Source organism: Aegilops tauschii, chromosome 4 (assembly GCF_002575655.3).
Source record: "Aegilops tauschii subsp. strangulata cultivar AL8/78 chromosome 4, Aet v6.0, whole genome shotgun sequence".
NCBI classification, from domain to species: domain Eukaryota; kingdom Viridiplantae; phylum Streptophyta; class Magnoliopsida; order Poales; family Poaceae; genus Aegilops; species Aegilops tauschii.
This window is the reverse complement of record NC_053038.3, coordinates 513,146,912-513,291,090: the sequence shown is the minus strand read 5'-3', so window position 1 is coordinate 513,291,090 and position 144,179 is coordinate 513,146,912. Positions and strand designations below refer to the sequence as shown.

Genomic DNA, 144,179 nt, shown 5'->3' with positions numbered 1-144,179 from the left:
CATGACCGAGACACGTCTCCGGTCAATAACCAATAGCGGAACCTGGATGCTCATATTGGTATGTTACTTTATCGGTCAAACTGCATAACAACATACGTTGTTCCCTTTGTCATCGGTATGTTACTTGACCGAGATTCGATCGTCTATATCTCAATACCTAGTTCAATCTCGTTACCAGCAAGTCTCTTTACCCGTTCCGTATTACATCATCCCGCAATTAACTCATTAGTTACAATGCTTGCAAGGCTTATAGTGATGTGTATTACCGAGTGGGCCCAGAGATACCTCTCCGACAATCGGAGTGACAAATCCTAATCTCAAAATACGCCAACTCAACAAGTACCTTCGGAGACACCTGTAGAGCACCTTTATAATCACCCAGTTACGTTGTGACGTTTGGTAGCACACAAAGTGTTCCTCCAGTAAACGGGAGTTGCATAATCTCATAGTCATAGGAACATGTATAAGTCATGAAGAAAGCAATAGCAACATACTAAACGATCAAGTGCTAAGCTAACGGAATGGGTCAAGTCAATCACATCATTCTCCTAATGATGTGATCCCGTTAATCAAATGACAACTCATGTCTATGGCTAGGAAACATAACCATCTTTGATCAACGAGCTAGTCAAGTAGAGGCATACTATTGACACTCGGTTTGTCTATGTATTCACACATATATCATGTTTCCATTTAATAAAATTCTAGCATGAATAATAAACATTTATCATAAATAAGGAAATAAATAATAACTTTATTATTGCCTCTAGGGCATATTTCCTTCAGTCTCCCACTTGCACTAGAGTCAATAATCTAGTTCACATCGCCATGTGATTTAACACCAATAGTTCACATCACCATGTGATTAATATCCATAGTTCACATCGTCATGTGACCAACACCCAAAGGGTTTACTAGAGTCAATAATCTAGTTCACATCGCCATGTAATTTAACACCCAAAGAGTACTAAGGTGTGATCATGTTTTGCTTGTGAGAGAAGTTTAGTCAACAGGTATGCCAAATTCAGATCCGTATGTATTTTTGCAAATTTCTATGTCTACAATGCTCTGCACAGAGCTACTTTAGCTAATTGCTCCCACTTTTAATATGTATCCAGATTGAGACTTAGAGTCATCTGGATCAGTGTCAAAACTTGCATCGACGTAACCCTTTACGACTAACCTTTTGTCACCTCCATAATCAAGAAACATATACTTATTCCACTAAGGATAATTTTGACCGCTGTTCAGTGATCTACTCCTAGATCACTATTGTACTCCCTTGCCAAACTCAGTGTAGGGTATACAATAGATCTGGTACACAGCATGGCATACTTCATAGAACCTATGTCTGAGGCATAGGGAATGACTTTCATTCTCTTTCTATCTTTTGCCGTGGTCAGACTTTGAGTCTTACTCAATTTGACACCTTGTAACACAGGCAAGAACTCTTTCTTTGACTGTTCCATTTTGAACTACTTCAAAAAAATTGTCAAGGTATGTACTCATTGAAAAAACTTATCAAGCGTTCTTGATCTATATCTATAGATCTTGATGCTCAATGTGTAAGCAGCTTTATCGAGGTCTTTCTTTGAAAAACTCCTTTCAAACATTCCTTTTATGCTTTGCAGAAAATTCTACATCATTTCCGATCAACAATATGTCATTCACATATACTTATCAGAAAGGCTGTAGTGCTCCCACTCACTTTCTTGTAAATACAGGCTTCACCACAAGTCTGTATAAAACTATATGCTTTGATCAACTCATCAAAGCGTATATTCCAACTCTGAGATGCTTGCACCAGTCCATAGATGGATCGTTGGAGCGTGCACATTTTATTAGCACCTTTAGGATTGACAAAACCTTCTGGTTGGATCATATACAACTCTTATTTAATAAATCCATTAAGGATTGTAGTTTTGTTATCCATTTGCCAGATTTCATAAAATGCGGCATTTGCTAACATGATTCAGACAGACTTAAGCATCGATACGACTGAGGAAATCTCATCGTAGACAACACCTTGAACTTGTCGAAAACCTTTTGCGACAATTCGAGCTTTGTAGATAGTAACACTACTATCAACATCCGTCTTCTTCTTGAAGATCCATTTATTCTTAATGGCTCACAGATCATCGGGCAAGTCAATCTAAGTCCATACATTGTTCTCATACATGGATCCTATCTCAGATTTCATGGCCTCAAACCATTTCGCGGAATCTGGGCTCATCATCGCTTCCTCATAGTTCGCAGGTTCGTCATGGTCTAGTAACATGACTTCCAGAATAGGATTACCGTACCACTCTGGTGCGGATCTTACTTGGTTGACCTACAAGGTTCGGTAGAAACTTGATCTGAAGTTTCATGATCATCATCATTTACTTCCTCACTAATTCGTGTAGGCATCATTGGAACTGATTTCAGTGATGAGCTACTTTTCAATTCAAGAGAAGGTACAATTACCCCATCAAGTTCTACTTTCCTCCCACTCACTTATTTCGAGAGAAACTCCTTCTCTAGAAAGGATCCATTCTTAGCAACTAATATCTTGCCTTCGGAACTGTGATAGAAGGTGTACCCAACAGTCTCCTTTGGGTATCCTATGAAGACACAGTTTTCCGATTTAGGTTTGAGCTTATCAGGATGAAACTTTCACATAAGCATCGCAACCCCAAACTTTAAGAAACGACAACTTTGGTTTCTTGCCAAACCACAGTTCATATGGTGTCGTCTCAACGGATTTAGATGGTGCCCTATTTAACGTGAATGGAGCTGTCTCTAATGCATAACCCCAAAACGATAGTGGTAAATCGGTAAGAGACATCATAGATTGCACCATATCTAATAAAGTACGGTTATGACGTTCGGACACACCATTATGCTATGGTGTTCCAGGTGGCATGAGTTTGTGAAACTATTTCACATTGTTTTAATTAAAGACCAAACTCATAACTCAAATATTCGTCTCCGCGATCAGATCGTAGAAACTTTATTTTCTTGTTACGATGATTCTCCACTTCACTCTGAAATTCTTTGAACTTTTCAAATGTTTCAGACTTGTGCTTCATTAAGTAGATATAGTCATATCTACTCAAATCATGTGTGAAGGTCAGAAAATAACGATACCCGTCACGAGCATCAACACTTATTGGACCGCATACATCGGTATGTATTATTTCCAACAAGTCAGTAGCTCGTTCCATTGTTCCGAAGAACGGAGTTTTAGTCATCTTGCCCAAAAGGCACGGTTCGCAAGCATCAAATGATTCATAACCAAGTGATTCCAAAAGTCCATCTTTATTGAGTTTCTTCATGCGCTTTACACCGATATGACCCAAACGGCAGTGCCACAAATAAGTTGCACTATCATTATCAACTTTGCATCTTTTGGCATCAATATTATGAATGTGTGTATCACTAAAATCGAGATCCAACGAACTATTTTCATTGGGTGTATGACCATCAAAGGTTTTATTCATGTAAACAGAACAACAATTATTCTCAGACTTTGAATGAATAACCGTATTGCAATAAACATGATCAAATCATATTCATGCTCAACGCAAACACCAAATAACACTTATTTAGGTTCAACACTAATCCCGAAAGTATAGGGAGTGTGCGATCATGATCATATCAATCTTGGAACTATTTCCAGCACACATCGTCACCCCGCCCTCAACTAGTTTCTGTTCATTCTGCAACTCCCATTTCGAGTTACTACTCTTAGCAACTGAACCAGTATCAAATGCCGAGGGGTTGCTATAAACACTAGTAAATTACACATCAATAACATTTATATCCAATATACCTTTCTTCACTTTGCCATCCTTCTTATTCGCCAAGTATCTAGGGGCAGTTCCACTTCCAGTGATCAGTCCCTTTGCAGTAGAAGCACTTTAGTCTCAGGCTTAGGTCCAGACTTGGGCTTCTTCATTTGAGCAGCAACTTGCTTGTCGTTCTTCTTGAAGTTCCCCTTCTTCCCTTTGCCCTTTTCTTGAAACTAGTGGTCTTGTCAACCATCAACACTTGATGTTTTTCTTGATTTCTACCTTCGTCGATTTTAGCATCACGAAGAGCTTGGGAATCGTTTCCGTTATCCCTTGCATATTATAGTTCATCACGAAGTTCAAGTAACTTGGTGATAGTGACTAGAGAACTCTGTCAATCACTATCTTATCTGGAAGATTAACTCCCACTTGATTCAAGTGATTGTAGTACTTAGACATTCTGAGCACATGCTCACTAGATGAGCAATTCTCCTCCATCTTATAGGCAAAGTACTGTCAGAGGTTTCATACCTCTCGACACGGGCATGAGTATGAAATACCAATTTCAACTCTTGGAACATCTTATATGCTCCGTGGCGTTCAAACCATTTTTGAAGTCCCGGTTCTAAGCCGTAAAGCATGGTGCACTAAACTATCAAGTAGTCATCATACCGAGCTTTTGTCAAAATGTTCATAACGTCTGCATCTGCTCCTGCAATATGTCTGTCACCTAGCGGTGCATCAAGGACATAATTCTTCTGTGCAACAATGAGGATAATCCTCATATCACGGATCCAATCCGCATCATTGCTACTAACATCTTTCAACTTAGTTTTCTCTAGGAACATATCAAAAATAAAACAAAAGAGCTAAACGCGAGCTATTGATCTACAACATAGATATGCAAATACTATCAGGACTAAGTTCATGATAAATTAAAGTTCAATTAATCATATTACTTAAGAACTCCCACTTAGATAGACATCCCTCTAATCTTCTAAGTGATCACGTGATCCAAATCAACTAAACCATGTCCGATCATCACGCGAGATGGAGTAGTTTTCAATGGTGAACATCACTATGTTGATCATATCTACTATATGATTCACGCTCGACCTTTCAGTCCCCAGTGTTCCGAGGCCATATCTGCATATGCTAGGCTCGTCAAGTTTAACCCGAGTATTCCGCGTGTGCAACTGTTTTGCACCCGTTGTATTTGAACGTAGAGCTTATCACACCCGATCATCGCGTGATGTCTCAGCACGAAGAACTTTCGCAACGGTGCATACTCAGGGAGAACACTTATACCTTGAAATTTAGTGAGAGATCATCTTATAATGCCACCGTCGATCTAAGCAAAATAAGATGCATAAAAGATAAACATCACATGCAATCAATATAAGTGATATGATATGGCCATCATCATCTTGTGCTTGTGATGTCCATCTCCGAAGCACCGTCATGATCACCATCGTCATCGGCGCGACACCTTGATCTCCATCGTAGCATCGTTGTCGTCTCGCCAACTATTGCTTCTATGACTATCGCTACCGCTTAGTGATAAAGTAAAGCAATTACAGGGCGATTGCATTGCATACAATAAAGCGACAACCATATGGCTCCTGCCAGTTGCCGATAACTCAGTTACAAAACATGATCATCTCATACAATAGAATATAGCATCATGTCTTGACCATATCACATCACAACATGCCCTGCAAAAACAAGTTAGGCGTCCTCTACTCAGTTGTTGCAAGTTTTACGTGGCTGCTATGGGCTGAGCAAGAACCGTTCTTACCTACGCATTGATACGTCTCCAACGTATCTATAATTTATGAAGTATTCATGCTATTATATTATCCATCTTGGATGTTTTATGGGCTTTATTAAACACTTTTATATTATTTTTGGGACTAACCTATTGACCCAGAGCCCAGTGCCAGTTTCTGTTTTTCCCTTGTTTTAGTGTTTCGCAAAAAAGGAATATCAAACGGAGTCCAAACGGAATGAAACCTTCGGAAAAGTTATTTTTGGAAAGAAAGCAATACAGGAGACTTGGAGTGCACGTTAGGGGATCAATGAGGAGAGCATGAGGCAGGGGGCGCGCCCACCCCCCCGGGCGCGCCCTCCACCCTCGTGGGCCCCTCGTGGCTCCCCTTACCGACTTGTAACATCCCAAATTTTCAATTTGGTATGCTATACATAGATCATCATTGCATATCATATTTTATTTCATTTTGACAAATCCTCAATAAATCCTAAGCAACTCAAGGACCCTTGGAGAGAGTTGGGGATTTTCTCGAATTTTCATATTTGATTTTCATCAAATAATAAAACGAGGATTTTGGTTTTAATTATTTTCTCTCCGGAAAAATATTTCATTTTAAAAATAAATGAGAGGAGAAAATATGACTTCTCCAAAACAATTGAAATACTGGAGAAAAAGTGTTCAAATCATTTATTGGAATTTATTCGGATTTTATTTGCAATATTATTTGCATTAAAAATATTGCATGTTTTCAAAAAATTTATTTTGTGTTAAAAAAAATGTTCACCCTATTCTAGATTTTCTAACTAGACCGGGAAAATTTGTTTTATCTTTTTTGGACTTTTATTTATTTCTCTACGAATTATTTTCTGCGGACGTTTTTTTTTTAAATGCACTGCACCCGACTGGGCCGAGCCCAGCCGAGCCGCACGCCGGCCCGCCCGCGTCGTCCTCCTCGCGCACGGGAGCCGCCGCCGCCGGAGTCCGAGCCCCGCACGCCCCCGCCGACTTGCCCCCTCCCCCAAGCCACCGGAGCCCCCCCCCCCCTATTTATACCCCCGCACCCCCCTCCTCTCACCTCATCTCGCCGCCGCCGCCGGAGCCGAGCACGGGAGCCGCCGCCGCCGCCGTTTGCCGCCCCGAGCACCCCCGCACCCCGCGCCCTCGCCGCCCCTTGTCCCGAGCCGCCGGAGCCCCGCCGGAGCACGCCCCGATGAGGTACCTCGCCGCCCGTTCGGTTGTCGGTGTTCTTTTAAAAAAAACCCATTCGCTTAAAAAAACCCTAGATCGGTTTTTTTTCGGTTTTATTATTTTGCGAGCGTTCACCGAACCGTTCGTTTTAACGAACGCGTTCGTCAGTTTTTCTCTGTTAATGAACGTCCGTTCTTTAACCGTTCGTCTGTTTTTCTTTTTCGTCAGATTTTTCCGCTATTTTCTCAGATTCGATTTCTGATCCAATCTTCATTTCTGTTTAACTTCTCACTCGTTTATCGGAATCAGGCGATTCAAGCGCCCAGAGTTTCGTCTCGAAATTCTCTTTCCGTTTAACCTACTCAAACAAGTTTTTGCTACTATAAAATTTGACCTAGATCCAGATTAGTAAATGAAGCTTCTTTCTTTCGCAGTTTGACTTTCGTTGCTTCTTTCGAGTTGATTCTTTTTGCAAACCGGAGTTCTTAAGTTGAACTTTCTGGTTGGATCTTTCATTCGAGTTTTACCTGTGCATTAGATGAGTACTTATTGTTTGCTTGTTTGTTTGCGATAGAGTACCCGGAGTGTGCCGCTTGTTACTTCGAATCGCTAGGTTTTGCGGATCATCAGCAAGGCAAGTAACACTTTGATCATATACCTTCCATACCCAGTTTTTATTGCATTAGATCTATTTTTTCCTCAAACACTTGCATGATTAGGATCTAATTAAATTGTGGGTATTGGGAAGTAGTTGAGGTAGTACCTATTACCTGTTCTTTTATCAAACCCTTGGGAGTTACTTCTACGCTACTTTTATATTGCCATGCTATGCTCGTAGACGTGGATTGGGTTTGAGAGGTTTCCATGACAGATGTGAGATTGTTAATTAATGGTTTACTTAAGGTGGCAACTAAAACTCACATCTGGGTGGATTGAGGTACCTGGGTATTCCAGGATTGCCTGTTTTTCTTTTGGACCGCCACCCAGGTTCAAAGGGATCATGAGATTATTCATGCTAGAAACTTCCGTGTGCAGCCGCAAGCTATTATGGGCTCTAGCATAGTTGACTAAGTTGTGTGAACTCTTACAGTGGTAGACTAGCAGATGTAGGGGAAAGTAGGTGTAACTGTCTACCCATACGTAAGGTGCAAACACTTCTGAAAGACTGTGTCTCGGTCATCCGTTACTCAAACACCATGTAGTGCGAGTAATCCAACGGAGGAGATCGAGTCTTGTGGGGAAAAGTGCACAAACCTCTGCAGAGTGTACAAACTAATCATGGTTAGCCGTGTCCCCGGTTATGGACAACTTGAGTATCTAGTACTTGGATTATCATGTGAATCTCATCACCATGTTACTTTTAATTAATTTTGTTGGGTTAATGATGATTCTTAATTGGGATTGAGATGCTGTCAACCATCTCAATGTTTCACAACCACCATGATAGTTAAATAAAATTTATTCCTTTGAAGTAGGGTAAAATTGGCTTTTCGCAAAATTGTAACCATAGAGCTTTCCACCGGCCATATATGCATGTAGTATAGCCTTATTATTGTTCATTATCCTCTATGTGTTATTTTGCCAGCATATTCTATGTGCTGACCCGTTTTCGGGCTGCAACGTTTCATGTTGCAGACTTTTCAGACGACGAGTAAGGTGCCTTAGGTCGTGGTCTTATACTCAGTGATGCCGCTGGAGTTGATGGACTCACTTATCTTCCAAGTCTTCCGCTGTTATCGTTTTTAGATGGCCTTAAGCCATGTTTATCATACTTATTCTCTTTGGAGATATTCGATGCAATAAGTGTGTGATTGCTACTCTGTTATAAATCCTCCATTTGTACTGTGTGTGTCAGCATTACTGATCCAGGGATGACACTGGTGCACAGCAGCACAGACCATTTGAGGTCTGGTCGCTACAAAGTTGGTATCAGAGCACACGCTGACTGTAGGACACGACCACTAAGCTTAAGCCCTAGAAAGCTTCTCTCTTCTCATTTCTGACCCCTCTCCTTCTTTCTACTCTTTTAGGAATGGCGGATGCAAGGAGCAAGTTCATGCAACCAGATGAAGACACGCCGTTTGGTCGACACTTGAAGGAAGTCACCAAGTACTTGAACATAGGAATACCAAGCATCACCGGAACCTACAACGCCACATTACCCGAAGAGGAGAGCTGGAAGATTCAAGTTCACATTCCAGGAAGAACGTTTGTGCCAGTTACCGAACCCATAAGATTGGTTTTTGAAGCACCAACTTGGAGTTTAGGGAAGAGCATGGCCGCTCACAATGCCATGGGACGCATTGGAGAAGTCTACCACCAGGAGCTTAAGGATACAATTTATCAGATTTGCGGACGCCGAGACGCGCAATGGGAGATGATCAGAACCAAGAAGGATGGATCAATCGCAGCTTTCATCCAGGAGCAAAACCAACATATTCGTCGCCAGGAGAACCAGATGTGCACGGACAAGGAAGAACTAAAGAAGGCATTAACCAAGATCAAGGAGCTCCAAGAAGAACTCAAGGCTACACGCGAGGATTATATGGAGGAAATCATCGCACTAGTAGGAAAGAATGACGACCTGGAGAAGAAGATTGGAGTATTCATGGGAAATCCAGTGCCAAAAGCAGAAGCCGACGAATGCACTTGTCCGGACAACTACATCATCATCGACGACACCGACTCGGAACCAAGTGAAGATGATTGGGTTGACGAAGCTGGAGCAGACATCATGGAGTCTTCAACGGATCAGAATTTCTAGTAGACCACCATATCTGTAGTAGTTTCCCCCATTTAATAGTATAGTTGAAGCACTTTGTAACGCTAGTTAGATCGATTGTTTTGCCTTGTTTGAATTGATTGAGTGATATTGATTGAATTTGTCTCATGAGCATATGGGTAGTGTTTTCTCTCTAGACCTCATTCTATTCTTAACTCTCATCTCTTCTAAACCTATCAGATGCCTCCGAGACGCGACCCCGGATTTGTTTTCCCACCAGAGATCACCCAGTTGATTCAGCAACAGAATGCCCTGATGCAAGTGTTAGTGCAGAACCAAGGCAACAACAACAACAACCCACCGCCACCACCACCTGTTGATCACTTAGCCCGTTTCTTAAGGCTAAACCCGCCGGTGTTTTCCAGTAGCACCGAGCCGATTGTTGCAGATGATTGGCTCCGCAAAGTTGGAAGGGAGTTGACCACTGCAGGATGCACAGATGCGGAAAGAGTGCGTTTTGCCGCACATCAGCTTGATGGACCCGCAGCATCATGGTGGGAGAATTATACAGCCACGCACCCTATTGACACTGTCACATGGGACCAGTTTCAGCAAGCTTTCCGTACAGCTCATGTTTCAGCAGGAGCTATGGCTATGAAGAAGCGTGAGTTTCGCAACCTACGCCAAGGAGGACGTACCGTAGGCCAGTATGTGGAGGATTTCAGTAAGTTAGCACGTTATGCACCAGATGACGTTGCTACAGATGCAGCCAAGCAGGAGAAGTTTTTGGAAGGACTGAATGATGAGCTGAGTATGCAGTTGATGGTAGCAACCTTCAACAACTACCAGGAGTTGGTAGATAGAGCTCTCATGATTGAAGGGAAGCAACAACAGATTGAAAACCGTAAGAGGAAGTATGGACAAGGGAAGTATAACTCAGGAGCTCAACAGAAGCCTCGTTTTACCCCGAAGCCGGGAGGACAGTTTCAGCATACCCATGGAGGAGGTAGTTCGCACAACCATAATGGCTCTAAAAATGGTAATGGAAATGGAGGGAGCAACGGACAGAACCGCACCCACCCATCTACCCCAGCCAAGAGGGACCTGAGCCAAGTCACTTGCTTTAAGTGCCAGAAGAATGGACATTATGCCAATGAATGTCCTGAAGCCCAAAATGGAAATGGCAATGGAAGCTCTGGGAAGAAGCCGAACCCGTTCAACAAAGGGCATGTGAACCACGTGAGCGTGGAGGAGGTTGAAGCTCAGCCTGATGCAGTAATAGGTAAGTTTTTGGTTAAGTCATTTACTGCAACCGTTCTTTTTGATACTGGTGCATCGCATTCATACATATCAAGGGGATTTGTGAATAAGTTTAAGCTGTCCACCAAAGTTCTCAGAACCCCTATGTTAGTAACCTCGCCAGGAGCAGAGTATGTGGCCAGCCAAGGATGTTTTCAGATACCATTGGCCATTGGTAGGCATGTTTTCCCCTCTGACCTCATAGTTTTGGAGTCACAAGGTTTGGATGTGATTTTGGGAATGGATTGGCTATCGTTGTATGGAGGAAACATCGACTGTGCCAGCAAGACAATTTTGCTTACCACCCTGGAAGGGAAAAGGATCAAGTATGTATCCCGGCATATGCCGAAGAGGACTAAAGTAAATTCCTTATCAGGAGTTGTACAGGAGGAAGTACCAGTGGTGAAGGATTATCCGGATGTATTTCCAGAAGAGTTGCCAGGCATGCCACCGGATACAGACATTGAGTTCTTGATTGAACTTTTGCCAGGCACAGGGCCAATATCTAAGAGACCGTACAGGATGCCCGCAAAAGATTTGGAGGAAATTAAGAAGCAGATTAAGGAGTTACTGGATAAAGGCTATATTCGCCCAAGTTCGTCACCTTGGGGATCACCAGTACTTCTAGTGGAGAAGAAAGATGGATCGCTGAGGATGGTTGTTGATTACCGTGGATTGAATGAAGTGACCATCAAAAACAAGTACCCACTGCCGATGATCAATGATTTGTTTGACCGCCTACAAGGAGCTAAAGTATTTTCCAAGATCGATCTACGATCAGGATACCATCAGTTAAAGATTCGAGAGCAGGATATACCCAAGACGGCATTTACCACCAGATATGGATTGTATGAGTATACTGTTATGTCATTTGGTCTGACTAACGCACCTGCCTATTTTATGAACCTGATGAACAAAGTGTTTATGGAGTTTTTGGATAAGTTCGTCGTGGTGTTCATTGACGATATTTTAGTCCTTTCCAAGAACGAGGAAGCGCATGAGGAGCATTTACGATTGGTACTTGAGAAGCTCAGAGAACATCAGTTATATGCCAAGTTCAGCAAATGTGAATTTTGGCTGAAGGAAGTTGGATTCCTTGGACATGTTATTTCTGGAGAAGGAGTAGCAGTAGACCCTGCCAAGGTTGATACAGTGACAAGTTGGGAATCACCCACGACAGTCGGAGAAATCCGGAGTTTTCTTGGACTTGCAGGATACTACCGGAGATTCATCGAGAATTTCTCGAAGATTGCCAAGCCCATGACTGAGCTATTGAAGAAGGACACCAAATTCAATTGGACTGAGGAATGTGAAGCTAGTTTCCAAAAATTGAAGGAACGATTGGTTACGTCACCAGTGTTGATTCTGCCAGATCAACGCAAGGATTATGAAGTTTATTGCGACGCTTCTCGTCGAGGACTTGGAGGAGTGCTTATGCAGGAAGGAAGAGTTGTGTCATATGCTTCACGACAACTTAAACCCCGTGAGAAGAATTATGCTACGCATGATTTGGAATTAGCAGCCGTGGTGCATGCATTGAAGACATGGAGACATTTTCTCATCGGAAACCATTGTGAGGTGTACATGGATCACAAGAGTTTGAAGTATATTTTCACGCAGAAGGAGTTAAATCTCAGACAGAGGAGATGGTTGGAGCTCATTAAAGATTATGATATGAGATTGCATTATCACCCTGGAAAGGCTAACGTAGTAGCAGACGCGTTGAGCCGCAAGAGTCATGTCAACACCCTCATGACAGGAGAGTTACCTCAGGAGTTAGCCGAGGACCTTCGCGAGCTATGTTTGGAGATAGTCCCAAGAGGCTATTTAGCGACATTGGAGATTCAGTCTACCTTGATGGAAAGGATCAGAGAAGCTCAGAAGACAGACAAGGAGATTGAAGAGATAAAGGAGAAGATGAGCAAAGGAAAAGCCACGGGATTTCGTGAGGATGAGCACGATACCTTATGGTTTGAGGACCGCGTATATGTGCCAAATGATCCGGAGATCAGGAAGTTGAATTTGCAAGAAGCCCATGATTCACCGTACTCGATTCACCCAGGGAATACCAAGATGTATTTGGATCTGAAGAATACTTTCTGGTGGACCGGAATGAAGAAGGATATTGCAGAATATGTAGCAGTTTGTGATGTATGTCAGAGAGTGAAGGCAGAGCATCAGAAGCCAGCAGGATTGCTACAACCATTGCCGATACCCGAATGGAAGTGGGATAAAATAGGCATGGATTTTATCACAGGATTACCCAGAACTCGTTCAGGCTATGACTTAATATGGGTTGTAGTCGACCGTTTGACGAAAGTGGCTCATTTCATTCCAGTAAAGACCACTTATACCAGTGCTAAGTTGGCAAAGATATACATGACCAGGATCGTATGTTTGCATGGAGTTCCGAGGACCATTGTATCAGACAGAGGAACCCAATTTACCTCGAAGTTTTGGAAGCAGTTACATGAAACATTGGGAACCAGGCTAGAATTTAGTACAGCCTTTCACCCACAGACTGATGGACAGACCGAGAGAGTCAACCAGATTTTGGAGGACATGTTGAGAGCTTGTGCACTAGATTATGGATCTAGTTGGGACGACAACCTGCCATATGCGGAGTTTTCTTATAACAACAGTTATCAGACCAGTTTGAAGATGGCCCCTTTCGAAGCCTTGTACGGAAGGAGGTGTAGAACACCGTTGTTATGGGACGAAGTTGGAGACCGTCAGTTGTTTGGACCAGATTTGATTAAGGAGTCTGAACAGAAAGTGAGGTTGATTCGCGATAGGCTCAAGGTAGCCCAGTCCAGGCAGAAGAGTTATGCTGATTCTAAACGAAAAGAAACAGTTCACGAAGTTGGAGACCGAGTGTATCTTCGAGTATCACCACTTCGAGGAGTGAAGCGCTTTGGAGTTAAGGGAAAATTAGCGCCCCGTTTTATCGGACCATACAGAGTTGTGGAACGTATGGGAGAGGTTGCCTACAAGCTAGAATTGCCCGAAGGATTGTCTGGAGTTCATGATGTATTTCACGTCTCCCAGTTGAAGAAGTGCCATGCAGAGATGGCTGAGATACCACTGAGAGATACTGTGCCACTGGAAGCGATTCAGCTGGAAAGTGATTTGACCTATGAGGAGAAACCAGTTAAGATTCTTGAGTATGCCAGCCGAGTTACCCGCGGCAAGGTTATCAAGTTTTGCAAAGTCCAGTGGAGTCACCACACGGAAGATGAAGCCACCTGGGAGCGAGAGGAAGATCTACGGAAGGACCACTCCCACTTGTTTTCTAGCCAACCCGAATCTCGAGGGCGAGATTCATCTTAAGGGGGTAGGTTTGTAACATCCCAAATTTTCAATTTGGTATGTTATACATAGATCATCATTGCATATCATATTTTATTTCATTTTGACAAATCCTCAATAAATCCTAAGCAACTCAAGGACCCTCGGAGAGAGTTGGGGATTTTCTCGAATTTTCATATTTGATTTTCATCAAATAATAAAACGAGGATTTTGGTTTTAATTATTTTCTCTCCGGAAAAATATTTCATTTTAAAAATAAATGAGAGGAGAAAATATGACTTCTCCAAAACAATTGAAATACTGGAGAAAAAGTGTTAAAATCATTTATTGGAATTTATTCGGATTTTATTTGCAATATTATTTGCATTAAAAATATTGCATGTTTTCAAAAAAATTATTTTGTGTTAAAAAAATGTTCACCCTATTCTAGATTTTCTAACAAGACGGGGAAAATTTGTTTTATCTTTTTTGGACTTTTATTTATTTCTCTACGAATTATTTTCCGCGGACGTTTTTTTTTTAAATGCACTGCGCCCGACTGGGCCGAGCCCAGCCGAGCCGCAGGCCGGCCCGCCCGCGTCGTCCTCCTCGCGCACGGGAGCCGCCGCCGCCGGAGTCCGAGCCCCGCACGCCCCCGCCGGCTTGCCCCCTCCCCCAAGCCACCGGAGCCCCCCCCCTATTTATACCCCCGCACCCCCCTCCTCTCACCTCATCCGCCGCCGCCGCCGGAGCCGAGCACGGGAGCCGCCGCCGCCGCCGTTTGCCGCCCCCTCGCCGCCCCACGCACCCCCGCACCCCGCGCCCTCGCCGCCCCTCGCCCCGACGAGGTACCTCGCCGCCCGTTCGGTTGTCGGTTTTCTTTTTAAAAAAACCCATTCGTTTAAAAAAAACCTATATCGGTTTTTTTCGGTTTTATTATTTTGCGAGCGTTCACCGAACCGTTCGTTTTAACGAACGCGTTCGTCGGTTTTTCTCTGTTAATGAACGTCCGTTCTTTAACCGTTCGTCTGTTTTTCTTTTTCGTCGGATTTTTCCGCTATTTTCTCAGATTCGATTTCTGATCGAATCTTCGTTTCTGTTTAACTTCTCACTCGTTTATCGGAATCAAGCGATTCAAGCGCCCAGAGTTTCATCTCGAAATTCTCTTTCCGTTTAACCTACTCAAACAAGTTTTTGCTACTGTAAAATTTGACTAGATCCAGATTAGTAAATGAAGCTTCTTTCTTTCGCAGTTTGACTTTCGTTGCTTCTTTCGAGTTGATTCTTTTTGCAAACCGGAGTTCTCAAGTTGAACTTTCTGGTTGGATCTGTCATTCGAGTTTTACCTGTGCATTAGATGAGTACTTATTGTTTGCTTGTTTGTTTGCGATAGAGTACCCGGAGTGTGCCGCTTGTTACTTCGAATCGCTAGGTTTTGCGGATCATCAGCAAGGCAAGTAACACTTTGATCATATACCTTCCATACCCAGTTTTTATTGCATTAGATCTATTTTTTCCTCAAACACTTGCATGATTAGGATCTAATTAAATTGTGGGTATTGGGAAGTAGTTGAGGTAGTACCTATTACCTGTTCTTTTATCAAACCCATGGGAGTTACTTCTACGCTGCTTTTATATTGCCATGCTATGCTCGTAGACGTGGATTGGGTTTGAGAGGTTTCCATGACAGATGTGAGATTGTTAATTAATGGTTTACTTAAGGTGGCAACTAAAACTCACATCTGGGTGGATTGAGGTACCTGGGTATTCCAGGATTGCCTGTTTTTCTTTTGGACCGCCACCCAGGTTCAAAGGGATCATGAGATTATTCATGCTAGAAACTTCCGTGTGCAGCCGCAAGCTATTATGGGCTCTAGCATAGTTGACTAAGTTGTGTGAACTCTTACAGTGGTAGACTAGCAGATGTAGGGGAAAGTAGGTGTAACTGTCTACCCATACGTAAGGTGCAAACACTTCTGAAAGACTGTGTCTCGGTCATCCGTTACTCAAACACCATGTAGTGCGAGTAATCCAACGGAGGAGATCGAGTCTTGTGGGGAAAAGTGCACAAACCTCTGCAGAGTGTACAAACTAATCATGGTTAGCCGTGTCCCCGGTTATGGACAACTTGAGTATCTAGTACTTGGATTATCATGTGAATCTCATCACCATGTTACTTTTAATTAATTTTGTTGGGTTAATGATGATTCTTAATTGGGATTGAGATGCTGTCAACCATCTCAATGTTTCACAACCACCATGATAGTTAAATAAAATTTATTCCTTTGAAGTAGGGTAAAATTGGCTTTTCGCAAAATTGTAACCATAGAGCTTTCCACCGGCCATATATGCATGTAGTATAGCCTTATTATTGTTCATTATCCTCTATGTGTTATTTTGCCAGCATATTCTATGTGCTGACCCGTTTTCGGGCTGCAACGTTTCATGTTGCAGACTTTTCAGACGACGAGTAAGGTGCCTTAGGTCGTGGTCTTATACTCAGTGATGCCGCTGGAGTTGATGGACTCACTTATCTTCCAAGTCTTCCGCTGTTATCGTTTTTAGATGGCCTTAAGCCATGTTTATCATACTTATTCTCTTTGGAGATATTCGATGCAATAAGTGTGTGATTGCTACTCTGTTATAAATCCTCCATTTGTACTGTGCGTGCCAGCATTACTGATCCAGGGATGACACTGGTGCACAGCAGCACAGACCATTTGAGGTCTGGTCGCTACACGACTTCTTTCACCTATATATTCCCATATACCCTAAAACAATCAGGGAATAGAATAGATCGGGAGTTCCGCTGCCGCAAGCCTCTGTAGCCACGAAAAACCAATCGGGACCCTGTTCCGGCACCCTGCCGGAGGGGGGATCCCTCACCGGTGGCCATCTTCATCATCCCGGAGCTCTCCATGACGAGGAGGGAGTAGTTCACCCTCGGGGCTGAGGGTATGTACCAGTAGCTATGTGTTTGATCTCTCTCTCTCTCTCGTGTTCTTGAGGTGATACGATCTTGATGTATCGCGAGCTTTGCTATTATAGTTGGATCTTATGATGCTTCTCCCCCTCTACTCTCTTGTAATGGATTGAGTTTTCCCTTTGAAGTTATCTTATCGGATTGAGTCTTTAAGGATTTGAGAACACTTGATGTATCTCTTGCCGTGCTTATCTGTGGTGACAATGGGATATCACGTGATCCACTTGATGTATGTTTTGGTGATCAACTTGCGGGTTCCGCCCATGAACCTATGCATAGGGGTTGGTACAAGTTTTCGTCTTGACTCTCCGGTAGAAACTTTGGGGCACTCTTTGAAGTACTTTGTGTTGGTTTGAATAGATGAATCTGAGATTGTGTGATGCATATCGTATAATCATGCCCGCGGATACTTGAGGTGACATTGGAGTATCTAGGTGACATTAGGGTTTTGGTTGATTTGTATCTTAAGGTGTTATTCTAGTATGAACTCTATGATAGATCGAACGGAAAGAATGGCTTCGTGTTATTTTACTACGGACTCTTGAATAGATCGATTAGAAATGATAACTTTGAGGTGGTTTCGTACCCTACAATAATCTCTTTGTTTGTTCTCCACTATTAGTGACTTTGGAGTGACTCTTTGTTGCATGTTGAGGGATAGTTATATGATCCAGTTATGTTATTATTGTTGAGAGAACTTGCACTAGTGAAAGTATGAACCCTAGGCCTTGTTTCCTAGCATTGCAATACCGTTTACGCTCACTTTTATCATTAGTTACCTTGCTGTTTTTATATTTTCAGATTACAAAAACCTATATCTACCATCCATATTGCACTTGTATCACCATCTCTTCGCTGAACTAGTGCACCTATACAATTTACCATTGTATTGGGTGTGTTGGGGACACAAGAGACTCTTTGTTATTTGGTTGCAAAGTTTCTTGAGAGAGACCATCTTCATCCTACGTCTCCCACGGATTCATAAACCTTAGGTCATCCACTTGAGGGAAATTTGCTACTGTCCTACAAACCTCTGCACTTGGAGGCCCAACAACGTCTACAAGAAGAAGGTTGCGTAGTAGACATCAAGCTCTTTTCTGGCGCCGTTGTCGGGGAGGTGAGTGCTTGAAGGTATATCTTTAGATCTTGCAATCAATCTTTTTGTTTCTTGTTTTAGCACTAGTTTAGTTTATAAAAGAAAACTACAAAAAAATGGAATTGAGTTTGCCTCATATGCTTCATCTTTTTAATATCTTTCGTGAGTATGATGGAAAGGAAAATTGTGCCAAAGTGTTAGAAGAAGAATGCATTAAAATGTTTGGCACTAAATCTTTGAATGATGAGCATGATTGCAATGTTGTTAGTATGAACTCCTTGAATATCCATAGTACTAATGATGATTGCACTAGTTATGATGAAAATATCTCTTATAAGCATGCCGATTTTTGTGGAGTGCATAGAGTTTGCAAGTACATACCAAAAAGGGAAGATAGATTTTGTAAGAGGCACAAGTACTTAGAAACTAAATGGTTGCAGGAGAGGCTAAATGTTAGTGCTGAAAATTTAAAATATCTTAGCCATACTTGTGAACTTTGCAATGAACATGGTCATTTAAATATCAAATGCAAATTGTTTCATGATCGAATAGTGTCCAAAAATTTTGATGATTTGATTTCCCTTGCACTCATAATGAACTTAGTCTGCTTTTGGGTTATGAAGAATTGAAACGTCAAACCAAGTTTATTCCAGAATATAACCTCGAGAAATTCCTTGATATTGATCTAGAAGAAATTTATATGTATTGTGTGGTGAATTGCATTAAAATCATTATATTGCCAATTACATAAAGAAAAGAAAACAAATAGAAGATGAAGAGAATACTAATGAAAGGAAAGAGACTTCCCAATATCCTCCTATCATTTCTTATGATGAATCAGGTAACGAGGAGGAGCTTTCTATTCAACCAATCTCATTAATAAGGAACTCAAAAAAGAGGGATAAACCCGCAGATGATGTGAAGAAGAAAAAGAAAAAACGGAGAAGCAAAGGTAAAAAGGTATCCCTCGCAAATGATGTTGCTCCTACTACTCATTGTGATGATGATAATTGCTATACTATTGGTGCTATCCATACTATAAATGATGAGAATGATTATGATTATGATATGAAAAGGCCCAAGCTTGGGGATGCTATGTTTGAAGAAGATGATGTTTTTGAGAATATATTTGCTGCAATTAATGTTTGACCAAGCTTGGGGATGCTACGTTTAATGAAGATGATATTTTTAGTCTCCCAAGTTTTGATATGCAAATTTATAATGATGATAGCATGCCTCCTACTTATGATGATTATATTAATGAAAGTGGGTTTGGACGAGTGTCAACTTTAGGAAGTAATGATCCCACTATTTTGGAGGGTGTTGAATCTTATAATATTTATGAAAGTGGATTTGGAGAGGTCACGACTTTATTTAGTGATGAATCCACTATTTCGGAAGAGGTTTCAATTGATTATGATGAGAACAAAGTTGCTACTTATGATGATTATTGTGATGAAACTTATGCTATAAAAAGTAGTGACGATTATATTTATAAAACTTGTCATGATTGTGACTACCCTTTTTCTGAACATTACTATTTTAATGTGGAAACAATTTATATTATTCAAGTCCCTTATGATACTTCCACTATTCCGAATGAGAAGAATTTTGCTTATGTGGAGAGTAGTAAATTCTCTATGCAAGTACATCATGAAAAGAATGCTTTAGGTGCTGGTTATATTGTTGAATTCATTCATGATGCTACTTAAAATTATTATGAGGGAGGAATATATGCTTGTTGGAATTGCAATAATATCAAGTTTCCTCTCTATGTGCTTAAAGTTTTGAAGTTATGCTTGTTTTGCCTTCCTATGCTAGTTGATTATTCTTCCCATAAGTTGTTTGCTCACAAAATCCCTATGCATAGGAAGTGGGTTAGGCTTAAATGTGCTAGTCATATTCTTCATGATGCTCTCTTTATGTTTCAATTCCTATCTTTTATGTGAGCATCATTGAAATCATCATGCCAAGCTAGGGGCATTAAACGATAGCGCTTGTTGGGAGGCAACCCAATTTTATTTTTCTTCCTTGATTTTTGTTCCTGTTTAGGAATAAATTATCCATCTAGCTTCTATTTAGATGTGGTTTTTTGTTTTAATTAGTGTTTGTGCCAAGTAGAACCTTTGGGAAGACTTGGGTGAAGTCTTTATGATCATGCTGTAAAAAACAGAAACTTTAGCGCTCACGAGATTAGCTAAATGTTTTTACTGGAGAGTGCTATTTAGTTGATTCTTTTTGCAGATGATTACTAGACAAATTCCTCAGGTCCACCAATTTATTTTAGAATTTTTGGAGTTCCATAAGTATGCGTTTGATACAGATTACTGCAGACTGCTCTGTTTTTGACAGATTCTGTTTTTCGTGTGTTGTTTGCTTATTTTGATGAATCTATGGCTAGTAAAATAGTTTAAAAACCATAGAGAAGTTGGAATACAGTAGGTTTAACACCAATATAAATAAATAATGAGTTCAATACAGTACGTTGAAGTGGTGTTTTGTTTTCTTTTGCTAACGGAGCTTACGAGTTTTCTGTTGAGTTTTGTGTTGTGAAGTTTTCAAGTTTTGGGTGAAGATTCGATGGACTATGGAATAAGGAGTGGCAAGAGCCTAAGCTTGGGGATGCCCAAGGCACCCCAAGGTAATATTCAAGGATAACCAAGAGCCTAAGCTTGGGGATGCCCCGGATGGCATCCCCTCTTTCGTCTTCGTTCATCGGTAACTTTACTTGGAGCTATATTTTTATTCACCACATGATATGTGTTTTGCTTGGAGCGTCATCTTATTTTCTTTAGCTTTGCTTGATGTTAGAATAAAATACCAAGATCTGAAATTATTAAATGAGAGAGAGTCTTCACATAGCTACATAATAATTTAACTACTCATTGATCTTCACTTATATCTTTTTGGAGTAGTTTGTCATTTACTCGTGTGCTTCACTTATCCTATGAGTAAATGGTTGAATGAATTGAATATCATAAATCTGAAATTATATATGCTTGATATGCTTATCCCATGGGGAGTAATGACTTCACATATAAGAAGTAGAGGTGGTAAATCTATTGAAGGTTAGCAAACATTGTATTGGTCACTTGAACAATTCATGAAAGAATATTGAAGGAAGAGAGATTTCACATATAAATATACTATCTTGGACACATCTTTTGTAGTTGTGAGCACTCATTGAAATATGACATGATAAAAGGTTGATGTTGGACAAGGAAGACAACGTAATGGGTTATGTTTTCTTATATCCAAAATAAAGTATATTGTCATGGATCGCCTAACACGTTGAGCTTGTCTTTCCCCCTCATGCTAGCCAAATTCCTTGCACCAAGTAGAGATACTACTTGTGCTTCCAAACATCCCTTAAACCAGTATTGCCATGAGAGTCCACCATACCTACCTATGGATTGAGTAAGATCCTTCAAGTAAGTTGTCATCGGTGCATGCAATAAAAATTGCTCTCTGAATATGTATGATCTTTTAGTGTGGAGAAAATAAGCTTTATACGATCATTGTGATATGGAAGAAATAAAAGCGACGGACTGCATAATAAAGGTCCCTATCACAAGTGGCAATATAAAGTGACGTTCCCTCGCATTAAGATTTTGTGCATCAAACTATAAAAGCGCATGGCAACTTCTGCTTCCCTCTGCGAAGGGCCTATCTTTTACTTTTATGCAAGAGTCATGGTGATCTTCACCTTTCCTTTTTCATTTTATCCTTTGGCAAGCACCTCGTGTTGGAAAGATTCTGATATATATATCCAATTGGATGTAAGGCATCATGAACTATTATTGTTGACATTACCCTTGAGGTAAAAGGTTGGGAGGCGAATCTATAAGCCCCTATCTTTCTCTGTGTCTGATTAAAACTTTGAACCCATAAATATCGCGTGAGTATTAGCAATTGTGAAAGACTAAATGATAGTTGAGTATGTGGAGTTTGCTAAATCAAAGCTCTGACATAGACTCTTCCTGAAAATAAGATGAATTGTAATTGTTTGATGAATAATAACACGGTTTGTTAGTTTTCAAGAAAGTTTATGATCTATACTTTAACATGTGAATAGTTTGTTACTTGATCATGCAAAGTTCTATGAGTTGAGCTATTGTGATGACATATAATGATGCTAGAAAAGGTGATTGAAATTATCATTGATCAAACTTATGCACCTGCTAGCATTCACACTTCATAAATTCTTTCTTTTATCATTTACCTACTCGAGGACGAGCACGAATTAAGCTTGGGGATGCTGATACGTCTCCAACGTATCTATAATTTATGAAGTATTCATGCTATTATATTATCCATCTTGGATGTTTTATGGGCTTTATTAAACACTTTTATATTATTTTTGGGACTAACCTATTGACCCAGAGCCCAGTGCCAGTTTCTGTTTTTTCCCTTGTTTCAGTGTTTCACAGAAAAGGAATATCAAACGGAGTCCAAATGGAATGAAACCTTCGGAAAAGTTATTTTTGGAAAGAAAGCAATACAGGAGACTTGGAGTGCACGTCAGGGGATCAACGAGGAGAGCACGAGGCAGGGGGCGCGCCCACCCCCCTGGGCGCGCCCTCCACCCTCATGGGCCCCTAGTGGCTCCCCTTACCGACTTCTTTCGCCTATATATTCCCATATACCCTAAAACCATCGGGGAACAGAATAGATCGGGAGTTCCGCCGCCGCAAGCCTCTGTAGCCACGAAACACCAATCGGGACCCTGTTCCGGCACCCTGCCGGAGGGGCGGATCCCTCACCGGTGGCCATCTTCATCATCCCGGCGCTCTCCATGACGAGGAGGGAGTAGTTCACCCTCGGGGCTGAAGGTATGTACCAGTAGCTATGTGTTTGATCTCTCTCTCTCGTGTTCTTGAGGTGATACGATCTTGATGTATCGCGAGCTTTGCTATTATAGTTGGATCTTATGATGCTTCTCCCCCTCTACTCTCTTGTAATGGATTGAGTTTTCCCTTTGAAGTTATCTTATCGATTGAGTCTTTAAGAATTTGAGAACACTTGATGTATGTCTTGTCGTGCTTATCTGTGGTGACAATGGGATATCACGTGATCCATTTGATGTATGTTTTGGTGATCAACTTGCGGGTTCCGCCCATGAACCTATGCATAGGGGTTGGCACACGTTTTCGTCTTGACTCTCCGGTAGAAACTTTGGGGCACTCTTTGAAGTACTTTGTGTTGGTTTGAATAGATGAATCTGAGATTGTGTGATGCATATCGTATAATCATGCCCGCGGATACTTGAGGTGACATTGGAGTATCTAGGTGACATTAGGGTTTTGGTTGATTTGTATCTTAAGGTGTTATTCTAGTATGAACTCTTTGTTATTTTACTACGAACTCTTGAATAGATTGCTTAGAAAGGATAACTTTGAGGTGGTTTCATACCCTACAATAATCTCTTCGTTTGTTCTCCGCAATTAGTGACTTTGGAGTGACTCTTTGTTGCATGTTGAGGGATAGTTATATGATCCAGTTATGTTATTATTGTTGAGAGAACTTGCACTAGTGAAAGTATGAACCCTAGGCCTTGTTTCCTAGCATTGCAATACCGTTTACGCTCACTTTTATCATTAGTTACCTTGCTGTTTTTATATTTTCAGATTACAAAAACCTATATCTACCATCCATATTGCACTTGTATCACCATCTCTTCGCCGAACTAGTGCACCTATACAATTTACCATTGTATTGGGTGTGCTGGGAACACAAGAGACTCTTTGTTATTTGGTTGCAGGGTTTCTTGAGAGAGACCATCTTCATCCTACGCCTCCCACGGATTGATAAACCTTAGGTCATCCACTTGAGGGAAATTTGCTACTGTCCTACAAACCTCTGCACTTGGAGGCCCAACAACGTCTACAAGAAGAAGGTTGCGTAGTAGACACCACGCATCAAAACCACAACGATAGTTCGTCAAGTTAGTGTTGTTTTAACCTTCTCAAGGACCGGGCGTAGCCACACTCGGTTCAACTAAAGTTGGAGAAACTGACACCCGCTAGTCACCTGTGTGCATAGCACGGCGATAAAACCAGTCTCGCATAAGCGTACGCGTAATGTCGGTCCGGGCCGCTTCATCCAACAATACCGCCGAACCAAAGTGTGACATGCTGGTAAGCAGTATGACTTGTATCGCCCACAACTCAATTGTGTTCTACTCGTGCATATAACATCAACGCATAAAACCTGGCTCTGATGCCACTGTTGGGGAACGTAGTAATTTCAAAATTTTCCTACGCACACGCCAGATCATGGTGATGCAAAGCAACGAGAGGGGAGAGTGTGTCCACGTACCCTCGTAGACCGAAAGCGGAAGCGTTAACACAACGCGGTTGATGTAGTCGTACGTCTTCACGATCCGACCGATCAAGTACCGAACGCACGGCACCTCCGAGTTCAGCACACATTCAACTCGATGACGTCCCTGAAACTCCGATCCAGCAGAGCTTTGAGGGAGAGTTCCGTCAGCACGACGGCGTGGTCACGATGATGATGTTCTACCAACGCAAGGCTTCGCCTAAGTACCGCTACGATATTATCGAGGTGGATTATGGTGGAGGGGGCACCGCACACGGCTAAGAGATCCAAGGGATCAATAGTTGTGTCTATGGGGTGCCCCCCTGGCCACGTATATAAAGGAATGGAGGATGGGGGAGAGGGTCGGCCCCTATGGCGCGCCCTAGAGGAGTCCTACTCCCACCGGGAGTAGGATTCCCCCCCCCCCTTCCAAGTAGTAGGAGTAGGAGTCAAGGAAAGGTAAGAGGGAAGACTAGGAAGGAGGGGGGCGCCGCCCCTCCCCCTAGTCCAATTCGGACTAGTCAATGGGGGGGCGCGCGGCCTGCCTCTCTCTCCCCTAAAGACCAATAAGAACCACTCGGAACCTTTCCGATGTCTGAATATAGTCGTCCAATATATCGATCTTTACATCTCGACCATTTCGAGGCTCCTCGTCATGTCCCCGATCTCATCCGGGACTCCGAACTACCTTCGGTACATCAAAACACATAAACTCATAATATAACCGTCATCGAACTTTAAGCGTGCGGACCCTACGGGTTCGAGAACTATGTAGACACGACTGAGACACGTCTCCGGTCAATAACCAATAGCAGAACCTGGATGCTCATATTGGCTCCCACATATTCTACGAAGATCTTTATCGGTCAGACCGCATAACAACATACGTTGTTCCCTTTGTCATCGGTATGTTACTTGCCTGAGATTCAATCGTCGGTATCTCAATACCTAGTTGAATCTCATTACCGGCAAGTGTCTTTACTCGTTCTGTATTACATCATCCCGCAACTAACTCATTAGTTACAATGCTTGCAAGGCTTATAGTGATGTGTATTACCGAGTGGGCCCAGAGATACCTCTCCAACAATGAGAGTGACAAATCCTAATCTCGAAATACGCCAACTCAACAGTACCTTCGGAGACACCTGTAGAGAACCTTTATAATCACCCAGTTACGTTGTGACGTTTGGTAGCACACAAAGTGTTTCTCCGGTAAACGGGAGTTGCATAATGTCATAGTCATAGGAACATGTATAAGTCATGAAGAAAGCAATAGCAACATACTAAACGATCACGTGCTAAGCTAACGGAATGGGTCAAGTCAATCACATCATTCTCCTAATGATGTGATCCCGTTAATCAAATGACAACTCATGTCTATGGCTAGGAAACATAACCATCTTTGATCAGCGAGCTAGTCAAGTAGAGGCATACTAGTGACACTCTGTTTGTCTATGTATTCACACATGTATCATGTTTCCATTTAATACAATTCTAGCATGAATAATAAACATTTATCATGAAATAAGGAAATAAGTAATAACTTTATTATTGCCTCTAGGGCATATTTCCTTCATCAGTAAGGTAGCAAAGTTCCTCCATGAAGGAGGAAGCTTAGTGATGATACCTCCGGCAACAAACTTGTCCGGTAGCATACAACTGAAGTGCTCAAGTTAGCAAATGACTGTATCTCATGAGCTTGCTCAACCAGGGAGCGCTCTTCAGTCATCCTGTAATCATAGATTTGCTCCACGATGTACAGCTCAGTGCCAGCATCCGAGACCCCAAACTTCGCATCGAGTACATCCCACATATCTTTTCCATTATCAATTGACACATAAGCATCAACTATGTTCTCACCAAGAACACTCAAGAGAGCAGCCTTAAACAGAGTATCCATTTTCTGAAAAGCTTGTGCCTGTTGAGCATCAAGCTCTCCTTCAGGTTTGCCAAGAGTAGCGTCATAGCAACTCATGGTTTGAAACCATAAGACTGCTCTCACGCACCACCTCTTATAGTGGATACCCTCAAACATAGGAGGTTTCATCGAAGCAGAAAAACCACTCGGGGTAAATTGCCTATAATAAGGTTTTTGGATTGTTGGAAATATGAACAATTTACCGAATGATTTTATTAACAGAAATACTAGATAAAGCACGACTAGTACAGTAGTAATAAAACAAGTCATGCGATTTGACAAAGAGAAGGTAAACAGCATCTTCATATATGAACTATAACTAAACTCATCTAGAGCAGACAGTATAGCAAGTTGCATATATGAAATAGAGTCTAGTATAGCAAGGGCAAACACTAGAGTAAGGAACTGTAGCAGGGCCTCTAAGAGGAAAAACACGTATGGGACAGCAGCAGCAGAAGCGCTGGACTTGGGGTCGGTGTCCTCGCCAGCCATGTCGTTGAGGAGGTTGTCGACGTCGGGGAAGAAGTCGTCGTCGGGGAAGTAGTCGTCGGAGTCCGGGGCGTCCGTGACGAAGAAGTCAGTAGTCGCGTGTGACGCCCGGGTAGTTAAGCTACAGTAACCCTCTGCTAATGATGCCACATCACTTCGATTACAGTTGCTAATTTCGCGTTAGTTCGAAACCGATTCAAATTCAAATTCCAAAGACGAGTCAAATTTTATATCTTCAAACTGATAAGGAAAAATGTTCGATGGGTTGAAAATATTCCCTAGCAGTTTGTCATGTAGGAGCCAACCTCTTTTGAATATTTAAAGGTGGCCCTAACCTATTTTAAACTAAATCACCAATAATTATTTGAACCATTTCAGCTTAAACAAATAGTTAAACTATTCAAAATAATTTGGAACTTTCTGTGCTGCTTCAAAACCTTGCCTAGTATTTATGTGCTAAGTGGCACATTTAACTATTCTCATTTATTAGATCAACAAAAATAAAAACTATAAAGAAAAACAAAACAAAAAAATAGAAAATAAACAGAGGCTAAAAGGGCCCCCCTGCTGGGCCATGGCCCAGCTGGCCACCAGGCCAGGCCCAACCGGCCACCCACTCCCCCCATAACGTCCCCGCTAGCCCAAATCCTAACCTAACCGCACCCCATGCCCCCCCCCACGAACCCCACTCTCCCTCGTTCCCTCCCTGCGCCGTCACCCACGACACACAGAGGAGGGGCGCCCCCTGTTCGATCCCCTCCACCCGGCACCCCTGCGCCCGAAGACCGCCATCGCTCCGTTGGGGCTGCAGCCAACCGGCGTCGAGCGCGGCCTCTCCCAACGCCCGTCCGCGCGCCACCGTCGATCTGGAACTGGGACTCGGCCCCGAGGCCACCGCCGCTCGGAGTCCCCCTCGCCGGAGCCACGACGCTGCCGGACTACGTCCTCGTCCCCTCCTCGCGCAGCTTCATCGAGCCACGCCGCCCCCGTTCATCTACAACGATGGTGAGGCCGTCGGCCTCGTCCTTCCCTTACCCCCTGCCGCACGCACGTGCCTGTGCTGCCCGCTACTGCTGCACCAGCCCTGCACGGCGCTCGTCGCGCCCGCCCCGCCGGCCAGTGTCGCGCCTCCCGCTCAAACCCCCCCATCGCGCGCTGCTCGCTGCGCCCTTGCGCACACGCGTCGCCCTCCCGCGACCGGCCTCTGCCTCGGCTCGCCGCTGCAGGGCGCAGCTCCGGCCGGCCGGCCTCTCCACGGCTGCGCCCGGGCTCGGCCTCTGACCGGGCAACCCCATGCCCGCGCCCGCTAAGCACCCCGCCCAGTTTGGCCTTTGGCCCACTGACTAGTGGGGCCCGGCCTCCTGGTTAATTAAAAATAAATAAATAAATAAATAGATTAATTAATTAATTAACAGATTAATTAACCTAAGAAATATTTCTTAATTAGCTAATTAACTTAATGTGTCAATGATAGCAGGGCCCCACCACTAATTGGGCTGATTTAAGCAATCTGTTAGAAAAATGACCCGATGACACCTGGGCCCCACAGCCCAGTTTTGACCAGTCAACCCAGTCAATGTTGACTGTTGACCCTGCTGACTCAGCACTGTACTGGTCCCACTGTCATACACACGGGCTAGAATAGCAGTAGGTGGCAAAAGTATATTCTGCTTTTAATTTGAATTATTGGAATTCTAGAAAATCAATTAAAACTTTAATAATTCTTAGAAAATAAACCGTAACTCGGATGAAAAAACTTTGTACATGAAAGTTGCTCAGAACGATGAGATGAATCCGGATACGCAGCTCGTTCATCCGCCACACATCCCTATCTTAGCAAACAGGCAACTTTCCCCCTCTGGTTCATCCGTCCGAAAACACGAAACACCGGGGATACTTTCCCGGATGTTTTCCCCCTTCACCAGTATCACTTACTGCCGCGTTAGGTCACCTCTAGCATCGCGCATTGCCATGTTATACTTTGATTGCTCTGTTATTTATTGTGTTCCCCTTCCGTTACTTCTTTCTGGTAGACCCCGAGACTGCCGGCGACCCCAGTTCGACTACGGTGTTGACGACACGTCCTTCTTGCCAGAGCAACCAGGCAAGCCCCCCCCCCTTGATCACCAGATATCGCCTATTCCTTCTCTATATTGCTTGCATTAGAGTAGTGTAGCATGTTACAGCTTTCGGTTAATCCTATTCTGCTGCATAGCCTGTCATTGTTACTACAGTTGTTACCCTTACCTGCTATCCTACTGCTTAGTATAGGATGCTAGTGTTCCATCAGTGGCCCTACACTCTTGTCCGTCTGCCATGCTATACTACTGGGCCGTGATCACTTCGGGAGGTGATCACGGGTATATAATATATACTTTATATACATGACACATGTGGTGACTAAAGTCGGGTCAGCTTGTTGAGTACCCGCAAGTGATTCTGATGAGGGGGTAGAAAGGACAGGTGGCTCCATCCCGGTAGAGGTGGGCCTGGGTTCCTGACGGCCCCCGTCTGTTACTTTGTGGCAGAGCGACAGGGCAGGTTGAGACCACCTAGGAGAGAGGTGGGCCTGGCCCTGGTCGGCGTTCGCGGTTACTTTAAAATAACACGCTTAACGAGATCTTGGTATTTGATCTGAGTCTGGCCGTTTGGTCTATACGCACTAACCAACTACGCGGGAAAAGTTATGGGCACTCGACGTCGTGGTATCAGCCGAAGCCTTCGTGACGTCAGCGACTGAATGTTGCGCGCCGGATTGGACTGGAACGCCTGCTAGGCTAGGTCTGCTTCCGGCCGCGTTCACAACGTGCAGGTGTGCAATGGGCGATGGGCCCAGACCCCTGCGCCATAGGATTTAGACCGGCGTGCTGACCTCTCTGTTGTGCCTAGGTGGGGCTGCGACGTGTTGATCTTACGAGGCCGGGCATGACCCAGGAAAGTGTGTCTAGCCAAATGGGATCAAGCGTGTTGGGTTATGTGGTGCACCCCTGCAGGGAAGTTTATCTATTCGAATAGCCGTGTCCCTCGGTAAAAGGACGACCCGGAGTTGTACCTTGACCTTATGAAAACTAGAACTGGATACTTAATAAAACACACCCTTCCAAGTGCCAGATATAACCCGGTGATCCCTCTCTAACAGGGCGACGAGGAGGGATCGCCGTGTAGGATTATGCTATGCGATGCTACTTGGTGAACTTACCATCTACTCTCTTCTACATGCTGCAAGACGGAGGTGGCCAGAAGTGTAGTCTTCGACAGGATTAGCTATCCCTCTCTTATTCTGGCATTCTGCAGTTCAGTCCACCGATATGGCCCTTTACACATATACCCATGCATATGAAGGAAATATTCCCTAGAGGCAATAATAAAGTATTATATATTTCCTTATATCATGATAAATGTTTATTATTCATGCTAGAATTGTATTAACCGGAAACATAATACATGTGTGAATACATAGACAAACAGAGTGTCACTAGTATGCCTCTACTTGACTAGCTCGTTAATCAAAGATGGTTATGTTTCCTAGCCATAGACATGAGTTGTCATTTGATTAACGAGATCACCTCATTAGGAGAATGACGTGATTGACTTGAACCATTCCGTTAGCTTAGCACCCGATCGTTTAGTATGTTGCTATTGCTTTCTTCATGACTTATACATGTTCCTATGACTATGAGATTATGGAACTCCCGTTTACCGGAGGAACACTTTGTGTGCTACCAAACGTCACAACGTAAATGGGTGATTATAAAGGTGCTCTACAGGTGTCTCCAAAGGTACTTGTTGGGTTGGCGTATTTCGAGATTAGGATTTGTCACTCCGATTGTCGGAGAGGTATCTCTGGGCCCACTCGGTAATCAACATCACTATAAGCCTTGCAAGCATTGTGACTAATGAGTTAGTTGCGGGATGATGTATTACGGAACGAGTAAAGAGACTTGCCGGTAACGAGATTGAACTAGGTATCGAGATACCGACGATCGAATCTCGGGCAAGTAACATACCGATGACAAAGGGAACAACGTATGTTGTTATGCGGTCTGACCGATAAAGATCTTCGTAGAATATGTGGGAGCCAATATTGGCATCCAGGTCACGCTATTGGTTATTGACCGGAGAGGTGTCTTGGTCATGTCTACATAGTTCTCGAACCCGAAGGGTCCGCACGCTTAGCGTTACGATGACAGTTTTATTGAGTTTTGATGGACCGAAGGAGTTCGGTGTCCCGGATGAGATCGGGGACATGACGAGGAGTCTCGAAATGGCCGAGACGTAAAGATCGATATATTGGACGACTATATTCGGACTTCGGAAAGGTTCCGAGTGATTCGGGTATTTTTCGGAGTACCGGAGAGTTACGGGAATTCGTATTGGGCCTTAATGGGCCATACGGGAAAGGAGAAAAAGACCCCAAAGGGTGGCCACACCCCTCCCCATGGGCTAGTCCGAATTGGACTAGGGAGGGGGGGCGCCCCCTTCCTTCTTTCTCCTTCCCCCTTCCCTTCTCCTACTCCCACAAGGAAAGGAGGAGTCCTACTCCCGGTGGGAGTAAGACTCCCCCCTTTGGCGCGCCTCTCCCCTTGGCCAGCTGCCTCCCCCTTCCTCCTTTATATACGGGGGCAGGGGGCACCCCAGAGACACAACAATTGATCTATTGATCTCTTAGCCGTGTGCGGTGCCCCCCTCCACCATATTACACCTCGATAATACCGTTGCGGAGCTTAGGCGAAGCCCTGCGTCGGTGGAACATCATCATCGTCACCACGCCGTCGTGCTGACGAAACTCTCCCTCAACACTCGGCTGGATCGGAGTTCGAGGGACGTCATCGAGCTCAACGTGTGTAGAACTTGGAGGTGCCGTGCGTTCGGTACTTGATCGGTCGGATCGTGAAGACGTACGACTACATCAACCGCGTTGTTATAACGCTTCCGCTTTCGGTCTACGAGGGTACGTGGACAACACTCTCCCCTCTCGTTGCTATGCATCACCATGATCCTGCGTGTGCGTAGGAAATTTTTTGAAATTACTATGTTCCCCAACAGCATATGTAGTGTAGCTCCTCGCTTGCGAGTACTTTGGATGAGTACTCATGGTTGCTTTTCTCCCTCTTTTCCCCCTTTCCATTCTACCTGGTTGTCGCAACCAGCTGCTGGAACCCAGGAGCTTGACGCCACCGTCGACGACGACTCCTCTACACTGGAGGTGCCTACTACTACGTGCAGCCCGCTGACGACGACCAGGAGTAGTTAGGAGGATCCCAGGCAGGAGGCATGCGCCTCTTTCAATCTGTATCCTAGTTTGTGCTAGCCTTCTTAAGGCAATCTTGTTTAACTTATGTCTGTACTCAGATATTGTTGCTTCCGCTGACTCGTCTATAAGTCGAGCACTTGTATTCGAGCCCTCGAGGCCCCTGGCTTGTATTATGATGCTTGTATGACTTACTTATGTTGTAGAGTTGTGTTGTGATATCTTCCCGTGAGTCCCTGATCTTGATCATACACATTTGCGTGCATGATTAGTGTACGATTGAATCAGGGGCATCACAAGTTGGTATCAGAGCCGACTACCTGTAGGAATCCCCCTTTCCAACTCCTTGGCCGAAGTCGAGTCTAGTCATTGAAAAACTTTTACTAACATGGCTGAGTGGCTAATTGTGATGCCCTGGTAGTTAAGCTACAGTAACCCTCTACTAATGATGCCACATCACTTCGATTACTGTTGCTAATTTCGCGTTAGTTCGAAACCGATTCAAATTCAAATTCCAAAAACAAGTCAAATTTTATTTGTTCAAACTGATAAGGAAAAATGTTCGATGGGTTGAAAATATTCCCTAGCTGTTTGTCATGTAGGAGCCAACCTCTTTTGAATATTTAAAGGTGGCCCTAACCTATTTAAACTAAATCACCAGTAATTATTTAAACCATTTCAGCTTAAACTAATAGTTAAACTATTCAAAATAATTTGGAACTTTTTGTGCTGCTTCAAAACCTTGCCTAGTATTTATGTGCTAAGTGGCACATTTAACTATACTCATTTATTAGATCAACAAAAATACAAAACTGTAAAGAAAAACAAAACAAAAAATAGAAAATAAACAGAGGCTAAAAGGGCCCCCCTGCTGGGCCGTGGCCCAGCTGGCCACCAGGCCAGGCCCACCCGGCCACCCACTCCCCCGAGAACCTCCCCACTAGCCCAAACCCTAACCTAACCGGACCACATTCCCCCCCCCCCATGATCCCCACTCTCCCTCGTTCCCTCCCTGCGCCGTCACCCACGACACACAGAGGAGGGGCGCCCCCTGTTCGATCCCCTCCACCCGGCACCCCCGTGCCCGAAGACCGCCATCGCTCCGCTGGGGCTGCAGCCAACTGGCGTCGAGCGCCGCCTCTCCCGACGCCCGTCCGCGCGCCGCCGTCGATCTGAAACTGGGACTCGGCCCCGAGGCCACCGCCGCTCGGAGTCCCCCTCGCCAGAGCCACGACGCTGCCGGACCGCGTCCTCCTCCCCTCCTCACGCAGCTTCATCGAGCCACGCCGCCCCCGTTCATCTACAACGATGGTGAGGCCGTCGGCCTCGTCCTTCCCTTACCCCCTGCCGCACGCACGTGCCTGTGCTGCCCGCTACTGCTGCACCAGCCCTGCACGGCGCTCGTCGCGCCCGCCCCGCCGGCCAGTGTCGCGCCTCCCGCTCAAACCCCCCCATCGCGCGCTGCTCGCTACGCCCTTGCGCACACGCGTCGCCCTCCCGCGACCGGCCTCTGCCTCGGCTCGCCGCTGCAGGGCGCAGCTCCGGCCGGCCGGCCTCTCCACGGCTGCGCCCGGGCTCGGCCTCTGACCGAGCAACCCCATGCCCGCGCCCGCTAAGCACCCCGCCCAGTTTGGCCTTTGGCCCACTGACTAGTGGGGCCCGGGCCCCTGGTTATTTAAAAATAAATAAATATTAAATAGATTAATTAATTAATTAATAGATTAATTAATTAATTAATAGATTAATTAACCTAAGAAATATTGCTTAATTAGCTAATTAACTTAATGTGTCAATGATAGCAGGGCCCCACCACTAATTGGGCTGATTTAAGCAATCTGTTAGAAAAATGACCCGATGACACCTGGGCCCCACAGCCCAGTTTTGACCAGTCAACCCAGTCAATGTTGACTGTTGACCCTGCTGACTCAGCACCGTACTGGTCCCACTGTCATACACACGGGCTAGAATAGCAGTAGGTGGCAAAAGTATATTCTGCTTTTAATTTGAATTATTGGAATTCTAGAAAATCAATTAAAACTTTAATAATTCTTAGAAAATAAACCGTAACTCGGATGAAAAAACTTTGTACATGAAAGTTGCTCAGAACAACGAGACGAATCCGGATACGCAGCCCGTTCATCCGCCACACATCCCTAGCTTAGCAAACACGCAACTTTCCCCCTCCGATTCTTCTATCCGAAAACGCGAAACACTGGGGATACTTTCCCGGATGTTTTCCCCCTTCACCAGTATCACTTACTGCCGCGTTAGGTCACCTCTAGCACCGCGCATTGCCATGTTATACTTTGATTGCTCTGTTATTTATTGTGTTCCCCCTCCATTACTTCTTTCTGGTAGACCCCGAGACTGCCGGCGACCCCCAGTTCGACTACGGTGTTGACGACACGTCCTTCTTGCCAGAGCAACCAAGCAAGCCCCCCCTTGATCACCAGATATCGCCTATTCCTTCTCTATATTGCTTGCATTAGAGTAGTGTAGCATGTTACAGCTTTCGGTTAATCCTATTCTGCTGCATAGCCTGTCATTATTACTACAGTTGTTACCCTTACCTGCTATCCTACTGCTTAGTATAGGATGCTAGTGTTCCATCAGTGGCCCTACACTCTTGTCCGTCTGCCATGCTATACTACTGGGCCGTGATCACTTCGGGAGGTGATCACGGGTATATACTATATACTTTATATACATGACACATGTGGTGACTAAAGTCGGGTCAGCTCGTGGAGTACCCGCAAGTGATCCTGATGAGGGGGCTGAAAGGACAGGTGGCTCCATCCAGGTAGAGGTGGGCCTGGGTTCCTGACGGCCCCCTACTGTTACTTTGTGGCGGAGCGACAGGGCAGGTTGAGACCACCTAGGAGAGAGGTGGGCCTGGCCCTGGTCGGCGTTCGCGGTTACTTTAAAATAACACGCTTAACGAGATCTTGGTATTTGATCTGAGTCTGGCCATTTGGTCTATACGCACTAACCAACTACGCGGGAACAGTTATGGGCACTTGACGTCGTGGTATCAGCCGAAGCCTTCGTGACGTCAGCGACTGAGTGGCGCGCGCCGGATTGGACTGGAACGCCTGCTAGGCTAGGTCTGCTTCCGGCCGCGTTCGCAACATGCAGGTGTGCAATGGGCGATGGGCCCAGACCCCTGCGCCATAGGATTTAGACCGGCGTGCTGACCTCTCTGTTGTGCCTAGGTGGGGATGCGACGTGTTGATCTTACGAGGCCGGGCATGACCCAGGACAGTGTGTCCGGCCAAATGGGATCAAGCGTGTTGGGTTATGTGGTGCACCCCTGCAGGGAAGTTTATCTATTCGAATAGCCGTGTCCCTCGGTAAAAGGACGACCCGGAGTTGTACCTTGACCTTATGACAACTAGAACTGGATACTTAATAAAACACACCCTTCCAAGTGCCAGATATAACCCGGTGATCGCTCTCTAACAGGGCGACGAGGAGGGGATCACCGGGTAGGATTATGCTATGCGATGCTACTTGGTGAACTTACCATCTACTCTTTTCTACATGCTGCAAGATGGAGGTGGCCAGAAGCGTAGTCTTCGACAGGATTAGCTATCCCTCTCTTATTCTGGCATTCTGCAGTTCAGTCCACCGATATGGCCCTTTACACATATACCCATGCATATGTAGTGTAGCTCCTTGCTTGCGAGTACTTTGGATGAGTACTCACGGTTGCTTTTCTCCCTCTTTTCCCCCTTTCCATTCTACCTGGTTGTCGCAACCAGACGCTGGAGCCCACGAGCTTGATGCCACCGTCGACGACGACTCCTACTACACTGGAGGTGCCTACTACTACGTGCATCCTGTTGACGATGACCAGGAGTAGTTAGGAGGATCCCAGGCAGGAGGCCTGCGCCTCTTTCGATCTGTATCCTAGTTTGTGCTAGCCTTCTTAAGGCAATCTTGTTTAACATATGTCTGTACTCAGATATTGTTGCTTCCGCTGACTCGTCTATAAGTCGAGCACTTGTATTCGAGCCCTCGAGGCCCCTAGCTTGTATTATGATGCTTGTATGACTTACTTATGTTGTAGAGTTATGTTGTGATATCTTCCCGTGAGTCCCTGATCTTGATCGTACACATTTGCGTGCATGATTAGTGCACGATTGAATCGGGGGCGTCACATCGCGTGAAGTGCTCCCCAAAAACCTTATCACCCTTCTCCCGTACATGACTCAAAGAGGTGTGGTTTCGGAGGCCTACTGTCCCGACCTACGGTGCATCCCGCAAGCTGGGATGGAGAAGAACGTAGCAGCATCGCAGTGCTCAGGAACTTGTGGCGAGAGGAAGAAGAAGTTCTGGTGCATCTCTCTGAGAGGAGCGACCTCCCTTTTATATGCGCAACAGAAGGAGGCGAGGCTGCACTGGGAGCTGAAGGGAACGAGGGAGACGAAATGAACAGACAACAGGCGAAGAGGTGCGCCGTTCGTATTCAATCTCCACTACAGAAAAACGTTTCAGCTTTCGCGTGACCTTTTGTATACCCGTCGTGCGTGGCAGAAATTTAGACATCGGCTCGGCTCATTCCCGCAACCCGCGGCACGTCGTGACGAGGCGTGGCGAGGCGGGCGGCGGAGCAGGAGCGCGCCTGGATGTCCCTCTTGTTCTCATCCTCATACATGTGGAGAAAGAGCCTCCCTTATAAAGAGGTCCAACTCCCTCTAAACTAGCAATGTGGGACTAAACTTTAGTTCCACCTCTTGCCTTGCACGAATGGGCTGCGTGGGCCTCTAGGATTTATTAGGAATTTCTAAAACTGCTATTGGGCTAGGCCCAAAATAGAAAAAATTCCAGCAATCCCCCACCAGATCCCAGAGGCACACAAAATTTGCATTTGGTTCCAAAACACTGTTTTATATACCGGTACTGCAGTGGAGACTGTTAAGTTGAACTTCCACCTAGAACTCTATGCTACACTAGTAAGCAACTTGAACAGTGGACTGGGCCTTGAACTGCAGGTTTTCTGCGAATCTAGCTTCACATAAAGCCTTGACCGATACGTGGCTACCATGGGTCTTCCCCGCGAGTGGAGCTTATGCGTCATACTCCGAGACCTTTCATGAGTTTACTAGAGAGAACCCTACTCTCATAGATTGCGACGTTTAACAATCAGACTCATATAGGTGTGTTCTTCAAAAGATGTTCTGCAGGACGACATCTCTGCTTCAATGAGCCACTTAGAACACATTAAGATATACATCAACCTGCCATGCAGACTAGGAGAGTATTGCATCTTCATGGAGTGGTATTCTTAATAGTAAGGATACTCTCCTCTTAGTTGATCAACAGCTTGTGTTCCACATCTAATTCACGGGATCTCCGATCACAAAGAATAGGTTAACACTGTGAACAACTCATATTGTGGGTCTCATACCCATCTCCCTCGATGCATTATCTATCACATTACGTGATAGACCCTTAGTAAAAGGATCTGCCAGATTTTTAGACGTTTGGATATAATCCAATGCAATAACTCCGGAGTTTCTCATTTTCCTGACAGACTTTAACTTCTCTGAACGTGTCTTGATGACTTCATGTTATCCTTTGAGCTGCTCACTTTCGTGATCACAGTTTGATTGTCGCAGTTCATAAGGATACCCGGTACAGGTTTCTCAACAACCGGCAAGTCATTCAAGAGCTGGCGAAGCCAATCTGCTTCAACCGTAGCTGTATCTAGTGCTGTGAGTTCTGCTTCCATTGTTGACCTCGTTAAGATGGTCTGCTTGCAAGACTTCCAAGAAACAGCGCCACCTCCATGAGTGAATACATATCTGCTCGTGGCCTTTATCTCATCAGCATCTGAGATCCAGTTTGAGTCACTATACCCTTCAAGCACCTCTGGGTGCCCAGTGTAGTGAATTCCATAATTCGCAGTGCCTTTCAAATAACGCAAAACTCTCTCTAGAGCTTTCCAATGCACATCTCCTAGTTTTGAGACAAACCGACTCAGTTTGCTAACAGTAAAAGAGATGCCAGGTCTTGTAGCACTGGCTAAGTACATAAGCGAGCCAATAATCTGAGAATACTTCAATTGATCTCTAGCAATTCTTCGATTCTTTTGAAGTAACACACTCGCATCATATGGTGTTGGAGAGGGCTTGCAGTCACTATAGCCAAAGCGACTCAAGATCTTTTCCACATAGTGAGATAGAAGCAATGTAATCCCACCATCATCGTCTCTCAACAACTTGATGTTCAAAATGACATCAGCCACTCCTAAATCCTTCATCTCAAAATAGCGAGATAGGAAATCCTTGACCTCCTTAATAACATTCAGATTTGTTACAAAAATCAGTATGTCATCAACATACAAGCAAAGGATAACTCCCTCACCCCCACCATGGCGATAGTACACACATTTTTCAGCTTCGTTTACAACAAAGCCTGCAACTGTTAAAGTTCTTTCAAACTTCTCATGCCACTGTTTGGGTGCTTTCTTGAGTCCATACAAAGACTTCAGCAACTTGCACACTTTTCCTTCCTGGCCATCTAGTACAAACCCATCTGGCTATTCCATATAAATCTCCTCGTCCAACTCTCCATTTAGGAAAGCAGTCTTAACATCCATTTGATGAACGAGAAGACCATGTGAGGCAGCTAGTGAAAGTAGAACTCGAATAGTGGTCAGTCGAGCCACAGGTGAGTAAGTATCAAAGAAGTCTTCACCTTCCTTTTGGGTATAACCCTTAGCCACGAGCCAAGCCTTGTACTTTTCAATAGTACCATCAGGCCTAAGCTTCTTCTTGAATACCCATTTGCATCCTATAGGTTTGCACCCATAAGGACGATCAGTTATCTCCCAAGTTTCATTCGCCAAGATGGAATCCATCTCACTACGAACCGCTTCCTTCCAGTAGTCAACATCTTCAGATGCATAGGCCTCTGAAATAGAAATGGGAGTATCATCTATAAGATACACAAGAAAATCATCACCAAAGGACTTTGCAGTCCTCTGTCTCTTGCTCCTAGTAGGAACTTTATTGTTCTCCTCCACAGGATTTTCAAAGTGTTCCATCGAAATGGCAGGTTCGGTAATTGTAACTGGTTCCTGATTCGATGAACTAGGCATCTCCTGATTAGATGAGGTAGCCATATCCTTCATTGGAAAGATATCTTCAAAGAAAATCGCATCATTCGACTCCATGATCGTACCGACATGCATGTCAAGTACCTCAGATTTTACAACCAAGAATCTATAACCAACGCTATGAAAAGCATATCCCAGGAAAACACAATCCACGGTCTTTGGTCCAAGCTTGCGCTTCCTTGGAATTGGCACATTGACTTTCACCAAACAACCCCAGGTTCGTAGATAAGAGATTTTTAATCTTTTCTTCTCCCATTCCTCGAATGGAATTATCTCTTTATTCTTTGTGGGGACTCGGTTTAGGACATGACATGCAGTCAATATCGCCTCCCCCCACCATGCCTTGGAGAGACCCGATGTGTCTAATATGGCGTTAACCAAATCTGTTAGAGTACGGTTCTTTCTTTCGGCCACCCCATTTGACTGAGGTGAATAGGGAGGCGTCCTCTCAGGGATTATACCATGTTCCACACAAAAAGCATCAAATTCATTGGAAAGATACTCTCCACCACGGTCGGACCTAAGCCTCTTGATTTTCCGATCAAGTTAGTTTTCCACTTCAGCTTTATAGAACTTGAAAAAGTTCAAAGCCTCATCCTTAGATCTCAGAAGATACACACGGCAGTATCTAGTGGAGTCGTCAATTAACGTCATGAAATATTTCTTTCCACCTTTTGTCAAAACACCATTCATTTCACATAGATCTGAATGTATGAGTTCTAGTGGTGCAAGATTTCTCGTTTCCGCAGTCACATGAGACTTCCGAGGTTGCTTAGCTTGCACACACACTTGACACTTGGATCCCTTGACAGTGTTGAAACTAGGGATTAAGTTCAACTTCGCTAGTCATGACATGCGACCAAAGTTAACATGACAAAGATGTGAATGCCACACATTTGATTCACTATTGTTGCAAATATGATTAACAACTTTATTGCAAACGTCTGATAAGGATAAATGAAACAGGCCTCCTGACTCATAGCCTTTACCAACAAAGGTTCCATGCTTGGATATTACAAATTTATTCGACTCAAAGACAAGCTTGTAGCCATCTCTACACAGAAGAGATCCGCTAACAAGATTTTTATTGACGGAGGGGACATAATGCACGTTCTTCAGCCGCACGATCTTCCCCGAAGTAAACTTCAGATCGACTGTGCGAACACCACGAACAGAAGCACTTGAACCGTTGCCCATCAGCATGGTTGAAGTCCCTGCGGTCTAATAAGACAAAAACATGGAAATAACACCGCATACATGCACATTAGCACCCGTGTCAATCAACCAATCAGGAGGGACATACTGAAAGAATAGTGGGAAATATACCATACCCAGCATCCTTCATGTCAGTATCTCCAATGACAACATTAACGGTCTTGCCTCCTTTCCCAGGATGGCGCTTGTCATAGCGATTAGGGCAACTAGGAGCCTAATGATCAGGATCCTCACACACATGACAAACACCTTTCTTCTTGTCATTCTTCTTCTTGAAGTCCGTGTGTTGCACAGCCTTGTTCTTCCCATCAAACTTTGCTTTACCATCAAACATGCCCTTGTTCTTGAACATGTGGGGCTAGAAGTTCTTCTTCTGTACCAGATTGGCACTAGATCCTCCCTCAATACCTCGAGCACGTGTGTCCTTTGCTCCCGCCTTTTCTTCCACATCAAGAGTGCCAATGAGATCTGGGACAGAAAACTCCAGTCTCTTATGCTTCAGTAAGGTAGCAAAGTTTCTCCGCGAAGGAGGAAGCTTAGTGATGATACCTCCGGCAACAAACTTGTCCGGTAGCATACAACTGAAGTGCTCAAGTTCTCTAGCAAATGACTGTATCTCATGAGCTTGCTCAACCACGGAGCGCTCTTCAGTCATCCTGTAATAATAGAATTGCTCCATGATGTACAGCTCAGTGCCAGCATCCGAGACCCCAAACTTCGCCTCGAGTGCATCCCACATATCTTTTCCATTATCAATTGACGCATAAGCATCAACTATATTCTCACCAAGAACACTCAAGAGAGCAGCCTTAAACAGAGTATCCATTTTCTGAAAAGCTTGTGCCTGTTGAGCATCAAGAGCTCTCCTTCAGGTTTGCCAAGAGTGGCGTCATACCAACTCATGGTTTGAAACCATAAGACTGCTCTCACGCGCCACCTCTTATAGTGGATACCCTCAAACATAGGAGGTTTCATCGAAGCAAAAAAACCACTCGGGGTAAATTGCCTATAATAAGGTTTTTGGATTGTTGGAAATATGAGCAATTTACCGAATGATTTTATTAATAGAAATACTAGATAAAGCACGACTAGTACAGCAGTAATAAAACAAGTCATGCGATTTGACAAAGAGAAGGTAAACAACATCTTCATATATGAACTATAACTAAACTCATCTAGAGCAGACAGTATAGCAAGTTGCATATATGAAACAGAGTCTAGTATAGCAAGGGCAAACACTAGAGCAAGGAACTGTAGCAGGGCCTCTAAGAGGAAAAACACGTACGGGACAGCAGCAGCAGAAGCGCTAGACTTGGGGTCGGTGTCCTTGCCAGCCATGTCGTTGAGGAGGTTGTCGACGTCGGGGAAGAAGTCGTCGTCGGGGAAGTAGTCGTCAGAGTCCGGGGCGTCCGTGACGAAGAAGTCAGTAGCCGCGTGAAGCGCTCCCCAAAAACCTTATCACCCTTCTCTCGTACATGACTCAAAGAGGTGTGGTTTTGGACGCCTACTATCCCGACCTACGGTGCATGCCGCAAGCTGGGATGGGGAAGAACGTAGCAGCAGCGCAGTGCTCAGGAACTTGTGGCGAGAGGAAGAAGAAGTTCTGGTGCGTCTCTCTAAGAGGAGCGACCTCCCTTTTATAGGCGCAAGAGAAGGAGGCGAGGCTGCACCAGGAGCTGAAGGGAATGAGGGAGACGAAACGAACAGACAACAGGCGAAGAGGTGCGCCGTTCGTATTCAATCTCTACTACAGCAGAACGTTTCAGCTTCCGCGTGACCTTTCGTATACCCGTCGTGCATGGAAAAATTTAGACATCTGCTCATTCCCGCAACCCGCGGCGCGTCGTGACGAGGCGTGGCGTGGCAGGCGGCGGAGGAGGAGCGCGTGTGGATGTCCCTCTTGTTCTCATCCTCATACATGTGGAGAAAGAGCCTCCCTTATAAAGAGGTCCAACTCCCTCTAAACTAGCAATGTGGGACTAAACTTTAGTTCCACCTCTTGCCTTGCAGGAATGGGCTGCGTGGGCCTCTAGGACTTATTAGGAATTTCTAAAACTGCTATTAGGCTAGGCCCAAAATAGACAAAATTCCAGTATTATCTTATCACAAAACTATCTGTTACCGATAATTTCAGTGCTTGCAGAGAATACCTTGCTGAAAACCGCTTGTCATTTCCTTCTGCTCCTCATTGGGTTCGACACTCTTACTTATCTAAAGGACAACGATAGATCCCCTATACTTGTGGGTCATCAAGACTCTTTTCTGTCGCCGTTGCCACGGAGTGAAGCGCCTTTGGTAAGTGAAATTTGGTAAGGAAACATTTATATAGTTGCTGAAATTTACTGTCACTTGTTACTATGGAAAATAATCCTTTGAGGGGCTTGTTCGGGGTATCTTCACCTCGACCGGAAGAGCAAAGAGTTGCTCCTCAACCTACTGCACCTACTGAAAATATTTATTATGAAATTCCTTCAGGTATGATAGAGAAACTGCTAGCTAATCCTTATGTAGGAGATGGAACATTACATCCTGATATGCACCTAATCTATGTGGATGAACTTTGTGGATTATTTAAGCTTGCAGGTATGCCAGAGCATGTGGTCATGAATAAGGTCTTCCCTTTATCTTTATCGTAAGTGGGCTACAAATGGCCACATTTGTCTCTTTCTATTGCTGGGAAACTCCAACTGGCCTGTGTTCTGCCGGAATGTTGATTAATTTCTGCTCCAGCAAATTTCAGGCGCTCGATATGTCCTATTTTTTAGCAAATTCATGCCGAAATTTTTCGTGAATTTTGGCATGACTTGCGCTAGAAAGTAGGAGATATCGAGTGCCCGTGATTTGCCAGAACGAGAATTAAACGACATTTTGGCAAAACATAGGCCATTTTTTCTGTCATTACTCGATATATGTAATGTTAATTGACTAATGCTTAGAATTGATTGTCAGTCTGTTGGGGCTTCTTGTGTGGCTTTCAATCTGTTCTTGAAGGGAGGATGTCGACTGTTGTCGTGGGGGTTGTTTCCTCCTCTTCTCCTCGTGATAGACCTTGGTGATGCAGGAGCGAAGGGGGGATGTGACCATCACTGATAGTCGAAATATCAGTGAGGGGGTGTCCATCATATACACCACCATATATAGTCGAAATATTAGAGAGGAAGAATCCCGACTGTTGTCCCGGGGGTCGCTTCTCCTTCTTTCCCGTGTGTTGGACATTTTGGTAATGCACTCGGGAAAGAAGGGAGGAGTGATCATTATCGATGGTCGAAATATCAGAGAGGGGTAGCCACCATATACACCACCAGAGATGAGAGTTTTCCAATGGAGACTTGACAGGCCGAAAGTCAACCTGTGCTGAATAATGATCTGTGTGTCGAGTATCTCATATTTGCCGTTGATTTTTAATCTTTCAGTATTGAACACAACAAATGGATGATGATGATAGGATGCCCGAGTGCAATGACTGTATCGACAACGGGGGTATGTGCGACATGCCTCACTTGGAAAACGGTAGATGCTTCTCCCTCACGCTGAAGGAGGGCTTCAGATTTTTTTACGGTATGTAACTTTAGCGGCACACACACTTTGGTTTAAGCATGACATAAGATTTTTGCTTTAACGTGTAATTTCCATTTTTTTTATAATTCGACTAGTTCATCCCCTGCTATGCAAGACCTTATGTCATAAACAAGCACTCTTTTGAAGAGAGGGAAAATGTGGATACGAAGAAAGCTCATGTTAAGACGATACATGTTTCCATTTTTGAGGTTAAGATCTTAAATGAAATAGGTCACACACACTTTGGTTGTTTAAATTGGAAAGGATTATGCAAGGCCTACGGATTTCAGGAGGGTATGAAAATAACCTTCGATATTGGCATTCCTCAAGATGATCCTCGTTATAAAGACACCACAAAAACCATCACCTAAGCTTTTTCTGAAGAAACCAACATCTGCATCATACTGATTAGCCCACTTACGAATTTCATTGTAAGAGAACTGCTAATGGAAATTAATCAAACTAAGCTTATACGGGAACTAGGATCTATACCTGTATTACTTTTTATAGTCATCACCAAAAACCATCAACATATGTAGCTGAAACCAAAGGTACTCTATTTTTCAAATATCAGGGCAGATGCTTCGTTTTTATTGCTGGGACCAAATGGCTGGTCCAAAATGGGTGAATGACCACCCGAAATGACCGTGGGGATGTGCCCTACAAAACATCTCATACAAACTTTCTCTAATCGGCCATCTGGTCCATTGAAATTAGGGATTTGTTTCAGTTCAAAATCGACCTAGGGTTCATCACAATCAACCTAGGAGTCGTCCCAATGGACCAAGGGTTCACCACCGGGGCTCGGGAGAAAGAGCAAGGGTGCAGGGGCTCAAAAGGGATTGGGAGAAAGAGCAGATGATGAGGGACTAGGGCGGGAAAAGAATACATTCGAGGTGGCACTAGGGCTCGGGCGGGATCGACTGGCGACGGAGCAGCGACGAGGCAGGGTCGCTGGGGCTCGGGAGGAAGAGCGACTAGCGATGGCATGAGATCGGCGACGGCAGCGCGAGCGACAGCGACGGATAGCCGGAAGAGTGAAGGGTGAGAGTGAGGAAAGGGCGGCAGGGAAGATAAAAGGAGCTTAGTAGTAGCGCGGGACCCGAGGCCCGCGCTACAGCTAAGCCCGATACCTATAGTGCTGGTGTGTGATCCGCGCTGCTGCTAAGTAGGGCCCATCTGCTGGCCCGTGTATATATAGTAGCAGCGCGGGGTTATATAGCCCGCGCTGCTGCTATCAAGTTAGTTGTAGTGCGGGTTTTACACCCCACGCTGCTACTATGGCTAGCCCAGGGGTACAGTGGGGACCACTTAGCGGTAGCGCGGGGTACTAAACACCGCACTACTGCTAATGTTTACCTGCAGCGCGTGCTTTTGGGCCGCACTACTGCTAATGTTTACATGCAACGCGTGCTTCTGGGTCGCGCTACTGCTAAATAACAGTAGTGCGGGCCACTTACCCCAGACATGGCTAGTGATCTGCCTATAGGGTTTTCCCTAGCACAGTTGTACTCCCTCCGTCTAAAAAAGCTTGTCCCTCAAATGTTAGATACATCCATTTGAGAGATGTTAAAAAAAAGATACATCCATTTGAGAGACAAGCTTTCCCGGACGGAGGGGGTAGTAAGAAGGAAGGGACTTGATTTTTTTCAAAACTATGACGTATTTTATAGCAAATTCGGAAACTATAGCAAAGAGTGGAGAAAAATCAAAACTAGCACCTCGTCGGCCACGCGTGGGCCGAAAAGCGTGTTTCCGGCCTCCCCTTGGCCGAAATGGACTTTTCGGCCATGCCTTGGCCGAAGAGGTGCGTACCTGGGCCGAAAATACCTTTTTGGTCAGGAGTAGGCCAAAAATTCCTTTTTGGTCAGAAGTAGGCCGAAAAGTACTTTTCGGTCAGGAGTAGGCCGAAAAGTCCCTTGGGCCCACCTTTTCACGTTAATGGTTGGCCGAAGTTGCATGGCTCCACTCTTCGGCTTACGTTAGGCCGAAGCGATTTTTTTAATTTTAGTATATAAATACTGTGCAACCATTGCCCATCTTAGACACTGAAAAATATATTTTTGCGCAACCCTTTCCCCTCAATATTTTCCCGCCATCCGTTTCCCGCCAACCCCTTCCCGCCATATGTTCCTACCACCCGTTTCCCGCCAACCCCTTCCCGCCATATGTTCCCGCCAACCCTTTCCCGCCATACCACAGTAGTTCTTTCCCGCCATTTTCTCCTCTCTACCTATAAAACCCCCTTCAGACGGAGGTGGATAAGCAGTCCAGTGTAGTGTAGTCGAGATGAAAACGAGAGGCAAATGGTAAATAATGTAAATTGCGAGGAGATGAGATTTGTGATTAGGAACCTGGTTATGTTGAAGATCCTCCCCGACAATAGCGCCAGAAATTCTACTTGATGGTGTCGCTAGGACTATGTCGGTATTTCCCCCAAGAGGAGAGGATGATGTAGCACAACAACGGTAGGTATTTCCCTCAGTTATGAAACCAAGGTATCGAACCAAGCAATCACAACGTATAGGTAGAGAGGAGAAAATGGCGGGAAAGAACAACTGTGGTATGGAGGGAAAGGGTTGGCGGGAACATATGGCGGGAAGGGGTTGGCGGGAAACGGGTGGCAGGAACATATGGCGGGAAGGGGTTGGCGGGAAACGGGTGGCGGGAAAGAGTTGGCGGAAAAATATTAAGGGGAAAGGGTTGCATGAAAATATATTTTTTTCAATGTCTAAGATGGGCAATGGTTGCACAGTATTTATATACCAAAATTAAAAAAAAATCACTTCGGCCTAACGTAAGCCGAAGAGTGGAGCCATGCAACTTTGGCCAACCATTAACGTGAAAAGGTGGGGCCAAGGGACTTTTCGGCCTACTCCTGACCAAAAAGTACTTTTCGGCCTACTCCTGACCAAAAAGGTCTTTTCGGCCCAGGTACGCACCTCTTCGGCCAAGGCATGGCCGAAAAGTCCATTTCGGCCAAGGGGAGGCCGAAAACACCCTTTTCGGCCCACGCGTGGCCGACGGGGTGCTAGTTTTGATTTTTCTCCACTCTTTGCTATAGTTTCCGTATTTGCTATAAAATACGTCATAGTTTTGAAAAAAATCAAGGGACTTGCCGTCATCATCCCATTATCTATTATCTTAGGGTTCAGGATGAGGGCCGTGGTGGGGCTTCGCCGGAGAAGAAACTCAAAGGAGGGCGGGAGCCGGCGGTTCGGCCGGCAGCCCGTGCGGCGGTCTGCCGAGGAAGAAGAGTTATGCGCCGTAAGATCTTTATCCAACGGTCTAAAACGGTCTACTGGCCTAGATATAAAAGGCAGACGACTTGCATGTAGCCATTCCCCCAGGAAAAAACAGATTTACAAGCTCGAGAGGAACGGAGTAGAGACGAGCTTATCATTTTTATCTGACAACAACTCTACTGCCCATAGGAACCAAGATGCTCGTCGCCGCAGCACAACTGCCTCTTCTTGGCTCCCAGCCTCGCTCACGCGTCATCGCCTGCCACCGAAAGCACTCGCCGCCATACTACGCTCACGCGTCATCGCCTGCCTCCGCGCGGAAGAGCAAGGAAAAGGTCGGCTTCACCCGGTTCATGCTGCCCGCCACCTGTTCGGCGATTGGCCTTACCGGAGCAGAGGCCTGGATTGGCTGACCCTTTTGTTCTTGGCTTTCCCTTGCAGCGGCGGGACGGGATGCAGGCAGCCCATGCGGCCGTTCGTGGGGGCGTCTCCGTGGTGAGTCAGTTGCTCCGGTGCATTCTTTGGTTTTGTTGGGCACGTAGACTAGTAGGGTGATCTCCTTGCCTATTGCTTGCAAAGGGTGAAAGGGGAAGCCATCCATGCTAAACTTTATTTTCTTACACACTAGCATTGTTTCGGTGTTTCATTTCCTGTTTCTGGTGCTAACAAACATGTGCAATGCTGTTCAGCTAGAAATTGTGATGTCAACTCCTGGAGTGCTAGAGGTGGGTCTTTCTCAGCATACTTCTGCTATTTTGCCCTTTTACCATTATCATTGCTGCTTGCTAACTTTTGGTTGATTGATAAACTTTCTAGCAGGTTGTTGAGGATCTTCGCAAGAGTTACCCTTCTTCGACATTTGGGGTGAGTCTCTGGCATTACGTCATAGGCTTTTGCATCATTGCCTGAACATATGGCTTGTCAGCTAACAGCTAACTGCTTTATAGCATCAAGCCTGGTCACTTTCAATATAATCTTAAAAACGTGATAACCAAAGTTTTTACAGCTTTTACATCTGAACTTTCAAACTTATCGTGTCAGTGTGGCAATGCACCACTGTTTTTGTAAGTAACAGTGTAATGCTCACAATTTACTACTCCATCAAAGCTGTCCCTCGCAACCCCAGTTATGCTAACTATAAGCAACAGTGTTAAGTTGCTAATGATAGTATGATACGTTCTGATCTTTCTGCACTCTGTACTTAGGTTGGTACAGTCCTAAATGCTGACGATGCAAGCAAAGCCATTACAGCTGGTGCACAGTTTCTCACGAGCGGGCCTGGCTCAGGTTCCTCTGCAAGCTCTAAATTTACCCAAAAACCCTGGCACAGTCATGGTAAGAGTCAGTACTATTGCATTTGTAACGATTGTTAGGAATGGGCAACTCACTTTACTGATGGCCAAAGGCCAATACATATACATGTGTGGTAAAGTGCAGGAAACCCCTTATACAATGGGGATAAACCAGAAAGAGACTATACACATCTAACACCCCCCCTCAAACTCATGGTGGATCAACAACACTGAGTTTGGAGAGGAAAAAGGCATGCTGCGCCCGAGTCTGTGCCTTTGTGAAGAAGTCAGCCAACTGTAACTCAGAGGGCACATAGTGAAGAGCGAGAGTCTGATCCTGCACAGCAGCACGCACGAAGTGGGCATCCACACCGATGTGCTTAGTGAGCTCATGCTTCACCGGTTCACGCGCAATACTAATAGCACCAGTACTGTCTGACAGTAAGGGAGTCGAGGTAGCAGCAGACACACCAAAATCCTCAAGTAACCACCGTAACCAGATCACCTCAGCCGTCAGCATGGCCATGGCTCGCAACTCAGCCTCTGTACTCGAGCGAGAAACTGCAGTCTGTTTCTTTGTCTTCCAAGCAATAAGAGAGCCACCAAGAAAAACACAATAAGCAGACAGCGAGCGTCGATCAGAGGGATCACTAGCCCAGGTAGCATCAGAGTAAGCCTGGAGCTCAAGAGAACTGGAGCGGGGAAAGAAAAGGCGCTGAGAGATCGTGCCACGGAGATATCGTAGAACACGGAGGAGGTGACTATAGTGGACAGAGGTGGGGGCTGAAACAAACTGACTCAGGATGTGAACAGGATAGGAGATGTCAGGACGCGTAACAGCAAGATAGACAAGGCTACCAACGAGGTGACGATAACGAGTGGGATTAGGAAGAGGGTCACCATCAGAGGCACGAAGCTGAACATTGAGCTCCATAGGAGTCACAACGGTGCGGTCATCACTGAGAGCAGCTCGAGCGAGAAGATCCTGAATATATTTCTCTTGAGAGATGTAGAAGCCATCAAAGGTCGAGGAGATCTCAATCCCAAGAAAATAGCGAAGAGGACCAAGATCAGTCATGAGGAACTGGTCGTGAAGGCGGGCCTTAACAAAGGCAATGTAGTCAGAGTCGTCACCAGTGATGATCATGTCATCAACATAAAGAAGGAGAAGAGTCCGACCATGAGGAGATGTGTGAACAAACAACGCTGGATCATGATCACTGGGCAAGAAACCAGCGGCAGTCACCACAGAGGCAAAGCGCTCAAACCAAGCGCGCGGGGCCTGTTTAAGACCATAGAGGGAGCGGCGAAGTCGACAGACCATACCGTCAGGAGCATAGTACCCCGGTGGTGGCTGCATGTAAACCTCCTCACGCAACTCGCCATTAAGAAAAGTGTTCTGAACATCAAGTTGAGAGATAGACCAATGACGAACAGTAGCAACAGCAAGAAGAGTGCGAACAGTGGTCATATGGGCCACAGGAGCGAATGTCTCATCATAATCGCGTCCCTGCTCCTGCTGAAAACCACGGGCCACAAGGCGCGCTTTGTAGCGCTTAAAGAGAACCATCAGAGCGAGTCTTAATCTTGTAGACCCACTTGCAGGTGATGGGACGGACACCGGAAGGGAGGGAAACCAGATCCCATGTGCCAGAGCGCTCAAGGGCAGCAAGCTCTTCGGCCATCGCAAGCTGCCATTCAGGCTGAGTCATGGCAGTCCGATAGGAAGTGGGCTCAGCAATAACAAAGAGACCGTACCGATCAGGAGAGTAGCGATCAGGCGGGGGGCGAGGCCGAGCACGGAGGTTATGAACCGGGGGAGGCGTGAAAGGAGGTGCACCAGAGGTGGAAGGCGCATCAGGGGAAACATCCTCAGAACGAGGGCGACCAGTATAGTGAAGAGGAAATGGTGAGAGAGGACGAGGGACTGGAGATGATGGTGGAGAGTTGGAGGAGGAGGATGGGGAAGATGGTGTCGGTGGTGAAGGAGAAGGAAGAAGAGGTGCAGGCGGAGGAGGAAAAACATGAGGAGGCACATAGCGGGGTGTATTGGGGAGAAGAAGAAACGAAAGATCGTCCACAGAGAAGCTTGAGGTAGAAGGACGTGGGTAGTAAGAGCGAGACTCGTCAAAGGTCACATCATGCGAGATGCGCAAACGACGACCAACAGGATCCCAGCAGCGATAGCCCTTGTGCTCATCGCTGTAGCCAAGAAAAACACACTCAACCGACTGAGCAGACAGTTTGGTGCGTTCTCGCGGGGCAAGAAGGACATAGCACACACATCCAAACATACGAAGAGCTGAGTAGTCAGGAGAGCGACCAGTGAGACACTCCATAGGAATACCACCCTGCAGAGCAATCGATGGTTGTATGTTGATGAGATAGGTGGATGCAGAAACAGCCTCAGCCCAAAAATGGGGTGGGAGAGAGGCGGCAATCATCAGAGCACGAGTCATCTCAAGTAGATGACGATGCTTACGTTCGGCAACGCCATTCTGAGCATGTGCACCAGGACATGAGAACTGGGCAAGAGTACCCTGTTCCGCAAGAAAACCACGCAACAGCTGGGAGATAAACTCACCAGCGGAGTCAGCACGAAAAGTACGAATGGGCATGAAAAACTGGGTGTGAACCATGGCAGCAAAACGTTTGTATATAGAGAGAACCTCGCTACGAGATTTCATAAAGTAGAGCCAAGTGTAGCAAGAGAAATCATCAATAAACAAGATATAGTAGCGGTGACCACCTTTCGAATCAAAGGGAGCAGGACCCCATACATCAGAATGAACTAAGTCAAAAGGACGCTGAGATACCGACTCACTGGTAGAATAAGGTAACTGGGTCTGTCTGCCAAGTGTGCAGCCAGTACAAGGTAAAGAAACATCTCCAGATACAGACCCTAAGAGGCCCTGACGAACTAAAGAAGACAAGCGAGAGCCACATAGGTGACCAAGGCGATGATGCCACTGCTGGAAGGACGCAGACGAAGAGGCAGCAAGAGCATGGGAGCTGGCTGAAGTGGTGGCAGCGGAAGGAACACAAAGCCAGTCAACCTCCCAAAGGCCCTCTGACTCACGGCGCCGGGGGCCAGCACCAATCAAAGCCTTGGCGCGACGATCCTGAATGGAGCAAGAGTCGGTATCAAGAATGACACGACAACCAGAATCAGTAAGTTGGGCAGCGGAAAAAAGATTCATGGTGAGGCGAGGAACATGTGAAACACTAGGAACAGAAAAAGATGGAGTGGAAAGAAGACCACGGCTAGCAACAGGAAGAGGTGTGCCATCAGCGGTAAGAACATTAACAGGCGAATCAAGAGGTCGGAGAGAAGACAGCACAGAAGAATCAGAAGACATATGAAAAGAGGCGCCAGAATCCAGAACCCACGAAGATGTACCTGACTGTGTAGATGCCTCCGGTGGGGGAGCAGTGGCTGCAGTCACAGCAGCAGCGGAACCGGTCGACGAAGAGCCTGAGGAAGCTAAGAGACGCTTGAGCCTCATAATGTCCTGGTCAGTGAGTGACGGGGTCGAGGAGGATCCAGGAGTCCCACTGGAAGAGGAGCGCCTCTGGTCTCGCTTCTTCTCACGGCAATCAGACTCTGGGTGACCTGGCCGAGAGCAGTAGCCACAGAAGGTGTCACGGCGCGACCGGCCCCTCTCAGCATAAGAAGGACGACCCACCCCCCTGAAGGAGTAGGCAGGAGCGGTGGAGCAGTGAGGCGAGTAGGTGGCAGAGGAGCTCGGGTGGCCAACACTGATGGAACCACAAGTAACCCAGCAGAGCGTAGGTGGGTCTCTTCGTCACGAAGCTCAGCAAGTACCTCCGAGATAGGAACACGACCACGAGCGAGCAGGTGAGCACGGCGAGGCTCGAACTCAGAGCGAAGACGAGATAAGAACTCGTGAACCCGCTGAAACTCCAAATCGGACCGTGTAGTCTGACAGCAACGGCAAGTTCCACAAACGACGGTCCGAAGAGAGTCAAGCTGACGCCAGATGGCAGAGCACTGTGAATAGAACTCATCAACAGAGGAATCACCTTGCTCAAGTGCATGCTCCTGACGCACCACAGATAGGTAGAGAGCATCACCAGAGGGCTGATAGCGCTGACAGAGATAAGACCACATCGTTGCAACTGTGCCAAGTCCCATGAACTCCGAGGCAAACTGAGGAAGGACACTCGCAGTAAGAACAGCAGCAGCACGAGCATCATCATTGCACCACTGAGTGTAACCAGACAGATCATCACGATAGGCAGAAAGGGCATCCGAATAGGCTGACATCTGCTGATCATAGGCATCAACTGCAGTATCATCGAGAGCCTTGGCGGCATCGCGATCAGCCTGAGAAGCATCAGCAGCAAGAACCGACGGTGCTGGCGAGGTAGGAGCCACTGGAGCAACAGGGCAAGGCGGACAGGGGACCTCGCCAGAGAGAACACCCCACAGAAGGAGATCGCACATGTGGATACGCATAAACCCCGCAAACTCGGCATAGTTGGTGCCATTGAAGATCACCGAGCACCGAGGAACGGCGACATAGCTCGAAGAAGACATGAGGAGCTCTTTTTTTTTTGTCAACTGCTACAGTAGACTGCTATAGGAGACCCCGATCTAGATCGGGATCGGGCTCGCGCTGGCTCAATCCAGCCCCGATGGAGGAAGCGGGGGGGAAGGGCGAGCGTGGGAGTGGCCGGCCCTGGGCAGCACCGGCTGCAGCAGGAGGCGGCCAGGGGCGGCAGGGCGCGGGGAGGTCGCGGCCGGGCGCGGGGAGGCGCGGGAAGGTGGCTGCCGGGCGCGGGGAGGCGCGGGTAGGTGGCTGCCTGGCGTGGGGAGGTGGCTGCCGGCCGCGGCCGAGCACGGGGCGGCGCGAGGCGGCAACGGCAGGCCGCGGCCGCGCTCGGGGCGGCGCGGGACAGCGACGGCAGGCCGCGACCGAGCTCGGGGCAGCGCAGGCCGGGGCGAGACGGCGTGGCGGCGGGGAAGGAGAGAGCCGGGGGCAAGGGAGGAGGTGGCCGGCGCCGGCGACGAGGTAGAGGGAGGCCGGCGACGGGGGAGCTAGGCACGGAGCTGCGAGCGTGCGGGAGTCGGAGAGGAACCTAAGCATCTGATACCATGTTAGGAATGGGCAACTCACTTTAGTGAGGGCCAAAGGCCAATACATATACATGTGTTGTAAAGTGCAGGAAACCCCTTATACAATGGGGATAAACCAGAAAGAGACTATACACATCTAACAACGATGTTTATTGTACTAGAAATGAACACCTTTCTATAGTCTGTGGTCACTAGGGACATTCCCTATACACTTTGTCAATGTAACATATTTGATATCAGAGATCCTTATAAGCTTGTAGTTTAGGCTTTAGGGTGTCAATAATTTGATTTGCAAATTCGATCGCTTCGCTTCCAATTACTTAAACATATCTAATAGAAATTTGATTTAGTGATTGCACTGTTTGTATCCTATACAGCATATAAATGTTAATTAATTATTTCAATCTTATTGTTTAAGGAAATACTTCATGATCTTGACGGAAGTGAAGTTCTATATATTCCAGGAGTGCTGACACCAACTGAGGTTTGTACCACATGCCACATACGATACGAACTTGCATGAAAATTCATTTCTGCAATTCAGAGTAGCATGACCTAATTTTTATTCCCACATGTTTTCTATATTTGGTGTTTGCAGGTTATATCTGCTTGCAGTGCTGGTGCTAAAGTCGTTAAGGTTTCAGGACGTATACCCCTCCTCTTGTAGTTATTGTAGTAGTAGATGCAGATCAGAGCATTTACAATATATTTAAATGATTACTTCTGTGAGACATTGTTAAACAGTGTGCTTTTCTACGACCATTTTGGTTGCATACTAACTAGCAAAATGTGCCTCTTTATATTGTGATGAATAATGTGTTAGTTTTCTGTTCTGCTTATAGGCATCCGACACTTAGGTTGTTTGTGTGGTCTACTTTAATTAGCTGTACCCAGTTTCAGTGATGGGTGGAGAGATGTACATGCCTGCTCTAAAGAAACCATTTCCTCTTATACCAATGGTTGCTTCGCAAGGAATTACCATAGGTAACTGGCCTTGTCTAGTATCCATCGTCCCTAATTCCTAGACCATTTTTTTCCAAATATTGTCCCTATGTTCTGTTGGTGTCTAACTAGCAACCTCCTGTTGGGCTAAGTCCCTCCACATGGAGGTGTGTTGGCAGCCCAACATCAGTCCATAAGTCCAACACATGTTAGCCGTTGATCTTCGCTGCATCCAACGGTTGAGAGTGCTTCCAAGGGAAGTGAAGCAAGGAGAAAACCCTAGCCACTTGATACGTCTCCAACGTATCTATAATTTTTGATTGTTCCATGCTATTATATTATCCATCTAGGATGTTTTATATGCTATTTTATGTGATTTTTGGGACTAACCTATTAACCTAGAGCCCAGTGTCAGTTTTTATTTTTTCCTTGTTTTTGAGTTTTACAAAAAAGGAGTAAATAGCATAAAACTACCACTTTTCGTGCTAGGGTTCCAAAAAACTACCACTTTTTTGTTTTGTGACTGATACCTACCACTTTTCTCGTCGGTTGTCTCAAAAAACCCAAATCGCCCATTGCTAGCGTTTTGAACCGTTTTCTGACGGTCCGGGCCCGCCTGTCAAGCCACGTCAGCACCGCGCGTGATGGCGAGGCCGTTAACGGCCGTTACTCGGACCGACCGGTGCGGTCGGACCGCACCCGCTCGCTCGCTGTCGGCAGCATCTCTCTCTCGCTCCTCCTTTCCCCCATGCTCTCTGTCTCTCCCGACGATGGCGGCGGCGAAGAAGAAGGACGACGGCGAGCCTGGGGCGACAGCCAGCGGCGAGGGCGGTGCTCACTCCGAGGTCAACAAGTGGCTAGGCAGCGCAAGTTTCCCGACCCAGCGCTCGTCTGGGCCACCGACGCAGGAGGTCCAGATCTCGTCGGCGTTCCGCGCGGCCAGGGCAGTGGCCAAATGCATCCACGCGGATCAAGAAGGCGGGCACCAGTGGGCCTCCTCACTTGGTGGCGTGGAGTAAGTTATGAATTGTTTTAATTATTTTTCTTAGCTTATTTATGAACTAGGGTTAGGATTTGTTTCTTAGATTGTTAATGAATTAGTTTCTTTGGTATATTATTATGTATACATTGTAAGCAATATATGAATTAGGGTTTAGGTTTGGATGATATGTTGTGCAAGTGAAACTGTTATACTTTTTAACTTGAAAATCTGAAGAAATCTGAATGTGTTGTTTCTTTTTTTGCATAGTTTGGATGATGAAGTATGGGAATTGAGGCTGCATTTTCAGGGTAGAGACAACATGGAAAGGAAGTTTTCCTTATCAGAAATGAATTACCTATTATTGTTAGCACTTATTGAACTTGAGGGCTATGGGTTGGATGCCTATCTGTCATATGTTAAGGATGAGGGTAAGGGGCTGGAGGGGATTGAGGTTTTGGACAGTGATGAGAAGGTGGAGGAGATGCTAGATTTGTTTGCTGAGAAGAAAATATTGAACATAACAGTGAGAGAGGCTAGTGACCCAAATCCAGCAGATGCAAACATGGACCACACCTTGCTTGAAGAGCAGATTCCAATGAGTCAAGTTGGTGATCCCATTGTTTATAGTGTTTCCCAAGAAGGTGTCCTTTTCCCTGTCTCAAATTCTTCACAGCCTCCACTTGTGCCTGTTGATCCATATTTTAACACACAACAGAGCTGTAATTTCAACAAGGGAAAAGAGGCAGTGGAAATTGAAGGCATTGAAGCAGAAGATCAAGATGAAGATGAGTTGGACAAATCCTCTTCAGATTTTGAGTTTTTCAGGGGTGATTACAGAGGGAAGAAAATTTCATACAAGTCTTGGGCTAGGGGAGAAGATGAAGGTGGTGAAGGAACAAGTCAGCACTATAGGGAAGAGGAAGAGATGGCTGAGCATTATTTTGGGGCAGCTTCTGAACCCTCAGAGTTTTGGCAGGAGCCAAATGGTTCTGAAGAAGATGATGAAGAAGAAGCTTCAGATCATGTGAAAACTGTGGCACAGAAGATACCTGTGAGGAAACAAGGCCCAACAAGCAGATCACATAAAGTTTGAAGATTTCGTGCCAGAAGCTGATGAGTTCTGCTTTCCAGGTGATGAAGGCATTTCTAATGAAGAAGGTGATGCACCTAGGTTACCTTGTGGCAGGAAGAGAAAATTGAAGAAGAAGAAGAAGAAGAAGGAGAGAATATGGTATGATTCCTCTAGGCCTGATGCACATGAACAGTTTAGGATTCATTTGTGCTTTCTGAATGTGGTAGAGTTCAGAGAAGCATTGAGAAACTACCATGTTAGGACACTTAGGAACTTTGAGTACCATAGGAATGATCCAAGTAGGATCATAGCCTGGTGCTCAGATAGAAAGCATGGTTGTGAGTTTTATATTACTGCTTCTAAGATTGCCCATGAGTCAACCTTTAGCATCAAGAAGATGAATCTTGATCACACCTGTGGAGCAAGTGGAGAGAACACAAAGGTTACCATGAAGTGGGTTGCTAAGGCTGTTGAGGATACTGTAAGATCCAATCCTGGTGCATGTGTTGAGACTATACTGAGTTATACAAAAAAGAAATTTGGAGTACATGTTCCAAAAAGTTTGGCCTACAGGGCAAGGAGGAAAGCAGTTGATGTTGTGCAAGGGGATCACAAGACACAATACTACAGGTTAAGAGACTATCTGCAGTGTGTTTTGGACACAAACCCTGGTAGTAGGTGTGTTGTGACAACAAAGGAATTTGAACTCCACCCAGCACCTACCCCAAGGTTTCATTACATGTTTTACTGTCTGTTTGCTCGTAAGGAGGGGTTCCTAAATGGTTGCAGGCCTTTCATAGGTAAATCTAGTCTGTATAGTGCTTAAATAGGGATTGCATTACATGTTTACTAAGCACTAATGGCTTAAAATGCAGGTCTTGATGGATGCTTCATCAAACTAAGCACTGGGCAGCAAATCCTGGCAGCAACAGGGAGGGATGGCAACAATAACATCTTCCCTATTGCATTTGGTGTTGTTGACAAGGAGGAGACAGATAGTTGGACTTGGTTTCTTACACAGTTAAGGACAGTAATTGGTAGTGGCAACAAGTTTGGGCCCTACACAATTATGTCAGACAGGCAAAAGGTACAACTACTCTTCATGATTTAACTGCTTTTCCTTGCACTATGTAATGCTTTCTCTACTTCCTAGTTATTAATACAAAATCAATGAACGGGGTCTGCTCAATGCAATAGAGGATGTATTTCCTGATTCCCCTCAAAGATTTTGTTTAAGACACATATATGCCAACTTCCAATCAGCTGGGTTTAGAGGGGATGAATTGAAAAAACATCTAGACCAGGCTGCATATTCTTTCACTAAGCATGGGCATGATCTGGGCATGGAAGCATTGAAGAAAGAGAGTGAGGAGGCATGGAAGTGGTTTTCCAACATACCAGTCCATACTTGGGCCAGGCATAGAATGGATACTATATGCAAGACGGACCTTGTTGTAAACAATCTTAGTGAAGTTTTCAACAGGATGATTCTGGATGTTAGGAACAAGCCCATAAGGACAATGCTTGAAGGAATGAGGACAAAACTCATGATCAAGTTTCAGAAGATTAGGGAGAAGACAGAGGCATGTAGGTGGGATATCACACCCACTTACTCTGAGATATTGGAGGAGGCCAAGAAGTGGGCAAAATATTGTGATGCATATATGGCTGGACCAGGCATTTGGCAAGTTACAAGTAGTTCAGAAAAGACCTACTGTGTAAACCTAAACAACTACACTTGTGACTGCAGGAGGTGGGATATGACAGCTGTTCCATGTAGTCATGCTATAGCAGCAATGCAGAAGGTGAAGCTGCACCCTGAAGATTTTGTCCATGAGTTCTTCAAGAAGCCCCTCTACTATGAAACCTACAAGCATATTATATACCCTGTTCCAGGCCCTGATTGTTGGCCACACACCATGGGGGGTGACATATCTCCTCCAGTATTCAAAGAAAAGAAGGGTAAAAAGCAGACAGCTAGGAGGAAAGGACATTTTGAGGTGCCTGCCAAGAAGGATACATCAAGAATTGGGACAGTGACTTGTAGCAATTGCAATAAGCAAGGTCACAGATATACCACATGTGGTGTTCCACTGAAACCCAAACTGCAGATGAGAAAGAATAATCACGAGGTATGCTTATTGATAAAGAAATTTCTGTTTCATAGGCTAGGTGGTTTAATTCAAATTTGCTTTGTTAAATGTGCAGGAGAATAGGTCAGACTACTCTTCATCTACCATGGCTACTACAGGTGTGGTTGCACCACCACCACCATCAGCACCAGCCATAGCTAGGAAGAGGCCTGCAACAACCACAGCTACTCCAGGACCAGCAAAGAGGAACAAGGCAGCTGCTTCTGCTACTCCAGCACCTGCCACATCAGCACCTGCCAAGAAGACCAAAGCAACCAAGAAGACAAGGGCTCCTAACACATCTTCACCAGCCAAGAACACAAGGTCATCCATTGCCTCTCCAGCAAAGAACACCAGAGCATCAACAGCTAGCAGAGGAGGGGGGTACACAGGTTTCAGTGCTCCAAGGCAAGCTGCTCACTCTGAGATGGAGATTGGGTCCAAGAGGGTTAGGAAGCCAACTGGAAAGTGGAAGGCATATTTCACTGCTAGTGGTAACTATTGAGTGCTGGAAAGTTGTCTTGTTGGCACTGTATGAGTGTTGAAACCTAAGTGTTTGCTTGCTGAAACCTATGTATTTGTTAGCTGAAACTTGAGTGTTTGCTTCCTAAAACCTATGTATTTGCTTCCTGAAACCTGAGTATTTGGTTCCTGAAACCTATGTATTTGCTTGCATTATGAAACCTGAGTGTTTGCATTATGAAACCTGAGTGTTTGTGACTTCTGGGTTGCACTTCCTAAAACTTATGAGCTTTGCAACTGATGCACAGATTGATAGAAACATTCTTTCAAAGAATCAAACATTCTTTCAAATAATCAAACATTCATAGATTCCACCATGAAAACATTCTTTCATACAAAGAGTTGTACAGAAAGTGGAAGGGATACATAGCTCATACTCTTATTCATAATAAAAATAACTACTAACAACTCTCAATCGTAACGATCGAAGAAACGGCGCCACTTTGCTCTGGTAGAAGGGTGAGGAGTGATTACTGCCTGTGCCCTAGCCCACCTGATGATCTTCCCTGAGCTCTTGCGCCTGCCGCCAGGGACAAGAACTGTGAACTCATCTGAGTTGCACTTCTCCAAGATCTTCTCTGCCAGCCTCCTCTTGAACTCCAGCTCCCACTCTAGCTCCCAAGCTGATGGCATGGGCACCGCAGGGCGAGCCCTTTGCCTCCTCACATCCACTGCATGCACTGCCTCCTCTTCCTCATCTGTCACCTCCCCAAGCTCTGGATCCATTTAGGGTTTCAAGAGGTGGGGTGTGGCGGCTGTGTTCTGGAGGGAGGAGGGTGGGTGGAGTAGGCTATTTATGAGCAGTGGAGGGTGGGTGGAGTAGGCCTAGGTTTGTAAATATAACTGGGCCACAAAGCCCAGGTACAAAACACTAATAAACATAACTACCTTTTAAACATAAAAAAACACATAGCATAGTCCAGCAGTGCTTATCACTGACTCCATAACATAGCATAAGAGGTTCAAATACAGGCAGAACATTCATTACAACTTAGTTCATAACTTAGCATTAAAGGTTCTAGCAGCATAAACTACAGTTCTTAACATTGGCATAGACATAGACTAGATTAGCTTCACATTCCCCAAAATGTACACCCCATATCTTCACATCAGATTGTTAGGCCACATACTTATAAAGGCCTTGGATGTACTTCACCATCTCCAGAACACACTTCATGAATCAAGGATGGCCTTGATTTTCTCAAGTTTCTCCTTGATTGCATGCCCATCCTTCAGCAGCTCATTCACCACATGCTCAAGCTTGGCCTTCTCTATCTTAAGCAAATCTCTCTCCTGTTCAACCTCGTTTTTTTCCTTCCTGGTATTCTTGATAATGTCAGCTTGACTCTGTAAAATGCACCTATGTTCCTTGGCAAGTTTGAGCTTCTCCATCTGAACCTCCAACCTAGCACTCTCTTCTACCTCTTTCTTCTTCTTCTCAAATTATTCCTCCTCAACTGCCTTCTGGTAATCCATGTAGTCTACCCTACCATCCTTCCAATCAAACATCTTGGATACATCTTGGACAAGCTTTCTGTACTCAATGCACGGCTTGTCATTTTCAGTCTTAAGCTTGGCCAAATGCTTCTCATACTTCTGCTTATCAACTACCCTGCCACAATTCTGTTCATGGTACATGTCCCACGGCCTGGACAAGCAATTCTGAAGAATTGGATGCCAGGGCTTGTCAACCCACTCAGTAACACCACAGTTAACACCTTCACTCTGCATTTGGAAATTGAAATATACATCACTAAGTGCACTCAATTTCATAACAACAAATCATATCAGACTAAGAAACTGAAGGTGAGGCTTAAGTAAACTGAATATGTTGTTTAATATAACTCAAACTATAACTGGAACCCAACCTGCTTGTACAAGTACATTCACAAATATATGCTTCCTATACATAAGCATTTTTGATAGTAACCAAATCCCTCAATACCTTAATACAAGGCATATTGCAGTTCATCCTAAATAATACAGTGCAGGTTCATAAGAGCAACTTGTCAACATAATATTGTGTGGGTTCAGAAAAGCAACCTGGCATCCTTGTAAATACATGTGTGGGTTCAGAAGAAAATGATTCCAATTAAGGTACTATACCTGCGGTACTGGACAACTATAGAAACGCCTTCCAGTTAAGGTTCCTTCAAATGCCACACACTTAATTGGCCTCATGTGGTGCATCATGCAGGTGGGTTCAGAAAGCTCTAGCTGGCCACAGAAAAGAGGCTCCACGGTGGTGTCAGGGGTCTCCTGCATGAACACAGCAACAAAATCACCTTAGCTCACAGAACCAGACATAGATCACAAATTAATTCCCAAATCCAGCAAGAAACCTAACCCAAACCCTAGTTTTCAAGCATACATAAACATAGCTCAAACGGCAACCATAACCCTGCCTACTAAATAACAGTAACCAAAGCTTACCCTAGCTCACCAAGTTGAACACTAACCTAATCTAGCTCCTAGATGAACCTTAACCCTAGCTCAGCAGATCGAAAAACTTACCCAAAGAGCCATGTCCATGCTTGTGATGTCGCACTCATCCTCTGAGCTCGTATCCCCGTCATTCCAGGAAGGCATGGCGGCGGTGGAGCTTCCACAGCGCAAGTCGCCGCCGGCGTCCAAGAGCAGGAGTACTCCAAGAGCAGAGAGGAGAGGAGAGTGAGAGCGAGAGAGAGATGAATGCGGGCCGGGGAGCAAAGTGAGAGCAGAGTGAGAGGGAGGGAGACGACTTAATGAGCGGTCCGACCGCACCGGCTCGGTCCGAGTAACGGCCGTTAACGGCCTCGCCGTCACGCGCGGCACTGACGTTGCCTGACAGGCAGGCCCGGACCGTCAGAAAACGGTTCAAAACGCTAGCAACGGGCGATTTGGGTTTTTTGAGACAGCCGATGAGAAAAGTGGTAGGTATCAGTCACAAACAAAAAAGTGGTGGTTTTTTGGAACCCTAGCATGAAAAGTGGTAGTTTTATGCTATTTACTCACAAAAAAGGAATATCAAACGGAGTCCAATTGATGTGCTAATTTTTGATGATTTTTTATGGACCAAAAGAAGCCCTAGAGTAAAAGAGTTGGTCCAGAAGAGTCTCGGGCTGCCCACGAGGGTGGGGGCGCGCCCACCCCCCTAGGCACACCCTCCTATCTCGTGGATGGCTCGGAGACCCCCCTGACGTGAGACCTACGCCAAAAATTCCTATAAATACAGAAACCTCCAGAACATAACCTAGACCGGGAGTTCCGCCGCCGCAAGCCTTTGTAGCCATCAAAAACCAATCGGGACCCTGTTTCGGCACCTTGCCGGAGGGGGGTCCCTCACCGGTGGCCATCTTCATCATCCCGGCACTCTCCATGACGAGGAGGGAGTAGTTCACCCTCGGGGCTGAGGGTATGTACCAGTAGCTATGTGTTTGATCTCTCTCTCTCTCGTGTTCTTGATACGGCACGATCTTGATGTATCGCGAGCTTTGCTATTATAGTTGGATCTTATTATGTTTCTCCCCCTCTACTCTCTTGTAATGGATTGAGTTTTCCCTTTGAAGTTATCTTATCGGATTGAGTCTTTAAGGATTTGAGAACACTTGATGTATGTCTTGCATGTGCTTATCTGTGGTGACAATGGGATATTCACGTGATCTACTTGATGTATGTTTTGGTGATCAACTTGCGGGTTCAGTGACCTTGTGAACTTATGCATAGGGGTTGGCACACGTTTTCGTCTTGACTCTCCGGTAGAAACTTTGGGGCACTCTTTGAAATTCTTTGTGTTGGTTGAATAGATGAATCTGAGATTGTGTGATGCATATCGTATAATCATACCCACGGATACTTGAGGTGACATTGGAGTATCTAGGTGACATTAGGGTCTTGGTTGATTTGTGTCTTAAGGTGTTATTCTAGTACGAACTCTATGATAGATCGAACGGAAAGAATAGCTTCGTGTTGTTTTACTACGCACTCTTGAATAGATTGATCAGAAAGGATAACTTTGAGGTGGTTTCGTACCCTACAATAATCTCTCCGTTTGTTCTCCGCTATTAGTGACTTTGGAGTGACTCTTTGTTGCATGTTGAGGGATAGTTATATGATCCAATTATGTTATTATTGTTGAGAGAACTTGCACTAGTGAAAGTATGAACCTTGGGCCTTGTTTCCTAGCATTGCAATACCGTTTGTGCTCACTTTTATCATTAGTTACATTGCTGTTTTTATATTTTCAGATTACAAATACCCATATCTACCTTCCATATTGCACTTTTATCACCATCTCTTCGCCGAACTAGTGCACCTATATAGTTTACCAATGTATTGGGTGTGTTGGGGACACAAGAGACTCTTTGTTATTTGGTTGCAGGGTTGTTTGAGAGAGACCATCTTCAACCTACGCCTCCCACGGATTGATAAACCTTAGGTCATCCACTTGAGGGAAATTTGCTACTGTCCTACAAACCTCTGCACTTGGAGGCCCAACAACGTCTACAAGAAGAAGGTTGCGTAGTAGACATCAAGCATTTTCTGGCGCCGTTGCCGGGGAGGTGAGTGCTTGTCGGTATATATTTAGATCTTGCAATCGAATCTTTTAGTTTCTTGTTTTATCACTAGTTTAGTCTATAAAAGAAAACTACAAAAAAATGGAATTGAGGATGACTCATATGCTTCATCTTTTAATATCTTTCATGAAAATAAGGATTCCGGTAATTGTGCCAAAGTGTTAGAAGAAGAATGCATTAAAATGTTTGGCACTAAATCTTTGGATGATGAGCATGATTGCAATGTTGTTTGTACGAACTCTTTGAATATCTATGGTACTAATGATGATTGCACTAGTCATGATGAAAATGTCTCTTATAAGCATGTCAATTTTTGTGGAGTGCATAGAGTTTGCAAGTACACACCAAATAGGGAAGATAGATTTTGCAAGAGGCATAAGTATTTAGAAACTAAATGGTTGCAAGAAAGGCTAGATGTTTGTGCTGAAAATTTAAATTTTCTTAGCCATCCTTGTGAACTTTTCAATGAAAGTGGTCATTTAAATATCCAATGCAAATTGTTTCATGATCGAATCGTGTCCAAAAATTGTGATGATTTGATTTCCCTTGCACATCATAATGAACTTAGTTTGCTTTTGGGTTATGAAGAAATGAAACGTATGACTAAGGATATGCTAGAATTTGTCCTTAATAAAGTTCTTGATTTTGATTTAGAGGAAATTTATATGTATTGTGTGGTGAATTGCATTGAAAATCCTTATATTGCCAATTACATAAAGACAAGAAAACAAATAGAAGATGAAGAGAATACTAATGAAAGGGAAGAGATTTCCCAATATCCTCCTATTCTTTATTATGATGAATCAGGTAACGAGGAGGAGCCTTCTATTCAATCAATCTCATTAATAAGGAGCTCCAAAAGGAGGATTAAACCCACACATGATGAGAAGAAGAAAAAGAAAAGACGAAGAAGCAAAGATAAAAAGGTATCCCTCCCAAATGATGTTGCTCCTATTACTCATTGTGATGATGATAACTGCTATACTATGGTGCTATCCATACTATTAATGATGAGAGTGATTATGCTTATGATATGAAAAGGCCCAAGCTTGGGGATGCTATGTTTGATGAGAATGAGAAGTTTGAGAATATATTCGCTGCAATTAATGTTTGTCCCAAGCTTGGGGATGCTATGTTTAATGAAAATGATATTTTTAGCCTCCCAAGTTTTGATGAGCAAATTTATTATGATGATGGCATGCCTCCTATTTATGATGATTATTGTGATGAAACTTATGCTATAAATAGTAGTGATGATTATATTTATAATACTTGTCATGATTATGATTACCCTTTTTCTGAACATTACTCTTTTAATGTGGAAACAATTTATAGTATTCGAGTCTCTTATGATACTCCCACTATTCCGAATGGGAAGAATTTTGCTTATGTGGAGAGTAATAAAATTTCTATGCAAGTAGATCATGAAAAGAATGCTTTATGTGCTGGTTATATGGTTGAATTAATTCATGATGCTACGGAAAATTATTATGAGGGAGGAACATATGCTTGTAGGAATTACAATAATATCAAGTTTCCTCTCTATGTGTTAAAAGTTTTAGAGTTATGCTTGTTTCGCCTTCCTATGCTAGTTGATTATTGTTCCCATAAGTTGTTTGCTCACAAAATCCCTATGCATAGGAAGTGGGTTAGACATAAATGTGCTTTCCATGTGTTTCATGATTCTCTCTTTATGTTTTAATTCTTATCTTTTATGTGAGCATCACTGAAATCATCATGCCTAGCTAGGGGCGTTAAACGTTAGTGCTTGTTGGGAGGCAACCCAATTTTATTTTCTGTTCTTTGCTTTTTGCCCCTGTTTAGTAATAACTAATTCATCTAGCCTATGGTAATATGTGGTTTTATGTTTTAATTAGTGTTTGTTCCAAGTAGAACCTTTGGTAAGACTTGGGTGAAGTCTTTGCGATCTTGCTGTAAAAAACAGAAACTTTTACGCTCCCGAGATTAGCTGCCATTTTTTACTGGAGAGTGCTTTTAGTTTGATTCTTTTTGCAGATGATTAATATATAAATTCCTCAGTTCTAAAAATTTATTTCAGAATTGTTGGAGTTACAGAAGTATTCGAATGATACAGATTACTACAGACTGTTCTGTTTTTGACAGATTCTGTTTTCATTGTGTTGTTTGCTTATTTTGATGAATCTATGAGTAGTATCAGAGGGTATGAACCATAGAGAAGTTGGAATACAGTAGATATTACACCAATATGAATTATAATGAGTTCACAACAGTACCTAAGTGGTGATTTATTTTCTTATACTAACGGAGCTTACGAGTTTTCTGTTAAGTTTTGTGTTGTGAAGTTTTCAAGTTTTGGGTAAAGATCCGATGGACTATGGAATAAGAAGTGGCAAGAGCCTAAGCTTGGGGATGACCAAGGCACCCCAAGGTAATATTCAAGGACAACCAAGAGCCTAAGCTTGGGGATGCCCCGGATGGCATCCCCTCTTTCGTCTTCGTTCATCGGTAACTTTACTTGGAGCTATATTTTTATTCACCACATGATATGTGTTTTGCTTGGAGCGTTATTTTGTTTTAATTTGTTTTGCTTGCTGTTTGAATAATATCCCAAGATCTAAAATTATTAAATGTTAGAGAGTCTTCACATAGTTACATAATTATTTGACTACTCATTGATCTTCACTTATATCTTTCGGAGTAGTTTCTCATTTGCTCTAGTGCTTCACTTATATATTTTTAGAGCACTATGGTGGTTTTATTTTGAAGAAATAGATGAATTCTCATGCTTCACTTATATTATTTTGAGTGTCTTTTAGAACAGCATGGTAATTTGCTTTGGTTATAAATTTAGTCCTAATATGATAGGCATCCAAGAGGGATATAATAAAAACTTTCATATAAAGTGCATTGAATACTATGAGAGGTTTGATTCTTTATGATTGTTTTGAGATATGAGGGTGGTGATATTATAGTCATGCTAGTCTAGTAATTGTGAATATGAGGAATACTTGTGTTAAAGTTTGTGATTCCCGTAGCATGCACGTATGGTGAACTGTTATGTGATGAAGTTGGAGCATGATTTATTTATTGATTGTCTTCCTTATGTGTGGAGGTCGGGATCGCGCGATGGTTAACTCCTACCAACCCTTCCCCTAGGATCATGCGTGTAGTACTTTGTTTTTGATGACTTGTAGATTTTTGCAATAAGTATATGAGTTCTTTATGACTAATGTTGAGTCCAGGGATTATACGCACTCTCACCCTTCCACCATTGCTAGCCTCTCTAGTACCGCGCAACTTTCGCCGGTACCATAAACCCACCATATACCTTCCTCAAAACATGCACCATACTTACCTATTATGGCATTTCCATAGCCATTCTGAGATATATTGCCATGCAACTTTCCACCGTTTCGTTTATTATGACACGCTTCATCATTGTCATATTGCTTAGCATGATCATGTAGTTGACATCGTATTTGTGGCAAAGCACCGTTCATAATTTTCATACATGTCACTCTTGATTCATTGCATATCCCGGTACACCTCCGGAGGCATTCACATAGAGTCATATTTTGTTCTAAGTATCGAGTTGTAATTCTTGAGTTGTAAGTAAATAAAAGTGTGATGGTCTTCATTATTAGAGCATTGTCCCAGTGAGCAAAGGATGATGGAAGCTATGATTCCCTCACAAGTTGGGATGACTCTCCGGAATTTATGAAAAATAAAAGAGGCCAAAGAAGCCCAAATAAAAAAAAGAGGCCAAAGAAGCCCACAAAAAATGAGATAAAAAGAGAGAAGGGACAATGTTACTATCCTTTTACCACAGTTGTGCTTCAAAGTAGCACCATGATCTTCATGATAGAGAGTCTCTTGTGTTATCACTTTCATATACTAGTGGGAATTTTACATTATAGAACTTGGCTTGTATATTCCAATGATGGGCTTCCTCAAATTGCCCTAGGTCTTCATGGGCGAGCAAGTTGGATGCACACCCACTTAGTTTCTTTTGTTGAGCTTTCATACACTTATAGCTCTAGTGCATCCGTTGCATGGCAATCCCTACTCACTCACATTGATACCTATTGATGGGCATCTCCATAGCCCGTTGATACGCCTAGTTGATGTGAGACTATCTTCCTCCTTTTTGTCTTCTCCACAACCACCATTCTATTCCACCTATAGTGCTATGTCCATGGCTCACGCTCATTGATGTCTACTACGCAACCTTCTTCTTGTAGATGTTGTTGGGCCTCCAAGTGCAGAGGTTTGTAGGACAGTAGCAAATTTCCCTCAAGTGGATGACCTAAGGTTTATCAATCCGTGGGAGGCGTAGGTTGAAGATGGTCTCTCTCAAACAACCCTACAACCAAATAACAAAGAGTCTCTTGTGCCCCCAACACACCTAATACAATGGTAAATTGTATAGGTGCACTAGTTCGGCGAAGAGATGGTGATACAAGTGCAATATGGATGGTAGATATAGGTTTTTGTAATCTGAAAATATAAAAACAGCAAGGTACTTGCTAAAAGTGAGCACAAACAGTATTGCAATGCGTTGAAACAAGGCCTAGGGTTCATACTTTCACTAGTGCAAGTTCTCTCAACAATAATAACATAATTGGATGTCGGTGGGAACGACACCTATGGGATCACTGGAATCCCTTCTACGGTCGGCGGGCGCGGGGTTGTGAGAAGAGCAGGTCCAGGAGCCAGCACAAAGATCGTTTACCCAGGTTCGGGCCGCGAGGATGCGTAATGCCCTAGTCATGCTTTGGTGGATGTATTTAGTGTTCTTGAGCTTTCAAACTAGCTACGGTGGCTGCGTAGTTCCAAAGAGTCGAATCCCTCTCCAGTATGACTCAGTCCTCCTTTTATAGTCGAAAAGGGGTTGCCATAGTGGCACACAGGAGGTGGAAAGGCGTAAAGTGCGCGAGCTTATCGCCCGGTGATACGTCTCCGTCGTATCTATAATTTTTTATTGTTCCATGCCAGTATTATACAACTTTCATATACTTTTTGGCAACTTTTTATACTACTTTTGGGACTAACATATTGATCCAGTGCCCAGTGCCAGTTCCTGTTTGTTGCATGTTTTTGTTTCGCAGAATATCCATATCAAACGGAGTCCAAATGGGATAAAAACGGACGGAGGTTATTTTTGGAATATTCGGAGAATATGGGAAGGAAAATCCACGCGAGACGGTGCCCGAGGGAGGCACGAGGCAGGGGGCGCACCCCACCCCCCTGGGCGCGCCCCTGACCCTCGTGGGCCCCCCGTAAGGCGGTTGATGCCCTTCCTCGGCCGCAAGAAAGCTAATTTTTGGGGGGAAATCACGGCGAAGATTTCAGTCCAATCGGAGTTATGGATCTCCATATATATACGAAACGGTGAAAGGGCAGCAGACCAGAGCGCAGAAACAGAGAGAGACAGAGAGACAAATCCAACATCGGAGGGGCTTTCACCCCTCCCATGCCATGGAGACCAAGGGCTAGAGGGGAAACCCTTCTCCCATCTAGGGAGGAGGTCAAGGAAGAAGAAGAAGAAGGGGGGACCTCTCCCCCTCTCTCCCGGTGGCGCCGGAACGTCGTCGGAGCCATCATCATCACCGCAATCTTCACCAACAACTTCACCGCCATCATCACCAACTCTTCCCCCCTCTATGCAGCGGTGTAACCTCTCTCTTACCCGCTGTAATCTCTACTTAAACATGGTGCTAAACGCTATATATTATTTCCCAATGATGTATGGCTATCCTATGATGTTTGAGTAGATCTGTTTTGTCCTATGGGTTAATTGATGATCGTGATTGGTTTGAGTTGCATGTTTTATTATTGGTGCTATCCTATGGTGCTCTCTGTGTCGCGCAAGCGTGAGGGATCCCCGCTGTAGGGTGTTGCAAGACGTTCATGATTCGCTTATAGTGGGTTGCGTGACTGACTGAAACACAAACCCGAGTAAGGGGGTTGTTGCGTATGGGATAAAGAGGACTTGATGCTTTAATGCTATGGTTGGGTTTTACCTTAATGATCTTTAGTACTTGCGGATGCTTGCTAGAGTTCCAATCATAAGTGCATATGATCCAAGTAGAGAAAGTATGTTAGCTTATGCCTCTCCCTCAAATAAAGTTGCAATAATGATTACCGGTCTAGTTATCGATTGCCTAGGGACAAATAACTTTCTCGTAACAAAAAGCTCTCTACTAAGACTAATTTAGTTGTGTCTTTATCTAAACAGCCCCTACGTTTTATTTACGCTCTCTTTATTATCTTGCAAACCTATCCAAAAACACCTACAAAGTACTTCTAGTTTCATACTTGTTTCTGGTAAAGCAAACGTCAAGTGTGCGTATAGTTGTATCGGTGGTTGATAGAACTTGAGGGAATATTTGTTCTACCTTTAGCTCCTCGTTGGGTTCGAACCTCTTACTTATCGAAAGAGGCTACAATTGATCCCCTATACTTGTGGGTTATCAAGACCTTTTTCTGGCGCCGTTGCCGGGGAGCAATAGCGTGGGGTGAATATTCTCGTGTGTGCTTGTTTGCTTTATCACTAAGTAATTTTTATTTGCTGTTCTTAGTTGTTTTCTATCTTTATTTATGGGTAGGAAACGCAAAATACCAAAAAAAATAGTTGTACCTACTGAACCAATGGTTGAAGAACCACTCAAAATCTATCACACTCCTACTTGGATCATCTTCGATCCCTATGTGCTCGTGTTGAAACCCCAACTAGCATAGTTGAGGGCAAATCTTTAGATGAGCATGCTTGTTATGTGCAACACCGTATATCTGAAAAAGGGAAACGTTTACTGGATCAAATTCATCGTTTGCAATGCTATGCTTGGAATTTATGTGAAATATATTATGTTACTTGTTGTTCTGAAAACCCTAAGAAACACCTTCCCTACCAATGTGAGTTTATTGATAATGGAATCGTATCTTCGTATGCTAAGGGTGTTTATAATTACTATGATGTTCAACAAATTGAAGAATTTGTTGCTTTTAAGGGTGCTTACGAAATTGCTTCTTTGATTGAAACGTATGATGCTACTCTTTACAAATCTGAAAATTTTGCCATACTTAAATATTGCTATGATAATTATGCTTCTAATGCCTATGTTGAACCATATATTGAGGACTACTCCGCTGTCCAAGAAGAGACTAATATTTTGCAGGAGTCTATGGAAGAAGAAATTGATGAAACTGTGAGCTCATTGGATGAAAAAGATGAGGAGGAGAGCGAAGAACAAAAGGAGGAAGAGCGGATTAGCTACCCGTGCCCACCTTCTAATGAGAGTAACTCTTCAACTCATACATTGTTTAATTTCCCTTCGTGCTTACGGAAGGATGATTGCTATGATGACGGTTATGATCCCATTGATTCTCTTGAAACATCCCTTTTTGATGATGCTTTCTATGCTTGTGGCCAAGATGCCAATATGAATTATGCTTATGGAGATGAACTTGCTATAGTTCCTTATATTAAACATGAAATTGTTGCTATTGCACCCACACATGATAGTCCCATTATCTTTTTGAATTCTCCCAACTACACTATATCGGAGAAGTTTGCACTTATTAAGGATTATATTGATGGGTTGCGTTTTACTATTACACATGATGATTTTGGTAGATATAATATGCATGTGCTTGCTGCTCCTACTTGCAATTATTATGAGAGAGGAACTATATCTCCACCTCTCTATGTTTCCAATACGATAAAATTGCAAGAAACTGTTTATACTATGCACTGGCCTTTACTTTGTGTGCATGAATTGTTCTTTTATGTCATGCCAATGCATAGGAAGAGAGTTAGACTTCGTTGTTGCATGATATATGTTGCCTTGTGCTCACTACTAAATGTCAAATCATTGTTAATCAAAATTGGCTTTGATATACCTTGGGATCCGGGTGGATTCACTACTTGAGCACTATATGCCTAGCTTAATGGCTTTAAAGAAAGCGCTGCCAGGGAGACAACCCGGAAAGTTTTAGAGAGTCATTTATTTCTGTTGGGTGCTTTTATATAGTTTGAAATTAAAAAAATAAAGAGGGGAACCTGAAACTTTTCAAAAAGAAAAGCGAAAGTGAGAAAGACGAGCATTGTTGAAGTGGAAGCTAGCCTTGAACTTTGTTCATGCTCACGGAAACTTTGTGAATCTTGATTACAGAAACTTTTCAAAAAAAAAAATTATCCCCTTGTACAATTCCTTTGTATTATAAAAATAATGTGCCAAGGTTTGCCTTTAGGATGTTTACAATGCTTGTTGGTTTGTACGGTGCAGGACAGAAACTTTGGCTGTAGTGCGCGATTTTACATTTTTTACTGGAACGTCAAATGGTTCTGATTCTTTTTGCATCGTATATAAAAATTGTTTATTTTTCCTAATTTTGGCAGAATTTTTCAAGTATAAGAAGTATGGTGAATGTTCAGATTATTACAGATTGTTCTGTTTTAGACAGATTCTGTTTTTGATGCATAGTTTGCTTGTTTTGATGAAACTATCAATTTATATTAGTGGATTAAGCCATGAAAGAGTTATATTACAGTATACACAATGCAAAAACAAAACATGAATTGGTTTGCAACAGTACTTAGAGTAGTGATTTGCTTTATTATACTAACGGATCTTACCGAGTTTTCTGTTGAAGTTTTGTGTGGATGAAGTGTTCGATGATCGAGAAGGTCTCGATGTGAGGAGAAGAAGGAGAGGCAAGAGCTCAAGCTTGGGGATGCCCAAGGCACCCCAAGTAAATATTCAAGGAGACTCAAGCGTCTAAGCTTGGGGATGCCCCGGAGGGCATCCCCTCTTTCTTCAACAAGTATCGGTATGTTTTCGGATTCGTTTCGTTCATGCGATATGTGCAATCTTGGAGCGTCTTTTGCATTTAGTTTTCTCTTTTATTTTGTGCACGATGCTGGTATGAGATAGTCGTTGGTTTATTTATAGAATGCTCTATGCACTTCACTTATATCTTTTGAGTATTGCTTTATAGAATGCTTCATGTGCTTCACTTATATCATTTGAAGTTTGGATTGCCTGTTTCTCTTTACATAGAAAACCGCCATTTGTAGAATGCTCTCTTGCTTCACTTATATTTGTTAGAGCGTGGGCATATCTTTTGTAGAAAGAATTAAACTCTCTTGCTTCACTTATATCTATTTAGAGAGATGACAGGAATTGGTCATTCACATGGTTAGTCATAAAATCCTACATAAAACTTGTAGATCACTGAATATGATATGTTTGATTCCTTGCAATAGTTTTGCGATATAAAGATGGTGATATTTGAGTCATGCTAGTGGGTAGTTGTGGATTAGTAGAAATACTTGTGTTGAGGTTTGTGATTCCCGTAGCATGCACGTATGGTGAACCGTTATGTGATGAAGTCGGAGCATGATTTATTTATTTTTTGTCTTCCTTATGAGTGGCGGTCGGGGACGAGCGATGGTCTTTTCCTACCAATTTATCCCCCTAGGAGCATGCGTGTAGTACTTTGTTTCAATGACTAATAGATTTTTGCAATAAGTATGTGAGTTCTTTATGACTAATGTTGAGTCCATGGATTATAAGCACTCTCACCCTTCCATCATTTCTAGCCTCTTCGGTACCGTGCATTGCCCTTTCTCACCTCGAGAGTTGGTGCAAACTGCGCCGGTGCATCCAAACCCCGTGATACGATACGCTCTATCACACATAAGCCTCATTATATCTTCCTCAAAACAGCCACCATACCTACCTATCATGGAATTTCCATAGCCAAGCCGAGATATATTGCCATGCAACTTCCATCATCATCATATAAATGACTTGAGCATTCATTGTCATATTGCTTTGCATGATCGTAAGACAGCTAGCATGATGTTTTCATGGCTTGTCTGTTTTTTGATATCTTTGCTATGCTAGATCATTGCACATCCTGGTACACTGCCAGAGGCATTCATATAGAGTATATCCTTGTTCTAGTATCGAGTTGTAATATTGAGTTGTAAGTAAATAAAAGTGTGATGATCATCATTATTAGAGCATTGCCCCAGTGAGGAAAGGATGATGGAAACTATGATTCCCCCACAAGTCGGGATGAGACTCCGGACTTTATAAAAAATAAAAGAGGCCAAAGAAGCCCAAATAAAAAAAGAGGCCAAATAAGCCCGCTAAAAAAATAAAAAAAATAAAAGAGAGAGAAAAAGAGAGAAGGGGCAATGTTACTATCCTTTTACCACACTTGTGCTTCAGAGTAGCACCATGTTCCTCATATAGAGAGTCTCTTGAGTTATCACTTTCATATACTAGTGGGAATTTTCATTATAGAACTTGGCTTGTATATTCCGATGATGGGCTTCCTTAAATGCCCGAGGTCTTCATGAGCAAGCAAGTTGGATGCACACCCACTTAGTTTCAGTTTGAGCTTTCATACACCTATAGCTCTAGTGCATCTGTTGCATGGCAATCCCTACTCCTCACATTGACATCAATTTATGGGCATCTCCATAGCCCGTTGATTACCGCGTCGATGTGAGACTTTCTCCTTTTTTGTCTTCTCCACACAACCTCCACCATCATATTCTATTCCACCTATAGTGCTATGTCCATGGCTCTTGCTCATGTATTGCGTGAAAGTTGAAAAGGTTTGAGAACATCAAAAGTATGAAACAATTGCTTGGCTTGTCATCGGGGTTGTGCATGATATGAATATTATGTGTGGTGAAGATGGAGCATAGCCAGACTATATGATTTTGTAGGGATAACTTTCTTTGGCCTTGTTATTTTGAAAAGGCATGATTGCTTTATTAGTAGGCTTGAAGTATTATTGTTTTTTATGTCAAATGATAGACTATTGCTTTGGATCACTCGTGTCTTAATATTCATGCCATGATTAGATACATGGTCAAGATTATGCTAGGTAGCATTCCACATCAAAAATTATCTTTTTTATCATTTACCTACTCGAGGACGAGCAGGAATTAAGCTTGGGGATGCTAATACGTCTCCGTCATATCTATAATTTTTTATTGTTCCATGCCAATATTATACAACTTTCATATACTTTTTGGCAACTTTTTATACTATTTTTGGGACTAACATATTGATCCAGTGCCCATTGCCAGTTCCTGTTTGTTGCATGTTTTTGTTTCGCAGAATATCCATATCAAATGGAGTCCAAACGGGGTAAAAACGGACGGAGATTATTTTTTGAATATTCGGAGAATATGGGAAGGAAAATCCATGCGAGACGGTGCCCGAGGGAGGCACGAGGCAAGGGGGGCGCGCCCCTGACCCTCGTGGGGCCCCCGTAAGGCGGTTGATGCCCTTCTTCGGCCGCAAGAAAGCTAATTTTTGGGAAAAAATCACGGCGAAGATTTCAGTCCAATCGGAGTTACGGATCTCCATATATACGAAACGGTGAAAGGGCAGCAGACCAGAGCGCAGAAACAGAGAGAGACAGAGAGACAGATCCAACCTCGGAGGGGCTTTCGCCCCTCCCATGCCATGGATACCAAGGGCCAGAGGGGAAACCCTTCTCCCATCTAGGGAGGAGGTCAAGGAAGAAGAAGAAGAAGGGGGGCCCTCTTCCCCTCTCTTCCGGTGGCGCCGGAACGTCGCCGGAGCCATCATCATCACCGCAATCTTCACCAACAACTTCACCGCCATCCTCACCAACTCTTCCCCCCTCTATGCAGCGGTGTAACCTCTCTCTTACCCGCTGTAATCTCTACTTAAACATGGTGCTAAACGCTATATATTATTTTCCAATGATGTATGGCTATCCTATGATGTTTGAGTAGATCCGTTTTGTCCTATGGGTTAATTGATGATCGTGATTGGTTTGAGTTGCATGTTTTATTATTGGTGCTGTCCTATGGTGCTCTCCGTGTCGCGCAAGCGTGAGGGATCCCCACTGTAGGGTGTTGGAATACGTTCATGATTCGCTTATAGTGGGTTGCGTGACTGACTGAAACACAAACCCGAGTAAGGGGGTTGTTGCGTATGGGATAAAGAGGACTTGATGCTTTAATGCTATGGTTGGGTTTTACCTTAATGATCTTTAGTAGTTGCGGATGCTTGCTAGAGTTCCAATCATAAGTGCATATGATCCAAGTAGAGAAAGTATGTTAGCTTATGCCTCTCCCTCAAATAAAGTTGCAATAATGATTACCGGTCTAGTTATCGATTGCCTAGGGACAAATAACTTTCTCGTAACAAAAAGCTCTCTACTAAAACTAATTTAGTTGTGTCTTTATCTAAACAGCCCCTACTTTTTATTTACGCGCTCTTTATTATCTTGCAAACCTATCCAAAAAAACCTACAAAGTACTTCTAGTTTCATACTTGTTTCCGGTAAAGCGAACGTCAAGTGTGCGTAGAGTTATATCGGTGGTCGATAGAACTCGAGGGAATATTTGTTCTACCTTTAGCTCCTCGTTGGGTTCGACACTCTTACTTATCGAAAGAGGCTACAATTGATCCCCTATACTTGTGGGTTATCACCCGACATTACGGGACAAAGCGCATTAAATGCGCTACTTAGGTGTCCATTAGCTTTATTGGGGACGGGAACGAGGCCCGTCCCGTCCGTCGCCGCTCCGTCTCGCTTCGACACACGCCCAGGCCAGCGATGCGTGCGGTGCCATGTAGGCAGGCAGGCTGCTGAGGTGGCGCGGTGGCAGGTCTTCACGAAGATCTGCATGCCACCACGCAGGTGCTTGCTGAGTCGGTCTGGAAGCCGCGTGTTGCCACGCAGGTGCCTGCCTAGCTGGTTGGGCTGGCAGCTGCATGCGGATGGCGGCGGAGCCTTGGCTGGTGCGGGTCTAGCAGTGGCCCTGCTGGCGCCCTCGGCAAGGGCCTTGCCGGGGGCCCGACAAGGGTCTTGCCGTGGCGTCGCAGTTGTCCCCGGCAAGACGCTTGCCGGGGGTCTTACGGATCTCCTCGGCTAGGATCCCGCCGAGGGTCGCCGTCTTCTGGTCTCATCTGATCTTGTGTGTTTATGATCTTGACAAAGATCTGCATGCCACCACGGGGGTGCCTCCCGAGCCTTGGTTCCAACGTAGTCGTTGGCGGCGTTTGGTACTCTTGGGCTCGAGGGTGGCTCGCTCTGCTGGTACTGGGCAAGTTGCCCCGGCAAGGCTCTTGCCGGGGCCGCGGAGCCCGCCCCGGCAAGGGCCTTGCCGGGGGAGTCCACCTCGCCCTCTTGCTCTTTGGTGTTTCTGGTCTTGGCGTTGCCTTCACTGTCTTGTGCTCCGGCTTCTCCCCGGCCTCCCTCCTCTGCCCTACTAAGTGTGGCCATGGGCGCGGCTATGACTGTCCGTGCACAAGTAAAGGGGTACAAAGGAGTGCCCCTACTTTAGTACACCGACAGGAGCCCCCGGGCCTGGGCCACACATAAGCGCGACACGTTGTTGGGCCAGGCCCAGAATGGTGCGCGGGCAGTCGGGGCGAGATTTTTCCGCAGTAATTTTTCGCCCGCTGCGCTTCCCCACGACCCGCGTTGAACGCGCGACGTGGAGGGTTGAGCATGACGTGGGGGTCTTGCGTGGGGCGATTCCCGCATGCATGCGTCACATCATGGTAAAAAGGCGGCTCGCGCCTTCCCCATAAAAAGAAGGAGGCGCGGAGGCACGGCTCATTTACTAAGCGGACTCGGGTTGCGGTCTTCAAGGCGCCCATGCCCCATGATCACAGGGCGGGGAACGGTCGCCTCACCCGTCCTTTCGATCCTGCCCACTTGCCACGCGTCCTCCATGCAAGTGGCAGGCGGCGGGGGCGAGAAACCGGGCCGTCACTGATTGGGGCAGCGGGTCAGTCCTGATTCCCTGCGCCCCTGATGGCTGGATTGGCCGAGTGGGGCGGCCGAGCCTCGACCCCGCCCCTTTATAAGGAGGGGGACGGGGACATCACTCCACATTCCTTCAGTATCCATCCTCTTCCACCTTCGCTCCTCTCCTCCACCTGCCATGGCGAGAGGAGGTGTTGAGCCTTCGACGGTGGCGGCGAGGGTCGCCGCTCGACAGCGCGTTCCTCCTTCCTACGAGCCCGCGGCGGCGGAGCCGGCCACGAGAGGAAGGGGGAGGGGCGAGGCCGAGTTCGCCGCGGCGGTCGGGGGAGAGGGGGACGAGGCGGCGCGATGGCCGTGCCTCCGCCAGTGGTTCCCCCCGTGATGGAAGGCCACGTCGAGGTTAAGCCCCGCGAGTTTTTCATCAGGCTGCGTCGGCCACCGCGTCGTCGTCTCCGCCTCCCCTCCCCATTTTCTCGGGAGATGGAGCTCGATCCGCCCCAGACCCTCAAGCTGCACATGAGGGGCTGCGGGAACGGCGGCACGCGGGTCGACGTCGACTTCCCCGCTCCTCACGTCATGTACCTCTGTCGTGGATGGAAGACGTTTGCTCGCATCCACAACCTGACGGCGGGGCTCGTCCTCTATTTCAAGTTAATGGAGGGCGGCCTGCTCTCCATCAAGGTCTTTGGAGATCTTGGAACTCGTCTAAAGTGCTGCGTGGAGAGCTCCTCCGACGATGAAGATTCCTCCTCGGGCGGGAGTGATGAGGAGGACAGCGACAGCGACGACGAGGGAGTCGAGCGGCAGGATTCCGACTCCGACTTCGACTGACCGCGTTGCTCCTCCCTCATCCACGCGCCCTGCCGAGGGTCTTCCTCGCCAAGCTCTCCATCAGGGCGCTCCCCATCGTCTCCTTGGGCGGCTGGCGTAGGAGTACGCGGGCACCGACGCCTTCGTCGCGTATTGTCGGCCCGCTGCCTCGTCTTCCAGCTCCTTTCCCGGCACCAAGATGTTCTCTTGGTGCCTTCTGCTCCTTGCACCTTGCCTAGGCACCCCTTTTGCCCTCCTGCTGTCTTGTTCCACCTTCTTAGGAGAGGGACAAGAAAGGGATTATGGGCACCTTATCTCTTTTTAGTTTGTAAGCATGCGGGCACTTGTTAATTTTAAGACTTGTAATCCCCGTGCTCATGTTTTTAATTCTGTATGGGATGTTTTTAATAAAAAAGGGTGTTTGCCGGGTTTCTTTGTGCGTGGGCGAGGCCCATGCCAAGGGGTGAATCCTTGTTACTTTTAAGATAAACATTGTCGGCCGGCAACAGGCCTTGCCTTCCCCCCACTTCAGTCGACCATTCTCACGCCTTTGGCAGAGGCAGGGTGGAGTGGAGTTAGGCCCCTCATTTCTTTCTTGCCACCGCGACTACGACCAAGTTCCGACCTAGGGGATGGCTCCCGGGTACAGGAAAAGGGGAGCACGGTGGTTTAAGAATATAAACGCGGTTTCACATGTCCCAGTTCTATACAGAAAGGCATAACAGGGGATGAAAGACTTATCTGAATCCGCTGCCCCCGGCAACCTTGGCTCGCCGGGGTTGGATCCTTGTGTCTTCAACCCCCAGCAGTCTTGGCTTGCCGAGGCCGGGGCGTTGGTTCGTCCTCCTTCTCCCAAGTGGCTCAGCAGAAGTGTCCGTGTGCCCTGCGAACCAAAGAAGATAGAAAGACGCGAACTCGACCTCTAGGCTAGGGGTTAGTCGCCGCCAAGCACTACCAACCCTAATCGAGGGAGGGACTTAAACCAAGCATGCATGCTATAACTTAGGGCGCCAGCGCTTCGTTTATTTATGCTCAGGGTCTGCGCCTGGCTTTGTACAGAGGGTTACATGCCTTGTCGGCAAAGCTTGTACAAAGGGTGGCTTGCCGGGAGGCCCATCAAGCCGCGCCTTATGGGTAAAATTTGCGAAGATGCTTGATGTTCCAGGAGTTGCTCACTGGGACAGCATCTTCAGTCTCCAGGCAGACTGCGCCGGGCCTGGTGACTCGTATTAACCGATAAGGGCCTTCCCACTTCGGCGTCAACTTGTTGGAATTCTTGGCCGACTGAACGCGCCGAAGAACAAGGTCGCCTTCCTCAAAGCTTCGGGCATGAACCTTGCGGCTATGGTAGCGGCGCAAGGCTTGCTGGTAGCGTGCCGCTCTCACAGCCGCCCGAAGACGATCTTCCTCAAGGAGCGTTGTGTCATCTTGCCGCAATCGCTCTTGCGCAAGCTCGTCATAAGCGAGCACTCGAGGTGACCCGTATGTGAGTTCTGTGGGGAGAACTGCTTCCGCCCCGTAAATCAGGGCAAAGGGTGTCTGGCCGGTGGCTCGATTTGGCGTCGTTCTGATCGACCAAAGAACCACCGGCAACTCATCAATCTAGCGCCTTCCACTCTTGTGCAGCCTGTCAAAAGTCTTCGTCCTCAGGCCTCGTAACACTTCAGCATTTGCCCTCTCCACCTGGTCGTTGCTCCGTGGATGTGCCACGGAAGCGAAACAGACCTTGCTGCCGAGGTCTTGGATGTATTGCATGAAGGTGCGGCTTGTGAACTATGTGCCATTGTCGGTGATGACTCTATTTGGCACACCAAAGCGGCACACTAGTCCCTTGAAGAACTTGACGGCCGACTGTGCAGTCACCTTCCTCACTGCCTCCACCTCTGGCCATTTTGTGAACCTGTCGATTACAATGTACAAGGACTCAAAGCCCCCGACAGCGCGGGGGAAAGGGCCCAGGATGTCGAGCCCCCAGACCGAGAATGGCCAAGAGAGAGGAATCGTTTGAAGGGCTTGAGCTGGTTGATGAAGCTTCTTAGAATGGAACTGGCACGCTTCACACCTGGTTACTAGTGCCATCGCATCCTGGAGGGTGGTGGGCAAGAAGAAACCTTGCCGGAATGCCTTGCCGGCAAGGGCCCTCGACCCTATGTGGGAGCCACATATGCCTCCATTCTGCCAACAGCCCCAGTCCTTCCTCCCGCGGGATGCGCTTCAATTTCACACCGTTCGGTCTTTTTCTATACAGGACGTCGTCGACGAACTGGTACAGAGCAGACCGACGGGCTACTTTTTCCGCTTCTTCCTGCTCCTCAGGAAGTTCCCCTGTCTGGAGGAATCGGACAGTATGTTTTGCCCATGCCGGAGCCTGGGGCTCGACGGCAAGGACCAAAGGCACCTCTTCTGCCATGGGAGCGGCCGTCTCCACGGTCAGGGCTTGACGGCCTGCCGGAGCCAGCTGCCCCTCGGCAGGCTCAGAATCCACGGTAACACCCTTGCCGGCGGCCCATGGGGGCTCAGCGGGAAAGTACTTGCCGGGGCCTGATTTCCTCCGCTTGTTCTGCTCCGTTGATGGTTCGGCGGATGGCTGAGTTAACCGAAGCAGAAAGGTACCTGGTTCCACAGGTAGCTTGAACGCAGCATGCTTTGACAGGTAATCAGCGATGTCGTTCTCCGCTCGGGGAACGTGATCCGCTTGTATACCGTCGAAGCGCTCCTCCAGCTTCCTCACCTCATCTACGTAGGCCTCCATCAACGGGCTCTGATAATCTTTGTTGACTTGTCTGACGACAAGCTGTGAATCACCCCTGACGATGAGCTTCTTAACCCCGAGGTCTGCCGCGATCCTGAGACCGGCAAGCAGCCCCTCGTACTCGGCAGTGTTGTTTGTGGACATCTCCCTGGGAAAGTGCATCTGGATCCCACACTTGAGGTGCTCTCCGGTGGGTGCGACAAGCAGCACACTGGCACCGGCGCCTTGCAGCGAGAAAGCCCCATCTAAGTACATGATCCAGTCGCGACTTGCTTCCTTACCAGGGAGAGCAGTCTCCTGGATTTCCTCGTCGGGCGTTGAGGTCCACTCAGCAATGAATTCCGCCAAGACTCTGCTCTGGATTCTCAAAGTACTTTCAAACTTCAACCCAAAGCTTAACAACTCTAAGGCCCACTCCACAATCCTTCCGGTTGCGTCTGGGTTGTGCAGTATCCGTTGCAATGGGAGGCGGGTGACGACAGTGATCTCGTGGGCTTGGAAGTAATGACGCAGCTTCCTCGAGGCCATAAGGAGGCCGAAGAGCAATTTCTGCACACCGGAGTACCTTGACCTAGCCCCCTGCAAGAGGGAGCTGACAAAGTAAACCGGGTGCTGCATCATCTTCTTCTTCTGCACCACTTCATTTGGCTGCGCGGGCCCTGCCCCGATGGCGTCAGACTCTGCTTGGGGCCTTGCCTTGCCGGCACCAGGCCCTGCCGAGGGAATTTCTGACGTGCCATCTGCCAGTCCTGCCGTTGCCACTGCCTCTTCGTCGACCTCCCTCTGCGCCACCAGCGCGGCACTGACCACTTGATTCGTCGCCGCCAGATACAGCAGCAACGGCTCTTGCGGTTTAGGCGCCAACAATACTGGTGTAGAAGAGAGGTACTTCTTCAGATCCTGCGGTGCTACTTTGGCCTCCGGGGTCCATTCCATGGGGCCCGCCTTTTTCAAAATCTTGAAAAAGGGAAGGGCGCGCTCGGCAGACTTGGAGATGAATCGGCTCATGGCGGCAACGCAGCCAGTGAGCTGACGCACATCCTTGATCCACTTGGGCGCCTCAATCTGCTCGATAGCCTTGATCTTGTCTGGGTTTGTCTTGATCCCGTGCTGCGACACAAAGAACCAGAGAAGTTTGCCAGCCGGAATGCCGAAGACACACTTCTCAGGGTTTGGCTTGAGGTTGATCTTGCGCAGGTTGGCAAACGTCTCTTCTAAGTCTTGTACAAGAGTTGCCTTGTCCTTGGTTTTGACCACTATGTCATCCATGCATGCTTCCATATTTCTATGTAGCTGGGGTTCAAAACCAATTTGGACCGCTCTTGCAAATGTTGAGGCAGCACTCTTTAACCCGAAAGGCATCCGTAAAAGGCAATACGTACCACATGGGGTGATGAATGTTGTCTTCTCTTCGTCTTCTCTTGTCATGAAGATCTGGTGGTAGCCCGAGTAGGCGTCGAGGAATGGTAACAAATCACCCGGCCGTGGAGTCAACAATCTGGTCGATGCGCAGCAATGGGAAGGAGTCCTTAGGACAAGCCTTATTGATATCTGTGTAGTCAATACACAGCCTCCACTTCCCGTTCGCCTTGCGCACTACCACCGGATTGGCCAACCACGTCGGATGGAGCACCCCCCTCACCAAGCATGCTGCTTCCAACTTCCTAATCTCTTTTGTGATAAACTCTTGCCTTTCTAGAGCCTGCTTCCTGACCTTCTGCTTGACGGGCCGCGCATGAGGACAGACAACTAGGTGGTGCTCAATCACCTCCCTGGGAACACCGGGGATGTCAGATGCTTGCCATGCAAACACATCGACATTCGCCCGCAGGAAGGTGACGAGCGCGCCTTCCTATTTGGTGTCGAGGGTGGAGCTTATGGTGAAAGCCCCTCCCGTGTCGTCCTCCCTAACGGACACCTTCTTGGTCTGTGGTGGCGCAGCTCTGGATTTCTTGCTCTTGCCGGTGGAGCTCTCTGGCACATCCTCGACGGTAGCACAACACTCCGAAGAGGTGCGCTTGCCGAAGTGGGTGCGAGAGGTCTTGTCGGGCTTCTTCTTCCCTCCCGGGGCTTCAGCGGCAGGAGCAAGTGCCTTGGCGGCAGCTGCTGCAACTGCTTCCCGGTAGAGTAGGTTCGCGCAGATCAGCGCATCCTTCTTGTCGCAGGGGACGGTGATGATGGTCATCGGCCCAGGCATCTTCAGCGTGTTGTAGGCGTAATGCGACGCCGCCATGAACTTGGCTAGTGCCGGGCGGCCGAGGATCCCATTGTAGGGCAAGGGGATCTCGGCTACATCGAATACAATCCTCTCCGTCCTGTAGTTCAACTCGCCTCCGAACGTCACAGGCAATGTGATCTTCCCCTTCGGCTGGCTTCTTCCCGGGTTGACCCCTTGAAACGTGCCCGTCTCCTCGAGGTCTCCGTCAGGAATTTGCAGCCTCTTGATCACAACGGGTCAGATTAAGTTCAGACCGGCCCCGCCGTCAACCAGCATCTTGTTCACCTTGAGTTTGCGTATCATTGGTGAGACCAACAATGGCAAACACCCGACCGCAGTGGTGCGATCAGGGTGGTCCTCGGTGTCAAAGACGATGGGCGTTAATGACCCACAAGTATAGGGGATCTATCGTAGTCCTTTCGATAAGTAAGAGTGTCGAACCCAACGAGGAGCAGAAGGAAATGATAAGAGGTTTTTAGCAAGGTATTCTCTGCAAGCACTGACAATATAGGTAACAGATAGTTTTGTGATAGGATAATTTGTAACGAGCAACAAGTAACAAAAGTAAATAAAGTGCAGCAAGGTGGCCCAATCCTTTTTGTAGCAAAGGACAAGCCTGGACAAACTCTTATATAGAGAAAAGCGCTCCCGAGGACACATGGGAATTATCGTCAAGCTAGTTTTCATCACGTTCATATGATTCGCGTTCGGTACTTTGATAATTTGATATGTGGGTGGACCGGTGCTTGGGTGCTGCCCTTACTTGGACAAGCATCCCACTTATGATTAACCCCTATTGCAAGCATCCGCAACTACAAAAGAAGTATTAAGGTAAACCTAACCATAGCATGAAACATGTGGATCCAAATCAGCCCCTTACGAAGCAACGCATAAACTAGGGTTTAAACTTCTGTAACTCTAGCAACCCATCATCTACTTATTACTTCCCAATGCCTTCCTCTAGGCCCAAATAATGGTGAAGTGTCATGTAGTCGACGTTCACATAACACCACTAGAGGATAGACAACATACATCTCATCAAAATACCGAACGGATACCAAATTCACATGACTACTAATAGCAAGACTTCTCCCATGTCCTCAGGAACAAACGTAACTACTCACAAAGCATATTCATGTTCATAATCAGAGGAGTATTAATATGCATGAAGGATCTGAACATATGATCTTCCACCAAATAAACCGAGTAGCATCAACTTCAAAGAGTAATCAACACTACTAGCAACCTACAGGTACCAATCCCAGACTTGGAGACAAGAATTGGATAGAAGAGATGAACTAGGGTTTGAGAGGAGATGTTGCTGGTGAAGATGTTGATGGAGATTGCCCTCTCCCGATGAGAGGAGCGTTGGTGATGACGATGGCGATGATTTCCGCCTCCCGGAGGGAAGTGTCCCCGGCAGAACAGCTCTGCCGGAGCCCTAGATTGGTTCCGCCAAGGTTCCGCCTCGTGGCGGCGGAGTCTCGTCCCGAAAGCTTGCTTATGATTTTTCATCGGATGAAAGACTTCATATAGCAGAAGATGGGCACCGGAGGGCCAACAGGGGGCCCACGAGGCAGGGGGCGCGCCCCCCACCCTCATGGCCAGGGTGTGGGCCCCCTCAGGTATTTCTTCCACTCAGTATTTTTTATTATTTCCAAAAATAACTTTCGTGGAGTTTCAGGACTTTTGGAGTTGTGCAGAATAGGTCTCTAATATTTGCTCCTTTTCCAGCCCAGAATTCCAGCTGCCGGCATTCTCCCTCCTTATGTAAACCTTGTAAAATAAGAGAGAATAGGCGTAAGTATTGTGACATAATGTGTAATAACAGCCCATAATGCAATAAATATCAATATAAAAGCATGATGCAAAATGGACGTATCAACTCCCCCAAGCTTAGACCTCGCTTGTCCTCAAGCGGAAGCTGATAACGATAAATATGCCCACGTGTTTAGAGGCAGAGGTGTCGATAAAATAAAATACAGACATGAGGGCATCATGATTGTTCTCATAACAGCAACATATATGGATAATGTCATATGAATTCTTATGCTAAAGTAATAATCTATTCACAATGCAAAGTATGAATCAGAAACTTTATTGAGAACTAACAAACTATAGTCTCAGTCATTGAGGCAATTGCAATTTATCATAACATCAGAAAGAGTCTATGTCAGAGCTTTCTAGCAAGTCCACGTACTCAACTATCATTTATTCTTTCATAATTGCTAACACTCACGCAATACTTGTGGTTACGGAGTTTTAACATGACACAGAGAAAGATAGGGGCTTATAGTTTCGCCTCCCAACCTTTTACCTCAAGGGTAATGTCAACAATAATAGTTCATGCTAACTTACATCCAATTAGATATATATATATATCAGGATCTTTCCAACACTCTGTGCTTGCCAAAGGATAAAATGTAAAAAAGGAAAGGTGAAGATCACCATGACTCTTGCATAAGGTAGAAGATAATAATAAAAGATAGGCCCTTCGCAGAGGGAAGCAGAGGTTGCCATGCGCTTTCAGGGTTGGATGCACAAAATCTTAATGCGAAAGAACATCACTTGATATTGCCACTTGTGATATGAACCTTTATTATGCAGTCCGTCGCTTTTATTTCTTCCACATCACAAGATCGTATAAAGCTTATTTCCTCCACACCAATCAATCATACATATTTAGAGAGCAATTTTTATTGCTTGCACCGATGACAACTTACTTGAAGGATCTTACTCAATCCATAGGTAGATATGGTGGACTCTCATGGCAAAACTGGTTTTAGGGTTTTTGGAAGCACAAGTAGTATCTCTACTTGGTGCAAAGAATTTGGCTAGCATGAGGGGGAAAGGCAAGCTCAACATGTTGGATGATCCATGAAAATATACTTTATCTCAGATATAAGAAAACATAACCCATTACGTTGTCTTCCTTGTCCAACATCAACTCTTTAGCATGTCATATTTTAATGAGTGCTCCCAATCATAAAAGATGTCCAAGATAGTATATTTATATGTGAAACCTCTCTTTCTTTATTACTTCCTATTAATTGCAACGATGACCAAAGCCATGTTTGTCAACTCTCAACAATTTTTAATCATCATACTCTTTCTATGTGAAGTCATTACTCTCAATAAGATCAATATGACCTCTTTATTTCTTTTTATTCTTTTCTCTTTCTTTTATTCCCTCAAGATCATGGCAAGATAATCAAGCCCTTGACTCAACACTAATCTTTATTATATATAGCTCACGGACTCGATTACATAGAAAGATCATAAAGCAAAACTCAAAACTAGATCATACCAAAACTTTATTCTACTAGATCAAGATATTACTAAAAGGATCGAACTAAGAAAAACGGTAAAGATAGGAGTGTGATGGTGATACGATACCAGGGCACCTCCCCCAAGCTTGGCAGTTGCCAAGGGGAGTGCCCATACCTATATGATTATGTCTCCTTTGCTGGTGAAGAAGGTGGTGGTGATGATGGATAGTCGCACATCGAGCGTAAGAGGTCCTCCAACTTGTGGATAATGCCCTTGAGTGCAACGATATGCTCCTTCAACAAAATATTTTCACGTGTGAGATACTTGTTTTGAATACGAGCTAACTCAATCATCTTGAAAGCTTCGATCTCAGTTGGGGTAAGAAGATTGTGATCAAGTTGAAGGTTGTCTTCAGGAGCTTGGTCCTCCGTGGCCTTCTTGATCCCTTCATCCTTGTTGATCTCCATGGGTTCTTCCCTCTTTAGCTCTATCTTCATTAGCCAAGCATTGTTGTCACCATTGTTGGAGGAGGGGGACGACATGATGCCTGGCCTTGACAACCTTAACAGAAAATAGCTCGAAACAAGAACAGAGGACAATTGCGTGATACAGGAGTCAAAACCTTTGGGAGATTATATAATGAATTTTTACCGACCAGAATATGTATCGTGCAAGAAAACGGAGTCCGGAGAGTGCACGAGGTGCCCACGAGGCAGGGGGCGCGCCCAGGGGCGTAGGGCGCGCCCTCCACCCTCGTGGAGCCCTCGTGTCCTTCCCGAACTGCTTCTTATTTTTCTATTTTTCTAAATATTCCAAAACGGAGAAAAATTGCCGTTAGAACTGTTTTGGAGTCGGTTTACTTACCGTACCACATACCTATTCCTTTTCGGAGTCTGAAACGTTCCGGAAAGTGTCCCTTATGTATTCCTCCGGGGTTACGGTCTCAATAACATTAGTTTCAACATTTATAGGATTACCTGAGATATAATGTTTGATTCTTTGACCGTTCACCACCTTCGGATTTGTCCCTTCGACGTTGTTGATTTTTATGGCACCGGAATGATAGACCTCCTCGATAACGTAAGGGCCTTCCCATTTAGAGAAGTTTTCCTGCAAAAAATCTTAAACGAGCGTTGTATAGCAATACATAATCACCTACATTAAACTCACGCTTTTGTATTCTTTTGTCATGCCATCTTTTAACCTTTTCTTTAAACAACTTGGCATTCTCATAGGCTTGGGTTCTCCATTCATCAAGTGAGCTAATGTCAAATAACCTCTTCTCACCGGCAAGTTTGAAATCATAATTGAGTTCTTTAATAGCCTAATAAGCCTTATGTTCTAGTTCGAGAGGTAAATGACATGCTTTTCCATAAACCATTTTATACGGAGACATTCCCATAGGAGTTTTATATGCAGTTCTATAGGCCCATAATACATCATCAAGTTTCTTGGACCAATTCTTTCTAGATCTATTAACAGTCTTTTGCAAAATTAATTTGAGCTCTCTATTACTCAATTCTACTTGACCACTAGACTGCGGGTGATAAGGAAATGCAATTCGATGATTAACATCATACTTAGCAAGCATTTTACGGAAAGCACCATGAATAAAATGTGAACCACCATCAGTCATTAAATATCTAGGGACTCCAAACCTCGGAAAAATAACTTCTTTAAGCATTTTAATAGAAGTGTTATGATCAGCACTACTAGTTGGAATAGCTTCTACCCACTTAGTAACGTAATCAACAGCAACTAAAATATGTGTGTATCCATTAGAGGCAGGAAAAGGTACCATATAATCAAAGCCCCAAACATCAAATGGTTCAATAACAAGTGAATAATTCATAGGCATTTCTTGACGTCTACTAATATTACCAATTCTTTGACATTCATCACAAGATAAAACAAACTTACGGGCATCCTTGAAGAGAGTAGGCCAATAAAAACCGGATTGCAATACCTTGTGTGCAGTTCTATCTCCAGCATGGTGTCCTCCATAAGCCTCGGAGTGACACTTGCACAGGATCTGTTCCTGTTCATGCTCAGGTACACAACGTCTAATAACACCATCTACTCCTTCTTTATAAAGATGTGGGTCATCCCAGAAGTAATGTCTTAAATCATAGAAAAACTTTTTCTTTTGCTGGTATGTGAAACTAGGTGGTATAAATTTAACAACAATGTAATTAGCATAATCAGCATACCATGGAGTAGTACAAGAAGCATTTATGACATTTGGTTGTTCATCAGGAAAGCTATCATCAATAGGTAGTGGGTCATCAAGAACATTTTCTAACCTAGACAAGTTGTCTGCAACGGGGTTCTCAGCTCCCTTTCTATCAATAATATGCAAATCAAATTCTTGTAGCAGGAGAACCCATCTAATAAGTCTAGGTTTAGCGTCTTTCTTTTCCATAAGATATTTAATAGCAGCATGATCAGTGTGAATAGTTACTTTAGAATCAACAATATAAGGTCTGAACTTATCACAAGCAAATACAACTGCTAAGAATTATTTTTAGTAGTAGCATAATTTCTCTGAGCATTGTCTAGAGTTTTACTAGCATATTGAATAACATTTAATTTCTTATCAACTCTTTGCCCTAGAACAGCACCTACAGCATAATCACTAGCATCACACATGATTTCAAAGGGTAAATTCCAATCAGGTGGCTGAACAATAGGTGCAGAGATCAATGCTTTCTTAAGTATTTCAAATGCTTCTACACAATCATCATCAAAGACAAATGGTATATCTTTTTGCAATAAATTAGTCAGAGGCCGAGAAATTTTTGAGAAGTCCTTAATGAACCTCCTATAAAAACCGGCATGTCAAGGAAACTTCTTATACCTTTGATGTCCTTCGGACATGGCATCTTTTCAATAGCATCAACCTTGGCTTTATCAACTTCAATACCTCTTTCAAAAATTTTATGCCCCAAGACAATACCTTCATTAACCATAAAGTGGCACTTTTCCCAATTCAAGACAAGATTAGTTTCTTCACATCTCTGCAAAACTCGATCAAGGTTGCTCAAGCAATCATCAAAAGAGGATCCATAGACGGAGAAGTCGTCCATGAAAACCTCACAAATATTTTCACAAAAGTCAGAGAATATAGCCATCATGCATCTTTGAAAGGTAGCAGGTGCATTACATAAACCAAAAGGCATACGTCTATAAGCAAAAGTGCCGAAAGGGCAAGTAAAAGTGGTCTTTGATTGATCATCGGCTGACACAGGTATTTGAGAGAAACCAGAATAACCATCTAAAGCAAAAATGTGTATGTTTGGATAATCTTTCTAGCATTTGATCAATAAAAGGTAAGGGGTAATGATCCTTTTTAGTAGCCTTATTTAATTTGCGGAAATCAATTACCATCCTATAACCTGTAATAATTCTTTGCGGAATCAATTCATCTTTATCATTAGGAACGACAATAATACCTCCCTTCTTAGGGACACAATGGACAGGACTTACCCACTGACTATCAGCAACGGGATAAATTATACCTGCCTCAAGGAGCTTTAGTATTTCCTTTCTTACCACTTCTTTCATCTTAGGATTCAGCCGTCGTTGGTGATCACGAACTGGTTTGGCATCTTTCTCCAAATTTATTTTGTGTTGACATAGAGTGGGACTAATGCCCTTAAGATCATCAAGAGTATATCCAATAGCAGCACGGTGCTTCTTCAGAGTTTTCAATAACTCTCTTCTTCATGCTCTGAAAGGTTAGCACTAATAATAACAGGATATATCTTTTTCTCATCAAGATAAGCATATTTAAGAGTATCAAGTAACGGTTTGAGCTCAAGCACAGGATCACCCTTGGGTGGAGGAGGATCCCCTAGGATTTCAACAGGCAAATTGTGTTTCAGGATGGGTTCCTGTTTAAAGAATACTTCATCTATTTCCCTTCTTTCATTCATAAACATATCATTTTCATGGTCTAGCAAATATTGTTCTAAAGGATCACTAGGAGGTACGACAATAGAAGCAAGACCAATTATTTCATCCTTACTAGGCAATTCCTCTTCACGGTGTTGTCTACGAAATTTAGAGAAATTAAACGCATGAGACATATCACCCAAACCAATAGTAACAACATCCTTTTCGCAGTCTATCTTAGCATTAACAGTGTTCAAGAAGGGTCTACCAAATATAATGGGACAAAAGCTATCTTGTGGGGAACCAAGAACAAGAAAATCGGCAGGATATTTAGTTTTCCCACACAAGACTTCAACATCTCTAACAATTCCAATGGGTGATATGGTATCTCTATTGGCAAGCTTAATGGTAACATCAATATCTTCTATCTCAGCAGGTGCAATATCATGCATAATTTCTTTGTATAAGTCATGAGGTATAGCACTAGCACTGGCACCCATATCACATAAGCCATGATAACAATGATCTCCTATTTTAACAGAAATAACAGGCATGCCTACCACAGGTCTATGTTTATCTTTAGCACAAGGTTTGGCAATTCTAGCAGTTTCATCACGGAAATGAATAACATGCCCATCAATATTATCAGACAAGAGATCTTTAACAATAGAAATATTAGGTTCAACTTTAACTTGCTCAGGATGTGTATAAGTTCTAATATTGCTTTTACGAACCACAGTTGAAGCTTTAGCGTGATCCTTTATCCTAACAGGAAAAGGTGGTTTCTGAACATAAGCAGTAGGAACAATAGGATCATTATAAGTGATAATCTTTTCTTCAACTATAATAGGTGCAGCTACTTTTACTTCTATTGGAGGATGATATTTAAACCAGTTCTCTTTAGGGAGATCAACATGAGTAGCAAAAGATTCACAAAAGGAAGCTACTATCTCAGAGTCGTGTCCATATTTAGTGCTAAATTTACGGAAAACATCGGTATCCATAAAAGATTTAACACAATCAAACTTTGGTGTCATAGCTGAATCCTTACCTTCGTCAAGGTCCCAATCTTCAGAGTTGCGTTTAATACTTTCCAATAAATCCCATTTAAATTCAATAGTCTTCATCATAAAAGAGCCAGCACAAGAAGTATCGAGCATGGTGCGATTGTTATCAGAAAGCCGAGTATAAAATTTTGAATACTTATTTCTCTTGGAAGCTCATGATTGGGGCATGAATATAACATTGATTTAAGCCTCCCCCAAGCTTGAGCGATGCTTTCTCCTTCGCAAGGCCAAAAATTATATATATAATTGCGATCACGATGAACAAGATGCATAGGATAAAACTTCTGATGAAATTCCAATTTCAGTCGTTCGTAGTTCCATGATCCCATATCATCACATAGCCTATACCATGTCAATGCATCTCCCTTCAAAGATAAAGGGAAGACCTTCTTCTTAATAACATCATCGGGTATACCTGCAAACTTAAATAATCCACAAACTTCATCCACATATATTAGGTGCTCATCAGGATGCATTGTTCCGTCTCCTGCAAAAGGATTAGCTAGCAGTTTTTCTAACATACCCGAAGGAATTTCAAAGTAGACATTTCATTTTCAGTAGGTTCAGTAGGTTGAGGAACAACTCTTTGCTCTACTGGTCGGGGTGAAGATACCCCGAACAAGCCCCTCCGAGGATTACTTTCCATAGTAACAAGTGACAGTAAATTTCAGCACACTATATAAATTTTTCCTTACCAAATTCCACCTACCAAAGGCGCTTCACTCCCCGGCAACGGCGCCAGAAAAGAGTCTTGATGACCCACAAGTATAGGGGGTCTATCGTAGTCCTTTCGATAAGTAAGAGTGCCGAACCCAACGAGGAGCAGAAGGAAATGATAAGCGGTTTTCAGCAAGGTATTCTCTGCAAGCACTGAAATTATAGGTAACAGATAGTTTTGTGATAGGATAATTTGTAACGAGCAACAAGTAACAAAAGTAAATAAAGTGCAGTAAGGTGGCCCAATCCTTTTTGTAGCAAAGGACAAGCCTGGACAAACTCTTATATAGAGAAAAGCGCTCCCGAGGACACATGGGAATTATCGTCAAGCTAGTTTTCATCACGTTCATATGATTCGCGTTCGGTACTTTGATAATTTGATATGTGGGTGGACCGGTGCTTGGGTGTTGCCCTTACTTGGACAAGCATCCCACTTATGATTAACCCCTATTGCAAGCATCCGCAACTACAAAAGAAGTATTAAGGTAAACCTAACCATAGCATGAAACATGTGGATCCAAATCAGCCCCTTACGAAGCAACGCATAAACTAGAGTTTAAGCTTCTGTCACTCTAGTAACCCATCATCTACTTATTACTTCCCAATGCCTTCCTCTAGGCCCAAATAATGGTGAAGTGTCATGTAGTCGACGTTCACATAACACCACTAGAGGATAGACAACATACATCTCATCAAAATATCGAACGAATACCAAATTCACATGACTACTAATAGCAAGACTTCTCCCATGTCCTCAGGAACAAACGTAACTACTCACAAAGCATATTCATGTTCATAATCAGAGGAGTATTAATATGCATGAAGGATCTGAACATATGATCTTCCACAAAATAAACCAAGTAGCATCAACTACAAAGAGTAATCAACACTACCACTACAACATGACAGAGCTTTTGTAACATGCACTTGTGTTACTACATGTCCAAAATTGTGTTACTGTGCTACATAGTAACGCATTTTGACATGTGTTACGTTAGGCCGTGTTACTAAGATGTATCCATTCTAACACATGATACTTGTTCCAATATGTTAAAAATTGTGTTACAATTTTGATATAGTAACATGCATGATATGTGTTACTAAATGCACGAGTAACACGTTTTTATAACTATAGCAACACAAGTAGTAACATAGTTTCATAGATATAGTAACAGCAGCAGTAACATGTTCTTTTAACTCCAGTAATACATTTAGTAACATAATTTTCCATAAACTGTAACACAATAATTGTGGTCGTCAATCACCCTAGTAACACATTTGATAGTACAAAAATAACAGGTCTAATGTACTGTGCTAGAGCACATAGCCATCATTTTGGATTCGCTGAATATAGGGAGGTCATGGTTTAAATTTTCCCACATAAGAATGTGAGGAAGAGATACATCTCCAATTCAATCAGACAAAGATAGAAGTAAGTTTTGCAATTCATAAGGATATTCCAGAGATCAAATCCACATACATAGACACATTGCACATTATAATAAGATTAATGTTGAAAGTCAAAACAACTGAACTGCACTATTAACAATAGATTCATATTTGAACGCAATTTTACATAAACAAGTTTTCAGGCTTAGTACTCAGTATCAAACAGAGTACTACATATACATCATCTTGCATATCAAATCTACTTCGTATACATCAGTATCTTGCACATTTTTTAAGGAATATTAGCTTCCTTTGACACAGAATTGTCCAGTCCACATAATCCATTTGAGTTTTGCTATTATAACCACAACTTCTGCCACCTCCTGAAAATTCCAGTCAAACCAACAATCATTCGCGTCATGAAGTATCTCCTGTCAGAGCAACACAAATACACAACTAAAACTTTGGAAACACAATGAAAATCAGAAATATATAAACTAGAAGGAAAAACCATGCTTTTCCAATGGAGAACAATATGTACACAATTTACTAAATTATAAAACCTCCAATTTTATGTTATTGATTACGATGAACGTAATAAGTACCAACTCTAACTAAGAGGATGTCATTTTGAATGTTGCCAACATGCTAGTGAACATTATTTACTGCTTACATAACAGAAAAAAAGTAAGGGGGGAAACACGACATTGTTCAGCAATAATGTCCAAACTGAAGCGGATTGCACAGCAAATAAAAAAAATCATAGATAATTTAACTAAGAAATTGCTAATCCATAAAAAAAATTAAGAATTAATTTGTGTCGGCTACCAAACAGAAAGAACATGCATGTTAATTTAGAAGAACATGTACAACATGACCTATGGGAACAACAAGCAACAATAGAAGGATTGGATACATAACCTTTTGCGGAGTTGGCCTTTTTTTACTGAACCACAAGTGTCAAAAGCTTGAACTTGTTTCCTAACAGTCATGGAGAATTTTTGAGTTCCACTGGAATTGTTCCTACTGGTGATGCAACAACATAGAAATGAAACAACCAACTTAAAAACAAGAGAACACTGAACATGCATATCGCGGTAAATACATAACAAACTTAGCTTTCCCTTCACTTAAGTATGGACAACTTCATCTGCCTGTGATATTTTCTCCATCTGCCTTCTTCTAGATCTGTTCCACCATCTCCTTTTTTTGTTCATGCTCCTCATTCTTTCTTTCTTCTTTTTCATAAACTTGCATCTCCTCCTCAGTCATCTCAACATCAACAACTCCACCAGGTTCAACCATCTAAAAATCATTAACATAATTAGAATTCATGGGATCATTCTTCTATACTCATTCGCGGCAAGAAGAATTAAACAAGAATTCGAAAATACAAGTTACAACAAACATCATATGAACAATAGTACATACATCCACTGAAATCAGTAACAAATACTAATAGAACCCTGATGCTCCACTAACATCGTATGAACATCTAGACAGAATAAGCAAAAATGAAACAACAAGTCACTAACAATACAGAACGCGCATCCAAGTTACCATGTACATACAGAACAGTGCACAAATAATGAAACAAAAATTCGAGACTAATGATGGGAGATGGGGTTTATTACATTGACTGGTTGCTCAGTTTCTGCTGTCGAAGACGTGGTGGCGAACTGGAGAAGACGTCACCGAGATGCCCAGGTGCCGAGGTGGACCGACGGTCACCGCTGAGTTGCCGATAGGAGAGTTGGGACGATGTCGAAGGCTCGAAGCTTGAATCGAAGGTGGGTGGGCGCTGGGCGGACGGATGGGCGACGGCGGGTCCTTGGCCTGCTCCGGTCCTCTCCTTCCTTGCGTGCAGCGAGTCCAGCGACGGAGCAACGGTCGGCGGTCAGTAAGAAGGCGAGGGCGGAGAAGCGGGAAATGCCAGCCGCCGCGGGAGTCGGCGTCGGGGTGGCCGGGTGGGGGAGAAGTTGCAGTGGGCAGTGGCGCCGGTGGCGTCTCGGCCGCTCAGATGAGTAGCGGCGGCGGCGGCTGAGTCGGGCGGGGTGGTAGGGCAGGCGATTGCGGGGCTGCGGTCGTGGGGTGCAGCTAGGTCTAGACCACGTGGGATGGGTGGGCTTGTACTGGGCCGTAGGCGGGGTTCGGCCTGGGATGTACCGAATCGACCCCAAAAAAAGTTAGTAGCCCAGCTAACCTCCCCTAAAAGAAAGTAACCCAGCTAACAGAATTTTCACTCAAAAAAAAGGCTAAAAGAATTTTCGTGTACACAGCGAAAAAACTGAAAATTCTGTTTTTCGGTTTCGGTTCAGCTTTTGGCTTTTCAGTATTGGTTTAGTTTTTGGTTGATCAATTTTTGTACCCACTCCTAGAATCACATCTTCTATCAAAAAAATAAAAATGGACAATGAACAAAGATAGTTGCTTAGGTGTGGACTCATCTTGGAGTAGTTGCTTAGGCGCGGACTCATCTTGACATACATGTTGTGAATGCAGGGAAGGAGGCGGAGCGCGACCTACTCCCTATATTCCGTCGATCTCGCATTTTTGCTCCCAAGAGCATCGTCAAACCAAGGACAAGCCCAACATCACCAACATCATTGGAAAACAAATATCGAAAGCCTGCGGCTATGTGACAATAGGCACGCAACGGCAGATGGAAAAGACAAAAGAGAATATTTTGGACTCACTGTATTCCATTACACATAGCTCTGATGCAGATCTGAACCCCCATGAGTTATTGGCCACGATGAAGGCCAATGATGCCGCCTTTCTCACCGATACCCGCGTCACCGGTGCGCTGTCTATGGAGATCTAGCCTGCGTATATTGAGAACGAGGAAGAAGAGATTGGCGGTGATACGATGTTATGAGAGAAGGGTGATTCACCGTCTCTGACGGATTTGACGGCAACTTGTGGGCGGCGGTGATGTAGGAAGATCGGGGAGGAGTAGGAGAGTGAGGATACATGGCAACGATGATGTGAGGGACGACGCACAAAGTGGGAGACGGGACAGGTTAGGTCTTGGCATTCAATGCGGGATTAAATGGATCAATTTTTGACTCCACATCCACATGTAGGGGACTGGAAATTTTGCCTGCCTCGCTCCTAGTGCATCTTTCAAATTGATATTTTGTCCATCACTGGCGTATGCTAGCCCGACATGACATAATCTATGCAACATTTGATTAGAATTCCTAGTTTTCTAACATTTCATATACTTACAGTAAAAAACCGAAACACTTAAATGAACCTTCGAAAACTATAGAAAATTTAGATTCATAATTTCTGCGCTCACAAACAATTGTCAACTATGATGTGCATATGACCATGGCTCCTAAAATTTAATTGCAATAGTGTTATAAACATTCTAATTGATGCACTAAATCTTAGCAAGTTTTTGTATGCAATTGTCATAATTTATCTGCCATCTTATTGTTAAGCACTTATTTTTTAAGAATTTATTGACTTAACAAAGAAAATATGTCTTTATTTTGGTAAGTTAATAAGAAATGGGGCAATTGATTTCATTTTAGGGAAAATCGATGGAAGAAAAATCAGTTGGGAAAGTGTCGAGGGAGGCTTGGGAGAAGGCTACGGGTTGTGATCGACTTTCAGAATACAACTCCTAGACACTCTTTCTCAATGTTAGTGTGAGTCGTATACAACTTTTTGGATCCGATGCTAGGGTTCACGAAGTTGACTGGGAGCACTAGCACCCTCCCTCGTTTCATTTATGTGAAGTGAACACAGTGCATGTCCACACGGGATATTTATAGCATATGTGTACTTTTTTTAGGGAAAATAGCTAGTCTTTATTGATCAATAACAACGTTTACAGGTATAACGATTGGATCATGAGGAGATACCAACCATATGTGCCTCCCTTGTGGAAGAGAAACACCAAACCTAGCTAGATTATGAGCTTCAAAAATTGAAGCTCGAGGTTCAAGCGAGAAGATACATGAAGTAAAAGCCTAAAAAGTTTCTAGTATTTCTTTGATAACATTTTTTGAAATCACAAATATTTTTTTAAAATAGTGGACATTTTCTGAATTCAAGAACATTTTTTGAAATTTATGAACATTTTTTTAAAACTCACAAACAATAATTTGAAAGTCGTGAACATTATTCAAACTCAGAATATTTTTTTAATTCATAAAGTTTTTCTGAAGTCACAATTTTTTTAATAAATTCGTGTGCACTTTTTAAAACTCTCAATCATTTTATGAAATTAGTGAACGTTTTTTCGAACTTAATGATTATTGTCAATTCATGATTTTTTATGAAAGCCATGAACATTTTTCTACTCACGAATTGTTTTTTATTCGTGCAAGTTTTTCTATTATACGAACATTTTTTTAAATTCATGACCATTTTCTGAAATTCCTGAACATTTTTTAAATTAGTGAACATTTCCTGAACTCCTGGGCATTTTTTTGAACTTCATAATCATTTTTTAAACTCATGAATATTTTTTGAACTCAAGAAATTTTTTAAAATTTGTGAATGTTTTTTGATATCGTGAAACCTTTTGGAATGCACAATTTTTTTAGTGTTGACATTTTTTGAATTTGTGATTATTGTTTTGAATTCACGGTTTTTAAAAAACAGGAACTCTTTTTAACTCGTGATTTTTTCTGAATTTTTGAGAAACAATTTTGAATTTGCGAAGATTTTTCAATGTTTACCGAACATATATTGAATTCCTTAAAATGAAGGTAAAAAAGGAAAAAAAGAAATGTAAACAAAAATGCTCCGCCACGCACAGGCTGGCACAAGGTGCGCTATTTGGTCAAGGCCCCGCACTGGGCTGGGCCAAATTATTCGGTCTGCTTAGCTTTTAGGCCACTAGCCCATTGGTGGATGAAAAAAATGGAGTTTATTACCATAGCCCAACAGCCCTACTGAATAGTAAAATGAGTTATAACGTGGAATATTGGCACCAATGGTTGGTTAGCTTGTTTCTTGTTATTGTAAACCATTAGTTCTTGTTTCAATTCCTATGAAAGTCATTTTTTTCCTCCATTTTGAAATATGCGTGACATGTTGGTCTTGTACGGGTCCTAGTTGATGAATACACTGAAATATAAATAAATAATTTAATGTTAACAAGCGGGTCCTATGTGCTATGGTGATGAAAAAATATTAATGCACTTAATCAAATTCTACGCTCCCCCCCCCCAAGAAATTGTAACATTACGTAGCAACGTACAATAATGTGTTACTGGAGTCATATCACGTAACACATCAGCAGCAACATAATCCTATATGTTACTGTTGCAATATCCTTGTAACGCCTTTTCAGATTGAACCAAGTATGTGTTACCGTCAATATTTGCAACACAAATGATATGTTACTACTAAATTACTTGTAACACATTTTGTCATTTGTTACATCATTGTGTTACTTAAAGTCTGTTTTGTTGTAGTGTACTACCAACCTACAGGTACCAATCCCAGACTTGGAGACAAGAATTGGATACAAGAGATGAACTAGGGTTTGAGAGGAGATGGTGCTGGTGAAGATGTTGATGGAGATTGCCCTCTCCCGATGAGAGGAGCGTTGGTGATGACGATGGCGATGATTTCCCCCTCCCGGAGGGAAGTGTCCCCGACAGAACAGCTCTGCCGGAGCCCTAGATTGGTTCCGCCAAGGTTCCGCCTCGTGGCGGCGGAGTCTCGTCCCGAAAGCTTGCTTATGATTTTTCTTCGGACGAAAGACTTCATATAGCAGAAGATGGGCACCGGAGGGCCAACAGGGCGCCCACGAGGCAGGGGCGCGCCCCCCACCCTCGTGGCCAGGGTGTGGGCCCCCTCAGGTTTTTCTTCCGCTCAGTATTTTTTATTATTTCCAAAAATAACTTTCGTGGAGTTTCAGGACTTTTGGAGTTGTGCAGAATAGGTCTCTAATATTTGCTCCTTTTCCAGCCCAGAATTCCAGCTGCCGGCATTCTCCCTCCTTATGTAAACCTTGTAAAATAAGAGAGAATAGGCATAAGTATTGTGACATAATGTGTAATAACAGCCCATAATGCAATAAATATCAATATAAAAGCATGATGCAAAATGGATGTATCAGGCATGCTGGACCACTTCAGCGGCTTCTGAGCGTCGAACGATGGCTCCGCTGCTGTGATCTCACGCACCCACTAATTGAGCTGACAGTGAGAAGTATGCAGCGAGGCGCCACCATCGACGCACATGCCTCCGTAGCCTTCTGAAACTCTTGCTCGCCGGACTCATCGTCCTCGTCATGATCATCGTCTTCTTGCTTCTTGTCACGGCCCCGGGCGGGCCTCTCTTGCTGGTTATCCTTGCGGCGGCGGCCTCCTTGGCCGCCACGCTTCTTGCCGGATCCTTCGGCACCGTCTTGACCCTTCTCCTTGTCCCGCCTCTCATACTCGGCCTTTTGCTTTTCAGCTAGCAGCTCGACCTGTCGGCAGTTCTGGAGGTCGTGGCCCTTGGTGCGATGGATCTTGCAATACTGCTTGTCGGAGCCCCCCGGCTTGTCGGAAGCCGCCAAGGCCCGGCAAGCGGCGCACCCAGCAATTTCCTTGCTGGGGTCGTCTGCCTTAGCCTTCTTGGCGGCGCAGGTGCTGTCGGATCCCTCAACGGCAAGCACGGTGTTGCCCTTGCGTTTCCTGTTGCGACGCCGGCCCTTCTTCGTCGGGGCGACGGTGTCTTCATCAGTAGAGTCGGTTTCCACGCCGGCGTCCTCGTCGGGGTACTTCTTCCCTCTTCGGCCCGGGCGCACCTATTGGCCAGAACATAAAGTTCGGCCACATCCTTAACCTTGTTCATCGCCAGCTCTTCGCGCATCTTGCGGTTGCGCACGTTCTGCACCCGGCTGAACCTCTGGATATACTTGCGCATGGTTTCCCCTTCCTTCTGGGGAATGATATGCAAATCACTGGCCTGGCCATGAGCTTGGTGGCCTCCGGTGAAGGCACCAACGAACTCATGGCACAGATCTGACCAAGAAGAAATGGAATCCGCCGGCAAGTGCATCAACCAAGACATGACGTTTGGCTTCAGTGCCAACAGGAAGTAATTGGCAAGCACCTTGTCGTCGCGAGCTCCGGCAGCTTGCATCGCGATGGTGTAGATGCTGAGGAACTCTGACGGATGGGTCTCGCCATTGTACTTCTTGCCGACGTCGGGCTTGAACGTGCGGTGGGACGGCCACTGGAACTGTCGCAGCTCACGGGTAAAGGCTGGGCAACCCACCTCGTAAGGTAGGCCGCCGGAGCCCCCCGGTGCTGGGTGGTCCATAGCGGGTCCCACCCGCTTATCTGACCGGTGGCGCGTATCGTGCCGGTGCTCGATAGTGGTTCGAGCATCTTCGTGGGCTCGTTCTCGAAGAACTTGGCGCTGGTCGCGGTGGGTCCTCGGGTCGGACGACGCTATGGAAATGTTATCACATGCGTCGTCACGATGGATCGACACCGGCGGCAGCTGGCGCGGGGGAGGAGAGTGTACTGTGGCTGCAGCTCCCCCGGTCCTCCCACCGCTGACATGTGGTGGCTCAACGGAGCGCCGGCCCGAGGGCCCCATTGGTCACGGATCATCTTTATTGGCGACGGTGACGAGGCTCCGGATGGTGGCTCTCCACTCGTCGAGCTTCTTCGCAGTAGGAGGGAAGTCGAGGAGCAGCTGCGTGCGCGCCAAAGCTTCTGCTGGCGTGGGTGGTGGCGACAACTGCATGGACCGTGGCGCGCTTTGACTTCTAACCACGTTAGAAGGAGCTCTATCACGGCCCAGCGGCTGCGTGCCATTTTCGCCAGCACTTCAGCGAGCATGCTGGACTCCTTCGTACTGCGGACGATGCACAGGGCTCTTCCCACGGCGGTGTCAGGGTCACCGGCGTGGTGACGCTGCTCGTCGCGCACACCATGGGAAGAGCGCGCTGTGGGTGCCGGGGTGGGCGTCTTGGAGGTCGCTGCGCTGCCTGTAGGGGCGCACAGCGACGCCCCTGGGGGGGCCCATGTCGCCTGCAGGGGGCCCAGCCCCGTCTTTGGATTTTGCGGCGTGCGGCTCGTCGTCTGGCGCACGAACGACGTCGCTCGCCAGGCTCTGACTGCCGGGGCGATGCTGGTGCTCGTGGGCCGCGGCTCGGGTTCTGTCCGCGACCGGTCCGCTGCTCGCCCGCACTGGCACGAGCCGCTCGGCCCCCGACGAGCTGATCGCCGTGATCGTCTTCTTCTTGGGAGCCATGGCGACGATGAACTGCTATGCTAACCGCTAGACCAGATTCTCACAACTGCGGCCCCTACCTGGCGCGCCAAAGATGTCGGTGGGAACGACACCTATGGGATCACTGGAATCCCTTCTACGGTCGGCGGGCGCGGGGTTGTGAGAAGAGCAGGTCCAGGAGCCAGCACAAAGATCGTTTACCCAGGTTCGGGCCACGAGGATGCGTAATACCCTAGTCCTTCTTTGGTGGATGTATTCAGTGTTCTTGAGCTTTCGAACTAGCTACGGTGGCTACGTAGTTCCAAAGAGCCGAATCCCTCTCCAGTATGCCTCGGTCCTCCTTTTATAGTCGAAAAGGGGTTGCCACAGTGGCAGACAGGAGGTGGAAAGGCGTACAGTGCGCGAGCTTATCGCCCGGCATTATGGGACAAAGCACATTAAATGCACTACTTAGGTGTCCATTAGCTTTATCGGGGACGGGAACGAGGCCCGTCCCGTCCGTCGCCGCTCCGTCTTGCTTCGACACGCGCGCAGGCCAGCGATGCGTGCGGTGCCATGTAGGTAGGCAGGCTGCTGAGGTGGCGCGGTCGCACAGTCTTCACGAAGATCTGCATGCCACCACGCAGGTGCTTGCTGAGTCGGTCTGGAAGCCGCGTGTTGCCACGCAGGTGCCTGCCCAGCTGGTTGGGCTGGCAACTGCATGCGGATGGCGGCGGAGCCTTGGCTGGTGCGGGTCTGGCAGTGGCCCTGCTGGCGCCCTCGGCAAGGGCCTTGCCGGGGGCCCGGCAAGGGTCTTGCTGTGGCATCGCAGTTGTCCCCGGCAAGACGTTTTCCGGGGGTCTTACGGATCTCCTCGGCTAGGATCCTGCCGAGGGTCACCGTCTTCTGGTCCTCATCTGATCTTGTGTGTTTATGATCTTGACAAAGATCTGCATGCCACCACGGGGGTGCCTCCCGAGCCTTGGTTCCAACATAGTCGTTGGCGGCGTTTGGAACTCTTGGGCTCGAGGGTGGCTCGCTCTGCTGGTACTGGGCAAGTTGCCCCTGCAAGGCTCTTGTCGGGGCCGCGGAGGCCGCACCGGCAAGGGCCATGCCGGGGGAGTCCACCTCGCCCTCTTGCTCTTTGGTGTTTCTGGTCTTGGTGTTGCCTTGACCGTCTTGTGCTCCGGCTTCTCCCCGGCCTCCCTCCTCTGCCCTGCTAAGTGTGGCCGTGGGCGCGGCTCTGACTGTCCGTGCACAAGTAAAGGGGTACAAAGGAGTGCCCCTACTTTAGTACACCGACATTGGATCATATAACTATCCCTCAACATGCAACAAAGAGTCATTCCAAAGTCACTAATAGCGGATAACAAACGAAGAGATTATTGTAGGGTACGAAACAACCTCAAAGTTATCCTTTCTGATCGATCTATTCAAGAGTCCGTAGTAAAATAACACGAAGTTATTCTTTCCGTTCGATCTATCATAGAGTTCGTACTAGAATAACACCTTAAGACACAAATCAATCAAAACCCTAATGTCACCTAGATACTCCAATGTCACCTCAAGTATCCGTGGGTATGATTATACGATATGCATCACACAATCTCAGATTCATCTATTCAACCAACACAAAGAATTTCAAAGAGTGCCCCAAAGTTTCTACCGGAGAGTCAAGATGAAAACGTGTGCCAACCCCTATGCATAGATTCCCAAGGTCACGGAACCCGTAAGTTGATCACCAAAACATACATCAAGTGAATCAATAGAATACCCCATTGTCACCACGGGTATCCCACGCAAGACATACATCAAGTGTTCACAAATCCTTAAAGACTCAATCCGATAAGATAGCTTCAAAGGGAAAACTCAATCCATTACAAGAGAGTAGAGGGGGAGAAACATCATAAGATCCAACTATAGTAGCAAAGCTCACGATACATCAAGATCGTGCCAAATCAAGAACATGAGAGAGAGATCAAACACATAGCTACTGGTACATACCCTCAGCCCCGAGGGTGAACTACTCCCTCCTCGTCATGGAGAGCGTCGGGATGATGAAGATGGCCACCGGTGAGGGATCCCCCCTCCGGCAGGGTGCCGGAATAGGGTCCTGATTGGTTTTTGGTGGCTACAGAGGCTTGCGGCGGCGGAACTCCCGATCTAGGTTATGTTCTGGAAGTTTGGGTATATATAAGAGGTTTTGGCGTCGGGAACCAGTCAGGGGGGTCTCCGAGGCAGCCACAAGATAGGGGGGCGCGCCCAGGGGGTAGGGCGCGCCCCCCACCCTCGTGGGTGCCTCGGGACTCTTCTGGTCCATCTCCAATGCTCTGTGGGCTTCTTCTGGTCCAAAAATAATCTCCATCAATTTTTAGGTCAATTGGACTCCGTTTGGTTTTCCTTTTCTGCGATACTCACAAACAAGGAAAAACAGAAACTGGCACTGGGCTCTAGGTTAATAGGTTAGTCCCAAAAATCATATAAAATAGCATATTAAAGCCCATTAAACATCCAAAACAGATAATATAATAGCATGGAACAATCAAAAATTATAGATACATTGGAGACGTATCAGCATCCCCAAGCTTAATTCCTGCTCGTCCTAGAGTAGGTAAATGATAAAAACAGAATTTTTGATGTGGAATGCTACCTAACATAATTATCAATGTAATTTTTCTTTATTGTGGCATGAATGTTCAGGTCCGAAAGATTCAAGACAAAAGTTTAATATTGACATAAAAATAATAATACTTCAAGCATACTAATTAAGCAATCATGTCTTCTCAAAATAACATAGCCAAAGAAAGCTTATCCCTACAAAATCATATAGTATGGCTATGTTCCATCTTCGTCACACAAAATATTCAAATCATGCACAACCCCGGTTTCAGCCAAGCAATTGTTTCATACTTTAGTATTCTCAAACTTTTTCAACTTTCATGCAATACATGAGCGTGAGCCATGGACATAGCACTATGGGTGGAATAGAATATGATAATGGGGTTGTGTGGAGAAGACAAAAAGGAGAAAGTCTCACATTGACGTGGCTAATCAACGGACTATGGAAATGGCCATCAATTGATGTCAATGCAAGGAGTAGGGATTGCCATGCAACGGATGCACTAGAGTTATAAATGTATGAAAGCTCAACAAAAGAAACTAAGTGGGTGTGCATCCAACTTGCTTGCTCACGAAGACCTAGGGCATTTGAGGAAGCCCATTGTTGGAATATACAAGCCAAGTTCTATAATGAAAAATTCCCACTAGTATATGAAAGCGACAAAATAAGAGACTCTATCATAAAAATCATGGTGCTTGTCGGTGTCAAAACCGGCGGATCTCGGGTAGGGGGTCCCGAACTGTGCGTCTAGGATCGATGGTAATAGGAGACGGGGGACACGATGTTTACCCAGGTTCGGGCCCTCTCTATGGAGGTAATACCCTACTTCCTGCTTGATTGATCTTGATGAATATGAGTGTTACAAGAGTTGATCTACCACGAGATCGTAATGGCTAAACCCTAGAAGTCTAGCCTATGTGAATATGGTAATGAGTATCCTTTCCGGACTAACCCCTCCGATTTATATAGACACCGGGGGGATCTAGGGTTTACATAGAGTCGGTTGCATAAGAAGGGATCTTCATAATATGTCGCCAAGTTTGCCTTCCACGCCAAGTAGAGTCCAATCCGAACACGGGTATAGTCTTCGGCCTTCATATCTTCGCAGCCCATCAGTCCGGCCCAATGAATAACAGGCCGGACGCCCGAGGACCCCTTAGTCTAGGACTCCCTCAGTAGCCCCTGAACCTGGCTTCAATGACGAGGAGTCTGACGCGCAGATTTGTCTTCGGCATTGCAAGGCGCGTTCCCTCCTTCCGAACTCCAGAATAGTCTTCGGACGTAGTAAGTATATCCGGACCTGTGCATATAATTGCAGAAAATATAATATTACATGAGTCCAATTTGCTGATAATTGTTTATGACATCGTATCACGCCTGCCCGGTTACTATTTCCAGCCGTTGGCTAGCACGTCGCCCCACGTCTCGGGACGCGGTTTTACTGGCACGTCTTGTCAAGGCAGAGATCGTGTCCCCTTATTCACGAGATTTTCATTAATGCAGGCGTCGGTAACCCAACCGTCCCCTGGGTACAACTCCTTGGGGATAAGTAAGTTTCGAGACCCAGGTGGAGACGCTCAGTATTTGGGGTCTTTATATAGGGACCCAGTCTCGTCTTTTTCCTTTGCGCTTGCTTCTTCCTCAACCCCAGCCACCTCGAGTTCTAACCCTCGGGTTCCAATCCCCACCAGCCCCAATCATGTCCGGATCCAGCCGTCCAGGCCAGTGGGTGGCTTCTTCTGTCATGGAGGAGGATATTGCAGAGCTCCGCGCAGCGAGGTATCTGACCCCAGAAATCCTTCATTGACTTCCCGCAAAGGGGCAGGTTATTCCTACCCCCAAATCCGGCGAGAGGGTAGTATTTGTATCCCACTTCCTCCATGGGTTAGGGTTCGCGCTTAACCCCTTCATCTGGGGGCTCATGTTCTACTATGGGCTAGATTTTCACGATCTGGCCCCGGACTCTATTCTCCTCATCTCGTCATTTATCGTCACATGTGAGGCCTTCCTCCGGACTCCTCCGCACTTTGGTTTGTGGCTCAAGACCTTTGACGTGAGGCTGCAGGTGACAGAGGAGGAGCAGGCAGAGTGCGGCAGCGTCGTAATAGGCAAGCTTGCCAGCGCAGTTTGGTTTGAAGGATCTTTCGCCAAGTCTTCCGACCTATGGCAGCAGGGGCGGTTTTATATCAACGAGCCGCGGGGCTCCAAGTGGGCGGCTACGCCTGCGCTCTGACCCGGCCCTTCAATTCAGCTTGCTTCATGGATCAATAAGGGATTCGACTGGGGATCCGTCAATGAAGTGCAGACTCTGCAAAGTCGCATCCGAAGCCTTACCGATAAGGGCATCGATCTTGTGAACGTCGTTCAAGTAATGCTAGTCCGCCGGACCCTGCCATGTCAGCGGCGGCCTCTCCATATGTGGGAGTTTAATCCAGAAGGGCGGCGGACTCTTCAGCACTTCTTCAGCACCACGCACGAAGGAATGTGGAAATTATATTTCGGGGAATGAGAGCAATGGCCGGACACCACTGAAGATGTTGGCCTTGACTGCAATCATCCGGACACTTCGGTAAGTATTCAATCTCCAAACACCTTCCATTCAAGCACCTCTTGACAAGATACTGAACAATCCGTTCCTACACAGGACTGGATAAAGAAAGCGGTGTTAATCTGGTGTTCGGCACCCCTTCCCGAAGACTCTGCGGCCGCCCTGCTGACGAGAATTCTGATTCTGACACCTTACCAGGTGTCTGCAGAGGGGGACGAGAGCAGGGAGCCCAGAGGTGATGCCCGTCCTGAGGATGAATTAGACGCTGTGTTCAGGGAAACCGAATCCCTTTTGCCCAAGGGCAAGGTGCAGAGGGAGCCTTTCATGGCAAGAAGAGGGCCGCTTCCGAAGATCAGGAGGGGACGTCTTCCAAGAGAGGAAAAATGCCATCGTCGGGCGGCTTGGGCCGGGCGAGCGATGCTGCCGTAGGGCTTCATGACGAGGACGAACCTCTGGCCAAACCGTAAGTGAAGCTGGGGCACTTTAAACGTACCTCATTCTTTTCCTATTAGTGAAGTAATCATCCGACATATGTACATCCACGCAGGTTAACGCCTGGTGTCTCTCAATCGTCCTCCTCCTCGGGAGACCTTCTTCCGGAGATGATGGAGAGTGACACGCCTTCTCCGGCCTCCTCGCCCAACAGGGGGGATGGTACCGAGGTATTGTCCCAAAGGGCTCCTCCCGATCGTCAAGTAGTGCAGGAAACGAAGAAGGCGTTACCCGAAGGTGGTGCCTCTGTCACTCAGGGTTCGGGAATCAAGAATGACGGCCCCGAACTGTCCGGCCTACAGCCGGAGACAATTGTGGAGGCGAGCAAGCGGATTCCTTCAAAGGAATGCCGTACTCCGGCGGCGGTTTCCGAAGACCCCGGAGCGCCGGAAATGCTGACGGACATGCTGCGACAAGCGTCCATTTCAGAGGAGCACCGTGCCTTTATGGTTACGGTGGTCGAAAAGGTTCTATCCGTGAAGAGCGGATTGAACGAGGCCTTCTCGAGCCTTCTAAGAGGTTTTGAGGTTTGTGATATAGTTTTGCCAATTGAAATAATATTGACAGAATGCACCTGTTATATATGCAGTAGCCCCTGAGACTCAGATTGCTTTCCGAAGGAAGCGGTCGGAGGATCAAAAAGATATGCCCAGGTACTAACCTTGATTTAACTTGGAATACAGGCTGCCTCCCCTCCTGCGGCTACCCGAAATACGTAAGTGGCCGAACTACAGCGAAAGTTGGATATTGCGGAAGATGACATTTCATTGATCAACAGGCGTCTTGACGACTCGCAAGGTATATATTTCGAGCATTCCTTATACCAATGTGCTTGTAATTTAGGCCTGACGCCGAAAAGAGTTTTATACGAAATGTGCATGAGTGCAGATGGTGCTGCCGCCGTTGAAGCTCTTCCGGCGGAGCTAGCCCGGGCCAGGGAGCAGGCCCGGTGTAGTGATTCGGCTGCTAGGAAGGCATCGGCTGATCTAAGAGTCGAACAGGCAGCTCGGCGCCAAAATGAGGAGAAAATATCCGCACTGGCACTTGAATTGAAGAATACTGCCAGCCGCTGTGAATACCTTGAGAAGGAAAATAAAGCCAAAATGGCTGAACTTGATAAGGCCGTACGAGAGGCGAGTGAAGCTCGGTCTGAATCCAGGGCGGCTCGCGAAGAGATTCGGCAGGCTAAGGAGATAGCGGCCGGTAAGCCCTTTTTGCTTCAGACTAAGTTTGGCGATCCGGACTATGCCCAGCTGAACCAGGTCTGGAGTTCTCCGGCTGAATTTTTGGACTTGCCGAAGAGTTCTTTCGATGCGGCGCAATTTGACCAAGTACGAGAGGGGTATGCAACGGAGAAGCTTTTTTGGTCACAATTTGGCGCATCAAAGCGTACTCTGTTGCTGAATGAACAGATGTCCCAATGGTCCGAGCTTCATAGGATATCCGGCGATGCCATGAAGAACGTCATAATCCGGTTGTGGCCAAGCGAGCCTATTTCGAGTAGTTATTTTGGCCTGGTGCGGCGGCTTGTTGACGCGGTGCCACGTATCGACGCTGTGAAGCGATTGGCGTGCATTGAGGGTGCACGGATGGCCTTTGCCCAAGTCAAAACATTCTGGGGAAAGATGAAGGCCATCGATGTTGCGGCGAGGAGTCCACCCAAGGGCAAGGACCGTTATGAGCCAGAGCACTATTTTGAAGACGTCCTAGAGGCCGCCCGCTTGATAGAGGGTCAATGCTCGAAAGACATAATGTTCAAGTGATGTGTATAATGGTTGTAACAGACAACTTTATAGTTAATCTATTTTTATGTTTTGCTCAAGAGCTTGTGTTCCTCCTGTGCGGCCGCTTTAATGTAAACTGAAAGTTTTCCAGTCGTCGGCTTCAGCCCCTTCGTGGGAAGTACGAGGGTGTTCGGAAAAGCATTTATCACACTTTATCCAACGTCTTGGTCCGTGAAGGAGGTGATAATGCGGTGAACCAGACAATCGGACTATAGGGCGTTAACACTTTCACTTAGCCATAGGAGTTTTATGGTGGGGCTACGACATAGCCCCTGGTATGTATATGGCGCATTATAATATGGTGCCTTACGTATGTTGATCTGAAAAAGATCCCTCGTATGACACGGAGAATCACTAAAGATTCAAAGAAGTCGTCAAGTGGTTGACCAGCTCTCGCCGCATCATGACAGTCAGTTTTCAGCTTTCTCTACTAAGGTGCTCATCCGGTTTAGACCAGGTCACATCGCAGTAGTTCTCCCTTTACTACCCTAGCCGATAGAGCGGAACGTAGTGTAGCAAGCACAGGAGCCGGGCAACCCAACTATTGACCCAAGACAACGATCCGGAGCTGATGCATATAAGGCCAAACTTGCGACGCCGAAGTACGCTATAGAGTTGTTTGGACTTTTACTGGCAACTCATTCATTCCCATACCGAGCCCCTAGCAGGGTATGCCGAGGTGCATCTGTAAAGCAGCCGTTGAGGCCGTACTCATTGTTGAAAGAGTATGAAAGATTAGTTCGGATGAGGTTTACTGGGAGCGGAGCAATATGCCAATGATAAATTTATGTGTATATATATATATGAAAAAAGGAAACCACAAACCTGGCTATTTGACATGCTCGGGGTCGGGATCAGAGGAAAAAGGGCATAGTATAGGCTCGGAATAAAGAGTGCGGTCTACAAAAAGTTATTTTGGACCTCATGTCGCACGTCTGCGCCACCCGTCCTCGGGGAGGGGAATCCTTAATGGGAGTAGCCCCTTAGGTGAGTGTACGGATCCGAACTCCGATAGAGTCAGTTGTAGATGTTTTCCTATTGGTCACCTGTTCTTAAGAGATGATACAGAAAAATAAGGAAAACAGATAAAAAAATGTTACGGGAATGCTCGCAGGGTTGTCCGTATTGTGCTTCCGCCGATGCCCATGGTATCTTGAGTGTGTATGATGTACGCGTGGTGTAAATCCTGCCAGTATAGTTGGTGGGTGGCGGAAGCCGAACTGCTATTTTCGTTCCGGGGGTGGTCGAACTTCAGAGGGAAACTGTTTCTGGCCCCTGGTGTTCGGCTGGCGAGCCGCTCCATCGTCTTTGTCGCCTGGTGGCCTCCTCCCCTTGTGATCGGCGTTAAGCTTGCCTGCCTGCTTGAGGACCCAACAGTTTCTGTTGGTATGATTAGCTGGCTTATCAGGGTGACCGTGAATCTGACAAGGTCGGTCCAATATCCTGTCAAGGGTGGATGGTCCATCCTGGTTTGCCTTTAGTGTCTTCTTCCGTTGACCGGGTTTTCGATTGTGAAATCCGGCGTTGACCGCTGTGTCGTGTAATCTTTCAGTATTATTGCGACTATTGTGTTCAGTTCGTCGTGGCTTACTGTTGCCGTCTCGGATTTCGGAAGTGCCCGTGCCGCTGGCGTTGTTGCTTTTACGAGCGAGCAAGTTGTCTTCTCCCGCACAAAAGCGAGTCATTAGAGCGGTAAGGGCTGTCATGGATTTGGGTCCTTCCCGGCCGAGGTGACGCACTAGCCATTCATCCCGGACGCTATGTTTGAAGGCCGCGAGGGCATCTGCGTCCGGACAGTCGACAATTTGGTTCTTTTTGACTAAGAACCTAGTCCAGAGCTCCCTGGCTGACTCGCCGGGCTCCTGGACAATATGGCTTAAGTCATCGGCATCTAGTGGCCGGACATATGTTCCTTGGAAGTTGTCTCGAAAGGCGTCTTCCAAATCTTCCCAGTTGCCAATAGAATTTTCTGGCAAACTGTTTAGCCAGTACCGAGCTGGCCCTTTAAGCTTGAGAGGTAGGTATTTAATGGCATGAAGGTCGTCTCCGCGAGCCATGTGAATATGGAGGAGGTAATCCTCAATCCATACCGCGGGGTCTGTTGTTCCATCATATGATTCGATGTTAATGGGTTTAAACCCGTCTGGAAATTCATGCTCCATTACCTCGTCAGTGAAGCAGAGAGGGTGTGCGGCTCCTCTATGTTGGGCCACACCATGAAGCACCTCCGGCGGACTCTGTTTACGGTGTTCGGACCGGGCGTGGTCAGCTCTGTTGTGTCCGAATAGGTAACCATCATCACCGGCCAGGGCATGTCCCCGCGATCTGTATACTGATTTTGTGTGTCCTGTTCTACCCTCCAGGTCTTGTTGGATGTCGCGAGTATTCCCCCGAGCTATTTTGTTCTTGTTTTGACGACCGGATGGGTTGGTATGGTGCTCTGCTTGGGCTGCTGCTTTATCCGGACCGAACTGTGGTCGGCCTACCACATTATTCGATGGTGGTGTGGGCTCCAACGCCCTGCCATCGTATTGGGGGAGCCACCTACTCTTGGGGTGGCTTATGTCTGGGACGCTAAGGCCGTATTCTTCGGCGGCCAAGACTTCGGTCCATCTATCATTGAGCAAATCTTGGCTCGCTTGAAGCTGCAGCTGCTTCTTCCTTAGGCTCCTTGCAGTAGCTATGAGCCGGCGTTTAAAGCGCTCCTGTTCGAGAGGTTCCTTAGGCGCGATAAAATCCTCGTTGCCGAGGGTCTCTTCTTCCTCGAAGAGTGGGAGATAATTTTTATCCTCCAAGTCGCCATATGTGGCCTGTTCATCAGGGCTGTCTTGCCCTCCTTCCTGTTCCTCCTGTTCGGATCCTACCTCGACAGGGTCTTCATTGTCCGGAGTGTTATCCTCTCCGGTGCTAGTATTGTTTTCTCTTGAGCGACGTGACTTAGAGCAGCGCCGGGCGCGCCGATGTTCGGACTGTGTACCAGGAGGGTTATCCTTGACTGGGTCCTCCTTGTCATCGTCGAGAGCGTTGTTGGGTGTGTCTACCATACACATGTCGTACCATGAAGTGGCCATCCCGCGTCTAGCAGGTAGTGAGTTCTGGCCTGGCCCCTCATCGTCGTCCATACCATCGATGTCTTCGGAGCCGGGGCCAAGCGTGTTGGTTGGGTCTTTGACAGTGGCTATGAAGTGGGTGGCGGGTGGGAAGCAAAATTCTCCATCATCCGCCGCAAGTTCGAACCGAACATAGTTCGGCGGCGAGTCGCCTGTCAGGGATAGGTTTTTTAGTGATTTTAGTACGTCGCCCATGGGCGAGTGTTGGAAGACGTTTGCGGCGCTGAACTTGAAGATCGATAACCGATTGAGTTCGGCATCCGCGGACTCGCAGGGTTTGGAACTTGTCGCTGGAGACGAGTCTGAGGTTCCGTTGATGCAGATATCATGTGAAGTAAAATCCGTGTGCGGCTCCAACGCCGCGGGATCAGCAGCCTCCGTGACAGGGGGTGAGCTTCCCATCTTCGAATGACTCGATCTGCTTCAGATCTAAGGCCGGAGTTGTTGCAGGAGCTATCTCCTGGATGGGGCCCGATGACAGGTTTAGGCTATGCTCATCGGGGCGAAGGGGAGCGGTGTCCGCGGTCTCGAATCTATCAAAGGTCAAGTCTCCACGGATGTCCGCGACGTAGTTCAAGCTTCTGAATCTGACCTGATGGCCAGGGGCGTAGCTATCAATCTGCTCCAGGTGGCCGAGCGAGTTGGCCCGCAGTATGAAGCCGCCGGATACGAAGATCTGTCCGGGGAGGAAGGTTTCTCCCTGGACAACGTCATTACTGACGATCGAAGGGGCCATCGAGCTCTTTGCCGACGGCACAGTGGAACTCTCAATGAAAGCACCAATGTCGGTGTCAAAACCGGCGGATCTCGGGTAGGGGGTCCCGAACTGTGCGTCTAGGATCGATGGTAACAAGAGACGGGGGACACGATGTTTACCCAGGTTCGGGCCCTCTCTATGGAGGTAATACCCTACTTCCTGCTTGATTGATCTTGATGAATATGAGTGTTACAAGAGTTGATCTACCACGAGATCGTAATGGGTAAACCCTAGAAGTCTAGCCTATGTGAATATGGTAATGAGTATCCTTTCCGGACTAACCCCTCCGGTTTATATAGACACCGGGGGGATCTAGGGTTTACATAGAGTCGGTTGCATAAGAAGGGATCTTCATAATCTGTCGCCAAGCTTGCCTTCCACGCCAAGTAGAGTCCAATCCGGACACGGGTATAGTCTTCGGCCTTCATATCTTCGCAGCCCATCAGTCTGGCCCAATGAATAACAGGTCGGACGCCCGAGGACCCCTTAGTCCAAGACTCCCTCAGTGCTACTTTGAAGCACAAGTGTGGAAAAGGATAGTAGCATTGTCCCTTTTTATTTTTATTTTCTTCTCTTTTTGGGCCTTCTCTTTTTTTGGCCTTTCTTTTTTTATTGGGACAATTCTCTAATAATGATGATCATCACACTTCTATTTATTTACAACTCAATGATTAGAACTCGATACTAGAACAAAATATGACTCTATATGTGAATGCCTCCGGCGGTGTACCGGGATGGGCAATGAATCAAGAGTGACATGTATGAAAAATTATGCATGGTGGCTTTGCCACAAATACGATATCAACTACATGATCATGCAAGGCAATATGACAATGATGAAGCATGTCATAATAAACGGAACGGTGGAAAGTTGCATGGCAATATATCTCGGAATGGCTATGAAAATGCCATAATAGGTAGGTATGGTGGCTGTTTTGAGGAAGATATAAGGAGCTTTATGTGTGATAGCGCGTATCATATCACAGGGTTTGGATGCACCGGTGAAGTTTGCACCAACTCTCGAGGTGAGAAAGGGCAATGCATGGTACCGAAGAGGCTAGCAATGATGGAACGGTGAGAGTGCGTATAATCCATGGACTCATCATTAGTCATAAAGAACTCCCATACTTATTGCAAAAATCTACAAGTCATCAAAACCAAGCACTACATGCATGCTCCTAGGGGAAGGGTTGGTAGGAGTTAACCATCGCACGATCCCGACCTCCACACAAAGGATGACAATCAAAGAATACCTCATGTTTCAAATTTGTAACACAACGGTTACCATACGTGCATATGCTACGGGACTTGCAAACTCTAACACAAGTATTTCTCAAATTCACAATTACTCAACTAGCACAACTTTAATATCACCATCTTCATATCTCAAAACAATCATCAAGCATCAAACTTCTCATAATATTCAATGCACTCTTTATGAAAGTTTTTATTATACCCATCTTGGATGCCCATCATATTAGGACTAAATTCATAACCAAAGCAAATTACCATGTTGTTTAAGACTCTCAAAATAATATAAGTGAAGCATGAGAGTTCATCTATTTCTTCAAAATAAAACCACCGCCACGCTCTAAAAGGATATAAGTGAAGCACTAGAGCAAATGACAAACTACTCCGAAAGATATAAGTGAAGATCGATGAGTAGTCGAATAATTATGCAACTATGTGAAGACTCTCTAACATTTAAAAATTTCAGATCTTGGGATATTATTCAAACAGCAAGCAAAACAAAAGAAAATAAAATGACGCTCCAAGCCAAACACATATTATGTGGTGAATAAAAATATAGCCTCAAGTAAAGTTACCAATAGACGAAGACGAAAGAGGGGATGCCATCCGGGGCATCCCCAAGCTTAGGATCTTGGTTGTCCTTGAATATTACCTTGGGGTGCCTTGGGCATCCCCAAGTTTAGGCTCTTGCCACTCCTTATTCCATAGTCCATCGAATCTTTACCCAAAACTTGAAAACTTCACAACACAAAACTTAACAGAAAACTCGTAAGCTCCGTTAGTATAAGAAAATAAATCACCACTTAGGTACTGTTGTGAACTCATTCTAAATTTATATTGGTGTAATATCTAATGTATTCCAACTTCTCTATGGTTCATACCCTCCGATACTACTCATAGATTCATCAAAATAAGCAAACAACACATAGAAAACAGAATCTGTCAAAAACAGAACAATCTGTAGTAATCTGGTAATTTTCCATACTTCTGTAACTCCAAAAATTCTAAAAAATTAGGAAAACCTGAGCAATTTGTGTACCAATCCAGAGCAAAAATAATCATATCAAAAGCACGTTTCTGTGAATTATCAAAACTAATTTACTGGGCGCAAAAGTTTCTGATTTTCAGCAGGATCAACACAACTATCACCGTAAGCTATCCTAAAGGTCTTACTTGGCACTTTATTGAAACAAAACCTATAAAACAAGATTACTGCAGTAGCATAATCATGTGAACACACAAAAACAGTAAGGGTAAATATTGGGATGCTCCCAACAAGCGCTTTTCTTTAATGCCTTTTCAGCTAGGCATGATGATTTCAATGATGCTCACATAAAATATAAGAACTGAAACATAAAGAGAGCATCATGAAGAATATGACTAGCACATTTAAGTCTAACCCACTTCCTATGCATAGGGATTTTGTGAGCAAACAACTTATGGGAACAAGAATCAACTTTCATAGGAAGGCAAAACAAGTGCAACTTCAAAGATTTCAACACATAGAGAGAAAACTTGATATTATTGCAATATGTAAGAGCACATGTTTCTCTCTCATAATAATTTTCAGTAGCATCCTGAATGAATTCAAAAATAGAACCATCACATAAAGCATTATTCTCATGATGCACAAGCATATAAATTTTACTACTCTCCACATAAGCAAAATTCTTCTCATTTGGAATAGTGGGAGCAAACTCAACAAAATAACTATCATGTGAGGCATAATCCCATTGAAAATTAAAATCATGATGACAAGTTTCATGGTTATATTTATTCTTTATAGCATACGTGTTATCACAATAATCATCATAAATAGGAGGCGTGCTTTCATCATAATAAATTTTCTCATCAAAACTTGGGGGACAAAAAATATCATCTTCATCAAACATAGCATCCCCAAGCTTGTGGCTTTGCATATCATTAGCATCATGGATATTCAAAGAATTCATACTAACAACATTGCAATCATGCTCATCATTCAAAGATTTAGTGCCAAACATTTTAATGCATTCTTCCTCTAGCAATTGAGCACAATTATCGGAATCCTTATTTTCATGAAAGATATTAAATAGATGAAGCATATGAGGCACCCTCAATTCCATTTTTTTGTAGTTTTCTTTTATGAAATAAACTAGTGATAAAACAAGAAACTAAAAGATTCAATTGCAAGATCTAAAGATATACCTTCAAGCACTCACCTCCCCGGCAACGGCGCCAGAAAAGAGCTTGCTGTCTACTACGCAACCTTCTTCTTGTAGACGTTGTTGGGCCTCCAAGTGCAGAGGTTTGTAGGACAGTAGCAAATTTCCCTCAAGTGGATGACTTAAGGTTTATCAATCCATGGGAGGCATAGGTTGAAGATGGTCTCTCTCAAACAACCCTGCAACCAAATAACAAAGAGTCTCTTGTGTCCCCAACAAACCCAATACAATGGTAAATTGTATAGGTGCACTAGTTCGGCGAAGAGATGGTGATACAAGTGCAATATGGATGGTAGATATAGGTTTTTGTAATCTGAAAATATAAAAACAGCAAGTTAACTCTTGATAAAAGTGAGCACAAACGGTATTGCAATGTGTTGAAACAAGGCCTAGGGTTCATACTTTCACTAGTGCAAGTTCTCTCAACAATAATAACATAATTGGATCATATAACTATCCCTCAACATGCAACAAAGAGTCATTCCAAAGTCACTAATAGCGGAGAACAAACGAAGAGATTATTGTAGGGTACAAAACCACCTCAAAGTTATCCTTACTGATCGATCTATTCAAGAGTCTGTAGTAAAATAACATGAAGCTATTCTTTCCGTTCGATCTATCATAGAGTTCGTACTAGAATAACACTTTAAGACACAAATCAACCAAAACCCTAATGTCACCTAGATACTCCAATGTCACCTCAAGTATCCGTGGGTATGATTATACGATATGCATCACACAATCTCAGATTCATCTATTCAACCAACACAAAGAATTTCAAAGAGTGCCCCAAAGTTTCTACCAGAGAGTCAAGATGAAAACGTGTGCCAACCCCTATGCATAGATTCCCAAGGTCAGGGAACCCGCAAGTTGATCACCAAAACATACATCAAGTGAATCAATAGAATACCCCATTGTCACCACGGGTATCCCATGCAAGACATACATCAAGTGTTCTCAAATCCTTAAAGACTCAATCCGAAAAGATAACTTCAAAGGGAAAACTCAATCCATTACAAGAGAGTAGAGGGGGAGAAACATCATAAGATCCAACTATAGTAGCAAAGCTCGCAATACATCAAGATCGTGCCAAATCAAGAACCGAGAGAGATCAAACACATAGCTACTGGTACATACCCTCAGCCCCGAGGGTGAACTACTCCCTCCTCGTCATGGAGAGCGCCGGGATGATGAAGATGGCCACCGGTGAGGGATCCCCCCTCCGGCAGGGTGCCGGAACAGGGTCCCGATTGGTTTTTGGTGGCTATAGAGGCTTGCGGCAGCGGAACTCCCGATCTAGGTTATGTTCTGGAAGTTTGGGTATATATAAGAGGTTTTGGCGTCGGGAACAAGTCAGGGGGGTCTCCGAGGCGGCCACGAGATAGGGGGGCATGCCCAAGGAGGTAGGGCGTGCCCCCCACCCTCGTGGGTGCCTCGGGACTCTTCTGGTCCATCTCTGATGCTCTGTGGGCTTCACCTGGTCCAAAAATAATCTCCGTCAATTTTCAGGTCAATTGGACTCCGTTTGGTTTTCCTTTTCTACGATACTCAAAAACAAGGAAAAAACAGAAACTGGCACTGGGCTCTAGGTTAATAGGTTAGTCCCAAAAATCATATAAAACAGCATATTAAAGCCCATTAAACATCCAAAACAGATAATATAATAGCATCGAACAATCAAAAATTATAGATACGTTGGAGAAGTGTCACTCATGTATTGCGTGAAGATTGAAAAAGTTTAAGAATACTAAAGTATGAAACAATTGCTTGGCTGAAACCGGGGTTGTGCATGATTTAAATATTTTGTGTGATGAAGATAGAGCATAGCCAGACTATATGATTTTGTAGGGATAGCTTTCTTTGGCCATGTTATTTTGAAAAGACATGATTGCTTTGTTAGTATGCTTGAAGTATTATTGTTTTCATGTCAATATTAAACTTTTGTTTTGAATCTTATGGATCTGAATATTCATGCCACAGTAAAGAAAATTACATTGATAAATATGTTAGGTAGCATTCCACATCAAAAATTCTGTTTTTATCATTTACCTACTCGAGGACGAGCAGGAATTAATCTTGGGGATGCTTGATACGTGTCCAACGTATCTATAATTTTTAATTGTTCCATGCTATTATATTACATCTAGGATGTTTTATATGCATTTATATGCTATTTTATGTGATTTTTGGGACTAACATATTAACCTAGAGCCCAGTGCCAGTTTCTGTTTTTTCCTTGTTTTTGAGTTTTACAGAAAAGGAATACCAAACGGAGTCCAATTGGCGTGCCAATTTTTGATGATTTTTTATGGACCAAAAGAAGCCCCCAGAGTAAAAGAGTTGGGCCAGAAGAGTCCCGGGCTGCCCATGAGGGTGGGGGCGCGCCCACCCCCCTGGGCGCGCCCCCCTATCTCGTGGACGGCTCGGAGACCCCCCTGACGTGAGACCTACGCCAAAAATTCCTATAAATACAGAAACCTCCAGAACATAACCTAGATCAAGAGTTCCGCCGCCGCAAGCCTCTGTAGCCACCAAAAACCAATTGGGACCCTATTCCGACACCCTGCCGGAGGGGGATCCCTCACCGGTGGCCATCTTCATCATCCCGGCGCTCTCCATGACGAGGAGGGAGTAGTTCACCCTCGGGGCTGAGGGTATGTACCAGTAGCTATGTGTTTGATCTCTCTCTCTCTCTCGTGTTCTTGATACGGCACGATCTTGATGTATCGCGAGCTTTGCTATTATAGTTGGATCTTATGATGTTTCTTCCCCTCTACTCTCTTGTAATGGATTGAGTTTTCCCTTTGAAGTTACCTTATCGGATTGAGTCTTTAAGGATTTGAGAACACTAGATGTATGTCTTGCATGTGCTTATCTTTGGTGACAATGGGATATTCACGTGATCTACTTGATGTATGTTTTGGTGATCAACTTGCGGGTTCAGTGACCTTGTGAACTTATGCATAGGGGTTGGCACACGTTTTCGTCTTGACTCTCCGGTAGATACTTTGGGGCACTCTTTGAAGTTCTTTGTGTTGGTTGAACAGATGAATCTGAGATTGTGTGATGCAAATCGCATAATCATACCCACGGATACTTGAGGTGATGTTGTAGTATCTAGGTGACATTAGGGTCTTGGTTGATTTGTGTCTTAAGGTGTTATTCTAGTACGAACTCTATGATAGATCGAACGGAAAGAATAGCTTCGTGTTATTTTACTACGGACTCTTGAATAGATTGATCAGAAAGGATAACTTTGAGGTGGTTTCGTACCCTACAATAATCTCTTCGTTTGTTCTCCGCTATTAGTGACTTTGGAGTGACTCTTTGTTGCATGTTAAGGGATAGTTATATGATCCAATTATGTTATTATTGTTGAGAGAACTTGCACTAGTAAAAGTATGAACCTTGGGCCTTGTTTCCTAGCATTGCAATACCGTTTGTGCTCACTTTTATCATTAGTTACCTTGCTGTTTTTATATTTTCGGATTACAAACACCCATATCTACCTTCCATATTGCACTTGTATCACCATCTCTTCGCCGAACTAGTGCACCTATACAATTTACCATTGTATTGGGTGTGTTGGGGACACAAGAGACTCTTTGTTATTTGGTTGCAGGGTTGTTTGAGAGAGACCATCTTCAACCTACGCCTCCTACGGATTGATAAACCGTAGGTCATCCACTTGAGGGAAATTTGCTACTGTCCTACAAACCTCTGCACTTGGAGGCCCAACAACGTCTACAAGAAGAAGGTTGCGTAGTAGACATCACCACTCCACCCCTGCTGGTGGTGGCTGCCATTTGTGAGAGTGAGAGAGAGAGCACACAAGAGAAAACACAACCTGAGAGAGAGGAAGAAGAAGAAGCAGAGGTTCTGTCCAGATTTGCTGCATATGACTAGACAGTGTTCAAGCTGGTTTTTGGAGGCTCAAACGTGCTTGGATCGACCCCAAACTTGGTGAGCTCGTTCCTTACTTTGAGTACTTCGATCTGGTTAGCTAGTTTGAGGATTGGGTCAGTGCAGCATCAGATTTGAGAGTGGTTTTGTCAGCTCTGACTGCTGCAGTTTCAGAACAGAGTAGTTTTGGGAGATGAACAGTTTGGGTAGGCAAACGATGTCCGATTGAGCTGAAATTTGGAGGGGATCTCAGGAACTCGTGTGTCTACTTGTCTGCTAAATTTGGTGCCGCTTGGTTCAGTGGTTTAAGAGCAGTTTGCAAAACACCAAAGGGTACAGAAGCTGTGTAAACTCTGCTTTGCTGAAATCTTGCCTCTTGTGGCTGTTGTTGCTGTTGCCGGTTGGCAACGTTGAGAGTGTGTTGTAAATATCTCTAGAGGTTCTAGAGAAGACTTTTTACTCATCGTTCTCATAGTGAAGTTGTGTGGACCGGTCGATCCACAGCTGTGGTTTTTTTACTCCTCAAGTTGAGGAGGTTTTTCCATGTTAAATCCTGTGTCACTTGTGCATGTTGTTTGTGTTATTCCGCTGCTTACTTGTTGGTTGAAGTGGTCCTCAAAGTTCATCACAAGTGGAGGGGGCTGTGTAGTGTGCATATTTGCTGTGTCGGTGAATTTGTGCAGCGCATTATTGCTGTCCAGCCCCGACAAAGTGGCATTAGAGCCTTGGTTTGCTTGTGCAAATTGCTGAGTTTCTTATGGTGAAAGATGGAAGTGAATACCAGCAGGATGATATCTTTGAATGGTACAAATTATTAAGCATGGAAGGGCAAGATGGAGGACTTGTTGTATGTGAAAGAATACTAGAAGCTAGTGTTCTCCACTGAGATGCTGGAGGGCATTGAGGAAGGTCAGTGGAAGGTACTTCATCGCCAAGCTTGTGGGTTTATTCGGCAATGGGTCGATGACAATGTTTTAAACGATATCATTGATGAGACACATGCACGCACCTTATGGCAGAAATTGGAAGAGTTGCTTTCCCAAAAAGAAGGTACAAACAAGATGTTCTTGATCAAACAATTGATGTGCTTGAGGTACAAAGAGGGCATTCTAATTGCAGATCATGTGAATACATTCCAAGGCATTATAAATCAGCTTTCTTCAATGGGAATTACCTTTGAAGATGAAGTGAGAGCTTTGCTGCTACTAGGCTCATTACCGGACAGCTGGGAGACCTTTAAGGTCACAGTTTGCAATTCGGCACCTAATGGAGTTGTCACTTGGAATCTTGTGAAAACCAGGGTACTAAATGAAGAGTCCAGAAAGGTGGCTGAAGCTAGTTCTTCCTCACATTCAGAGGTGTTGGTCACTTAGTCCAGTGGGAGAAGCAAGAGCAGAGGTCTGGGTAAAGGGGCAGAAAGAGGTAGGAGCAAATCAAAAGGTATGTATGCTGATTATGAGTGCCATCACTTCCATCAGAAGGGCCACATTAAGTGGCAATGTGACAAGTGGAAGAAAGACAAAAAAGAAAAAGAAGAAGCAAGATCAGAAGCAAGTTGACAGTGATAGTGACACAGAGGGCAACCGAGTTACTGCAGTAGAAGAGGACATCATGCTTGTTATGCATGAAGAAAATGAGGGCAGATTTGGTTCCACTGTTGAGGAGAGGATCACTGTTGTTTCTGATGAAACCGTCAACCTTGTGGATGGTGACGAGATGATTTGGATACCGGACAGCGGTGGTACCATTCATGCTACATCTCGCAGAGAGCTCTTCACTAACTATATATCAGGTGATTTTGGTGTTGTGAAGATGGGGAACAATGATAGAGCAGCCATCATTGGAAAAGGAGATGTGCATTTGGAGACCGCAAATGGTACAAGGTTAGTCCTCAAATCTGTGAGGCATGTTGAGGCACTTCGTCTCAATATTATTTCAGTTGGTTTGCTTGATGGAGATGATTACTTGAGCAGCTTTGGAAAAGGGCAGTACAAGCTCACCAAAGGCAACATGATTGTTGCAAGAGGTAAAATGGTCTCAGTTTTGTATCATGTTCATGCTAAGCTCTTTAGTGCTTCTGTCAATGCACTAGAGAAGGATGATCATTGTGCTCTATGGCACATGAGTGAGAAGGGAATGACAGTGCTAGTGAAGAAAAAATTGTTGAAGGGTGTGAAAGGAGTTCACATTAAGAAATGTTCAGATTGTCTAGCAGGGAAGCAACACCGAGTTGCCTTCAAGACTCTACCTCCTCACAAGAAGCCTGAGAAGCTGGACTTGATACATTCCGATGTTTGCAAAATGTCGGTAAGATCTCTTGGTGGTACTAAGTACTTTGTGACTTCTATTGATGACTTTTCCAGGAAAGTTTGGGCCTTCACTTTGAGGACCAAAGATAAAGTACTAGGTGTATTCAAGCAATTCCAAGCCTCGGTTGAGAGATAAACTGAGAAGAAGTTCAAGTGCATTCGCACTGATAATGGAGGAGGGTACATTGGGCCATTTGATGCATATTGCAAGCAGCGGCGTATTAGGCATCATATTCCCTCGAAGACACCATAGCTGAATGGTCTTGCTGAGAGGATGAACAGGACAATTGTGGAGAGAGTTAGATGCTTGTTGTCAAGTGCAAAGCTACGTAAACACTTTTGGGGTGAAGCTTTAATGACTGCAGTTTATCTTATTAATCTCTCACCAAGTTATCCTTTGCAGGAAGATGTTCCTAACAGGTTCTGGTGTGACAAGGATGTCTCATATGGCCACCTGAAGGTTTTTGAGTGCAAGGCCTTTGTTCATATTCCTCAAGATGAAAGGTCAAAGCTTGATTCGAAGACACGGCAGTGTATCTTTCTTGGCTATGGTGGTGATGAGTTTGGCTACAAGCTGTTTGACCCTATAGCAAGGAAAGTGGTGAGAAGCCATGATGTTGTGTTTGTTGAAGACCAAACAATTGAGGATATTGTGAAGATAAAGGGGCAGGTTCCTCCTCAGCAGCAGCAAGACATGATTGATTCTGACCCAGTTCCTGCAGCTCCAGCTCCTGTGCAAGTTGAAGCAGATGCAGAAGATGTACAAGATGATGTACATGGTGGTGCAGGTGAAGAAGATGCTCCCCAACAGCAGCAGCAAGAGTATGATGCTGAAGTTGATGATCCGGATCAGCAGGAAGCACCAGCACCAGAAATTCCACCAGCTGCTCCACTCAGAAGATCCAATAGGGGTCGAATTCCTTCCAGCATGTATCCCTCAGATCAATACGTGGTGTTATTATCTGACGGTTCAGAACCTGAATGCTTTGCAGATGCAATGGAAGATGAGCACAAGAAGGAGTGGAAAAAGGCTATGCAAGAAGAGATGGATTCCTTGCATAAGAATCATACTTATGAGTTGGTGAAGTTGCCCAAGGGCAAGAAAATTTTGAAGATCAAGTGGGTCTACAGAATCAAGCAAGAAGAGCACACATCACATCCAAGGTACAAGGCCAGGCTAGTTGTAAAAGGATTCGGCCAGAGAAAAGGCACTGACTATGATGAGATCTTTTCTCCGGTTGTGAAGATGGCATCCATAAGAGTAATCCTTGGCATGGCAGCAAGTCTCAACTTGGAGGTTGAGCAAATGGATGTGAAGACTGCATTCCTTCATGGCGAGCTGGAGGAAGAAATATACATGGAGCAACCTGAGGGGTTTCTTGTGAAAGGCAAAGAAGGCTATGTGTGCAAGCTGAAAAAAAAGTCTCTATGGCCTGAAACAAGCGCCAAGACAATGGTACATGAAGTTTGAAACTGTCATGGGGGAGCAAGGCTACAAGAAGTGTAGCTCAGACCATTGTGTGTTCATTTAGAGGTTCTTAGGTGATGATTTCATCATATTATTGCTCTATGTTGATGACATCCTGATTGTTGGCAAGAATGTCTCTAGGATTGCTAAGTTAAAGAAGGAGTTGAGCAAATGTTTTGCTATGGAAGACTTAGGTCCAGCAAAGAACATTCTCGGAATGAGAATTGAGCGAGACAGAAATTGCAACAAGTTGTACTTGTCTCAAGAGAAGTATATTGAGAAGGTACTTCAGAAGTTCAGGATGGAAACTACTAAAGTTGTGAGTTGTCCACTAGCAGCCCATCTCAAGTTGAGCAGAAAGCAATGTCCTACCACTGATGAGCAGAAAAAGGAAATGCATCATGTTCCTTATGCTTCGGCGGTTGGGAGTTTGATGTATGCTATGGTGTGTACAAGGCCTGACATTGCTAATGCGGTTAGTACTGTGAGCAGATTTATGTCAATCCAGGAAGACCTCATTGGGAAGCCGTGAAGTGGATTTTGAGATATCTCCGGGGCGGCACAAATCTGAAACTTTGCTTTGGTGATGGTGAGGCCAAGCTGATTGCTTTTTCAGATTCTGACATGGCTGGAGATGTTGACAGAAGGAAGTCTACTTCAGGTTACTTGGTTACCTATGCAGGGGGAGCGGTGTCATGGCAAAGCAGGCTGCAAAAGTGTGTGGCATTGAATACAACTGAAGCTGAATTCATTGTTGTAACAGAGGCGAGCAAAGAGCTATTGTGGCTAAAACGGTTGGCTTGTGAGCTTGGTTTTAAGCAAGACAAGTATGTGTTGTTTTGTGACAACCAAAGTGCTATCCATTTGAGTAAGAATGCAAGTTTTCATTCAAGGTCTAAGCATATAGAAGTCCGTTATCATTGGATTTGAGATGTGTTGTATTCCAAGCAAATGCAACTTGAGAAGGTTCACACCGATGACAATGGGGCTGATATGTTGACTAAAGTGGTGACAAGGAAGAAACTTGAAGTATGCCGCCGGCTCGCTGGCATGGCTGCCAGAAGGCAGTGAGACCATCCATGATGTCGGGAGCGGGAGTTTGTTGGGCTAAGTCCCTCCACATGGAGGTGTGTTGGCAGCCCATAAGTCCAACACATGTTAGCCATTGATCTTCGCTGCATCCAACGGTTGAGAGTGCTTCCAAGGGAAGTGAAGCAAGGAGAAAACCCTAGCCACTCCACCCCTGCTGGTGGTGGCTGCCATTCGTGAGAGTGAGAGAGAGAGAGCACACAAGAGAAAACACAACCTGAGAGAGAGGAAGAAGAAGAAGCAGAGGTTCTGTCCAGATTTGCTGCATATGACTAGACAGTGTTCAAGCTAGTGGTTGGAGGCTCAAACGTGCTTGGGTCGACCCCAAACTTGGTGAGCTCGTTCCTTACTTTGAGTACTTCGATCTGGTTAGATGGTTTGAGGATTGGGTCAGTGGAGCATCAGATTTGAGAGTGGTTTTGTCAGCTCTGACTGCTGCAGTTTCAGAACATAGTAGTTTTGGGAGACGAACAGTTTGGGTAGGCAAACGATGTCCGATTGAGCTGAAATTTGGAGGGGATCTCAGGAACCCATGTGTCTACTTGTCTATCAAATTTGGTGTTGTTTGGTTCAGTGGTTTAAGAGCAGTTTGCAAAACACTGAAGGGTACAAAAGCTGTGTAAACTCTGCTTTGCTGAAATCTTGCCTCTTGTAGCTGTTGTTGCTGTTGCCGGTTGGCAACGTGGAGAGTGTGTTGTAAATCTCTCTAGAGGTTCTAGAGAAGACTTTGTAATCATCATTCTCATAGTGAAGTTGTGTGAACCGGTCGGTCCACAGCCGTGGTTTTTTTACTCCTCAAGTTGAGGAGGTTTTTCCACGTTAAATCCTGTGTCACTTGTGCATGTTGTTTGTGTTATTCCGCTGCTTACTTGTTGGTTGAAGCTGTCCTCAAAGTTCATCACAAGTGAAGGGGGCTGTGTAGTATGCATATTTGCCGTGTCGGTGAATTTGTGCAGCACATTATTGTTGTCCAGCCCCGACACCTCCAAGTGTTTGTTTCATAACATTGAGACTCTTTAAAAGAAACAGAGTAATCATGCAACTTATTCATGATGCTATGGGCACTGTCATATATAGGTTCAATCAAGTCGTACATGGAGGTAGGGGCATCTGCAGTGGTGCTGTCCAATGCTATCTTCGACAAAGAGTTGATGAGAGAAAGGAATTCCATTGCCTCGCAAATCAGGCCACTTTGCAGGCATCACTGTGGGGAAAATGAGGCAAAACCAAAAACTGAGTAGCGTGCAAGCATTGCAGTTCAGAAAATGGGAGAGAGTGCTTGCCTAATATTGCTTGGCTTGGGATTAACAATGTTATCCACTCACATTCCCTGCTCTGCATGAGAAGAGGTAAAACAACTGAAACTTTATCAACTGGTAGAACAGAAATGGTTTAATCTGTTCCGAAGAAAATTAATCTAGAATGATATGTCTTTTTTCAGGAAAAGGTCAGTTCTGTTTCCATGGTACCGAAGCCATCACCGCCCCGCCACTCGTCAGTGTTGGCGCCGCAGCGTCGCCGACAGATGGCTAGTTAACATAGGGAATTAATCCAATGGCATTCCGGTTCCTTTTGGGAGCTTGCCTAACTAGTGTAATCTATTTCCTCTCATCCTTGTATTCCCATGTAATTTTCCTGATTCTGCCGGTTCCTCTTAATGAAAATGAAAAGTAGTGCTGCTACATTTTGTCAAAAAAAGAAGAGAAAAATCAACTGCTACCACTCCACAAGTCCCCATTCATTGAGTCTTATCAACTTTTATTATGGCTAATTGGCTAGTGCCCAGCTCCAGCTCTGACCAACACTAGTACATGCATCCTGAAGAAACTCTGAACCTCACCCACAGTGCAGGGCTAAGGGGGGGTAACTCTGAACTAGACCAACATCACCACCAGCACAAGGAGGCTGGACAGCGCGAGCGGCCACAGAGCAGCGGCGGCGGCGGCACGCATGCCATGTCCGGCGCTTCCCACAGTGTAGACGGAGACGCAGAAGGAGCAGCGGCAGCCTCTATCGCAGCAGTCATAGGCGTCGCCTACTCGCACCTGCAGGCCGCCGTCGTCGGTCGAGTTGTTGGACACCCTGCACATCCAATCGCACGTTTCCTTGTCGATTGGTCCCGGACGGGCATACACCGTGCAGACCCACATTCCGATCCCGTCGGTGTAGCGCTGAATGTCGACCTCTGCCGCCGCCGGCGCCGGCATAGCCATGCCTGAAATTCAGATCGTTTTGTGTGTGAGCTAGTATGTGGGTAGACCGTAGTTGGGCATGGGTTGGAGATCGAGTGGGTGGGTTACATTGCACTACATACCGAAGGGGGCCAGCAGCAGCAGCAAAAGGGCAGCAAGGCTGAAGATGGTGATGGCGCGTCCTGTCTTCATCTCTGTTCGTCGTCACAAGTTCATAGTAGAAGAACACCATGTCATATGAAGTCATGTCAGTAAGAAGGAACAGAAAAGGTGGGCAAATGAAGAAACAATCCTTGTAAATCAAGCAGAAACAAAACAAAGTACAGTAGTAGTAAAATGATTCTTGGAGATGTGATTTTGATGCGGCGAAACCACGTACACAGGAACTGCTACTAACCTGCACGAGAAGGCAACGCGCGCACTGGCCGGCAACCCTGCACCACAAGCCGGCACCGAATCTCCTGCAGAAGAATGGAGGGGGTGGACGATGATGCTCAGCTCGGGTGCTCGATTTATATAGATATAGAGCCCAACTCCATCTCCATGGGCGGAACCAAGCTCCTCCTCCTCCTCCTCCTGTGGGGGTGTACTGTACATGTCACGGGCCAGCCCATCGCAGCTCGACACGTATGCACACTGACTGCACTGCAGAGATGAGAGCGAGGCCGGCCGGTAGCTAGTGCCGATTTGGGAACCTCGTCTTGTAGATGGGATTGGTAAATTCGTCTCAGAAAAAGGACAAGGCGATGAGATTGGCAAATGACACAGGCCTGATGTAGGTGCATTGCTTGCTTCATTTCAGAAAAAAATGGGGCTCTGTTTGCATTGATTCAGCGCTCTACTAGCACAGATATCTATGTTTGTTCAGTGGGTCACTGGAGTGCAGCACCACAAGGGCAAGGCGCGGTGAGGATGTTTTTTTTGTTGACGATGATCATGTGCCCTACTGGTCTTCTTCATCTCTCTTCTCTTCACATGGTTGTTACAACCCACCTCCTAACACAACATTACTACGGTCATAGTATCGGCAAAGAAGGGACATCAAAAGACACGAGGAAGAATCATTGATGATAAAACTGCAACAAAAGCATGAATACCTTTTCTAAATAAAAACATGAATATATGTTCAGCGTAATGGGGGCAGCAGAAGCGAAATCAGAACGAAACATAGGCGCCAAATGGAACATTATAGTGCCGTTATTTGAAAATCTTGAAGTGAAAAATAAATGCTTACTTAGCAAATGGCTCTACAGATTGGTAGTAGAGAGAGATGGGGTATGGTTACAGTTGTTGCGTAATAGGTACTTGCATTCCAAAACTCTGGCACAAGTGACGGCACAACCGACTGACTCTCTTTTTTGGAAGGGGCTAATGAGAACAAAGGTTTCCTTCTTCAACAGGAGCAAGTTCGTTGTTGGGAATGGAAATAGTACAACATTGCACAACGGAAAGAAGAGTTCGTTAGTACAGTGTTGGGTTCTGTTCCTCTTAACATTTAGTTCACGCGAACACTGGTGGGTGAATGATGGGATAGATGGCTGCATCTCGTGTGTAGGTTAATGGAGATTAACCTTTCTGATGTGCCAGATATCATACACTGGATATTGTCAGTGTTAGGTGTATTCTCGGTTAAGTCGATGTATACAGACCTGATAAACACCAGACCTATCCCGAGGTCGATTCACATTTGGAAAATCAAGGTGCCGTTAAAAATAAAGGTATTTATGTGGTTTGTGCATAAAGGAGTAATTTTAACAAAGAATAACTTCGTAAAGCATAGTTGGGAGGGTAGTAAACGATGTTGCTTTTGTGATCAGGACGAAACAATCCAACATCTTTTCCTCCAATGCCACTGGCTAAGTTATTGTGGCGGACCATTCACACAACCTTTAACGTACCTCTGCCCGTTACGGTTTCATGTTTATTTGGGACGTGGTTAACTGGGGTAGAGCCTAAGACTGCGGGACATATTCTAGTGGGAGTGTGTGCATTACTTTGGGCTATATGGAATAGTCGGAATGATTTTGCCTTTAACAGACAAACCATTACATTTTTTGCTGGTTATCTTCAGAGCGTCTGCTTGGATCCGTACGTGGTCGTTACTCAGCCATGTGTGCGGATCACATAGAGCTTATGGATATTGGTGCAACCGATGGGAGATGGTCGCACGGGATACTTAGGGCGTGTTTGGTTCCAGATTAGAACAGTAGTCGCATTGCATACCCTTCTCAACCCAGCCTGGTTGAGGAAAAACAGGCCCTAATACGCCATATGCAACTTGTTTGGTTGCCTGCATCCCTAGTCCCTGCATTAGGTAATACGCAAGTGCACTTTGTTTGGTTGGCTGCATTGGCCCTAGCGGCACATGAACACGGCGTTTGGTTGCATACGGCGTACATGTTGTGCTTACCTTGTACCCTAGTTGGTGAGCTTACCCACAATGATCACACCTAGCACACCAACGCCACAACACAGCAATGGTGACGAACTGGGCGAAGATGATGAAGTTCTTCAGCTTCAGGCCGAACTGACGATCCACCTTAGCAGCTTCCACTTTGACAGCTCCAACCTTGGCACTGTCGACACTGCTGCCTCCGTGCTTTCGCACCCAGGCGGAGTAAGCTTGTTCTGCTGCCTGCCTAGTCTTGAACCCTCTATAGTTGTTGTTGCTATACGATGCCACTTGTGCATTGGCTTCTTCCCATGAACTATAAACCCCTGGAACCTCACCGATGAACACGGCATACCACTTGCCCTAGCAATGCACAAGAGCAAGAGTTGAAGCAGCAAATCAATGGAGCACAAGTAGCAAGCAAAGTAGCACACAAACAACACTGGAGCAAAAGAGAAGTAAAGCATGCATGATCATATGGCATAGCAAGTTCAACCTAGCACTACCTTGGTGTTAACCTACCACCACATCCAAAAGAGGGTGTCGTCCTACCACCACAAGTTCACCATCGAAGAGGGCTGTGAGCTAACCGCGACATGGCCGGCGTAGTGCTCTGCCTCCAGAACTATGGAGCAAGTGTTCTCATCCCATGAGGCGCCGCTAAGGTCTCTCAGCTTGGACACTTGGATCCATTGACTTCTCCACTTCCTCAGGTGGTTGTACACCTGGGTGGCAGACACCTCTTGCCCACAGAACTCGAACACCTGCTTCGCAACAGTGTTCAAGTGCACCTCCTTGAAGCCCTTGTCAGTCCTAACTCCACTAGAGATGAGCTCACACATCTTGTTCAGCACGAACGTGGACATGAACGGCTGCCACTTCATGTTGTTCGACCTACCATCCTTCTTTGCCTTTGCTGCTGCTAGCTTGATTGCAGCGGCAGCAGCAGCAGCAGGAGGAGTTGGCTCAACGAGCACTACTGGCACATAGAGGGAATCAGACTCGAACACCTCTGAATCAGGTGCCATCTCGGACATAGGTTGCGAGTCCTCGGCAAACGATGGAGCAAACTGGCTGTCGGACACGACAAGGGCCTAACTAAGATCTTGCGTCTGCGTGGTCATGTCCTACAATCGTAGCACGCATTGATAGTGAGCATAGCACACAACATACCGGACAATCCATGAAAGCAGGAGCATACATGTACATGGTTCATCACTATCATAGCAAGCACATGCTTCATCACTATCATACTAAGCATACCAGACAATCTATGAGTAGGAACATACATCTACAACAAACAGCATGCTACAAATGGACCACCAATAGCTACAAATCACAGATCTAAGCATGATTCAACACAAGCACAAGGTTCAACTTCAAACTCTACTACTAATCTAGCCTACCACATGCTTGAACATCTAGCCCTACCACAAATTGCAACTGCAGCATAGCAACCAACCATATCAGCTCACAGATTAGACCACTAGTCAACCATGCATCTAGATCAAACCCTAGCTGCAGCTCAGATCTAGCTAGAAGGAACAGAGAGAAAGGGGGATTGAACTCACAGAGGCCATGGCTGCAGCTTGAGGATGAGGGGGGACGGTGGTGGAAGATGAACGCCGGCCGGTGAAGGAGCTCCGACGCCGTGGACCGCCGGCCGATGAAGATGCGCCGCTTACCTGCTCGTCGGTGCCGATGCGCGTCGGCGGGAAAGCGCGAACGGAGGAAGAATGGTGGTGGGAGTTGGGGCGGTGAGGGAGGGGCTAAATAGGGGTGGAGCGGCGGGAGGTGAGCCGAAATCCTCCCGCTGATTTTTCGGCGACGCGGGCGAGCTCACGTCATCTCCCCTGCTCGCACGAGGGAAGAAGCGCGTCGCCCTCCCCTGCCTCGCCCGAGCCAGGCTCGCGAGCTACTGCCGATTCGTGCGTTTCCCCTGGGCCTGGCCTGGACGTGCTTTAAGTTTCGTGCGATGCGGGCCACACAGTGAATGCAGGAAACCAAACGGGCCAAATTCTTCCCGCCCGGGTGAGGCTGGGCCTAATGCGGGCAACCAAACACGCCCTTACAATCGGTTTGGATGGCGGTACAACAATACAATAGGTGTCTAGTCATCTTACCCTATTTTAGCCGGTTGTGGCAAAAAAATATGATGTTCGTCAGTTTGTTTGAGACCTTGTTCTGAACCTGAAATTTTATTTAATAATATGGTTGTGTGCATGAAGAGATGCAGAGGCCAGGGGCTTTCCTCCTTTGGAAAAACAGAAGTGATCAAATCAAAGCTAATTCTTCACACCAAATCAGCAAGCATTTCAATAATCAAATTGTCTGCATGTAAGAACCTTCTCTGCATGTAAGAAAACATAACCATACCATGAAATCCCAACCACCAAGCTATCTAATATTTACCTCAACAATAAAACTTGTAGGACTAAGCTTGAATACTCCAAGTATTCATCAAGATATCAAAGAACCACATGTATGTCATGCCTCAAATGTCACACAATCAAACATTGTCAAACTCAAACCAATAGGTATCAATAGCAAGCAAGAAATTGAGCAAAAACAAATATGGCAGGAGAAGCATCAAATCGCGCGCGCGGGGGGGGGGGGGGGGGGGGGGGGGGTGGAGGCATAACGATTTATGTAGAAATCCTTTCCAAGACAAACAAATCCACGGATGGCGACGACCAAACTTCCACTAGAAGCCACCAAGAGAGATTCCAAACATTCAACTTTAACATCCAAATTTAGATGGACTTGTAGATCGAACAACCTCAATTTTCTCCTTACTCTAGAACCCTCTAAAGAACAGAAAAGGAACTCAACTCTCTATGTATTTCAAGTTTGGAGAGAGATATATATTGACAGCTTTGCAGAAAACCATTTCAGTTTGCTTACTAACTCAAACCACTTCTATTTTAGCGTGTGGAATGCATATGCAATGTTTTGGATGATAAAAGAGCAAAAAATATCTTTCAAATAGTAAAAGAGAAGATGCACTATGTCACAATATAGGTAGGATGTTTCCATGTTACGACCTGCATGCTACAACCGATCCCATCCCAAACCGAGCCAACACCGCGGTTTTTGACTCCATTCGCCTCCCGCGTTAAAGCTTGGTCACTCCGCCTGCTGCATTGGTCGGGCAGCCGACGAGTCGCCGAGGAGCCCACTCTGAACCCAACCCTAGCCCACATCACATTTCTCTCATTTTCACTCATCCGCACTGTTGTCTGTAACAGAGCCTTCCACCTCCACATCCAACTTTCGTTGGGGAGAAGTTATAGTATTTCTCATGAAAACATTATGGTACCAAAAATTATGAAATATGGATAAAAAAACTCGAACATATGGTTTTGTGAGACATTGTATTTTTTTTCTTATCTCACTAGTTTTTGGACACAAGTAAAAATAGTGGTGACATGGCATACACATAGCCGCCACATCATATGATATGGTGTACACGTAGGTGCCACATAATGATATTCCCGTTTGACGTCCATCGTTGGCTCCGTTCGCTGCAGGTAGCAAACAAAATGCTCCCCCTCAATCGGCCGGGCGCGCCGGAATCGTTGGCTCCGTTCCGTTCTCGCTCGCCGCCGCAGCCGCCGACCCATCCGGTCCAGCGGGCCTTGTCCGCTCCAAGCCATCCCGACGCGGCGCTCGCCCGTACGGCTGCCTGCCAGCAGCGTCCACACCCACACCGCGGCGCGCGGCAGCTGTTCGACGGAATGCCAGCCACGCCGTGAGACGCCATCTCTTCTCCTGGACCACGCGCGCGCGCACGCTGCTAACCACGACTATGCCGCGTGCGCCTCTTCTTCCACGGCATTGCCCCCGGCGGCCGCGACGCAATGGCGTTCCCAAGGTGCGCGAATGTCCTCCTTCTCTCCTCTGATCTGCCTCGTGCTGCCATTGGCATACAACCCTCCTGATTGGCCCTGAAAAATCTTGATTGTTTGAATCAAATATGCCAATGCAAGTGCGAAGATGCTGAACGACCTTTTCTCATGTCTCCGTCCGCTTTTTTTTTTCTCTTGTCTGGAAACATATGCTGAGCCAACAAAGTGGGCCTTACTCTAGCTCGGGTCACGATCCTCCTTCCTGATGGGCCGTATTTGTTTGAGTGGAGGTGAGCTCCCAGGGACTTGTTGATGTTTGTAGATCGGTGTATAGGTGTTCACAAGTTAAGCTCTGCTGCATGATAGGATAGAGCCAGAACACAGTTTCCTGCTTCATCGTTGTCATCGCATCATTTGTGTATCATTACATTATATATCAAAATTTTGAATGTTGTGAAGATATATAAGGGAACAGTTAGACCCTGGATAAGCTAATCAAGTTGCTCGTTAGTTTAGAGCCATATTTTTATCTGTGCTAGTACAGTGGGTAGGACATAGATGCTTGCAGCTGGCATTTGTTTTAGGCATCCTAAACAAGTTGCTTTTGTTTTGTATGTACAGTCATAGTGGAGTAATGGTAGAGTTGGCTGGATATAACAGAAGGACTTGGCATAGGATAGCAAGTCTTGGTACCTGACCCCTTGTTTAATTTGTGTTTTGGGACGTATGCCCTGATGTCATTTGTTAGAGTTGACCTGTATGTTCAGAAAGATTACTGTTAGGCAAAGAAATTTTTACAGTGTTAGGCAAAGGATTCATATACTACCATAATCCTTATTTTATCGATGATGGTGTGAAGCCGCCAGGGGTAGAGTTACTGAAAACCGTCATAAAAACTTTTCCTGTTGAGTTTCCTCAGGCATTACTTGACACAGATGCTTATCCAGGGAGAGCTATTATTCCTGGCAGGACTGATATGGAAAGCTTTCCTGACGGTTATCGGTGATGGTTAACCTGCCAGTATTGTACAGTTCCTGGGTCCTGCCAGTATGACACATGGATCAGCAATTCAAGCTAGCCCAAACAATATATGCGTCACTAATTTTGTGTCTCATGTGTGCAAGTACGCACCTTTATCGCAGGGATAATCAGCATTCTTGTATTAATACGTCATCTTGGTCAACTCATCATATTAGTATTAGCTGATGAGATATTTTCTACAAAGCGCTGCAGGACTTGCAAGTATTATATTGATATAGTGCTTTTGCATACTTACGCAGGGCAGGGAGCTGCGTGTACAAATGGAAGGAAGAAAGCCCACCAAAGTTTCAGAGCTAGCTGCAGCGTATGCCCAGCCTCATCAGTTTCCTGCAACCAATCCTAACAAAACCCAGATTTTTTGGTAGAAGCTAGTGAGGAGCAGCAAGGGTGTCATTTCATGAATGAAAACAAAACCTTTCCGGTCTACATATGCATCCTCTCTAATGAGATTTTGAAGCTCTTTCGGAAATGTTGAAACAATGCAGAGCAAAAGCTCTGATTAATCTATGATCTATGGAAATGTGCATGACCAAGTCTTCACTGGCTTGCACATGGAAATGTGCATGGCTATTTTCTGTGGTTGGGTTTGGCGTGGATCTAGATGATTAATCTAAGTTAATTAACTATGAACTGCATGCATGCAGCCTCGTTAACATTAGGCGGGGTGAATCTAGAGGACAACTATAGTTAATAATATCCTGCCAGTTGTTGGCCCTAGCGTGAATGTAGAGGTGATCTAGTCTCGATTAGTAGCTCACAAAGAAAAAAGGAAGTATAAACTGGGAAGCAACTGGGAATCAACTCTGTAGGGTAAGTTCAGTGCAGGCCCATCCTGTGAGAGAGACCTGTTGGAATGTGTGTCTCGTGTTGGGTTAAGTATTGCACATGCTTAATTTTTTAGACTCCATTATTGCAGAGGGCCGGTATCTTGCTAAGTTATTCACTTCTTTCTTTCGTCTACCTCACTTGCAGCTGCAATTCAATGCCATCTTCTCCATCAACAGTAGGTGCAAGCTATTCCATTTTTCTCACAGACCAGATCTGGATCGACTAGTGAACCAGCCGGCCTTCGGTGCTGCTCGCTTTGGCCATGGAATAGTCTGAGCACACACAGCAAATTTCAGGTAACTAAATCTCGCCAAACTCAAGCTCATTTCAGATATCTTCATTCGCTCTGGTTATCATGCTAGCCATCTATCGGCATCTCGGAAGTTCTCTCGAGTACCAGTGAGGGTCATCTAGGAAGAAAACTATTCCGAAGTTCTGACCTATGTAATTCCCATTCCGCAGGAGTACAGTTAACCAGAGGCCAAGATAAGATGTCCACCAGGAGATAGCTGGAATAATGGTGAGTGTTTCTACTGGCGTGATGAACTCTTTGTTGGGTAAGTTGACAACCCTCATGGGAAAGGAGTTTGCAAGGCTGAAGAACCTGCGAAAACAAGTGACGTCCATTAGCGATGAGCTTGCCTACATGAAGGATGCTCTTGATGGGCTTTCAGATCTTGAAGAGCTAGATTCACAAACTAAGAGGTGGAGAGACTCGGTGAGGGATATGACCTATGACATCGAGGACATCATCGATGACTTCATGCAAAGCATTGGTGAGAATGATAAAACTACTGGGCTTGTTAGCAATACTGTTCGACGCCTCAAAACTTTGAGGGCTCGTCATCGGATTGCTGGACAAATTGAAGAGGTAAAAAAACTTGTGCTAGAGACAAGTGAACGTCACAGAAGGTATACACTTCGTATACCCCCATCGAGTGATGTTGGCATTGATCTACGATCCACTGCACTCTATACAGAAGCGGCTGACCTTGTGGGTATAGAAGGACCAGCGAATGAGCTTGTCAGTATGTTAATGGATGAGGAGAAGAAGTTGAAGGCGGTATCAATTGTGGGATTTGGAGGTCTGGGCAAAACGACACTTGCCAATGAGGTATACCGTATGGTCAAGGGGGAATTTGACACTCATGCACTTGTGACAGTGTCTCAAAAGCCTAACATTCCAAGACTTCTCATGATTTACTATCCAAACTTGGCACAGAGACATCTATTAACACTTGCGAGTCACTTCTTATCGACATGCTCAGAGAACATCTCCAAACTAAGAGGTAAAAGTTCTTGTGTTTGATAATAGGATTTTCAAGGATACATTTATATTGTATATGCATAATTCAGTCTAAAGAAGAAACAGAAATTTGCTGTGCAAGTACAACATGGGAGATAATCATTAGCTGACCTAAGAAACGCAAAAAAAAAATGCATTAGTTAATCTGATTTAAACTTGTACCAGATTATCAACTTAGTTTTATACTTTTAGTCAGTTCCCACATTTCTTACGGGTGAAAAACATTTCTTAAACAAAACGTGTTAAATAATTTCCATCTCGAGATATTATGATGTTCCCACAAATTTACTTCACTAACAATCATGCTAAGTGAAGAAAATATTTTGTTGTTCAAACACAACTAATATTTAAGTGAACAAAGTTATTTTTTTCTAGTTCAACCTTTATACATTATTTAATAAATTTCTGCTACTTGACCTAAAATTATGTTGAATGTTTGGCAGATTCCTGATTATAATTGATGATCTATGGGGTACGGCGGCATGGGATATTATTAAATGTGTTTTTGTGAAAAATGATCTTGCTAGCAGAGTAGTACTAACTACAAGAAATAAAGAAGTGGCTATGAGATGTTGCTCCCATCATCATGATTGCATTTTACAAATGAAGCCCCTCAACAATGAAGACTCGGCAAGGCTGTTTTTCAGTAGGATATTTGGCTCGAAAGAAGCTTGCCCTCCCCAGCTTAGAGATGTTTCGGTTGAAATCATCAAAAAATGTGGCGGTTTACCTCTTGCAGTTATCAGTATATCTAGCATGCTAGCCAGTAAAGGTTGCGACCAAAAGGAATGGTGGGAATATGTACAGAATTCTTTGGGTCCACGAAGCAATTACATGCTTGAAGTTGAAGGGATGATGCAAATCTTAAACCTCAGCTACATAGATCTTCCTCCTTATCTGAAGACATGCTTTTTGTATCTTGGTATGCATCCGGAGGACTACCAAATGGAGAGGTCTAATCTGGAACGCCAATGGATGGCTGAAGGCTTTATCGGTACAGAAAATGGACAAGATGCGGAGAAGGTTGCAAGAAATTATTTCAATGAGCTTGTGAATAGAAGCTTTATTCAACCTATAGAATTCGACAAGCAAGGGTCGGTGACAAAATGCAAGGAGCATGATATGTTGCTTGATCTTATCTTGATGAAAGCAGCACAAGAGAATTTTCTCACTATAGTGGATGGCTCACATGCCTTTACAGAACTGAAATGCAACGTCCCCCGTCGGCTGTCTATCCGCTTGGATGGTGCAAGTAATGGCCGAGAAATACTATCGCAGGTTCGGTCGGTTATGTTCTTTGGGAGCTCTCAGAATACACCTCCTTTGTCAGAGTTCAAGTTCCTCCGAGTTGTTCACATTGACCTGGACTATGCTACAGTTGACCTCACTGGATTGTGTAGACTTTATCAGCTGAGGTATTTATGCATTAGTGACAGTTGTTCATACCAGCTACCAACAAAGATTGGAGCGCTTCAACACTTGCAGACACTTGAGCTGTTTAGTTGTGACAGGGTTCCGTCAGATATAATCCATCTCCCCCGCTTGATGTTTCTGAAAGCTTGGACGAGACTACCTGATGGGATTGGCAATATGAGATCCCTACCGCATCTATTTGGATTTGATTTTGCGTTGTACAAGCTAGATAATATCAGGGGCCTTGGAGAGCTTACCAATCTGAAATTTCTATTTCTCACGTGTGGAGTTCGTAAGGATGACTGGGAGAGACGTACGCATGGATGCTCTATGCTCTTCTCTGGGAAACCTGTGTCACCTAGAGAACCTGTTTGTCGATCTCATCGGCTGCATAGATGGCTTCATGCCATTGTTTCCTCCCCCAGCTCATTACCGCCTTGAGAGACTTATCATGCAATGGAGGTGCTGGTTTTCCAGGGTCCCTAGCTGGATGGGGGAGCTCCATAACCTCTGCCAGTTGAAGTTCAAAGTTGCTGAGCTGCTAACTGATGGTGTTGGTATCCTTGCTGAGCTGCCCGCCCTCACTCACCTCGATGTAGAGACCGGAAAAGCCACAAACAAAGTGATTTCCATCGAGAGAGGAGCATTCCCTGCTCTAAAGAGTTTTAAGCTTCTATTAAGTAGCGCTTCGTACTTGACCTTCCAGGCCGGAGCAATGCCCAGGCTCCAAAGGCTGAAGCTAAAATTCAATGTACATGGATCGGAGCAGATTGGGGCTGCACCTGCCGGCCTCGAGCAATTGTTAGCGCTTGAAGAGCTGACTGCAAAAATCTGCTGCCACCGTGCTTCAGAGTCCGACAAGAGAAGTGCGGAGTCTGACTTGAGGAGTGCCATCGACATGTTTCCAAGCCATCTTCTAGTCAAAGTCAGCTATGAAGAGGTTTGGAATTTTGGTTTTTCTGATGACTAGTATGGTGGCTACGACTCGGCGGCAAGCAAGCTGGTATGTATGTGCAAATTTATGCTTCCAGTTTCTGACGGGATTTAAAGTTTGTTTTGCATTTGCGTTCCTTACTTTGAACGAATTTTTATCAGTCGGCAGATATTTAATTTTCTGCTTGTGTACGTTATTTCAGTAAAAGCACCTAGATTTTTAGCAAAACTCACACTTGGACAAACATTTACGGTACATTTTACATGAACATTTTTGAAGACTTCTCTCATGTGGCAATAGTAATAATTTTAGAAAGGTCATTGTTGTCATGATCATCAGGCATACTGAATTTCCTGTTCCGCATTTGAACACATTCTCAATTTGATTGTGCTTTCGCTAATGTAATATGTGGACCCTGTATGCTGATATTTGCCACTGTTGTTATATTAATGCTGAGGCAAAAATGGATGTGCTGCCTGCTTAACTCCATAGCCTGCATAAGTTGGAGAATTTACACCATTCTCTCAATGGGACATAAGTTGGGAAAATGATATTTGCAGTATTATTTTTCAGGAGATGTGGTGGACAACAATTCCTGAGATTTGGAATAACACGGACGGATCACTGCAGGCGTATGGATCTCTTGCATCTATGCGGCGGCAGATTGACACGGACCGATGTTTTTCCCGGCTGGAAGATTGAGCTACCGCTTTGCTTCTTGCCACCTCATTTGGTCGAGCTCTTTCTTCTCCCTTTTCAGTCTGAAGTTGTGAACGATTGTTTCGTTGAGATGCTTGTTACAAGGCCGGGTCTGGTGATCGAGAGGAGATTGTACTGATCGATGTCGTCTCTGAATTGGTCGGTGCCTACTGCTCTCTTATTGAACTGAATAAGATGTTCCCTGTCTCTCGATTCATAGCAATAAAACTTGACAAAAGACAAGTATGATGCTGTGTTGTGACACTCTCAGTCGGTTCCAAATTAACTTTGCTACTATGACACGTTGTTTCACTCATTTCTTGAACATTTCTTTTATCGAAGTTGCGCGGAGACGATCTTTCTAGCAAGCTCATAATATGTTAGTGTCATTGTAGAGGACGACGATGACAGAAACTGAATTGCATCGTGGGGCAGCTAGCTGATGCGACTTCAGTGCTTGTCCGTGGCTGCGCTCTATCCTCGGTTCAGTTTTCATGTGTCGTGCTATCATTCACCTACCGGTGATGTGACCGACATTAATGGTTCCCATCCCACCCTGACAAGATGATTAGGGCTGACTTGTATACACTAGTAGTAGTGTAGTACTACTATTTTTGCAATCTGATTGCCTAGAGGTCATTGATATTTTGAAACAGGGAGGCTTCTCGGCTACTGCTGCTGCTCCACCTCCAATTCTACAAGATATGTGCATTCAAGCTTCTTCTTTTGCTAAAGTTTTATATGAATTCTGTTTGCAAAAGATATGATAGGGTAGCTCATAGATTAGCAAAAGAGAGTATTTCCCAGCCGAATGTTTGGTTTGAGAGTGAGGAACCTCCTTGTTTTATTGTTTCCTTGTTAATTGACGATGTAAGCGTGGTTTAATTAATACATTCCCTCAAAAAAATAAGTAGTAGTACTATTTTTGGTGATGCGACATTGTGTGTTATTACATGGCTGCGCGGCGCTTCTTTCTTTTTCTCTTTGGTCATTATCTCTCATGACTCATGAAGCCATCACAGGGCACATGAATATGACATTCACCTACCGGAGATGTGATACAAAGTCTCTCGAAAAAATAAAGATGTGTTCCCACGAGTCGTTCGGTTGGCCACCACCCTTCGGCAAGGTGCAATGAGCCAAAAATGCAACTCAAAGCAAGCAGTTTTTTGTTGTTGTGAAAAAACCAGGTTCTTTATTTTTTTTATTGCGAAAAAGCCAAATGTTCATATATATATTAAGTGGCATAGGCGCTTACAAAAACACATTCACAAATATTTAGTGTATTGAAGTCTTCTTCCTTCTGCATACACACCCGAGTTCAATGCACACGTGCCCACACCCACATCATTCTAGTCGATTTTGTTGCCTCTATAAGATGATCATTGATTAATCTTTAGCTGGTTGGTTCCAGTCAATCTCGCAAGGACAATTCGGTTTTCCACGGTAGTCAGGAAGGAACAAAGTGGTAACCTCTTTCCTAACAAATATTTTTGTTTTTCTCTCCCTAAAGAAAGAAGGAGTGGTCCATTCTCAGAGGATTGACCAAACACGCTTCCACACCGTTGTAAGTATCTCAGCTGTCACGTCAACACAGCCGCTTGCTAGGCAGGCACAGAAGGACGTGACCGTTGCTCAACAACAACTCCTTAATTCAAAGCGTGCGTGTTTAAGATGACGAGGTTTGCTACATCAACACACAATTACAGGGTTGTTACGGGGCGAGGTTCAGTCGTCAAACTATGATTACATTTGGGGGGTGGAAGGGTCTGTTGCAACCACGTAGCTCGTGCGTGTAGCATTTTTGCTAAGATGACACCAATCATCGGTCGGCGTCTTGGACTTTGGCTAACCGTCCGATACTCCGATTTTACGCGAGAGTTTCTGTCCACTCTTTCAGTTCCGTCTATGCCTATGGTTTGCTTTGGACTTACAACTTTGAAAGGTCTGAAACGTTGTAGGCCTCACGATTTTGCTTTTGAAGAAAATCCGGGGCAAGCAGGGGAATGTGATATGAAAAATAAACTAAAGTAAGTGGGACTAGCCCTTTTTCCCAGAAAAGTGGGACTAGCCCTGCATTTTTATTTTATTTTTGATATAAAAGAAACAACATAGGCACACACCCTGCAGAGCCCGGCTAGAATGTGAGTGCTGAACTAGGCTGCAGCTGGCCACGCGCGACTAACCAATTGATCGACGCCTAGTTCCTCAAACACTTGACCGAGCAACCGAGCTCTAGCACCCGGTGGCACTGTTGCAGAAAGAATTACACCGAGTTGGGTGAGTGAGAAGGGAAGCGGGCTGTAAATTAACAGTCGGCTGCAGCACGGACTTCAAAAAACGTTGTGAGAGTGTATGATGGGCCATATATTAATAAAGTAGTACTCCCTCCGTAAACTAATATAAGAGCGTTAACGCTCTTATATTGGTGATCTAAACGCTCTTATATTAGTTTACGGAGGGAGTACTACTTAGCAACTAGCTACTATATTTTACATTTGGCTATTAGGTTGACTAGGTATCATGGCAACTCCATATAGCCGATTGTTGATTATACTATTAACCATTGTTTAGGAAATCGGTAAGTGGTAGCTGCTCCGTGAGCTTGGGAGTAACGATTAATCGGTGAATCGGCCTATTAACTGGATTAATCGGTCCATCACTAATTGGTAGATGAAATAGAAAGTTGCCAACATATATCTAGTTTTTTTATGTATTATGCCATACTTTCATGTTCTCATCTATGTAATATACCAAAATATGCTATTGTTTGATCGAACCCTATCTATTGAGGGGCGAGAGGGGGACACGAGGGGTTACGGGGCAAATTTTGGGTTTTGTTTGCCCACTAGTTAATGGGTCAATAGCAATTACTCAGCCTGACAATGGATTAATCGGCCTTACAGGCCAATTAGTCGGCCTCATAAGTTAACACGATGAATAAATGTTTTTTGATTCGGTCACCTTAAAAGCAGCGATTAACTGACCCATTAACTGATTAATCAGACGAATTCTTGAACAGTGCTATTAACCATGCTCTAAAAAGTTTATAGTTGTTTTTGCTTTTAACGCGTGTTTTACATCTGTTAATACTTGAACCTGAGTGGCTGAGTCGTCCACCAACTCCCCTAACAAAGTGTAAGGCTCGAAATAAATTCATACAGAGAGAAAAAATGTAAAAGGCTTGCTTAAAAAGCAATAGAAGAGAGATTATTCCGATCCGGTTTGAAACTTGTCGGGTGTCGATCCAACCGTCTTTCGACACACTGCTATATTGCTTCGCTCATCTCCCGGCATGCTCCTAGACATCATTTCTTATTACATGCATATGTTTGAAAATGTTTCAAAAAACTTTTGCATATTTTCCAACGAGCCATGAGGAAAATGTTGGTACGATGATGTACATGCATAAAAATAAAGTAACTGCTTTGCACACAACGTTTAATATTTCGATCCTTGTACGGTTGATGATCCAGCCCCACGACGTGATCAAAGCCCACGGTAAATCATCCTACAATTCCACAAAGAGTAACATATGTGTAGCATTGCGCTAAAAATAAGTATTTTAATTTGCACGCCTTTAAGAAAAGGAAAGTAAGGCTTTATAACGGGTGCTCAGAGCAGATCGCCCGAAACACAAACAGCCACGGCGGACGGTACAGTAGAGTCCCACTAATGCACTCGTTTGGCAGATCGTCTGAAACACAAACAGCCACGCCGATGCATCAGCCTTTGTCCAGTGAACACCCGCCTATTTGTGTGCCTTTAAGAAAAGGAAAGTAAGGCTTTATAACGGGTGCTCAGGGCAGATCGCCTGAAACACAAACAGCCACGGTGGACATACGGCCGTTCTTATAGCTAACTCAAGTGCTAAAGAATTCGCATCACGTCTACACCCACTCACGCTTTGTTTGAGAATCAAACCACATCTTTAGTTGAAACCTGATGACGGCCGCAAAAGAAGAGGAGTCTACCTTCCGTATGTCCAAGGCTTCAGCCAGCAGCTGCGAGTCCGTCTCAAACAACACTCTTGCCGACACCGCTGCCACCATATTTTGCGCGCCAATCGTTTGTTTTGATGCGATTGGAATTT

The 144,179-nt window shown here is 45.1% G+C and overlaps 1 protein-coding gene and 1 pseudogene across 1 annotated transcript; both read left to right on the top strand.

The window, feature by feature from the left end:
- The first annotated feature begins 47,296 nt into the window (after positions 1 to 47,296).
- LOC109748237 (uncharacterized) lies at positions 47,297 to 126,652 on the top strand (annotated as a pseudogene).
- An 8,512-nt stretch (positions 126,653 to 135,164) lies between these two features.
- On the top strand, positions 135,165 to 140,413 carry LOC109748236 (disease resistance protein RGA5-like). The gene is made up of 5 exons (XM_073497175.1): positions 135,165 to 136,030; positions 136,197 to 137,023; positions 137,780 to 138,766; positions 138,879 to 139,393; positions 139,961 to 140,413. The coding sequence occupies exons 2-5, from the start codon at positions 136,252 to 136,254 to the stop codon at positions 140,087 to 140,089; spliced, it is 2,403 nt and encodes an 800-aa protein (XP_073353276.1). The 5' UTR covers positions 135,165 to 136,030; positions 136,197 to 136,251; the 3' UTR covers positions 140,090 to 140,413.
- The last annotated feature ends 3,766 nt before the right edge of the window (positions 140,414 to 144,179 follow it).

Bases quoted from the DNA above. Each gene is read 5' to 3' on its own strand.
- LOC109748236 (XM_073497175.1), top strand. From the start codon at position 136,252: ATGGTGAGTGTTTCTACTGGCGTGATGAACTCTTTGTTGGGTAAGTTG. The intron at 137,024-137,779 runs GTAAAAGTTCTT...TACCTCTTGCAG, and splicing joins GAACATCTCCAAACTAAGAG to TTATCAGTATATCTAGCATG. The intron at 138,767-138,878 runs GTACGCATGGAT...TTCCTCCCCCAG, and splicing joins TAAGGATGACTGGGAGAGAC to CTCATTACCGCCTTGAGAGA.